Source organism: Colius striatus, chromosome 23 (assembly GCF_028858725.1).
Source record: "Colius striatus isolate bColStr4 chromosome 23, bColStr4.1.hap1, whole genome shotgun sequence".
In the NCBI taxonomy this organism is placed as follows: domain Eukaryota; kingdom Metazoa; phylum Chordata; class Aves; order Coliiformes; family Coliidae; genus Colius; species Colius striatus.
This window is the reverse complement of record NC_084781.1, coordinates 5,818,653-5,962,831: the sequence shown is the minus strand read 5'-3', so window position 1 is coordinate 5,962,831 and position 144,179 is coordinate 5,818,653. Positions and strand designations below refer to the sequence as shown.

Below are 144,179 nucleotides of genomic sequence, written 5' to 3'. Positions count from 1 at the left end.
CTCAGCAACCACTGCCAGCAAGCACTGTTCACACCATTCAGAAGAGATAAACCAGAACTGATCTGTCCATCTCCTGGGGCACTTGAGCAAGTCCTATAGTCTCAGGTCAGGCCTGACAGATTAATAAATGCTGCCTTCTGCATGTCTACCAAAAAAAGGAAACCAGTTGCACTTGTTAAATTAACTCACTCTCTTTAATCAAAGCTTCTTTTAATAATGAAAACTGCCCCCCTAATTCCCATCTTTCTGACGATACCAGACCATCTGCTTCATTAATAGCTTTTGACTCATAAATAACAACTTTCTTCACCAAAGAAAGAGTGACTATGGCGGACGGAATATAATTAAGGTATAATGAACAATTAACAGACCTAGAAATGCATTTAAAGAGACTTAAGAAGCAAAGCAAAATCCAGGCGCTTTAAATGAGGAAAAACATTCTGCATTCCCAAGCTGCCATGCTGGGCCCACGAAGAAAAGTGGGATAATGAAAACAAGTGAGCACATTTAACGGAGCTTAGCATTGCTTCCCTGCTGCACGCAATCAACTGTGCCCATAGCTTTGATGAGACGGTAAAGATGACATCACTTAAATCTCAGCTATGAGATTTGATGCCAGGTTTTGTGCTTGTTCTATGTTAGAAGTCATCGCTCCTTTTTGTAACTGAGCCACCAGACAGAGATTAACACACTGCTAGGGAGGTTTGTACCACGTAACATGAAGATGACATGTACATTAGCAGCAAGATTTATAAAAGTGAAGCCACAAATGCACAGCAAGCTGATTAGAATGATGATCAGGATGATTAGGGAATTCGTCTGCTATCACTTCACTGGAGTGAAGCCACCTCAAGATAAATCGGCTACTCAGGCCCACTGCCCTGTCATCAGGTCTAACTATGAGAAGCCAAAGAGGGCAGTAGTCTGCGTGTCTCCTTCTAACCCAGAAGCTACTGGTGAGAGACAGCTATGAAACCATGACTCTCCAGCAACGTGCTGATCTCCTGCCCACACCACAAGCCATCTTGTAGCACTGGACACCCATTTTGCACTCCTTTTTGCTATAAGTGACAGTACAAGTGCAGAACAACAGGGAATCAGCTTTTTCAATATACGTGAAGGCTGGAGTCTAGATGCAAAGTCACACCAAATTAACCTTAGGGAGGTAGATTTATGACTGAATTATTACGGCTTGGCAATTTACCGTGCTACAGTAATTGTGTTTGTGCGTGTTCTCAGCGGGTGGCAGATGCTCGAGGCTACATTCCTTCATTATGTTTACATTAACGTGCCTACCTTGCGTTTGCTAGGAGTTAGGATTATGCAAAGGGTGATTTACCGTGGCTCTGCTAATGCAAGGTAACCTGCTCAGCCATAGACACAGGCCTCTGTGGCTGCGCCCGCCTGTCAGAAGCAGCGCTCAGGCCTACATGGCACTCCCAGGGCGCCTTGTACAAAACATGTCTGATTGCCTTTTTTTGACAAACAAGCTCATTAAATTACTTCCAGGACGAAACCAGAATCATTCAAGAAGATTACAGAGTGAAACCCTAGGGACTGGAAGGTGACTCAGAGACACCAGTGAACGAGAAAGCGCTAGTGAAGTCTACCTCCTTAATTAAAAAAGACAAACACAAGCTGTCCAGTGAGCTGACTAATTTTGAGACGCTCTTCTTTGCCCAGCCAGTCTGACAAAGAAAGTCTGTCTGAATGAACCAAGGTGCTTGGGAACATATTGTAAACCAAAAGCTGTCACCCTGCAGTAATCATCACTGCACGTCACTGATGTGGCACCAGCAGTGAGCAGGGTGGTGTAGAGTAGGACACTCCCTTCACAGAGGATTCATCTCTGCACATCCTTGTGCTAAAAGTGAAAGCAGAGGCCTTGGAAAATAGATTTACTCTCTGCAAGAAGATGACCTGGCTGTAGGCCTGTGTATCTCCGCACCAGGGAGCTGAACGGGTTAATTCATAAGCAGAAAAGATACTTCGTACAATAACACTTGTCCTCCATCTGTTTTTTTCCCACCCTAAGTACATTTGTTTTCATCATAGCTACAGAAAAGCAGTAATGGAGTGACAGAGCCCATCAGACCCCTGGTCTGTCTGGACTCCAGGCCTCTGTCTGCAGACAGGTATCTCTATTCCCTAGCTGGCAGTAAGCAAAGAAACTCACTGAGGAAGAGAAAGGGAGCTCTGAGTCCTAAATGAAGGGGTGGGGAACTCGAAAGCACAGTCTGAATTCTTACAGGAAGGAAACCAGTGCACACAGCTTCCCCATCAGCAGCTACAGCCCGCAGCAGACTCTCGAGGGCAGCAAGGGGTCAATAAACCTTTGATTTGCAAACTGATCCTACCAGGTGAAACAGCCAAGAGCTGTGCTAAGCTGGGGAGGGAATGCCATCTTCTGTTAGCTGTACAGTCATTCACTTTGAAGGTAATAAAAGCTCCCCTGGCTCCAATGCGAAGGCTAAAAGGGGGTTTCCTCTGTTGCTATTGTATAGAAATGTTAATCCAATTTGATTTGTGAATGTCTATTAAACCCAGTCCTTCAGCAAAGTGAAGTGTCTTGACATGCTGAACATCTGGTTAACGTGGAAACGACCTTGAAAGCATCTCCTTATGCAAAACCTGGTGAGGTTCTTGAAGAGTTCCACCTTTTTCTATACTTTGACCTGTTTATTCTTTTGATAGGGGCTGTTGGTGATTTTCTTCCTGCTACTTTTAACATCCCCGTGGGTTGGTGTCCCATGACATTTTCCTGCATTCACTGGAGTCTCTAGGGATGAGCCATAAACAGAACACAACTGTGTTCAGTCAAAAGGAGCAACGTGTCAGACAGCAAACAGACCTACTAAGCTCTCCTGGGAGAAATCATATTTGGTGCTAGATGAGAAATATTTCTTCAAAATGAAGGCAGGCTGGTCTCAGCAAAACCTTTTCACAGACTGGAATGGTTTCCAACAAACACAGATTAATTCCCTCAAGTCCTTACAAGGATTTTTTTTCCTGCTTGAAGCAGATAGAAAAGCTTGTCCATGGAATAGCAATAAAATCTTTGTGCTGGTAAGGACACTCCTCTGCTTTACTAAGAAATAAGCTCGTGCTGAAGAGTAGTGAAAGTGCTATGGATTGAGCCCACATATGTCCTGAACTTAAATTCTGTCACAGGTGAATTCTACCAGTATTCATCATGCTTCCCTTTTCTCAAGTAATGTCACTGCACCACAGGATTAACAGAGCAAACAAAGGCTCATTTAAAGCTTTACTAAACTTAGAATTATTATGGGCCTTTATTGTTGACCCAGGCCTAATCTTCCTCTTGCTAATTGCTTCAGATGGAGGTAGAACCTTTGTCATATTTTCTAACTGATAAAGTTGTGGTGTTGGTTGGTTTGTTATGTTGTTGTCTTGGTTTTAATTCGGAAGCACATCTACCACAGATCTAGGATGGAGAAGTCATGTTCTGGGAGGGTTTCCTGAGCTTTCTGTCCATGGGATGATTGTGATCTTGTCTTCTTGATTTTTCATTTTTCAAGCAATGTGTTTTCTTAAACAAAAATGAAGCACTTCCTAAATAAATGGTAGTTCATTACAGCTGCACCTTGAGGGCAAAAAAGCTTGAGGATATGTACTCCAGGAGCTCACACGTGTCCCCCCCTTCATACAAGGCATTAGACAACAGGGAGTTGTAACAAAATCAGAGTTAAGCTCTTCACACTGATCCCTTGTGGTTAACTTAAGCTAAGCATAAATGGAAGTGAAGTCAGTAAACAGTGGTGCATTTGCAGGTCTGAGACCCAAAACCCTAGTCTGGTTATCCATGTCCATAAATTCCAGCTCCATTGGGTAACTCGAGAGCCTCACTTAAAGTAAAGCTAATGCATCATGTCTTTGCTAAAGCAGAACAATTTGTTAAACACAGCAGTACTTAGTGACTCATAAAAGCATCAGCAGTCTCTCCTGCTAGGCAAACGGAACACAGCTTTCCAACACAGAATGAGCAACTGCCTCTCTGCATCTTTGTGTGATTAATTTAATTCTCAGAGGATTGTATTCTATTTGTCAGTCACCTGGGCAAGAGAGTTTGGCCCATGATGCAGGATTCGGCACAGGCCATGAGAATATTTTATGTGCTTCTAGTGGGGAATGATTTATTTTTAGGTGGAATTGTTTACATTCTTACTTAATCTGCAAAAATGAAGGTACAGATTAAACCTTAGGTCACTTCTTTGCTTAAATTATAACAATAATGCAATGGAATGAATTGCCTTTGGAAGGGATCTCTGCAGGGCTGGAAACACACCCAGAAGGAAGCAGAGATTTCAACCGTTTCCAGTCCTGCAAATCCCCTGCTTTAGAAAAACAAGCAAAACAGGAGTACTGCCTATAGAGCTGAGCATTACTTAATCTGAAGCTGTCCACGTGGAGGCCCATAGGAACATCACACATAGAGCCTTTGAAAATCCATTTAAGTGATAAAAGCATGTCAAGGAATTCGGAGACAGCAGAGAATCCAAAGGTCAAGGTTCAGACAGATTTGAATCAGCTGAAAGATCTGAGGTCTTTTTTTTCCAATCAGGAATTTTACTGCTCCATGCTATATGTGACAAATCCCCACTTGTTCACTTTCTGATAAGTCAGGCTGTAAATTTCTCAAGTGAAAAATTGTTTCTAGCCAGACACAGCGCTAAGAAAGCAGACGGCATGTAAGAAATCAATAACAGATCCAGCTTTCAGCCCTCTGGTAACAATGTGAGGTGCTCCAAGGCCGCTCCTTGGTTCTGTTGGTATATTTACTCTTTACTGAATTTATTTGTGTGGTGCTTGTGGAGAACTGGATGTGTTCAAAGTCACAGCTTGGCCGTTTCCCCGTGGATCTCTTGGACAGAAGCAGTGGAAATTGAACACAGACACCTGGCTTGTCGTGCCCAAGTTACGTGACAGTGAATGAACAGAGCATGCAATAGAAGAAATAACACTGCAGAATATTAGATGTGTAACAAGGAGATTAATGTGAATTAATTATTGATTATTTTTACACAAACTTCAAGTGCGGAGAAGGTGCTGCAGAGGCACAGGTGAGCATGTATGGCTGCCTTTCCTCCCGAGTGTGGGGTACTGTAGGTGATGCTCTGAACTACCCCTGCAGCTCAAGCCTTCAGGCAGTCCTTTCAGTCAACTTGAAAGTCTCCAGAGAGCCATTGCTAATGCTAATGAGAGAAGAAACACATGCTGAAGAATTACTTACATTTGTCTTCCCAAACAAGGTCAGTGACAAAGCAAAGAACATGACTCTGCACCTCTGAATGATTTTTGTGAAGCCTAAGGGTCAGCAGTGTAGATCTTTTCTTAAAGAGTCTACACAGTGCACTCAAGAAACAGTGTGTTTAAGAAGACTGATGTCCTGTAACTGCTCTCTTCAAAAGACACTGCTGACGTGCTGCCTTGGCTGTCAGCGTTGGCAGTGCTCGGTTAAGAACACGATATAATTTATCAGCAAGGACAAAAGACTAAAATGTATTTGAACAAGGGAAAAGGGGGCGATGGAGACTTAGGATTAATTTTAGAAATAACAAGCTGCAAGTTGCACAAAGCAGAGGCTGGAAAGCAGTTTTCCAGAGTTTGTAAAGACTCATTTAATTCCTACAGAAACTGAGCATCAAACAGGTAATTTTCTCTGTAAATTGCTTCCATCACCTCTGTAATGCTCTGCAAGAACTATTTATTTCCCTTATGTCTTCTTAATCCCCTCTTATCTTCATTCTAGGTTTAATTAAGCTTTTCTAGAGAGCATTCTATGACATATGAGCAGAGTTTTGTTTTTCTGTCAGTGGTGACAGATATGAACTGCTGAATTATGTAGCAAACGGCTTTCTTTTTGCAGTGTAAATATTTCAAATCGTGTTGAGCAGTGGAGACATTCAGTTTCCCCAGCTGAACCGATATAGCTCAAGCCAAGAGAAAGAGCTGTATGGACAAATGTAAAATATGCTTTCCAGCCAGTCTTTTCCTCCTTTGGTTGATGCACACAGCTGCCATTTTGCAGAACACCTCAAGAGCGGACCATCTCTGTGCAAACTGGGTGAATGGGATCAGCTCTAGGACCAAAGCTTCAAATGCAGCAATCTGCACAGCAGAAATGAATCCTGAAGAATCCCCTACTCTGTGCTGTGAAATTAGCATTAAAGGATTCTCCCTAGCTTAGAGCACAGCTGAACACCACTTCTTTGTGAGAGCTTTTTTCTGGACTTCATTGCAAAATGTTATTATTCCAGGGAGGACTCCTCTGAGCGTCGTCTTTTACACAGGGCTGGTTACCAAGCAACACAGGCTGCATTATCGACGTTCCAACAGAACATAACTTGAATGGGACACTTCTTGGTTTGATTTTTCTCTCTGCAGGTTAAGAGAAGATTTATTCTGGGCTAATTCCCCGTTTCTAGCATTTCATACAGTTAGCTGACACTCCTGATCAAATCACAAGGTTACCAATGTCCTGCACTACACAAATTACGTCTGAAGACAGATACTATAATTACTATTTATGTTACCATGCAGAAGACCTCAAAACTGGATCTAGGCTATCTGGTGTGAAAAACAAATCCATGTTCCTCCCCCTCCACACAGTTTTCCATTTTAGCCAAGAGACAGCTAAGAACATCTGCCAGTGTTCCTGTCTGACAAGCAGCAGGCAGAGTCACTCCTACTGTAAAGCCAGAAGTGTTGGAAAAGCTCAGTACTCACAGCTGAGTCCAGTTGTCTGACAAGTCACACAACCTGCTTTCTACATTCCAGCTGAAGGATTCTCAAAGCTGGACATAACTATCGAGAATAAACCCCAAACCATCCCTACTGGATAACTAAACTAATACTTGTCATTGCTCAGCATTTATGAGGGATGCTGGTATCCTAAAAGCCTTTTGACTTCATTTCCTAAGACGACAGGGAAGCAAGAAAAAAATCACGTGACATTAGCTGACAAGAAGGTCAAACATGTAAGAATCCCATAGTGATAGTTAAATAATACTTGAAAGTCCATAATTTTCCACGTGACATTCCACACCTGTGGATAAGGCACAGGGGAGCAGACAATGCTGTTTGTCACGCCTCTACAATTTGGTGAAAGCAACAACTGTGATCAACAGACAAGACGGGAAACATGCACCGTGCATAGGAGGCAGAAGTCAGTCCTCTGTGCCTTACTTCTCTCTGCCCCTCTATCTGCTACCTGGAGATTAAAGGCAGTAAAATGAACACCAGAGGCTCTGGTCACACGTTTGAGCCCTTGAGAGCACACATTTTCAAACCAGAAAAAACCCACACACAGTGACTCAAGAAGCCTCAAAACCACAAAAGCCCTCTCTGGACTTGCTTCAGGTACTGCTGAAGTTTTGGGTTGTTATTTGGGCTGGTTTTTTTAAAGACATGACTGGTACAGGGAGACCAGTATTCCTGCTATCAGTCACATCCATCATCTGGCAGAATTTCAAGCATCACTGCTAAGAAAAACATCTTCAAAGCGATATTGGAGGAAAGATGTCACACCAAGGGAGAGCTGTCTGTCTGTGCCTCATACTTCTTCAACGATACGCCTTTGACAGCTTAACAACAGCTAAACAGCTTAGGTCTCAGCAAGAGATTTTCCAGGCTGTTTGAGTACAAGAGGTATGACATTTTAATTAGAGGCAAAGTTTCTGATTTGCTACAAACATCTCTCTGTTTGAGGCTACACATGCAGAGCACTATTTCTGCAGCACAGCATGTGGCATCAGCAGTGGCTGCATGGTCGGAGCCCTGCTCTTCCCCCCAGAGCCCGAGGTGCTGCTGTGGTCAGCGCTAACTGGTGTTAATGGGGTCTTTCCACAGACAAACCACCTGTCCTCTCCACCTCTCACAAAAGCTACCACCAGCAGTAATTTTAGGATAACATTTTTTAAGAGGCAATGCAAAAGAAGTCTAACATGGTAGCTTGTTCAGCAGCTTCTTTCTTCTTTCTCTTCCCCTTGAGCTCAGGTCTCTGGTTTCTCCTGTCTGCCATATCCTGTGGGCTTCCCAGCTGGGCCACCCACACTCCCAGTCATTCTGAACTTAAGAGAAAGGATGCTCACTGTGCAACCCTGAGAACTCCCTGGAAAGCTTTTGAGGTGGCTTCTTCACTGCAATTGGGCAGCAGTGAAAGAAAAAGAAATATACTTGCTTCGAACTATTCCTGTTAAATAATGAAGCCAGGGGACCTAGAACTGCTGAATGTGACGTGTTGCAGGAGAACTTTATGGGAGCAAAGCTTAACTACTGCCATTGCAAGTGTTACTACGAAGGACTCCTCCCCCCCAGAATGCATCTGTGGGCGTTAGCCAGACATCCATTCCCAGATCCGTGGATGACACGCACGGCAACTTGCCTTCGGCATGCCACAGAATCCAAGAAAGTAACTATAACGTCAGCAAGATGTGTGCAAAAGTACTGTCGTTTTCATTCTCCTCTGACACAAAACCATCACAAACAGAAGATGTTAACCAGTCCTATCATCTGCATGACACAAGTAATAAAACCATCTTGAAGGGCAAGCTCACATCAAGGCACTGAGAACCACAGAGAGCAGGCAGAACAAGAACTGAATCATTTCACAGACCTCAACAATTATGAGCTGTTTCACTGCATTAAATTGCAGGCTTTCCCTGATTAATAAGAAACAGATAACTCCACCCAGGTAGCTCTGTGTGCTAAAGGGTGACACACTGAGGCTGTTTTGGGACCTTGGCATGCAGTCACCTCAAGGGCAATTCTGCAGATGCACGGTCTGTGAGTAGTGCTCCCTTCTTACAAGAGTGAACATTATCCACAAGCAAGAACTAAACTAGAAGTCACTTAAAGAGTCCAGTTTATGCATGTGAAAAAAATTAGAAGGTTTCCTTCAAGATCTGAAGGCAGATAACTTCAAGGCCCTATTGCACAGATACTAACTGTATTCCCCCTGTGCAGGGAAGGGTGCAGGACTCCCCACTCAAGCCTAGAAGCCAAAGACTTCTACATCATGCAACTGGAGGGGAGAGTAAACTGGGCAGCTTCCTGCCTTTGTGGTTCAGTAAAACACCTTGCTCCTCCATCTGCTCTTTTCCAGAGTTGTGGCTGATCCAGCCTCTCCCACAGCAAAGCAGCCTGGAGCCTGCCCTTGGGGATGCAGGCTGCCCCCAGCCTCTACCCGGTTTAGAATAATGTCCTCGAGACAGGTTCAACTGGTCAAACGTCAACAGGAAAAATAAATGCATGAGAAGCAATGGAGAGGTTTTTAATAACTGTCATTGCAATCATCCCTCCTGATCTTGTATTTAGCAGAGTCCAGAGAGCTACAGAGGGACAAAGCAAATCCAAGGAAAAGCATGCTGTATTAAACAATCAAATAGTTATGACTCACACATCACAACACAGCTTAGCTCTCATAGCTCTACTCTGTCCTGATCAAACAAATGCCAGCTTTTTCTGCACAGGAATGTTTCTCTCACACACACCAAGCCTATGGGAAGCCACTGAACAGAACCCTCTCTGTACTAGAGCAATACCAGTTGTTGGCCAGAAATGAAAAGGAACCCCCTTTAGTTTGTCATTCCCCCTTGCCTGCAGGAGGTGAAGACCCAGCACGACGTGTCTGAAGCACTAAAGGCAACACTGGAATACCAGCAGAGCAAACGAGAACAGTGACTGGTGTTCAGCTAGAGGAGATGGACTCCAGCACAGTTGTATTTCTTTTCATCCCAAGCACAGCCACTGGAGCTGTAACAGCTGTCTGCTCAGACCTCGTAAGCCTGTTTGTCTGGAGCCCATAACTCTCTCACTGCAAGAAGCAAATTACCAGTTTGCAGCACTGCTGTGGTTTGTTTGCTGGGACCTGAAGTGTGCTGCATGCACAAATAGACTTGTTCTCCATCTATAAAAGACAGACAGTAACACTTGCTTGTAATGACTCCCAGCCAGTAGTGTCCATCAGGGAAGATGGATCTTCTCCCCTGCAGAGTTGTGGATTATTTGTTTACACGACTGTATCTTTCCAGTTAAGGTGCTAAAAAGAAAGTCATCATCCCAGGCACGTTTTGGAAGTGCTTAGCAAACCAAGGTAGAATTGTCACGAGCTCCACAGAAGTGCTACTTACTGTGACAAGAGAGCCAAATCCATGAAAACCATACATTCTGCAGAGAAGTAACCAAGCTCTAGAGCATCTTTCTGATGGAGATAAAGAATTACTTCCCAGCAGAGACATTATTTAAACCTTGGCCTGGAAATAGCTACTTCTCTTGTGTACCAACTCTTAAGTGATGCCTTCTCCTTTGGGGCTACAAAGTCTCTTCACTTCTCAAGACATCCTCCACAAATAGGACCAGATATAAAAATAAATGTTTTACTCACCTATAGAAGCGCAGCTTCAGCAGAAAAAACCCCCAAATCTAGGTAACACACCACCTTAAGCACCAGTACCAAGAAACCCCAGGATCCTCAAAGCCTACACAAAGGCTCTTACAGGCTAACCTTTTAAGCTATTACCCACAGCTGACTATTATAAGCCCATCAGTCAGTTTCCACAGAGCACTTGACTTTCCCAGCTGCTCATTGTTCTTAAGAAACCTCAAAAAGGCAGTGAGAATTTAGGATAACCCAAATTGGATACATCTTTTCTCAGTAGGAACTCTTTCAAATGGTCTATGAAACTCCCACAGCAGAATTTTGCAGTTAATACTGCAGGTTATTGGTAGCCTTCATGGCAGGGAACAAGGTTCAGAACTGCATCCACTTTTTGTCTTATCCTTACATCCATTTTTCTAATGACAGTCTCAGTGTTTAAAGTCTGAAGTGTGGAGGCAGTCAATAAGTAATTTGAATGCTTAAGAAAAAGATCTCTTGGCTCAGTTTTTCTGAAGCAATGGAGTGGAATTATTCTGGAATTTATTTTCTCTGTGTTGCATCCATTTACATACTTTCTACTAGTGATTTTTCTTCCTTCTTTGATCTTTTTTTTCTTGTTAGAAAAATGAGATGTCAGAAAATCTGACCCGTTGCTGCACCATATGCTTAGTGTCTACTTCCAACAGCAGGTGAGAATCTCATGATTCAATTCCCACCTGTGTCGAGGCCATTTTATAGCAATTTGCTGTGTAGGAAAGCATAGAATAAAAGCAATGAAATCTGTGGAAGACGTGTATATGTGGATCACTGTACACTGTTTCAGCATTGCCCGTATGAAAAGGGAGTACGTGTATACATTTCCATCCCTGCGTGGTGTTAAAAGAGGAAAGCATTGCCTAAAGCCAGCATCACCAAGCCAAAATGTTCTTCAAGGTTGGCCAGACTCTGGAAAAATAACTTGTCTGCTTCCTTCTGCAGCTCTGCTTTCTTCTGCTCTTTTTAATCTTCACGCTTAGAGACTTCCATTAAAAAAAACAACTCCTGTAATCGCCAGGTGACAGGATGGGATGGCTTAAGGCACAGCACCTGACATTGGAAAAGTCATAAATGCCAGGCTTGATGAATCTACAAATCTGTCCTTCCTGGAACAAATTTGGGTCTTGAAATCTTAGCATCGTTTGTTAGAGTCCTATTCCCTGATTTATTCATCAAGGAGTCCTTGCCTTGAAGCAGCCTAATGATGTTTTCTCTCTGATGTCTAATTGCCAACTGCAGGGCTGTACAGCCAGTGATATCTTCCACGTCAAGCAGAGCACCAGCCTTAATCAGGGTCTTTATAATGGCCATATTGCCCTTGAGCACAGCAAGGTGCAAGGGTGTCCAGCCCACTTTGTTCTTGGCGTTGACGTCCGCCTTACACTCCAGAAGGTTGATGACGGTCAAAAAGGAGCCTCGCTGGACTGCAAAATGGAGAGGGGTCCACTGGGACTTCTCAGCGCTGTTGGGATCTGCCCCACATCTCAGCAGCTCGCAGACGACCGGCTCATCGCTGTAGCGAGTAGCCAAGTGAAGCGGTGTCCAGTCCATGCTTCCTTTGGCGTTCAGTTTGGCACGGCTGTCTTTTAGCAGGTGGATGATTTCAATGTGTCCTTTGAAAGAAGCCAGATGCAGGGGAGTCCAGCCTTTGTCTGTCCTCAGCTCCACATTGGCTCCATACTTGATGAGCTTCTCACAGATGAGATACTTCCCCCTCACCACAGCCAGGTGCAGGGCACTGTAATGATTTTGATCCAGGCTGTTGACAGAGGTCCCATTCTTCAGCAAATAATGGACTACCCTGAACTTCCCCCTCTCCACAGCAACGTGAAGTGGGGTTCTATGGTTCTTCTGCTTTTTCTCCAGGTCAGCTCCTTGACTGGCAAGCAGTTTCACCAAGCTGACGTGTCCAAAGCAAGCTGCCACGTGGAGGGCAGTTTTCCCATCAGCCTCCTGTGTGTTGGAGTCAGCCTGGCGAGACAACAGTACTCGGGCCACATTCTCAAAGTTGTTCTGTGATGCCAAGTGCAGAGGGGTCCACCCGTCGTGCTCTTGAGCATTCACCCGTGCCTGGTGGTCTAGCAAGAGGCGTACAATCCTGTCGTCCCCGTTCTGAGCGGCAAAGTGAAGAGGTGTCCAACCATCATCATCGGGCATATTGACGTCTGCATCATGCTCTATCAGAACTGAGCAGATCTCTGGTGACCTCTTCTGAACAGCCATAATGAGCGGGGTGTAGCCACAGATCACCTGGCTGTTCACATTGGCTTTACAGTTCAGGAGAAACTTGACCTTTTCCAGGTTTCCCTGGATCACCATGAGGTGAAGTAACGTGAGGCCATTTTCATGGACTCTACAGATTTCCTCAGACAGGACGTCCTCTGGGCTTTCAACCCCGCCGTAGGAAGGTGGGACACGAACCTCTCGATTATCAGTTTCTACAGGCAGGGGAAACAAAATAGGAGAAAGAGACTAAGACCAGCTGAAATAGCTTGGTGTGCACAAGATGGAAGCGAGAGCATGTGAATCTTCACAGTGTGGAATGAGATAAAAGTCATTGTAGAAATAGGGAATAAGAAATGAGGCAAGAGTGATACATGCAGTCTCTTAGAATGCAGTGAGACATTCGGGCTCTCCCTCACAGGAACTATATCTGCTATTTCCTGTATAGTCTGTTTTCCTTAACTTAAAACAAGTCACTCACATGGAAAACTGACTCGAACCACACCCTTTACCACCAGAGAAAAAGGAAATAGGTGAATTTTTGGTAGGTTTCTCCTTCTTTGGTTTTGAATTATAAAGAAAGGCTCCTACTCACCAGCACTTCTGGTGTCTCGGGGATAGGCGAACTCCTCTTTGTCACTCTCATTTTCAGGAAGGAGAAAAGAAAAAGACATAAGAGAAAGTTGCTCATTTGCATTCTGTAAGGTTTGCACAGAGTTGTTATTTGCTACTGCTCTAGAATTTTGTATTATCATTCAAGTGGTTTTTATCCAATCCTGTTATTGCATCCAAAATTCAACGGAGCAAATCATGACACTAACAGGAATGCGAGAGCCTGAAAAGGATCTCTGGCTGTCACTGAGATTTTCCTCCTCTTGCTCACTTGCTCCCAAAAATGCATATATTCTACTTCTCTATTGCAGCACATGCCCATGGCTGTATCCTGGCTAGCCATTTTCTTTTTTGCACAGGGAACCCAAACACCGCCGCCTCCTCTGTGCTCAGGCATCTTGTTTCTTGCTGCCTGCAAAACTAGGCAAATTCTCAAAACAGCAATAGTTCTCAGCTGCTACTTCTCCCTGCATGAAGCTGACTTCTAGGCACAATTACACTCCAGGAACTGGGCTAAAACTGTGACTGTCCTGTGTTTTTTCTTAGAGAAACGTGGGGATTTAAAACTTATTTTTTCTTCTACAAAGAGTTGTTTAAACTGGAATGTCCTCAGTTCCATGAAGCTGGAAAATAGTCACCTGAGCACATATGCCAGCTCCATGGGCAGAACCCCCACGTCTGCTTGTGCCTCTCTTAATGACAGAGGCCTGCATGATAAACCCACCTGTCTCCCTAAACAAACAACTGATGTACAACCTATGCAAAGGTTGCTGAGGTGCCCTTGTTGTCTGATGATACACAGTGATGAGGAAACGTGTTCTCAGAAACTAGTAAGAAGAGGGAAAGAACTCAGGGGAATTTCCCAAGTGAACTGGGAAGCCTTCCTCACCTGCCGGCTCCCAGAGATGGCAGGCTTGTGGGACATCTTCCTGACAAGGCGTTCGTTCTCTGGATCTACTACAAGGCTTTGTATCAGTGACAGCAGCATGTCTGTTTCCACAGGGATATCTACCAGAGCAAAAAGACTGTTAGCTTTGCAGACTACCCAGAGGTTCAGAACCCAGTCAGTACCCAAGGTTGTCAAAGCCTTCTACACATTCTCCACATGGCAAGAAAGGAGAGACAGAGAATGCATTGACAAGAAATGAGTTCCAAGCATTTCCAAGGCAACAGGCAACCCAACTGGCTAATAGTTACACACAATCCTATCCCCCACTTGATAATCCATTAACCTTGACTAATCCCTATCGTAATCAGCTACTACACCTGTAAAGCTTGGCCTTTGCTTGGGGTCTTGGTCCCAACATCTCTTCATCAAGTCAACCATTTGCTGGCACTCTCCTGGCCAGTCATCGCTGATGGGTTCTAGGCAGGGCCTCTTTCCTGCTGCAACCTTGACTATAATGGCCATCATGTTGGCTCCTGAAAAAGAGCAACATGTGCTGGGCATTTTCCTCTGTGAAGATGGCTGTAATAAACATTTAATTATTGCAGGGCATGTAAGAGGTGTTCATATTTACCTGCATAAGGTTTCTTCTGCATAAGTACCTCCCAAATGACAATTCCAAAGCTGCAGGCAATGAGAGACCATGAGCAATCACTTCCATAGTAAAATTCACATATTGATTTCACCTTTTTGAGAAATGGGAAAACTAGGAAAGAAGCAGCCTTTACCTGTACACATCATATTTGATTCCTGGGGGCTTGCAGTTCTGGAGAAACATTTCAGGGGGGATGTAGCTCAAAGTGCCTCTCAAAGCAGAGCTTTCAATATATTGCATTCGGCTAGATTGCTCCATCCATTTTGACAGCCCAAAGTCTGAGATCTGCAAGCAGATAAAAAAACCCAAAAGAGAGCTTCATCTGTAACGATCCCAGTCTCACTCCTCCTTATATTAGCTGGGAGATACCTCCATCCTTCACGATGCGAGGTATGAGGAGGTACCTACCAGCTGAAACTTCATTAAAGTTTTAAGGTCATACCTTGACGTGCATATTCCCATCTAGGAGCACATTCCCTGGTTTTAGATCTAGGTGCAGCAAAGGTGGTGTCATGCTATGCAGGAAATTCATAGCCAAGCCCATCTCATGGATAACCCGGAACTTGAGCTGCCATGACATCTTGTGAGTGGGAAGAATTTTCTCCAAGGATCCTCTTGCCATATACTCCATCACTATCCCCAAAGGGTTGTTGCAAACCCCATAGATAGTGACAATGTGCTGGAACTTTATTTTCTCCATCTTGGTTGCTTCTTCCATTAGACAGTTCATACTGACTCTGGAAAAACAAAAAAGAGCAAGTGGAAACAAGAAATGGCATCTCGTGATTGACAGGTTAGATTACTGTAAGGTAGCTTAGTGACAGTCAGCCTTTACAAGCAGCCCTTCCTACCCCAAAAAGATTCATTCCAATTTGCCCCTTGAATGGGTGATAATGCAACCACATCATGATCTTTGCACGCTGTAATCCACAGGGTGCTACAACTTTTCAGAATGAGATGAGGATGATCTGGACAAATTCAGCCACTAGGCTCCTAGAGAAAGAGACTAAAACTTCCCTCTTAGTCCAGCTCTTAGACTTTCAGTGATCACAGGAAGCCTTGTCCATGTGCCTGTTTCCACACTGTGGTGAAATTACCAAGTGATGCTCCTCTGGAAGCATGGTGGTAGGAGTAGGCACTGTACAGTGAGCTGTGCCTTTTTCATACACCATGTACCCACGGCGTAGCCTCACACAGCTTGCAAGCAGCCAGGGTCCAGTGACACACTAACCTGATGAGCCTGAGTATATGGAAGCTTGCACAGCCAGAGGGCATGTCCTGCCTGTATCTATTCCTGCGCCTTTGCCTGCAGCTTTCTCTCTTTGAGCACAGTGAATCTGGCCCCGAAGGCAGTCTAGACGTGTCTGCTCATTGTTGCCAGTTTTAGCAGACCTGTTTCATTAAATCTTTGCATTTCCCAACCTGATGAGCAAGTTGGGGTGCCCAGAGCATGTTGACAGCAGACAAGCAGTAAAGTTCCAAAAGTTAATTTAAAAAGCACACCCTGGGAATGAATCTGAGCTTGCAACAACATCATGCCAGGCCACAAACAGCTCTAAACACAGTTCATCTAAGCAATCCTCCTCCCAGGCTTCCTCTAACAGGTTCCCTACAATAAAATGTCATACAAGTGAGAAGGCTCCTGACAGATTCGTATGCTGTACACTTAATGGTGTTTTCTGTGGGTATGCACAGTAAACTGCACACTGAAGGTCTGCCACTTGTAAAAGTCGAAGCCAAAGCCAAAGCCTAAGGCAAGAAGAAATAGGCATTGAACAACACCCACCAGATGCACAGGACTATGAGACCAATGCTGGCCCTTCATACAGCCCCCATGGAAAGGAAGGATTTTTGGCACAGCCAAATAGCAGGACAGCAGAGTCTTGCCTTGTAAGCCAGAACTCACCAGGAGTGCTAAAAAGTGTAAGTCAGAGCAGCCTCAAAGCTGTTTGGACATGTAAGTGTTCCCTTATCACTTTCACATACAGACAAGAAAGAGAGAGAAGCAGAACTCAACTCACTAGTGCTTTTTCCACTGCCTTTTGGTACCAAAAACCTGACTTCCAAGGGAGGAGAAGCCATGAGAATGTTTCCTTCAGAGTTTTAACACCAAATCACCACAGACTGCTCTAAATGATGGTCTGAACTACCGAGCTAGAAGAGACCACATAGTTACCTCTCCACGCCGGAGTCCTGCAGCAGGTATGGAGAGCATTTTACTGCATAAACCGTTCTCCACCTCTTGTGCTTCACTTGGTACACGTGCCCAAAGCCCCCGCTGGCCACTTTTAGCCAATCTTCTTCAAAATCCTCCTTATTAAAGACAGTTAAGCTGCCAAGTCTCCGGTTTCTCTCCAAAGTCATGACAGAAAAAGCAGCCTGGCTCCCTGTTGCCTGCTCAGACAGGATCAAAAAAGAATAAAGGGAGCTCTTCCCACTTGCAGCTTACATAGGGAGGTAGGGGAGTTACCTGAAGTGAGCCCTGTTACTTACTGCCAAGAGGTGGATCCTCAGTGTTTCCTCTCATTGCGTATGTGGAAGAGCTGCATTAGTTAATTCCAGGCACTAATGGCAGGCTACTGTGCAGAGCTTGGCCTGGCTGGATGGAACTCTGCGTTTCCATAAGGCTGCACTTCTCTCTCTGTCATCACTAGGTGAGCAAATACTGGAAGAATACAAGACGAAAAGTGATGCAATGCAAGAAGCTTTTAGCAATGGCACAGTGCTGAAAGTGGGATTCCTCACCTGAGGCATCAGTACTCACTGGTGAAAGTGAGGCAGACAGACACTTATGCAGACAGATCCACGAGGCTCCTGTGCAGTCTTGCATATGTGAGCTGAATGAAGAAGAAAAGTGGAAAACACTCCAGAAAGGTGAAGAAAGGAGAAGACTTTAGAACTACCATGTGGCAAACATGAGTGCATGAACCTGAGAAAATAAACAGAAATACAACTAACATCATGAACCAGAGTAGTTGCCCCAGGGACAAAGTAATGCTGTGGAAAGACTGCAAGGGGCATTTGAAAAAACAAGAGAATACTGAAGAGCTGGTCTGAGCAGTTTAACCATCACCATGTGAGCATTAGTAATAACATGCATGCTTTTGGTTGCTTTACACCTTGACTCCCAAGCTGTAAAATGGTTTCATGACACTCGTCTGAGTCCTGGGCATGTATGTATGAACATCACACAAAGAATATCACTGTAGGTAAGTCAATGTCAAAGATAAGGTGCTGCTGGTTTCCTCGGTGCTACTGCAATACAAACAACTAGTATTTCTGAAGGGTAGTTGACATGGAATGTTGAACTACATATGAGATCTGAAGAAATTATTGGAGGAAAACTGATCAAGGTGGAAATGGAAGCTACTTCTCCGTTGCATTTGACACAAGGTGCTCTGTCAAAGGCCTGTCGCTCGTAGCTGGAAGGCTTTAGGAAAAGAAAAAAAGCAAAAAAAGCCAGCCAGATTGCAGCTTTTTAGGAAGAGAAGCAGCGTTAGAGTCAGATCCAGGACTCTTGCAAACTTCCCGACGCTCCTTAAGAGCCGCCCACCAGCTGCCACGCTTCTGGCCCAGGTGCTGCTCTCGGCCACTCCACTGCTGCTTATTGGTGCTCATGTGCCAACACAGCTTCAGAGCCAAGGACAAGCACGCTGGCGCTCCATTCCCGTGTGTTCAGGCACAGGCAGGGCAAACCGCTACGGAACTGTTCAAGTTTTACTCTAGAAAGTTCAGAAAGTGAGAGAGTAGCGGAAAACATTCCCTGGTTGCAGACTAACAACTGCTGCTGCTGCTTCAGTTGCCCCAGGAATTACAGGTGTGTTGCATTTCTTAGCTCAGGCACACTCCAGAGTGTGTTTAAACCTCAATGGCATTAAAATGCAGTCATGCCAATCATTTGGACCATTGCTAATAACAACTCGTGTTTCTTGAAGTGACCTTTTCCATGCCCTTGCCCTGCACTACAGCCCTGCCAGCTTCAGCTCAAACACCCACACTCCCACTGCAACAGCACCCTGCCGCCGAGGTCATAGCTGGAAACTGCCACCTCTCTGGTCAGAGCAGAGTTGGACAGGAAAGCAGCTACACAGGGAATGTGCAGTTGGAGAAAGCATTTTATCTGGTACCCCCAGCCCTTAGGAGCTGGGAAAAGGACAGCAGGAGCTGTGTGGGGACACAGAGGGGGAATACATTCTTCCAGAGGCTGAAGTCCCCTCTGCTGAAAGAGGAGCACTCAGAGCAGGGGAGAGCACACTTGAACATGGGTGACGTAGGTTTCTGATCACTTAAAGAAACACTATGACAGATCATAGCAAAAGTGATTTTAATATTCATTTGTAACAGGAAATCTCAGCAGAGGTCAAAGGTACGGCTCAGGCTCCAGCTTACTACGGGGGAGATACACACAAAGGGAAACCAAGGTAGGGTTGGTTTAATAGAACTTGTTACAGACTGGAGACAAAAAGGGTAAGGGAGACCCTCCTGTTGAGTCATGAGGTTCTGAATGGACCCCCTTGCTTTCTAAACTCCTTCTCAGAGAGGAGCCTAGGAGTGGCTGCATCCAAACCTAGTCCCAGACTTGGTCAACAGTTTAAGTCTAATAGAGTAAGGGAGACAAGGTAAGGGAGACCCTTCTGCTGAGTCACAAATTCCTTCAGTCAGGAATTCTTCCTTTCGGCCACAATGCTTCTGAGGTTCCATCGCCAAGAACAGGCTACAAGCCAGGCAGCTGGAGCCAGTGGCACGTTCCCCAGGCAGCAGGAGTTTCAGGTACAATTAGGGAACACCTCACTGTCCTAACTCACTGCACCTGCAACTAGGACTGTCGAGGACCGCTTGTTTCGACTCACCACATGGGTAGCCAAGACAACAACACGATGCTGGCTGGCTCCAGTGCAGCAAAGCAGTCTCCAAATCCCTGCTCTGGCATCCAGGAGCAGGTTTTCTTGCTGTGCAAGTACTTTTTTGCAGGACAGTCTAACAGAACTGGCTGTAGCACTTCTTAGTGTCTGGGGCAGCTGTGTGTTACCTAGTGCAGCCCTGGAGTCACTATAGTGTCTGCAAGGACCTCAGGTCACAAAAGCATTTGACACCTCTTAAAGACCTGTTTGTACCAGCCACACCATCGGTACCTTTCTCCTGTGTAATCTCACAGATTCCAGAAACCCAGCCTGTTACTGGAGTTCCCTCTATAGCAGTGGGACAACTGTCTTTTAGGATCAGTCAGTATCCTCTAGAGTCTCGGGTGCAATCACCATTTGTGATTACTGTCTGCATTTGCTACTCAGAACACAGCCTGCTGGTGCATGTGGCTGGGTCCTTGCTGGGTGCAGCTCTGGACCCAGCTTCCCTTCTGAAATGGGCCCAGCACACATTGTCCTCCCAGAGGGACCGAGCACCTGCACAGAGCCTTTTCCATACTCAAACTGCACACAAGCCTTTGGAAAGAATAAGTTCCTCCCTCTTTCAGGGTACTCGACACAGCCACCACAAGGTGCTGGGCAAACACAAGCAAGAACAGGGAAAGGGAATTGGCATCAGTAAGGAGATCACATCCAGTCCCACAGGACCCAAGCAAAGGAAAGCATTGTTTTTAATATGAGGTTTGGTTACACACAAGCAGAACGGGAAGGGGCTTGGTCATCATCAACAGGAATCTCCACATTTAAAATGTGTGCAGGTACTCGAAGCCCACACCACCTTCCTAGAGGCACTGCAGTAACACTGCAGTGGGACATATTTTCCAGGTTGGTAACAAGCAGAGATGCTGCTTGGGCACCTGAGAACAACTGACAAAGCTCTACCCAAGAGTTACATGCAAGAGTTGGTTTATTGCCTTCCAGAAGGGGAGCTGCATCTCTGTCACCTCCTGGCAACTCTGACCCTTGTCACAGGACTGAAAGGTCAGCCTGTAGCAGAGGTTCTTCCATCCATCTCTGCCAGCTGGAAACTGTAGATTAACTGGATGGATACAACCATCTCACCTGATACCTGCCTGGCAATGGTGTGAAAAGCAACTTCATTAAATTGTTCCCCATCAGGAACCCAAAAGCTCACATCACATGCATAGGAAAGTGAGACACTTGAAAAGCCCTGTGACAGTTACCTGTAGCCTGTACATTGACACCCCTGGTCAGCCTCTGCATTGAAAGAATGAACAGCCAAATAGTGAGGATTCTGCCAGGACACTCAAGACCTTTGTAGTGCCAACAAAACATCTGCAAAGTGGTTGAAAGCATAATCACAGCATAGCACTCTATCTGCTTTATTCACCAAAAAGAGGTCAAAATGCTTCTGCTGACCAAACCTGCCCAATGATTCTGAACCCACTCACCCCAAGGTGCTTGTGTCTGCCCTCACTGCAAGACCAATGCTGACCAACCCTTTACTGAGATGCTTGATTACCATCAAGCTGGGCTCCTTGGTGGCACAGCTTTAGTCTACAGTGCTTTCTTTTACGTGGCTCTTCTGCACCCTTTCCCATCTGCTTTCCTGTTTGTGTGAACAGACAGTGTGCTGGTGTTTGCACAGACAGAGTTTTAAGCTCTGCTCTCCCTTCATAACTGGATCACTACTACAGCTCTTTCTGTACTCTGCAGTTTGTGGACTCGCTCATGCAGAAGGAAAGAAATGAAGGAGAGACACACTTAAAGCAGAGATTGGATGTGTTGCTCGCTGCCTCAGCAGCAGCTCTACAAAAGCAATAGAGTGTGCAAAGCAAAATCAATTGCTTTTCTGATCATTCTAGCAGTGGGGTGGGATCTGCAAGACCAGTCAGCTGCTTGTAGTTCACAGGCCATGGATTTCTCCAAGTTGTGGATAGCACATGTTTTTGGTTTTCTGTCTATGATGCAGCCAAAGGCTTATGAAAGTGCTGCCCAAGACAGCAAAGCCAGTAAGAGATCCCAGCAGAATTGGTACCAGCATGGCAGAATCAGGACCTGGAAATAAAGAAATAATCAAGGAATGAACAGTGTTAAGAGAGGAAGGGAGAAGAAAGAGAGGGTTCAACTCCCACTCATCTTTATAGCATGCCAAGCAGGTATGGCGAGGTTGCTTTCCACGGAGCAGTCTGAATGGGTAGTGGCTTTTCAGATGCACTACCTTCCTTGCCTTAAGTTCCCAGCAGTAAATATTCTTTGCATAAACCAAGACACAAGAAGTTAGGTGGCTCTCAGGTATGGTGCCAGGTATGGATTTAAGTAGACTCTTGCCCATATGTACCAGGTTCAGCATCACTCCTTTCTAACAGCTGGACAACATCTGATTAACGTTAACCAGCTGCGGTACTTCACCTACGAACAGAAAGAAAAAAGAAAGCGCTCCTGACTCAGGACCAACCTCTTTCTGCATCTAATGCTCCTAAGTCAGATTTCTGTTCAGTTACCTGTGGGTGCAGTTTCCTTGCTGTGCCAGGTAGCCACCTCTGAATATGGGGATTCTTCCCTAAACTCAGTACAAAAAATGACCACGTTGCTCTTTCATTCTCAAAGCTGCAAAGCTAAAAGAAAAAAATTCCAAGGAGCTCCCTATCCCCTTGACCCTTCCTATCTCATCCTACCTAAAACCCAGCCACTTGAAGGAAAGAATCAATGTCTCACAATCATTTTAATGACATTTCTCCTCTTCAGTTTTGTTTCTCCAAAATACTACCATGGGCAGGAAAATTCTTTTCAACTGGAGGACATTCGGCCGTATTTTTCTCCCCGCTTTTCCTTCTAAAGTTTCAGTTCCTGCAGAGGATGCATTGGCTGTGTCTCCTTGCTCAGAGTCTACCAGGTCTAATACCAATTAACCATCATGTTTGGGATTTAGGAAGGCCAGAATAAAGGGGTGGAGTTGTTAGGATATAATCTGGTCATACTAGATGCCAGTCAAGAAAGTTGTTCAAAGTGTGCTGTTTTTCTTATAGCAGGACATCGAGCAGAAACTTTGTTGAGAGAGACAGAGAGAAATGAAAAGCAAGAGACTCACCTTCCACAGGTTTATATAGAAACCTGTTGTTTGCTCTCAAAACTGGACCAAATGAAATCAGGTTGTGCAGGTTTCCATAGCTGTTCCTGTCACTTGGCTGCAGAAGTGGCTCTGTGCTTTCAAGGCAGTCCTAGGAAAGACACATGAAATATAATGCTTATTTGTTAATATGCTTCTTATGCTGACTGCACGTAAAGTGAAAACACAGCACTGTGAGCTCAGCTTAATCAAGGGCAGAAATTCAGCTGGGGCTTTAGGAGACACAAAGTATGCAGAAGATTAAGAAAGAACTGTATGAGGAGCTGGAAGATGGTGGGGATCCGTACATCTGTCATCAAGATGCTTTACTGAATCGACTGCACTTGCTGGGAGCACCAAATCTTTCAAAAAGCTCCTTAGACCACTGAGAATGGACCTGTGGCACATACCTGTTCACATCCCGTTTTGCCATGTAGACAGACATTAAGCTCACAGTGCAAGTAGGCCACTGAGTGATTCAGCATCTGGAACAGCTGGATGGTGAAGCTAGCAGCCCTGGACTTGCTGCTGTGCAGTAACTGGATGTGTCTGCACTCAAACGGCAACCTGGCAATGACAAATGGCAAATAATTTCAAATTCTAGCTCCTCCTGACTGAGTGTGGGGCTGAGAGGGCTCTGCTGACACAGGTCTGCACAAGTTGTCGCAAAATGTCAGCGTTTTGGGCTGTATGTAGCTCTGCTGTAGAGGCCACAGTCCTACAGCCCCAATGTTTCTCAGAGGATGACTTTGTCTATTAAAATGGCTACTGCAGTCCACTCATCATTCCCTCACCTAGACTAATTCAGCAGCACTGCAGAGGTGGCCTCTGGCTAGAGCCAGTATGGGACAACCAGAAAGCTCATTTACTAACAATAATGTGCAGCACTTCTAAGGCACATGTTGTGCCCCAGCGGTTTTACAAACATGAATTAAGGAATCCTTCGATTTCCCTCTGCTCAGCCCCGTCAGGTTAGACAAGAATAGCCAAGGAATGCCAAGGTGGAGATGGAGGTCTGTCTCCTGCCCTTGTACTGCTCTTCTCCTGGGCTGTGCCATCCCCTAGCAGGACACGCAGGAGGATGCTGCACACCTGACATCTGTGACAGCACAGCCTGGAGCATGATGGCTGGCTTAGTTGCATAATCAAAGGGTGAAGGGAGATTTTTTTTCCCCTAAAGGTTCTTTGTCTTATCAAGACCTTGGTATTAATTACAAGGCAAGTAAGGGAGCAGAGCACTCTTGGACTCCTCATTGCTTTGAGCTTACTCTGAACTCCAAAGAGATCGGACTACAGCCACAGTGTACAAAAGAGAAAGTCTTCTAAGGATGAGCCCCTTCCCAAAGAGCAGTAGGAAGTGGCACTCATCCCTGCAGCTCCATGCCTGACCTGTGCAACAGGCAGCACATCGCGCCGGGTCCCCCTGGGCTGGCGGAAGGCGTCACACAGCACGAGCGGATCTGGAGCATGAGTTGGCTGCTGTTGCTCTGCACAGCGATTACAGCCAGGAAAGTCTCTTGGGAAGGTGCCGACCCTTCGACTTCAGGGCCTGCTTCTGCAACAGGGCGCAGGCTCATCTGCACGGTGTAGTTGCTGGAGCCACAGACATCGTCACTCACAACTGCGAGGCTGTAGAGAAAGAGGGAAAAAAAGCTGAGGCTCAGTTGGGCTCTGCAGCCTCTTAGGAATAAAACAGCAGTAGGGTGAGTTCACTCAGTGAAACCAAACAATAAGTTGAAACAAATGACCAGCACATAGACCATGTCATGACAGAGCTTCCCACGATCAGAACCACCTCGTGTTCTCTCTACAAAGTCAACTCATTTGTATTGAGGGGAACTTTCAACTGTTTTGCTGCCTGGGCCTAGCTACCTTGTTTGCTAGCACATTTAACCTTTGAGCATTATCAAACCTTCTCACCTGCAAAATTGCACTTAGATTGTTTTTGAGAGGAGAGGCAAAGGCTATTGTGAAAAAGAAAAGTAGGTCTGAAGCATTATCATCTGAAATGTGAAGAGGCCCCCCCTTTTATACAATGCAATTGCCAAACTAAGTGTTTTTAAAACCACAACACAGCACACCCACATTCCCAAGCCCGTGGAGCAGTTATTAACCCCCCATCTTCAAATCATGCAGCACAAATATGCAACAGCTCTGAGACAGTTACCCATTCAGAACGGCGGCATCTGGCTGCAAACCCCTCCTCTGATGTGACCCACTCAGCAGCGCACTGGGCTCCGAATCCCGCGGCGTTACAACGGTTCCTAAGCCTTCAGCCGCTTCTCCTGTTACTTCGTTTGTTCTGAGCATCTCCTCTGCCTCTGTGTTCAACAACAACCTCTCAGATTGTTCAGTGCTTGCACCACCCGGTAAGGAATCCCGCTGGGATGTAAGTGCTACCCCAGTCCGAGAAGAGTATGAGGGGCTCTCTGGGGTTGGAAGGAACTGGATTAGATCTCTGTCTAGAAGCACCTCAGCGTCTTTGGCAGCTACTTTATGGAAAACAGCTGACTGATTTGCAACCTTATTTACAAGCCTGTTAGCAGAGACAGAAAATGCTTTTGCTGTCGATGGCTCAGTGGCATGCATCACAGTGCCAGGGCTGGAAGGCCCAATCTCATGTTCAACGTTACCTTCCAGCAGTACCTTCTCCAAAGGGCCTTTTGCCAACACCAGATGTGACACAGGTGCCTCGGAGGGCAGCTGGCTAGTGACACCTGCATCTCCTTTCACTATCACTTTATCACTCTTCCCCATTGATGTTGGGACTGCGGCTGTCTTGTTCACTCTGGCAACTGTAGACAGCATCATGTTTGGGTCAGACTGGCGTGTTGATGTCGACAGGTGAAACGCTTCATTGTTTGTAAGTGAAGTAGTGATGTAACCATGAGAAGCCATTGCTGCTGGAGACTGTGACGTGGTCTGTGTCAACTCAGGCTGTTTCTCAAAAGCAATAATGGATCCTGCAGACTGAGGTGACTGTCCTGGGGTGAAAGTGATCTTATTCTCAAGAGCTGCTGTGGGAGGGTGCCGTGTCCTCGTGTTAAATGTGGCTGACAGAGATACGCTTGTTCCCAAGAATTTACCACTTTCTGTTTTTTTTGCACTTGGGCTGATTTCAGTTGGCTTTGTATTTTCTCCCTTGTTGCCCTGTGAGAAGATTTCAGTATGGGCTTGAAGGATTTGGTCACCTTTCAGGGCTGATAGCATGGGAACATGTGTAGACACAGGTGAAGGTGAGCTTGCAGGAGACTTGCTAGACATCCTCAGATGGGTAAGTGTAGCCAGAAGTTTCCTAGAAACTGTCGTTTTCTTTTGGACCTTTGTTGAAAATGGAGTATATGCTGATGCTATTGTTGGTCTCTCTGTCATTATAAACAGCTTAGGAACAATGGGAGTAAATCCCAAATGCTTAGTAAGAGCAGGTTTGATAGAAGTGGTGGCGGTTTGTGCTGTTTTAGCACGAATAGCGACTCCTGAACAGCCCGTGCTGCCTGCTGCTGAATCCTTGTGATCATCTCCAGCTGCAAGCGCCGGGAAAGCTGGTGGTGTGCTGGGGACAAGCTGAACTTGTGATGGCTGCCTCTGAAGTGACTCCGTACCGAGGAGACTTTGCGATGTGGCCCGCAAAGGCACGGCACTTGTGATCATCTTCACCGGGTAAGTTACGGCTCCAGCTGCACGCGAGGTCAAACAGGCTGCGCATCGCGCATGGGCAGAGGAAGGGGTGGTCACCAAGCCTTGGTGAGGGCCTGTAGTGTACAGCATTGCTTCCTTAGGGTGCTGAACCTTATCTAGAGCCCCTGGGACAGTAAACGGAGCTTGGGCTGGTGCTGGAAAATGAGAGAGTCCCTTTGCTGACAGTAGAGGGATTCCAGGAGAAGAATGTGTTTTTTCTGTGGTAACAAATACCTTGGGGGAAATACGGGGGCTGTGCTGAGCAGATACCACTAACGGTGGTGCAGTGGAGGTGAACGGCTCTGCTACTGTACTGCTAAGTAAAAGCAGACCAGTTCCCTTGGCTTCTTGGGAACTGGGAGCAGGTACCTGCCTGTCTCCAGGCAGCCTGTGCAGATGCATGGCCTGCACTGTTGTGCTAATCCTCATCTGAGGGTCCAGCAAATGATTTGGTGCTGAAGTAACAGCTTGAAGCAAAGTAGTGATGGCTGTATAATTAGGATTAGTGATGGCTGTATAATTAGGATTAGTTAGCACTAGCTCAGACGTTACCTTTGGTTTCTCTGCTTGTTGGTCAGACGCAGTGGAGAGAGTAGTTTCAGACCTCGGAGACTGACTAGTGGGGTAAGATGAAGTAGTTTTCACTAGGGTATCATGACTACTTTCAGGAATATGCAAATTCAGATCTTGCTTGTTTGTGAACACAAGGACAGTTCTGTGCCCATCTTCACCCTCAGAAGAAGGCACTCTCTGTAAATCTGGCCTGTCCGTGGGCAAAAGGATAAATACAGGCTTAACCAAAATTAAGCTAGAAGAATTCAGACTCTGTAAGTCTGTAAAGTCCAGCATTGAAGAATTTGATGCTGACAGGATTTGCTGAATGGAAACCAGACTCCCAACACTGGTTTTTGGGAATTTTGTAGGTAGAGGGGAATCTTGCATAGGCTGCAGGCACACCATGCCATCAGTACTTTTAAGCAGAAAGGACAAGTATGGGGATGATGACAGCATTGTAAGTTGATCACCTCTAAAGGCACTGAGGTTTTTGGTAGCTGTGTCACGTAGCTGCGTTAGTGCTTGTGCCAGGTGTGTTGGGATCGCATCAGGAACGCCAGGCACCGCTGGCTGGGGACGTGTGGTTGTTGAGCCAGAGTGACTTCCCTGTGCATGGAGTGAGGGCAGTTTTGAAGCAAAAGCTTCCAGGCTGACAGCCCGCTGAATCTGGGAGGCTGTAGGGGTAAAGCTGTGAAGAGGAACTTTCTGGTTCCCATTGTCATGCAGTCCAGGGGGGGTTTGTGGAGTCAGTGGGGGAGAACCAGTTTTACCTATCTGTTGTGGGAGACTCTTCTTACTCTTGGATCCTTCCACTGTGCTCATCTGCACCATCATAGGGAAGGCTTCCTGAGATATAGGATGTGCAGAAATGCCTTGAACCCGAGACCCAGAACCAGTAGATGTGGATGAAGTTGATATAAGTGCTTTCTCAGCAGAGGTAGGGATGCCCATTAGCTGCAATCCAGCATAAGTAGGAAAAGCTGTCCCTGGTGGCTGAAGCCCTGCATGAACAGAATCAGAAGTGCTCACAGGTTGAAGGGCTGCGTTCTCAAAGGTAGACGTCCCTGGGAAAAGTGCAGATGTCACTCCTTTTAGCTCTTTAGTAGTTTGGGAAGGCTTTAATGTGGAAATCCACGACGGGCTGAACGAGGATGAATTAGCAGAAGTCTGTGGGCTCTCAGGGGATCTGGATTTTTCAGGTTTACTCGTCATCCAACGATCAGTATCGCTTTGGAAAACTAGAGCTGCGATTTCTTGAGAGCTCCCGTTGGTTTCTGGGGAAATGTGTTTAGTACAGTTGAGAGTCTGGGACAAAGAGAGGGGCTGTTGTCTATCAGTCGTGCTAGTAGGCCCTTGAAATGGAGATGAAAGCAAGTCATTGTGAACTAAAGCTTCCAGATGCATCAATAATGAAGAAGAATGTATGTTGCCTTGCGGGAGTGCCTGAAGAGCAGATATCTGGGTTGGGTGTCCAGAACCCTTTATTCCAGCTGTTGCTGAGTTTCTGGCTTTACTGCCTGTTGTTTCTTGCTTCGGAGATAAAATAGAGGAAAACTGGACTGTGCTTGTCTGTGTCATTCTGGAATTGCCTGCATTAAGGTCCCCTGAAGCTGGCTTTTGTAGGAATGCAGAAGTTGCAACTTTAGCGTCCTTACTCCGAGTCACTTTCAGGTATGCAAATGTCACAGCAGCTTTGCTGTCAGGCTGGACTTGTGGATTTGTGTCTCCTGGCCTTTTGCTAGAGGGAGTCGTTCCTGTTGGTAACTGATCCACCCTTGCACTTCCAAGGGCAATCTTAACTCTGGTGGTAAATGGAGATGCAGCTGTTTCTTTTCTTGGAGCATGAAAATCTACCACTGAAGTCAGAGGAGATGTTGCAGGACTACTTGGCACCTCTGTCTGCTTGATAACAGGAACAGAAGTGATAGCTATCAACTTAGGAGAGTCTGGATGTCCCCCTTTGCTGAGCAAGGGCTGTGGCAGCCGAGCACTAGAGCTGGCAGGACTGAATCCAGCCTCAGTAACATTATCTGGTTTTCCTTGCGAGGACCTGCCTGGCTGTTCCAGATGTGTGGTAGCCTGTGATCCTTGTGAGGAGACAGAGATGCTTACACTACTCAAGGGCTTGTTAGGAACTGTGTGTCCATCCTGGAGTTTTAAAGCTGCTGATTCTGTGTGCGGTTGCTCAGGCACATCCAAGTTTCTAACCAACCCCTTAGGTAGCACAGCTGTTCTTTTAGCAGCCATCTGTGTATGGACAGGAATGAAGTCAGCAGTTTTTCCATTGGCAGGATCAACTGTTGGACTCTGAAAATTAAAGGTCACCTCATCCCAGTTATCTTCTGTAATGGAAAACACTTCACTAGGCACTGGGCTACTCTCAGCTCTTGGCTGGGCTTCTCCAGGAAAGCTTGTGCCCAATACTTCACTGACACGATGTTCGTTCCAGGAGGCACCTAATGAAAAGAAAACAAGCCATTTGTCCATTCAATTGCACACGAACTTGTAAGAGCTTTCGGCAGCACTTTACATCAGGCTGAGCAGGAGGCAGAAAGTTAAGCTGCCACTGGCTCCGTTCAGAACTGTACAGGGTGGGTGGGCAGCTGTGGCACTGCCATTCTTGCAGCCAGCTGCTACAAACCTGACCCTCTGCTGTTTATTTGCAGTGTCATACGAAGGATGACACTTCAAACTCCTGTCATACTGATGTAAAGCATTAACCAGCCAGAGAGGAAGCCCTTATTTTAATTGTACAAGGATATAAATGACAGCTGAGGATGCAGGGAGAATGAAACCCTCAGGTTGCCTAAAGACAGGCTGGTCTTCTATAGCTAAGCAAGATTAATATGTACATGAATGAGCTCACTCACTTGGCTCTCCTTAACTGCTCTCCCTCTCCTGGTATTCCAGTCCTATGATGAGTTTCCTGATTCATATTGGGTGGCCAGGCAGGAGGAACCTGGTTTGTTTTGTGGAAGTGACACAGCACAGACAGAACATAGTAACTTTCAACTTGCCAAATCAAAAGCAGACACTTTGTCATTTAAAGAAGCAGACATAGGGTTTCAAATGTTATTGTTTTATCCAAACATTTGATTTTTTCTGTATTCACAAGCAGAAGGTTGACATTCCCAAGTATACTATCCAAACCATGGACTACAATACTAACATACGCTCCAAAAACTTTAAGCATTTCCTCTTAGGCACCTGCCAGCAAATACATGCATCTAAAAGCTAAGCAATGATTCTTTAGATTGCAGGTTTTGACAAAGGGAAAGCAGAGATTTAGCAGTTTTGCTTCAGATGAAATCCCTGGGGTTAATATTTAAGCACAGTGCCCTGAGAGGAGATTACAACTCCTCTGTGGTCATCTGGAGAACCAGTACTACTGTCACTCAACGGTGAGCAAGATAAGCTGACATAAGGGAACCCAAAACGCTGATATATTATTAAAACAGAAATGGAAATTAACAGATGATGGAGGCTCACATGTTAAACCTATAAAATACTTTGGAGTTTTGTGTGAACAAGTCAGAGTCCCAACTCAGCAAAGCAACACAGGCGATCTGTCCATAAAGACAAGAACTTACTGAATCGAGGATCTATAAAGTGGTGTGCCTACCCACAAATGCACCTTGCAGGGGGACAAGGTGATGTGAAACAAATGGAACCAAAATCACAGAATGACTAATTAGGTGCAAAATCCTTTGATGCCACCGCCCCACCTTTATCTTTACTGAACAGCCTGCCTGAAGTCACAAGGCTGCTTTCATTAGCCAAGTCGATTTCATGTAGCTTGCAGGTTATGCTCACAGGCACATGATGAGGCAGGGAGCAAAGACTGGCTGGGTGACAGCAGCCCTAGGAACTCATGAGGCATGACAGTGTTCCAGGCTCATCATGGATTTCCCGTTGTCAGGAATATTTGGCAGGACAGCTGTTCCTAAAGCAAACGCAGAACAATGTGTTGCTGCATGGTGAGGAGGAGACTCCATGAGTAACATAAACACTGGAGCTCTGCACAAGGCTTCAGCAGACTTGAGTTTGATCCTCAGTTCTGCTATGGGCTTTATGAAAAGCGAGTCTGTTTCTCCTTTGCTTTCCTCCACCTGAAGGAGACAATAGATCCTCTGGGGAATGGACTGTCTCTTAGCTTTAGGAAGCAGCACAGCAATGTCCTGATTTGGGGCCACTAATACTCCCAACAGTAACCACTTAAACCAAACCTAGAGCCTTCCAACACGGCTGCACAGGGAGAAGTTGCTCCAGCATCTCCTTGCTGCCACACATCTGAGGCTGGTGGCACAATATTTATCAGTGAGCAGAAAAGCTACGCTCAAAGAGGAAAATAGGGCAGAAAGATAGCAATTGAGATTAGAACAGAACACATCGCTCACCAGATAAATCCAACAGTCCAGCTGCAATCAAAGTAAAGATGGGGAGTTTTTCCTGCATCTTGTGAGGCAGCTCCTGAGTCATCCCAATAACAACCTACTCAGATAGGAAGCTGCTTGCTAAGGAGTCACTGCAAGGGACACTTGCTGTGTTTGTTCTGGAAGAGTATTGGGTTACTTTATAAGAGCTCAGGCTAGACAGCAACCAATAATCTGTTCCAAGGAAAAAAAACCAAAAGCCTGCACCAATTGGAACCATTTGGTTTTTAACTAAAGAAGAGAGTGTGTTCACGTGCCCAGCAGAGGTGGAAAACGTGAGTTTGCCAGTCTGTGCTGAGACAAACACAGGCAGAGATCAGTCTGGATCCCAGATGGAGACACTTCCCTAGAACAATCCATTTATGTAGATGTTTGACTCTGTGAGCCCAAAGAAGCTGGACATTCTCTCCCAGTGACCCTCTGGGTAGGGTCAGGCCACAGAGAAATGCTGCTGACGGTTCTGCTTTTATCACGCTACCAAGCCTGCTGGACCCTTTCTTCCCTAGGCCTACAAGCTTTGGCAAAGTGTGGTCTTAATTCAAGAGACACAGAGAAACACCAACACACACTGAAAAGAAGCAGATTACAGGAGAGCAACTAATCTCATCTAGCTCAGAGCACCCTGACCAAACATTCTGGTGGGACAAGAATCATAGAATGGCAGGTGCTGCACTCACGCTCCCTCTGCCTTTCACAGTGAAGAGCCCTAGTGTCCTTGCAAACCTTCAGCTGAAGATAGTAAGCAGTATACCTCAGGCACCTTTCCAGTGCCAGGCACCTATGCACAAACCCAAGGGCAAAACTCTCAGAAATGGGAAACTGAGAACAATGCAGGTTAAGGTAAGAGAGAACGTTATTACACAGCCACGACTGTTGTGACTGCAGTGGAAATCATACATACAAAAATAAGCAAAAGTCAGAGAAGGAGCATAATGACAGCTTAGAAAAACATTGCAAAAGACACCAGGGACGAGGTGATCACTCCTGAGGGAAATAACAATAAACCATTATCCGTCTTTCAGCAAACTGATAAAGTTCAGTCTGGTAGATAACACAACAGACGAGGTGCTGACTGGTATCATTTCTAGTCCTTGCCATATCACTCACCTGAATGTGGTAACCAAGGTCAGGTCACTTCATCTTTTCCTAAGTTATCTGAAGAAGAAAATGACACTGACTGGCATTTCCAGACACAAAATGAAAACAAAATAACTTCACATTCAGAACTAAACAAACAATCCCACTACAAACAGCAGCTGGCACACTCAGCCCTGCAGACCACTTACCCCTGAGAGGCCATGAGTCTCTTCCCACAGGCTGTCATCAGTTATACCACCTGAATACTGCTCAAGATGTATTTCTGAACCATAAAACCTCGTGCAATTGGCTTACAAGTATCAAGATGCTACAAAAGTGATCTATAAACCCAGAGTCAACTCCCAGCTAGGAGCTGCTGGCACCTTTTTTTGTTCTTCAAATGGGACTACAGATGGTACAAGCTCAACGCCCCTTCTGTAACTGCTTGACTGCTCAGGTCCACTTCCCATCCCCAAACAGCAACAGCTCCTCCTGGTAACCTGCCATGCTCATAAAAATTTTGCAACAGCAATTCTTTTTGAGGACAACAAATCAGTTCTCAAACAACTTCTGCAGGAGGAAGTCAGCAGCAATTCTCTTAGCTGATCACCATTTTATTCTGGGGATGACAGCAACTAGCATGTGAAAAGTTCCATTAAGCAAAACCCAGCCTGTCAGTCAAAACCAAGGATTCAGCTTTTAGGCTTTTAAGATGATTTTGACTCTCCTGTAATTTTCTGGTGACACATTACACCCGCTGCTCCCCTCTGACATCCTGCCTCTATAAACACAAGATTCACTAACATTTTCTTCCTTAAGGCAATGCTTGGTGTGTGTCAGGTTTAGATCATGGTGCTTATTTGTACCTGAACTCTATCCACAGTATTTGTTATGTATTTATCTAGGAAGGGTGTGACAATAGCAGGAACTTGGAAAACAGTGAGATTATCAGTTGGATGCTTTTCACTGTGAGGGGAGACAAACCAGGTGCAGGAGAGCTCCCTTCTTCTGAAGTGGGAAGATGATTCAGTTGCTATTTTGAAAAAGAGATGACATATAATTTGTCAGCCAGCATTCCAAAGGGACAAGATTACATACAGAATATACACCTCCAGGTGTCAAAGAGGCATGTTGAAGAGCCATTTTTAAGTCCAACATGACTGGCCTCTGCTTCTTCATAGAAATGGAATATATTCTTTTGTTTCCTGTGTTCAAAACCAAGGCAAAAGTAAGAGAAGTGTTGTATTTATGGCCAAAGTCCTTGTGTACCCCCAGTTTTACAAGCTTTAGGTATAGATTTCTGTCTGTGTGCATCTGTTTATTTGTGAAGTTCAATCTGACAGGCTTCTGCCAGAGGTATTACAGCTGCTCCTCTGTTAGCACCACCGGAGTGCTCAGATCTGCTTTCCAGAAGCCTTTTTAGAAGAACACACGAGAGGTAAGAGCAAAGCTTTACTGCCTTTCTTTTCAAATGACACTTGCCATTAGTGCTAATTCATTTTGGACTTCTCCAGACAACATGGGTATGCTGGAAGGACATGCCACCTGTGTTCTTGTTGGAAAAAATGACCAACTGCAGAGGAGATCAGAGATGAACAGAAGGGGCCTTGAGAAAGCACGTGAGGTCAGGAGGGTCAACTGCTGTTCCTACTCCACACACAAGTAAAAGGACTGTGAGATACCACTGAATTTACAAAGGCAGTGAAATCCTACTAAAATAAACAGCCAAACAATTTCTACACAAACCACATTGTCGTGAGTTATCACTGAGTGCTTAGTGAAATTAAGACCAAACTATTTGAGCAGGTAAAGATGAGGTTTGAGCACAGGGTGAGGTGATACCACACATGTGATATCAAATGATAATGTAGCCATCAAAGAAAAAGTATGGGGGGGAAGGGGGAGAAAATGGATTCTACAAAGTTAAAACTCACAATTTATTTCTATTTTCTTCCAATACACTGGGTACCAGACCCAAACTGCAAAGCAAACTAGAAAAGCCATCGTTCAACAGTTAACCAGCAAGAAACTCATCAATAAGGAAGGTCAACATCACTTATTAAAGCAAAGACAAGCTCGTTGCAAATCGTTATTTTAGTTGTTAGCCTGGATAATAAATTGACTTCTTCCTCCTGACAGTTCTGTTTTGTGCCACTGGCTTCTGTGGAGGACCAGCAAGCACTTGGAAAAGGGACTGAAAAGTTGGTGTGCTTCAAGTTAGTTTTAGCGAGGGAGATACTCAGCAGCAAGTGCCACTAACAGCGTGTTGTGAAGCTCCTGGGGGCTCAGACGGTCTGTAAGTATTTCACAGAGGAGTTCAGGATGGCTAATCCGTTCAGCTTCCGCAGCTGAAACATATGCCTGAAAAGACAACAGAAAGGTTGCTGGGGGAACAGAAGATGACTAACGATACAAGTTTCAAGCTTCCACTGCTCTGCTATATTCCATGGCCAAACTGTCAAGGATGTGCAAAGCTACATTCGAGGAATTCCTCCTAAAGTAGCATGAGAAACAGTTTCTCAGTTACTGTTCCCCACAGAAAGGAAACTTAATACTTGACAATTGTTCAAATAGGTGACATTTCAAATTAACAAAACTAAGAAAATAAGGTGTACCTCATGTATCTGGAGTGTTTCACAGATCTCAGAGCAAACACTACCTCTGTTGCTCCTTTGGAATCTCCAGGAGAAGCAAGGTACTTATACTTCTGTAACTTAAGCATCATTGCACTCTGCAATGATTCAGGATGTGTATTAACCAGTTGGTCTCCGCTCCTCTGGTATGCAGTTCAAGATGCAGTTAGCAGCTTGCAGCTAGCTGGAGCTTGGCATATGCTTGGCAGGCAGTAACAGGCATTCTTAGCTGCCATTTGGACTTTCTGTTTCACTCATCATTGCTCTGACCTCTACAAACTTTTAGCATCACTCCTCCTCCTTCCACTCTTCTAGCACAGGTAACATCAGAAAGCAATGCAAAATGAGCTCCTTGAAACACATTAAGACAGACAACTAACAACACAGGAACCTTGAAGCAGAGCTGTGGAGACAGTGCCTCGAGTGGGAATTCTAGCTGGAGGAAAGGTAATGAATTTCATGGAGTCTTTCTATAAACTAATCATCTGCCAGGGACCTGCTTGCTCTGTGAACAAAATAAACTGACACTAGTCTGCTTTTCAAGAATTATCACAGAATACCAACCAACTGGTGCAGGAGAACAATAGTTTGCTTTACAATACCTTGGTTCTGCAACACAAAGCTTCCCCAGAGCAATTGCTGCATTCTCCTGCACAGAAGTTCTTGTAGCATCACCACCAGCATGTTTCAACAACAGCATCACAACATTGGAGTTCAGTAAGGACGCTGCTGCTCCAGGAACTACAAGGCACTGGCCAAGGCAGAAAGCAGCATTTCCCACAATCATTTCGTTCTCCGAGTCCAAGAGCTTCAGCAGCACACTGAACCCTGGGAGAAAGCAAGATTAAACATGCAGACTGCAAACAGATTTGTTCAGGTAGCCCTGATCTGTTGTCTACAATACCTGGAGGAGCAAGGCAATTTCAGAGCAAGGTTCAGGATCCAGGATGCTGTTTCAGTTCCACCTGCCCAGCTAAGCTTCACACAAAACTGCACCCTAAGAGGTTCTCCAGCAGGGAGCTAGATGTGTTTCTGTATTTGCTTAGTATTTCTCTGATGCTGGGAAGGCAGTGCTGCTCCAGACTGCAACGCAACTGGTGCAGAAGCTGAACTAAGCGGCCCGTATCACGGGACTATGGCTTAAGCTGAGCAGGCTCCTAGAAATGGGGCAATGTCTGCGTCGGCAAACAGAGATGACAGAAGTCTTAAGTGACTTCTCACAAGATTAACACCCAGAGTTTTGGTAGAAAGAATGAGAGTGAAGCGTTACTGCTAATTTGAGGAAGCAAAAGCTTCATCTACAGATGACAGTGAGACTAATACAAAAGGAAGACGGTGCTCTGAGAGGCTTTTAATGAGAAGAAATCCTTAGGGTTCAAGTTGAACTGCACGAGCTGACAGTTTCTTGACAGGTTCAACCAGTTAGATAAAGCTGAAGTATTCTCTGTTGTAGTTACATTAGCATTAATTGAACCTGGATTTCAAAGCAATCTAAGTAGCGTCATATTGCACGAGTAGAACAAATATACTCAACAATACCCTAAGAGATCTGGTCTGATGTCAGCACTCTGTCATCCTATCCATTTCCTATCCAAATATGCACTTGTAAATTGAAGGAAACCATGAACAGCCTCAACCTCTGGGAATCAGACATCTAAATGAATTTTCTTACTTTGGCCACCAACTTCAGGAGATACAACCCCATTCAGTTAGTTTCCAATCACTTCTTTCAACACATGCATACTTCTGGCCCTGAAAAGGCATATTGAGACGTTTCACGAGTAATGTGCCTGTTTCCATCCACACACAGAGCCAAGGCTCACGGGAAGAAAGTTACTGGATGATACTGAGATCATATCTCTACATTCAGTCCCTAATAAGCCAGGTCGTCACTTACCTGGATCTGACTTCACTAGATCTTCTTGGGCTTGTCTACTGCTCCTGGTGCAGATGGACAGAGTCTTTATGCTGTAACTAGATGTGATTGGTCCTCCAGCCTAGATTTGGTTAGAGTAAAGCATACATTAACAAACACACAGATCATTCCCCAGCTTACTCAAGGTCACAGAACAGCTTAGGTACCATTGGCCGTCACATCAACTTTAAGCTTAAACCCTCCAGCCAGGCCTGCAGCAGTGTCCTCCTGATTCTGCAGGTCTCTGCAAGCAGAGCCATGCACAGGCCTCTGGCTCGTATGGAAACAACTGAAGAACATGGGCTATGGAGCAGACTACAGAAGGCAACCTTAGTCTGTGGACTGGCTACCTAGTCTAAAACTTGAGAGCACTGTTACAAGGGACAACAGAGACACAGACACGAGCAGCCAGAGTGAGCGCACAGGTCTTAGGGAAAGGAGGCTGAGCACAGAGACAGCCACTGTTTTCTTACAGGACAACACAAGGAGAAATAAAGTGAATTTTGCTCAATTCATTTACTTTTAAGAACTTGATCATTTTCTTCACCACCCCTCCTTTCGTCGCCTCTTCCACCGCCGCGGAGGATGCTGACAGGATGCGACTCAGCACTCCAGTGGCTCTCTGAAGTAGAAAATGGTGTGAGAGGAGGCAAAAAATACCAAAGCAGTTGATTGTTTGCAGCAACTTTAAGGAGTTTTCAAATTATTTTCTTTTTGCAGTATAAATTCAAAGCAATTAAAGGGATAAAAGGAGAAATTTACAGGAATATAACAAAACATCTTTAGGACATGGGGTTTTTTTTACTGCTTACTGGAAATGGAACTCAGTACAGCTTCTAAAGGCTTGGTGTAGAGAGAGGGGAGACCAGGACAGTTCCCTGTACGTTTTATTTATTGAAACAAATTCCCAGGAGAATCCAGCCAAGCACTGCTGGTGTAGAATCAAGTAAAACAGATCAGAGCAATCCATGTGAGTTGAGAGGTGAACAGACTGAATCCACATCTGCTTCTCCCCGTTTGCCTTTGAATAACTGCTGTCCCTGGGAGTTACACACCATGAATAGGAGTACAATCTCCTAGGTATGATTCACATGCAAGAACTGTAAAAACAAACAGCAGCTGAACACTTCATTGTTCTTGCTCCTTTGCTTCTAGATTGATTTTTTTTAAGAGTTTTAGATTGAAAAGCATCCTAAGGATGAAATGACTTTTAAGAGCTTCTATTAAGTAGTTTGCAAGAGAACATTGAGAACATCTTGCATCAAATCACATATAAAAAAAGAACAAGTGGTCTATTATTTCTTTACTAACTAATTCTCAATGGTTTTGGCTTCAAGGCCTAATGTACAGGCTTGCAGAGGACAGCAGTTTGCACTGAAGTGCTCAAGTCAGGTCAGCTAATCTTTTGTTAGCCCACACATATTCCACTTACTGTCACAATACTTCCATCCTTGTTCCTGAGGAGGAACATGCACCTGCCACTTATGTCCACAGCAAAGTCCTGAAACAGCAACGTGAAAAACTCAGGTCCAGCCGACTGCTGGGAAGTGTTGGAGCAGAAACAGGTTAATAGACAAAAGGACAATGAAGAATCCAATGGCATCAGGCCCATTTACAGTGACAAGGGAGGAGGATGCACCGTGAATTTGGAATCTCTGAAGAAGGGATTCCAAGAACACTACTAATGAACACCCATAAACTTTGTATACCTGGATGATCCCATTTGATTCAAGCAGCAAGTTCATCATCAGGCCCAGGACTGCAAACACACACGCCTGGTATTTGGGTGTGCTGTCATCAAGGCATTCATCCTGTGTGCAAGGAAGGCTGCAGTCAGTTCAGAGGTTCAGAACATGCATTCCCTGTCTTTTGTGTGCTTGCTTACATGGTGCATCACAAACTCAGAAGGGAGGAAAAGTTCCTTGAGCACCTTTTAGACACGGATTCTTTCTTGTGTTTGCTTCATTGTGGCATCTAAAGCTGCACACTTCAAGCAAGATCCCTTCACACCCTCTGAATTTTTTCCTTTCTTAGGACAGAGTTCACACCACATCCTAACCCTGACAGGGGCCACTTACAGCAAGGGACCACTCACACACCCTCCCCAACACCTATCAATCCACAGCTTATCTGAGTGACAGACTGCTTTGAGACCTTTACCCAACTACCAGGTGTTAACGACCTCCATCAAGGGTTCAGAGCTATTAGAGGAGGCAGACAAATGTGATCACACAAGTGCCACTTCCACAGGAGACGGGGCTGAAAACTCTTGTGGGAGCTGTTCTTTACCACAAGCTTCAGGCATGCTCTCCAGCACTCTTTGCACTCAGCCATCTGCGTTCGAATGACTCCATCTGCACACAGGTTCCCCATGATGCCAATGCAACGGGCAAGGGCTGCCTGGTTCACCAGCTTGGCAGAGGTCTAAAACCAGAAGAGAAGCAAATTAGCAACAAACAACAAGGGAACAAAGATGTGTTCCTACCCCTCTGGCAATGGAAACTCAGATTCCAGAATCTCTCTCATCTATGTTACAATCCAGCAGTCCAAAGTTTACAAATCACCCCAAATTTCACAGTGAATCTCAACAACGTTTTAAGAGTCTCAGGAAAAAAAGTGTCTGGATCCTGTGAGTATTTCCTACTCTCAGTTAGGTCATAGAACAGAACAGCCTCTGCTGCAGCTGTAATTCCAGGAAGGTATGCTCAGGAGAGAGAAACAAGCAATGCAAAACCACTGTAATTATTGTGGTGTTTTGGTGCTTGTTTGGACAAGTGGAAGTGTTTTGCTTTCCAGCTGTATCTGCTGTTCTGCATTGGAACCAACCTTCTCTATCATCTGCATATACAGTATTATTTGTAGTTCAAATAATCAATAACCAGGAAAGGCACCTGAACCACTAACCATCTTTACCTTGTGACCTAATGTCATCTCTTCATCCTGGTTTCTCAGATTAGAAAGAAATCACTACCCAAGATTAATCTGTTGTCACCAACTGGCTGAAAGACGCACTAAGGAGACTGTAACACAAAGGTGAGGGTGAAATCCTGGCCTCACAGATTACCTGCAGCCAAATTCCAGAGTCAAATCACTGGCTATAAAGCTAGTCATGTGTAGAAAGCAAGTGCTAAGTACTGGAGACCGAAAACATCTGCCTGGGGAAAGTATCTGATGAAAGTGGATTTCCCAGGCCTCCAGAACTAGGGACAGAGTAACTACTGCAGTCCTGCTGCAGAGGGGTCCTGTCTAGGAGCAACTGGCTGTAAAACTGAAGAGAGCAGTCCTAAGACATGTTACACAAGTGAAGCAGAAATAGAAGTATAGAAACAGATCTTTCATACCAACAACTGGATGAACACAGGTAAAACACTCGTGGAAAGCACGACACGACACTGGGCTTTGAACCTGTTGGGGGATAAAGAAAGCTGTAGGAGGACACTTGAAGCTTTAGACAATCACAGACAAAGGCAACACAACAGGAACAAACAGACCAGTTAAACATCAGTTGGAAATGTACCCTCACAGCAGAGGGGGCAAACGGCCCTGTCATTAAATCTTTTAGTGCATTCCAAAGTACAACTTCATAAAAATGAAGGAGAAACCACAAGTTACCTTTCCTCTTCAGCTAAGTCAGACAGTATGCTCATGGCACTGCTAGCCCTCCCATCACTGTTGTTGACAAATGTCATCAAAATCTGCAGCCACCTGTTATTAAAAAAACCCCAAAATGTTTACATCAGTTTTGGTTTGATTATTAAAGATCAAAGATGTGTTTTAAACTCCTTTGTGTTCAGTAGGGTTTTGACCAAACTGGCTTTATTAGGCCCTCCAAACACACTCAGTCACCCAACTGCCATTAGAACAATATTTTAGCCCTAGCCTCTCTCACAGTATCATCTCACTTTGCACAAGTATGTACCAGTTTCTCTCGGCATTAGATTTCATCAGCAGGTAAACTTCACAGACACATGAAGCTAAGCTTCCTTGCTGTTGGCCAGCAACAATCTGGACCAGGAACAGCATCAGCATAGCCCAGTATCAAACAGTTTCAACAAATCTCTCCTCTGCTTCACTCTAAAGCTGTTACAGTCGGGGATAACTGAGCGCTAGACAAACACACACTGGTGTAAAACAGGTCTGCCTGAAAACTGCATGAGCATTTCTGCTTGGTTTCACAGATGCCTTTGGATAGAAAGTTTGCTGAAGCTTTCCCCACACACCTAACTTTTACTTTTGCTTAGCTAGGCCTGTCCCTTAAGGACAGAAGCTGCGATGGCACTGAGTCCCTTTCAGAAAACCCATCTCCTCGGTGCTAGTGGAATGAGCTCTGAACTGCTGTGAACCCAGGCATTAAGGACTTTTTCCTGAGGTACAGCAGTGTTTAGTACTTGGTTAGGTCCTGGTGCCCGACCAGCAGTCTCCTTCCATTCTCATTCTCTGAGTAGAGAGAGATTAGCGCCAGTGTCTCCTGTTGGATCTCCAGGACAGCAGATGAAAGCAGCTTTGGCAGCTGTGTCCTCACGTCGGGGTGACACAAGAGAAGACGCTGATTTTCTTCTGAGAAAAGAGAAGATCTAAGAGCAATGTCACACACAACAGCATCCCCACTACTCTTACAAATTTTCCTCCTAGCCCACAATTTAATGGGTTTATGTCTTTATTTCCTCCACTAATGTGCTCATTCACTCCAACACGTTCATCTGGCCTACAGCCCTGCAGAGCAACGGTCAGGCAGAACACCCACCAGTCTTCTCCCAGCTTCATTACCTCATCACATGCCCTGCTGTTTGAATTTTTACTCTCACTTGCAACACACGACCTTCCCAGGCACCAAGTACTTCTTCAAAGACACAAGAATCGTGAGCACAGAGTGCTCCCATCTTCATCAGCTGGGGTCTGGACTGTTCAGGCAAAACAGACCCCTGCCCTGCCAGGCACAAACATGTAAGCTACACAAGCCTGCACATTGCACTGTATTTACTGCTCACTAACTATAGGCAGAAAACGAAATGGGCTTTTCCTCTTACCTTGCAACATGAATATTCTCTCAGGCTTCAGCTGCACCCCATGATATAAAAGTCAACACAGATGCTGACACCAAACTGTATGTGTTTTCCTTGTGTGGCACCCTGTACCACTCTACCACCCACCACCCCAGCCCATTCCTCAACTACGTGTATGTTCCCTAGAAACAGAGGCACGAGCTGCCAGCCCAGGGACTGCTGACTGTGAACACTAACGGAATTCATCCTTCTCTCACAGCACTTCTGTAAACCTCTGCTATTTTGCTGCTATTTCAACTGCTTGAAAAAGACAAAGTGATACAAACAATAGAATGATCTCAAGAGCAGCAATAATCACAGGGGATTCACTTTCCACTTCTTCAGTAGACTTAAAATGCCCACAGACCTCAACTGGAAGTTAAATCTCATCGCAGACACAGTGGCCAGAACTGTGGTTGCTGCTAGGAGGACTCCTCCAACTCTTGCAACTGACCTGTAAAACTTTGTTTACAATAAAGTCTAGACCCAAGTGCTCTGGGAAAGTGATGTTCATGTCAAACATCAGTTTTAGACACAGTAAGTGCCACATTAACAAGTCCATTAACAATGATTAATGTCGATTCCGTAGTTTTACCATTCCCGGCGCAGACAGCTTGCCAAAGGAAGAGAAGACAAACAGACAGATCCACTTCAGCAGTGTTTTTTCTCTCTGCACAGAAGCCCCTGAATTAGAAAAGTCAGCTCATAAAAAGGGCAAAGGACAGATCAAATAATCAGCTCTTTTGCCACGGAAATTGCCGAAGCCCACGCGAACACTTCAGTCCATAAGCCCAAAACCCAGCTCATGGGCTAAACATTTTTAGGACTAATCAGACTCGTTTTCCATGAGACCAGATTGATGATCTACTCGCTCTGCTCTACCCACAACACACGCAAGACCCTGTATGAGTGTTACACAGCACAATAAAGACGGCAAATTCAGTTCTGCAGCGAGATACCTGTGAACAGCCAGGGCATAAAAACTTTGTGCACAGTTGGAAGCACTTCAGGTCTTAAGTCTGTTTACAGCCAACACACACAATAGTCTCTCCCTCTCAGGAAGTCTGTGCTGCAGTCCTGGTGACAACCTTAAAGAACAGCTCTGTTCAACCAGATCGTGCTGTTCTGAGCCAACTCAGCTGTGCCATAACTCCACGTTGCATCTTTTGCACATCGTTCCTTTCTGTTATCTATCTGAACTTGGCTCAAATGCAAATTCAGACAGGAGACCCCTCCAAAGACAAAGTTTAAAATGATACAGATAAATATGAGCCAGGTTTGTATCTTGATTACCAAAAGGCTGGTCCCCAGAGCAATGTGGCCATGGCATACAGCCATGCATATTTACTGATGGCAACTAATAGCAATTAACAGGGAGTCCAGACAGGCAGAATTAAAGCAACTACATGCTTCAGATGTTCTTTTATATGAAGGGTTTTTTACTAACCTGCTCTCACCATGATAAGCTAACTGTACAGAAAGAGGAGATGGAGAAAGAAACTCATTAACTCTGTCCACTGCACCTGGTAGAGCAGCGTCTGTGCCAGAGTCAGAGGGCAGTCCGTTCAGGCATTAAAACCTGTTACTGCATTATCTTTCCATCATTTCATCTGCATTTCCAGACCTGATTGTGTTTCTTGAAAGCAGTATTTTCATTTCCTCATGCTATAACACCCCACTGTTCTCCTCTGAAGAGCTCTTACCGTCTCACAGTCTCGTTGTCTTTGAGGATACTGAATCCATTGTTTGTTCTAAATAAAGTTTGCCCAGTGCCTGAAAAAATCAGAGACAAACACATCAGCTCTATGATCTGTCTGGATGATGTATCGTTGTGAAGGCAGACTCCTGCTCTTCTATAACACAGTGTTAAAAGAAAACGTCACTGGATCGACAGTTTTGGGGAGAGAACATTATTACAGCAGGGGAAAAAAATCTCTTAAGAACGCTACTTGAAGCAGAAGCACCCTCGAAGCTGAGGACGGCTCTAACTCCTGCCTGGTGCTGTAAAGAGGAATTGACTTAAAGTTGAAGGCTTTTTAGGGAGACTGAAACATGAGACTGGCTTTGCAAATCAACTTGTCTTAACAGAAAATTACAAATACTTCCTAACAAATGAAATGGCTCTGAAGAGACCCAAATGTGTCAGAAACCAGCTCAGCTACAGTACTCATCCAGTTCTGAAAAACACACATAAATGGCTACTGACCAGACTTTTTGAATCTTTGTTCACTTTGTGTTTTAAATACAGGAATATTTTTTTTCTGTTCCTTTAAAAGCTACTCCACTTGTCTTCACCTAACTTGGGTTACAGCTCCCATGAGCGACAGCCTTGGCATCACATACGTACGGTCTTTCACAGCTCCTGTCAAAAGTCTGATCCCTCCTGTATAGTAGAGGATATTCTGGTCAGGCCTCTCAAGTTTCTGTAGCAGTTCTTTTATGGACAGAGCAGCAAGCTTTCCAGACTGAACTTCCTTCATTGCTCTCTCTTCATCTTTCATCCTTTTCTCCTCCAAGTTTACCTCATTCATACAATCTTGGGAAGGAAAAACGAAACCAAAGCATGGCAGTTCAATGTTTTGATATGGTCAAGTGACAAGTGAAAACTGAAGCTGACTGTGACAGAGAGAGCACTACCTTACACACACAGACAGAATGATCCACAGCTCTGGCAAGTGAAACAAAACTTAAAGAAGAAACTACCAGGAACAAGAGCTGTGTGAAGAGATGCTGTGAAACCATCTGAAGAGCAGAAACTTTCAGACAGTGGTTTTGATCAGAAAACAAGGGACAGCAGTGTAAAAATGGCTATTTCCTACCTTTAAATAGCCTTTCCTTTAGGGGATCAATTTGTAAGATCTTCTCATAACACTGCCTGGACTTAACAGAAAACAGAAACAGGCTGTTTAAGATAAAAATGGGAAGATGATAAAAATGCCAATCCTAATCAGAGTCACCCTGTGTAAGTTCAGGTTTCTTGGCCATTGTATTTGAGTGTGAAAAATCAAATTTATGGACATGCACAAGTCAAAACCTCTTCTGTTTCAAAAAAGTGAAACATGGCACTCACAGCACAACCACTTCCCTCAGCACACATCACTAATATCAGTCTTGAAGTACCAAAAGTGGGGTTCTCTGAGCACAGACACAAGCCTTGCAGACTCCCCAAACACTCCCCCAGGCTAGCCTCAGGACTCTCAGCACTGGCACAGCGCTTGCTGTCTCAGTGTCCAGTAGCCAAGTGGTGACAAACTCTCACCAAAGAAATATTCTACTATGGGAGAGCAGAATAGAAAAGTCCCCCATTCTTTTGAGGTCGATTAGAGTACAAAGTGACACAACTGAACAGTCCTTCTACATCTGTGTGTGCCAAATTAGAGGACACAGGCTGTTTTACAAGATGTGGAAAGATGACTTTAGAATTATCAGTCTTTGCAAAGCACAGGAAATTTCTCTCAGGTCTAAAGGCTCACCACAGTCCATTCTTAAGGTCACAAATTTCTGCCTCTCACCCACAATGTTACACCAAAAGCAGAACACGGTCCCGTGGCCACAAGACTTGGTCAGCTCACCTCAGTGTAGTGCTTGAGTCCCAGCTGAGCTTTTCCCATTAGAAAATAGGCTTTGATACATTTTTCATTGCACTGTGTGTAAAAAGAAAGAATTATTAGTTATGTGTTTAGAACTTGTAACCTTTTAATGCTCATCCCAGTCTTCTGCTTAATGGTTACAGCTGACCAAAACAACCAGAAGTACAGAAGAGGCTGCTCATACCAGGTACCAGAGGCACTGGAAGCTCAGATGCTGAATTATTACCTTCAGGTACCAATTTTCCTTCCCTGTGCAAGCTATGCAGGCTTTGCTCTGGTTAAAAGTGGGAATCAGCTGAGGTCACATCCTTCCCAGAAAGCTGCAAGACCAGGCAGTAGAAGCAGACTTTTGTGCAATTAGGTCACGTTAAGGTCTGCATCAACACATGCAGAGTCCCACAACTTCTGTAACAACAGCATTTCTCTATTTCTTTTGATTAGTCTTGCCAGGAATGAAATAAGCACCCCTTTATCATTAGCTGTGCACAAAAAAAACCACTTTTGAGGGAATACTCACAGATTCAGGGATCTTTGCCAGTTCAATTATGTATCAAAAATACTGATTTCTTGCAACAATGCTGACATTATTGTTAATAAAGTGTTAATTATGTTGTAGTCATGGGTGTCTCTGATGTACTGCAACTGAATCTGGATTCAGTTAATAGCTTACTATCTTACTGTAGCTTACTATCACTTATAACAAGCTTTTTAAACCTTTCTGTGCACAGGTAGCACTGAAATATTAGCTGCTTTATATTGCTCAGGTCACTCAGGACACAGGGATCTCTGCAGCACCACATTCTTTCATTTCTATTAGCAAGTTGTCTCCATGTCCTCAGTTACAAAGGAACTCGCCTTCCAGAAGCACTGACCATAAAAGACAGAATCCTGAAGTTACCTTTAATGCCCATTCACAGTCACCAATGGCTTTTTCATACTCATGCATCTTCAGGTAGGCCTGAAACAAAACCAAGAGAGCCCAGGCAGAGGAATTAGAACACTCCACACAACTTTCACTGATGTACAAACATCAGCTAATCAGAAAGGAATACAACCAGAGTGTGGATTTGTCTAGTCACTGATTTTTCAGGATAATTACCAGCTGTTTCTTATCTTGTTTTCCACCTCCTCAGAGTCTGTAACTTACAATACATGTAATGAAACAAACTCCAAGAGAGGCATCTGGATTATACAAAGCAAGCAGAGAATGCAGAGCAGTTACTAACATTCTACAGTCATAACAGTGATCCTTTGAAAAGAAAGAAAAAAAGGAGTGGATTTAAATTATGAACTAGAATCACTTTTTCCCCACACTTATTCTGGAGGAACAGGGCCTCATCTGTGCCATACCCAAGAGGGCAGAGACACGAACACTCCCTCAGGAAGGACTAGCCCTAGCCTAGAACTAAAGCCTCCAAGGGATTCAGATGCATCAGTCAGGAGGGAAGAATTTACACCTCTAATGATCTCTGTGCAACTCTTTCTTGAAGTTTCTAACAAGATTAAGGCAGTGTAGTGGTAGTTCACTTCCACACCTGTGCTCTGTTTGTGTAAAGCTCCTGCTTGTCTTTCAGCCTTTCCAGACCTTCAGTGTATCTCTGAATGGCTGTGACATAGTCTCCTTTCCTGAAAGCATCGTTTCCTTTCTCTTTCAGAGCTGCAAAACAACAGACAGGCATTCAAATTACTCAGGTTTTATTTCCCCAAAGAGTGACTAAGGAAACAGAGGCCACACTTTCCTGTTGGAATAAGCACCAAAACCCAGCTCCACTGCAGCTGTCTTCACCAGGCATTACCTGCAAGGAATTTCTGACCTATTCAGTGCACCTGATCCCCACTCCTCTTTCAGCAGGAAAAGTGAGCATCTGTCTTTGCCTAGGACAGCCCTGAAATACTCAGCTGGCTCCCTCCATCCCAAGCCTTTATAATAAAGGGAGAAGAACAGGTTGCAACAACTCTCGAAGCGTTTAACCCTGCTGCATCCAGGTAACCAATGCTGCGGACGAGATCATTGCTTTCAGAGAACCAAAGCACTGTCTCAGTATGCCTAGAGAACAGCAACAAACAAAGCATTTTGGCCTCTAAAATCAGCCCAGCTCCCCCTAAGCAATTTTGGAGGCACTAGCTACAACAGCCTTTAGCGATTACCGTTTGCTGAGCGTTCGTTTCTCTTCCTTCGCTGAGCTCGTTCCTTCGCATCCTTTTCCAGAAGCGCCAGAAAGCCATCTTTGAGCCAGCAGAGTGGTTGACATTTTAGTTTGAAAGAGGGGGAAAGAACAAGGCATTCTGCATTAAAATAAATCTACCACGAGAAAAAAAAAAGCCAACCTAATTTCTGAGGTATTTCTCTAAAATTAAAATACTGAGGGTGCACAACAACTGAACTGGGACACGAATGACAAGCTGCTGCACACAGGGGCCACGCTGCCGTTCGGGACTTCCACGCTTGCCTCCAAGTATCTCATCTCTAGAAAGAAACCCGTTTCCTTTTAAATTCAGAATACTTTTTAGATGAGAGGCCAGCATACGACAAGGCACACCAAGCTCCCTGCCCAGGAGTGAGCGCAGCCATACCGGCAAAATCCACCAACGTGTTCCCAGCTCTGACTGGTTTTGTATTAAAGTCACTAGAAATGTTAGCCTTGACCTCAGAAGAAGGGGAATTGAGTCTTGCATGAAGTGCCAGCAATTATTTTCTCCATCTCTGCTAAAAAGGATTGAAGAAATGCTAAACGCTGGAGGGAGCACTATCCTACCTGCACTGCCTGCCTCTGCATTCACCGTGTCCTACAAAGAGAAGCACAGCACACGTCTGTACACATGTATTTGAGTAAAACCCACAGCAGCAAAGGAACACTTGCTTAAGCTATTCAAAGCTCCAGGCCATCTGAAATATCCAGATTGATGCCTCCTGGGAATGTCAAATTGACACTTAAACAAAGGATGGCAGAACTTCATCATTTTTGACGTTATCAGAAAGCTCCCACTTGTATCTTTAATGAGGTGAGCCACTGAAATCCACACCCTAGAGCAGGAATCAAAGCCAAATCAAATTAATGAAGGGACACAACACTAGTTCTGCCCAAGTTGCTCCTGAAAAGGAGATGAAATCTACAAGCTATTGCACCTCAGTGCTTGCATGCAGCTTGGACAAATCCAACAGGAGTATCGTGTTGTTGGCAGTCTTCAGACATCAAGTGCCACCCAATAAGATGATTGGTGAAAAAAATACAGTCCCATTCAGAACATACTTGTATTGTTTAGCATTTTTTTTCTCCTGGGCAAGGAATGTGAAGTGGTGTTTAAAAGACCCCAATTGCATACAGCTCTAACGTCTAAGGGAAACCCCTTACAGGACCTCCCGTGCTGATGACTGTTCTGTTCGCTGTGGTCTCGCTGGCTTTCTCCTGTTCGGTTTCCTGCTCGTGGAGCCTTTTCTCTGTTTCAGCAAAAGCTTTCTCCCTGACAGCGGGGTCCGTGGAGTTCAAGCCTTGCACTAAATTAGCTAAAGAGGGATTAAAACCATAAAGTAAGCAGAAACACACACACACGCACACGACTGACCCAGAAGGACCAGTTCGGCTGTGCCTCTGCATTGGAGAGGCTCCGGTAACCGGGAAAGCTTGTGGACATGGAAACATTTACAAACACAACTTCATCTCGCGTGCAAGAGCCACAGCTTCTGCGTGACAAACCCTCCTCGGGCCCGGCAGCTCCTCCTGGCATCCGCAACGCCTCCGACGGCTCTCACGGACACCTCAGGTACCCCGACCTCGGGACGGGGGCCGGAATCCCGCACTTCCCCGCACCCCACCCGAGCAGCCCAGCCCGGCCCCGCGGCGCTCACTGATGTCGTCCACGCGGCGGAGGAAGCGCCGCAGCTCCCGCTCCGGCAGCCGGGCGGCCATGGCGCTCGCACCCGCCCGGAGGAGGCGCCGCGGCCTCGGCGCTGCCGTGGGCACCGGCCCGGCCGGCTCCGGGGCGGGCGCGGCGGCTTCGCGGCGGGCGGGCGGCGGCTCCCCGCTCGCTCCTCGTCCGTTGCCTCCGCCCGTGCTCGCCCCGCCGTGCCGCGAGGGCTCCCTCTGCTGGCCCGGCGCCGCCGCTGCGGGTCCCGCCGGCTCCGTGCGCTCGGCTGCGCCGCCCATGCGCCAGCGCAGGAATGTGGGAGTTCACTTTCTGCTTTACGGAGTGGGGACAGGCGCATCCTCAGCACCAGGTACTGGCCTGCTTTTGCAGCAGTCTTTCGAATGCTGTGGGAGAAAAGTAGGGGTTTGTAGTTCCCGTGCATTCTAGAGCATTAGGCGTCTTCTCTCACCGTTACTCCTCGACAGCATTCCCTTGCTGGCCAGTAGTGCTCGTACTCCAGGTGAGCCACGTAGAGGTAGCTGTAGCACAGCAGAGAGATGCTGTCTTCATCCTGGCTTTCCTTGCTTTAACTTCTGGCTTGAAAGCTCAGAGAAATGCTTCACCGATTCCCAAGCTGAAAACACTCCCTTTCCCTCTGCCAAGCAGCTCAGCCATTGCCTCGCAGCCCAAATGTATTCAAACCAGAAGGGCGAGCTGCGGCTGCTCCTCCCTCCCGCTTGTGTTACTGAAACTCACACCTGGGTTTGATTTGGCAGAGCCAGGAGGCGAGCTGCCCGGCTGGATGCTAACGGCGAGCGCCTTTCCCGCTGGTGCGCAGCCCAGAACCTCGGACAGATGTTTCCCTCCCGCTGGGCTGTTCACTGCACACACACACACGCAGTCCGGGGGCTGCCGGGGCAGCTGAAGGACAGACCGCAGCCACGAGCTTTTTTTATTTGTAGTTTTTATTTGAACACATTATTCTGACAGAATGCAAAGTCAAAATCCTCAGTTAGTATTTACACCGGTGAGAATGGGAATAAAGGTGGAAGTGATGCTTCACTTGGTAAAAAGATTTTTTGTTTTTTTGTTTTTTTAACAAGATAGAAGGCCCCCAAAAGTAGGGAATGCTGGGAAAGGATGGCAACAGAGGGGCTGAGAACAACTATCAAAACAGCCTAGTGTGAAAACCTGGGGTTTGAAGGCTCCATAGAAAAGTGTGAAAATAAAACTCCACTCTAAAAGCCGAACAACTGGATGCACTAACATCATCTTTACGTATGGTGCAGCATGAAATGTCGTCACTCCACAACTAGAAGCTGATCAGTCTGCATTGCCATATAGATATATATGTATGGCATGGATACATATATAAACATATACAGCATAAACGGCATCAGGTTGGTCCCTCTTCAAAGGTTTAAAGAAAAGCAATGAAGCCTAAGCTACCTTGGAAATGGAGTACTGAATTAAAACAAATCACTCTCCCTTAAGGGCGAGTATAAAACCATTCTCCAGGATTAATCTGCAAGTGTCGGGAGGTGTCACGAGGACATTAAAAGGAGGTGAATGGCTGTGCCCAGCGCTCAGGCAAGCGCAGGCTTCACTTCTGCCTTGGCATGCTGCTCCCTCCGTCAGCCTTGACACAGACCCGCTGCGGCCCGCAGGGTACTTCCTAATGATGCTGCTGGGTGTTGGATTGGGCTTCCAGCTTGACACTTTTTATGACAGAAATGCCAACCCCAATTTTCACTGAAAAGGTGCTGCCCCACGTCCCTGTACATGTCCCTGGTCCTTGGTGCTGTGCAACATTTGTTCCCTGGCAGCTGCTCAGCTCTCGGTGCGTTGTAACTTACACACCACAACGTACAGATGACAAAAGCAGTCAAAAACTTTGCAGAAATGAGCAAATCTTGTGGTCATCGACACGGACAGAGGTACACACTGCCTACCTACTCATCCTCTGCTGCCCCAAGGACTCTCCCCAACCAGAGACCGACCGTAGTAACTTTTTGTGCTGCATTTTATGGAGCGATGTCTTAGAATAAAAATAATCCCAGGGACCTAGGCCAGACCTCCCCATCATTCTACCAACACTGCTGTCAGGGGTCATGCAAGGGCTAGATTTGACACAAGGCTTTGAAGTGAGGCCCCATCCTGCCCTGCTATCCTGCTCAGGATGGGTACTGCATGAATGTCTACGCCTGTATTCCCAGTCAGCCTCCATTTGCATCCCAGGAGCTAAGGAAAAGAAAAGCAAAAAACCCCACACTTAGTGACAAGAGCATTATTTTTCACAGTTTATGTGATGCTACTGTAAAAGACTGCATACTTAGAAGAATACACTAGTAGAAGTGGCTCAATTTACCCAAGTCAAACTGCAGCCTACCCACCCCCCAACATCCTTCTGTTCATCACCTTAGCGCAACGGAATAGATGCCAAAGTCAGCTCGGTTTCATTTTTCATTTAAAGGCTTCTGTTCCTTCTAAGAGTTGTTCTCTTTTGCTTTGTGGGTTTTTTTTCCTGAATATATATATTTTTTCAACTCTGAACTATCGCTACACCTTCCACATTCAAACTATGTTGAAGCTTTTATTATTTCAATACTATGACAAAAAACACGTTTCACACTAGAACAGTCACGCACCCACAGTGCACAAGCTGGCAGGGCTGAAGTAGAAGAAAAAAGAAAACAAAAGCAAAAAAAAAGACAGAAAGAAAAACCAAACCCAAACCCCCAACAGAAGGAACATCTCTATACAATGGGCTGGTCTTCACCTATATACCTTTGCCTTCCTTCTGTTGAAACCTTCTTTCTTTCCACCCCAAAATCTCAGCGTTACTCCTCGTCTCCCGATGCTAAATGCCACTGATACGCCGCCCCCTCCACCATGACCATACACATACTGCATCAGGCCCCTTTTCCCACTATCAGACGTGATGCCAAGACAAGGGAAATCACTGGGAGACTTGGCCTTCGTTTCCAAGTCCTAGCTCTTGATTTCATAGTTCTGATTCCGCAGAGCAGAGACGGGTCGCTCCATACACACGATGTGAGGGAACAGTCCAGTTGGAAGGGACCTACAATCATCAACTGCTGACGGAGCGGGATTTGCAGGAGAGGTCTCGCACGCTGCCAAGCGCCTGTGTGCAAAAAGTCTTTCAAGTCAGCTTTCTAGGGTCTGACATACTGAGGAGGAATTGATGCAGTCAAACGTCTGAGATGAGACCAGACCAGCCCTAACTGTACAATCTCCCTTCTGCTTCTCAAAGCACCAGGAGGGTTCCATGAAGGAAAGGGGAGAATGTCCTAAAAAAGCAGAGATGATATTTCTCTTATGCAGTCAGGCCCAGGTCCAGCAAGGGACTTAAACTCTTACTAAATTTCAGCATGGAAGGACTCTCACCAGCAGCTCTCACTCCCGGTTAAGCACGTGTTTATGGGGATTGCTGGATAAAGACCTTGATTGGTGATGAGTGGTTTGAATACCCCCCACCCACCCAAAAAAAAACCCAAACCAAAACCCAGCATCACTTTTCTTCTTACTCCAGTAAGAAATAATAATAATAATAACAATAATAATAATAATAACAATAATTAGAAAAGATAAAGGGGAAACAACTACTGTAAACATCCATGTTTTAAAATGTCTCCCTCTGCAAAGCAAGCATGCTGAGCTAGCACCTACCGACTAGTTACTTAAAAAAAAGGCAGCTATTTTACACATACATTTAAACACAACAAAAGTTAAAAAAAAAACCCCAAACTGTCAATTGTAAACACTGGAAAGAACCAAAGTTGGCAAAAAAATTAACATCAAATTTGAAGAAATGTAGAGTCCGAATACTGCAAATCGAAATACATCCCCGAAGCTGCAATTCTGGCATTCTTCCTTAACTAAAGAGAGTAAAACCCAAACAAATGCCTAACGTGGAGAACAGAATTCAGTCACAAAGAGCTCGAGACACTTTGCATACTGAACAAATACAAGGTGAACAGAACTTATAACTTATTTATGAGGCTTTTACATATTTGAAACTCGACTGAAAAGTATAAAAATAAATTGTGGACTTTGTTCATTAAGTTCCAGCTGCACCAAGCAGTACAGTGGTTATATCTGCTATGCTAACCAAGGGAGGAAAGAACAGGGTCTTTTTTTTTTTGTCTTTTTTCTCGCTTTTTTTGGTCTAGGACTAGTTGATTTTGAGCTTCCCAACCACACTGCAAACCGAGTGGCAATTCTGCTAGCTGAATACGCACAGGGGCGTCTAAGCCCTGATTTGGTTACGGGTTTAACCCTGTTTTTAAGTGTATTACTTTTTAAAAGCAAGTGCACGACAAATAGAACCCTTCTAGAAATCTTTTTTAAAAAAAAAGGAAAGGAGAAGAAAAGAACAAGAGAGATTCCCCCCTCCCCCCATTTATGCATTTTCTGTTTTGTTTGTTTTTTTAAAAAAAGGCAACAGACACCAGAGGAATGAGATGTGTGTTGTGTTCTGTGTTGTAAATGCTCGGGTGAAGCTGTTCTGTCGATCGCTTTCATCTGTCGCTGATCATGCTTTGCTTTCCTTTTCATTTGTTTGTGTGGCTTCGTTGGGGACCGTCTTGACTTCTGCAGGAGGTGTCTTGGTTTCCGTTGCTTGCACTTCAGATTTGTCTTCTACTGGGATTTTCCTGAGGAAGAATCACCAAAATGGCACAGTTTAGAGACAGAGAACTACAGATCGACTATTGCTCAATTACTGATAAGAGCAGGCTTCTAGAAACAAGCAAACACCTCGCTACAGCAAAATCAACATTTCTAGGTGCAGAAATAAGTAAAACCAAACCCAAGCTTCCCCCAGCTTCACTCTTGAAAAGCCTTTTGTGATTTTCCTTCTGGCTCTGAGTTATCCCACTGGTAGGACAAGGTCTCAGGCTGCAGCAGAGGTGCCCAGCGTGTTGGGGCGTGCAAACAAAGAAGCAAAAAGGGGAAACACAGGTGCAAATGCATTTGATTTTACCATCGCTAAGCTGGGTCACCCAAACATCCCATTAAAACACACTGCCATTTCAACTGAAAAGCTTTTTCCTTGTGGCAAGGCAGCTCCAGAACTTCCCAGTACGGTGCAGGAAGGGAAACACAGAATTGAAGTTTATCAAACACATGTTCCCAAGTGCAAAGGGGGTCAACATCTTCACAGGCTAAAGCTCAGGCTCATCAGGTGTTTTGGCACTTTGCTTGAAGCATCAGAGAAGCCCACTTGTCCAACATTCTCTTCATAGTCATGAAAAGCCACACAAGGCATATCTGGTGGCCTCCCTGCAGAACTGCCCTTTCCAGCCCATGAGCCACAGCGCTAGTCTAAGGTGACTGCAATCTTAATTCACCCTGATGAGCAGATGAGACAAATCTAAGCCTATGGTTGCAGTCCTGATTTGCACCAAGGGAAGCAGGTAGAAGCAGCACAGGTAGAAGGTAGTGGCTAGATTGGCAGGAAGAACATAGCTCTGCATTCTACTGTTCCAAGAATTCATTGACATGACACACACCAAGTTGCATTACTCCAGCTGAAACGTTTCTGTGCTATAGGCAAACCGTTTCCTACCCCCTTTCAGCTCAGCACCCGACCACAATTCTCTGTTCTGTCCTGCTTGTCCCTCTGCAGCACACTGGATGACAGGCTTTAGGTGCAGCAAACTGAAGTGAACACAGATTTCTCTGCTTGGGAGCAGCTTAGCTGCACCCATCAAGGCTACCTGGTTCCCTCCAACCCTCGTGCATCTGCTGTGCCAGCCAGGCTTTCCAGGAAGGGCCATGTGCTTCACAGCTGCCTGGGGCACGAGGCAATGCTGTGGAACAGGCACATGGCAGGAATGCCTCTTGACTTCAGAGAGAACAGGAGCACAGCAGGGAGGTAGGGGGAGACCAGAGCCGTAAGATGAAAAGGCACCTGAACAACACAGTAAAACAGCACAGCTTTTCACCTAGACCTAGAAAAGAGCCTGCTTCTAGGTCATACAGTGCCTGACTGCTCCTCTCTGAGTGCTAACACACACCGCAATCACAGCAGCACAGTGGACTATCAATGCTAATCTTTATTTTAGATGAAGTACAAAGCTTCCAGAATGGGGCAAGTTTCCTGGAGATGTGAGGATGGGAAAAGTTCTAACCACAGCTGTGAGTTAGGGTGTGTTTCCAGTGTGGTTGCTATAGCATAGCCTGTCTCTCTCAGTGAGCTGTAATCCTCCCTCTGAGGACAGCACTTCCTGGGCTCGCACTGAATTCCTGGGGTTGCCTTGTCTCTGCTTCCCTGGCCACAGCCTATTCCTGCTTTCCTCCTAGACCTTTAAAGCCATGTCCCGTTTAGTTGGTTCACAGGTCAGTTAGTTTCTTAGGGAAACAATGACACTAGTTAAGAGAACATCCAACAAGAACACAGCACAAGCACCAGTGCACGAGAGACACAGCACACAACCAACAGAAGATTAAAGGCAGCCATACTCGGTCTTTGCAGGTGCAGCAGGTACAGAGCTGTCTGCAGTGGAAGAAGCAGGCTCACGAGCTTGCCCACTAGTCACACTGGCAGGAGCAGTAGTAGTGCCAAGAGCTGCAAAAACATCCTTTGCAAGATCAATGTCTGGTGTCTTGAAGGTCCCTTCGTCCATTTTAAAGTCCTCGTTCTGGGAGGGGTTTGTGGTGCTGCTTGAAGCAGCCTCACTCTTCAGATTGCTCGGGTTCTTGGTTGTCTCTGTTGGGCTCTTCACTGTGCTGGGCTGCACGGTTTCCTTTTCAGGGCTCTTGGTGCTTGAGACCTCCTGCTTGGGCTCCGACGGAGCGGGAGGGCCCGGGAGGTTTGCGGGGCTCGGGGCAGCCGGCTTGTTAGCGGCTGCTGCTTTGGAGGCCTCGGCCACGTTAGCAACAGCACTGGGGCTGAGCACTGCACCTTGGTTGGACAGGACACTTGAAGACAAATTACTAGCAGCTGGAGCAGAGCTTGGGGTATCACTGAGATCAACAAGGGGGGCCACTTTAGGGGTGGAGGAGGGTGGTGGTGAAGAGACTGAGGTGCCTGCCCCTTTGGCTGGAGTAGCCTGGCCAGGCGACACGGAGTTTGAGTCAGGAATGGCCGTGGCTGGAGGGGCAATGCTGGAGGTCAGCGTAGTGGTCTCGCTGGTGGGGCTGTTCTGAGCAGTGGCAAAGGTTTCAGTGATAGTGTCAGAGTTAGTGGTGCCTGTAGTTACGGAAGGCAGCATGTCCTCAACAGTAGCTGCGGTATCGGCGGGGTGCCTGTGAAGAGGACAGGAGTAGAAGAGAAATAGAGACAATGAAGCCTGTAAGTGACAGCAGGAGAAAGGGGAGCAGAGTGTTAAGAGTGAGAAGGCGAGTGGGTGGCGCAGCAGAAGCATGGCACGTGGTTACAACACACACAAAACACAGAGAGGTACTCGGAGGAGCAGAAACCTTTCAGAGATCAATTGTGCAAAAGGCTGCAAAGGCTGGCTGGGATGACAGAAGAATAACTAGGAAAAGAAAAGAGCAAAGAGGACATGACCTTCAGGAATGACTTGTTTGCACAGACTTTGGTTCAGTTCTTGGACCAACCTAACCTCATCAACTTGCAGAGACTGCTCTTCCACCTGACCTTGCAAGAGTGCTTTCTACCAACTCCCTGAGATTGCAGCCCTGTGCCATCTGTCACCACACAGCAAAGTTCCAGTGAATCCCCTGAATCCAGTCGTTCCTCTTGGCCCTGTCCCTTTGCCTGCAAGTCTAAGGCCACACAAAGTAGCAGTCTCTCTCTCTCTCACACACGTAATGCATATTGATATGTGTGTACATACACACGCAGCTTGGATGGGATGCTTTCTGTCCTTTTGACCAGATTCCAGCCTGTTTTGCTAGCTGGAATAAGGTTTGCTTGAGGACAATGTCTGACAGAGTAACTATGCTTTAGCAGTTATGATGTAGCACTAGTTGCCTTAAATACAGAGATGTGAGGCTGGAAAACCAAATAATTTATTCTGTCAGAATCCAGTGTGCCTGAGAACAGCACCTCAGGCTTATTCATAGAGAGAAAACCTTCACTGAGGATAATTGAGTAAAAAGCTCTGGGAAGACTAGTTAAGGAAATCAGGACAATATAAATCCCAGCTGTTCTTCACTGCTGCACACCTGCATTTCAGTGCTGCCTGTGGACATAGCCTCCTTTCTTCTCTCCCCTTCTAGAGACCTCAGCAGACCCATTTTACCAGTGGGCCTCACTTCAAACCTAACCAAAGGCGGTAAGCAGTACATGGGTGCAAAAGCCTGACCACCTTACCACTGTGATGACTCTGCTGAAGGAAAGGAACACAGCTTGTGCCATCAACCCCAAACCTGATCCAAACATTAACAAGCATTTTAGCAACTTCCTAAAGTGACTTCCTCCCTTTTGTACTCCAGAAGCTATGGAGAGGTACTCAGAGGACACTAGAACGGCAACAGTCTAGGGAAGGGCTTAATGTAGACAGGGTGCAATACTTCAATCTTGCCAATCGCAGCCAACACAGACTTAGGCCCCAAACAAGTTCTCCAACATAAATGAAGCCTGTAGGTAGCTGTCAGCCCTTTCACAAAACCACTGGACTTGCCGTGCCTCCCCCAACACTCAGGGCACACCTGCTCTGCTGCCATGAGTAGAGAGGACTGCTTTCACCATGGGGTGTTGGAGCACTCATCCAGCATTGCCATGGCACAGCTCGAGCAGCAGTCAGTGCTAGCTGGGGGCTGCTTTTGCTCTGTATCCTCTGCAGCGAAGCCTGATCTATGCACTGGACAGGATTGGCAGAGACTGGCCCTTCAAGAAACATTGCTTTACTCCCCTTCCTTCCAGTGCTAGAAGCAGGAGTCACTGAATCTTGAGGAAGAGAGGAGGCATTTCCTCACTGGCACATCAGAAATGGAATGCAGAGATTGTACCTTTCTCCCTCTCTTCCTGCCCCAAGTTATGGGCTGAGAGTGCAGGGATTAAGGCAACTGGAGGCAATGCATTGACTCTGTGCTAGGATTGACTAATGCAAACGTACTCTGGCTCTGTCAGCGGGGTGGTCTCATTGGGCTCTGTGTGCTTTCCCCCATCGTGGTTGGGGGTCCGCTCCTCTTCAGTTCGCACCTCCACAATAGGCTCTTTGGACTCATCTTTCCTGTAACAAAGGAATTGCATGGAGATTGACTGCCATTCACATTAGACATCCTCCTGCAAAGTCATGCTGTGAATATTGATACCAAATGACAGAAACAGACCGGCCTAAACAGCAGATTACTTCTTTTTGGCACTTCCCCTTCCAGTTACTCCCTGCACCACACAGGAGCCGCTGGGATGCCCAGCCCTTGGACCAGCCCTTTGGTGGCTACTAACAAGAGTGGGGCAAAACCAGAAGAAAGGCTGAAGAAAGCCCTTCCTGGAGATACAAAGCAGAGCCAGCACGGCACTGATCTTTTCAGCACCCTTCCATCAGAGATGAGGAACCCAGAACTCCCTTAAACAGTTTCTTGTCCAGAATTGCTGAGAGGACAGGCTGAGCAATGGAAGCAGTGACATAAAGGGTGACAGTACTCACGAGAAGGCAGCTTTGCCCTCCTCCATGTCTTTGCCCTTGGCTCCTGGGCCGGATTTGCCACATAAGTTGACAGCAATGCACATCAGCAGGCCACACTTGTTCAGGAAGTAGCAGGTGACATCCACAGCCACCAAGAGCAGCACAAAGATAACAATGAGAATGCCCACGATGGCAGCGGTCCCAAGGCCTGAGGTAGGGCTAGTGCTGGCTTTAGAGAGCAAAAAGAGAAGAAAAAGACATTGTAGTTAGAAGGCGAATTGGGGCTCGTTATGGCTCAAATCTGGCTATACCTAGGTTGCAAGCATGAGCTATTTACAGCAAGTATACCTTTTCTCTAAGCAGCATGTGTGCTTTATCCTAAAGATGTGCAGGACAACCTACCTGGAAAGACAGGTTCACTTGGACCTAATGGGGCTTTTCCCATCGCTACTGGGCTATGGCCAGGAAAGCAGACTGCAGAAACCTCTTCTACTACAGCTGGAACTCTGAAGGTCTCGTTTCAGCCCGCCACTTCCTCAAGATGAAGGCTGTGTCTAGGGTACAGAGTGACTTTGGCCATGTGAGCCTGGCCCAAAGGTAAGTGTTAAGTGAGGCCTAGGCTCTTATAGCACAACTTTGCTCTGGTGGGACACAATGGGGTGACATCTGTGGAGCCTTAGCATCGATTAACCCCTTATGAGGTTAAAACAAAAAGAGGAATTAAACCCCTTCCTGATGCTCAGGTAAGACCCAGCTATCCAAAACTGGAAAGCAATAAGCTTTTTCATGTCTTATCCAGGAACAGCTGAGCTCATCAGTGGATGCTCTAGGAGTGTTTTGGCTTAGCTACAGCCATTGTCCAAGTGGTCTTCTGAGGAGGCAGAGGGTAAAGATAAGCAGGTTGTCACTCTGTTGACATTGTCCTTGTCACCACAGACGCCCACTCCACTGCACCCAATCAGCACCATGTTTCCCCAGCTATAAAATAGAGTAGAATAGAAAAAAATACCTTGCCTTTTCCAACAGACAAGAGGACAGCAGGTGAGAGGTGGCGACGGAGGCCTACCAAACGCATGGGGTTGCCCATTTGGTACTAACTTCACAGGAGACGCCTTCAACTTTCTACCTGCTTGTAAAATGCTCAGTACCTCCTTAGAAAAGGGGAGTGGATTAACACATCAGTTAATCCTGTCAAAGCCTTTTCGTGACAAACCACAGGCTGTAGCCTCCCAGCCTCTTACTGTCACACCCTGAACACAAAATACTTTCAGTTCCCCTTGTTTTACTCACACTAATTCGTCCCAAGCTGATGATGACCTGCAGGCAGAGCATTTGGCTGTTGGCTGATACACAAATGCACCCAAGTGACATGGAGTGACTGTGCTGTCAATGAAACGTGAAGGACGGCAGGACAGCAGCCCCGAGCCGCTGCGGTAACCTGGCAGTAGTGCTGACTGAGCCTGAAATGGTGGAACCGACTGCACCAGGCTATAGAAACCACCAGGCACTACTGTTTCCAAAGAGCCAAACAACTGCAAAATAACTCTCCTCTCTGAACTCCCAGAGGAGAGCTACGGAATAGGTTCTAGTCTCCCCTCCCCTTTTTCCCTCCCTTCCAAACCATTATCCTTCCCGCTGTGCCCCTCTGCCCCAGGGAGCACTAGAAGCTATGATAAGAAAAGCTGCCAGGAGGAACATAGAGATAGGGAGAACAAGGGCAAATCTGCAGAGGAATGCCCTTGTTTTTGTGCTATTCCCAGTTTTTTATATTTCAGACAAGGAAACTAGGCCAAGGTAATTGTCTGCAAGGTTTTTTCTAGGTGAGTAAGAAAGCCCTGCTGTTCTCAGTAACTTTCAAATCTCCTCCACTAGTGCTGGTTTTACAGATTAATTAAAGGTGCCTTCCAACCCCTACCATCCTATGATTCTATGAATTGATATTCCAAATCATTCAGAGACTAGCAAATAAGGAGGAATAATATAAGAATCCTTAAAGACCCCCTGAACTTGGAGGCTGTTGGTGCTGCATTTCTTTGTTCTGTATATATTCTGTAAAGGAATTTTGCTGTTGCTATAAAATGCTGGGAACGTAGCACATGGTTCAGCTCCACAGACTGGCACGTTTGATTAAGTGAAATTGATCTACAAATACTTTAAGAATCTTTCACCCCATCTTATAGCTAAATTTATGTTGTATTTAATCAAACAGTTATTTAGACACTAAATTGCTGGGGCCCAAAACAATTCAGAACACAAACGACGTGTATAAACAGTCGAGTTGTTGAGCAGCGGCTGCCAACGCTGTGTACAAATGGTACCAGCTGCATCACCACTGCCTGCTGCCATGTCAGTCCATGGTGGGCATTTCTGACCTGACCTAGGGCACTCACAATCTGATGAGAAGCTTCCTATTGATTCTCTTTTGCTATTCTCAGGACCATGAGGAATAATAATAGTTATTCATCCACAGGTTAAATAAGGAAACACAAAATGCTGAAAGTCTTGACTCCTTCATTCTAAAGAAGTGAAGAATTTATTACTTACAAAATATTTTTTCAACAGAAAGTGAGCTCCCTGCAAGACTGGCCTCTCTAATCACCCTTATTTTATGGTGCACAATAAAACCACCCATCAATCTGACTTTTGGCAACTCTGTTCAGGCTTTTGCCCTGACAGACAGAGCAGAACCACTCGGATATGTCATCCCAGTGAGGTCGCAGACAGTGTGCAGAGAATGTTCAGGCACAGGCAGACAAAGAAACAAAAAAGGGATGGAGAGAAGCAAATATGACTCCAGGCATTTCAAAGCTCCTCCAATATTTGGCAGAAGAACGAAGAACAAACAAAACAAGTAAAAATTCATTTCATGCATCAGAATGGAAAGAAAAGAAACAATCCAGGAGAAAAGCTGTTTGTTCTCAGTGGATGCTAACAGCTTTAATTTGCAAACACTCAGAAGTACCCTTCAAACAAGGAGTGCCACATTTTACAGACCTCATTCCCTCAGACACTGCACAATTTTTAGTGGAGAAAAGCAACATGTGAGTAACCTTCTCTTCCAAGTGACAACAGCTTCCGTTCCTGTAAGAGCTTTAAGCTTGACAATCTTTGCTTGCTTTCAACTTAGCTACTAGGTAGCAGAAATACATAGCAGTCCATGGAGCCTTCCTTCCAAGGCAAGAGGGCAATGGCTATTTCCCAAAACTGTACTGAATTCATTTTAGATTGTCACCAACACTGTGGCTTCAGCGCTGTGCTCCTGGCTTCAAGCTCTGTTATTTCCTGTGGCTGACTCCCTTTCCAAGGACGAAAAGAGGAATGGGGGGGAAAACTGTAGCAAAGAGTGGTCCTCTTTTCAGGAGTAGAACTGACTGTAAATCTGAACAGCTGACCTGCAGTCTGACCTCTGCCACAGCTGCTCTTCTACACTCTTCAATGCACACACCTCAGTGCCACTGGCTGCTTGTTCCACTTCACCAGCTTCAAGAATCAGGAGAGCTTCAAAAACTTCTTTTTATTTAGTAGAAACTAGAAGGTGTGAACAGTTGCAACTGATCCTGGTGGAGGAGAACGTTATCAAACAAGGCCCTCCTGTAAAATGAAGGCAGCCAAAGTAATGCTTTGACAAACATCTTTGAAAATATGTAGAGACTTAACAGCCAAGTGGGGGCACAGCTGCTGGGATCCCACAAGACTGCTGCTCACCACACACACGGAAACATCTTTTCTAAGGCTTAAGGTTCCAGCCTTCTTTATGTATGACTTGTTCACATAGAACATGTGCTTGCAAGGCTGCATGTGTCCGCTGAACTTGTGGTTCTACATCTGAATCTATGTCTCATCTCTGAGCACAGAAAAGAGAGCTGGCTTTTTGAAAACTCTCAGTTTACATTAAGAGTAAGGCTTGGGACCTTGTCCAGCATCGACTGCCAGACCTCAAGGATCTGACGTGTATCTAGTATCTGACATGTTACAAATCTGCTTAAACTGGTGCTAAAAATATCAGTTCTGCCCTTTATTTTTACAAATGCAAGGACAGAATCTCTTTCTGATACATTCCATGTTGACTGGATTCCTATTTGCTGTTGAAGATGCGATTCATTTCAAGTGACTTCAGCCATGTACTCATCTGGGCTTTGCCTAGTCACCAGAGAGAGGAGGCCCCTTTGAGCACACAACTGCCTTAAGGCACCTCTCCTTGAATAGGAAGAGCAGCCTCCAGAGGTGCTGCTCTCTGTCCACGGAACACTGTGTAAAGGTAACTGTAATAACCTGTGAGTTGGGTGAGTAATCTCTGTCTGTGGAAACCCACAGTATGGGCTGATATCAGATCTACAGATGAACTTAGTAAATCCAGCTACAGGGGAGGGTCACTCAGCTTGTTAATACGATGGTTATTCTCACTGTTCCTCAGTAGCACTAAGGTGTACACTCGAAAGATCCAACACATTGGCTGTAACACTGGAGGCCAGGGGTTTTTAAAAAGAAATCCATCTCTTTTGTGTGCAACAGCTGCACAACATGTTCATTTGTAATTTAGACAGAAAAACAGTTCTCAGATCATGATGAACAAGGTCTGAATCAACACAGCAAAGACTTATGTGCAGAGCATAAAATGCGTCGTTAGACAAGACTGATGGCAGTGGTTTTGGTTCGTCTCTATTATCATTTCGTTAGATTAATCCCATTCCAGACAACTGACAGTATCTGTAAAGGCAATTCAACAACTGTGTCAGCAATTTCATCCCTGGCAACCTCAGGCCCACTCAGAGAAAAAGAGACCTGAGAGACACACCTGTTTTTAGAAGAGCATCAGAGCCAAATGGTTTTCTCATCACGGAGGCATTTCAGTTCACGAGGGACACAGGGCTTTTCGTTGTTATTGGTTTGGGGTTTTTTGGGGTTTTGTTTTGGGTTTTTTTTGAAGAAAAAACAAGAGAAAAGTCAACTGAAATTTGTTCAACAAAATGCACTATACAGAAATGGGGAACAAAGATGCATTATATTGCACCAATTTACAAGATGGATTCATCCTGGCTGGTAGAATTAGATGCACAGTTAACCACATATGTTATTAAAGATCAGCAGTAACAGTCGTTTAACTGGTCAGGTAACTTGATCCAAGCTATTTTCTATTAAAATGGCAAGAAAAGGGATCTCTCTGTGAAGCTGCTAATACAGTAGTGGAAAACCAGAAAATGTTAGACAAGTATCTGCTGCAAATTTGTATGCTCATGGGCTGTATTATGCCCCAGATTCACTATGGCTCACAGGCTCATCGGCCCTTTGCATGCAGCCAAGTAAGTCAACCCCATGGAAAAGAAAGAAGGAAATCTCTTCAGTGGAATTCCCACAAGATGCTTATGCTTAGAGCTGCACATCAGGAAAACTTTCTAAATGGCCATAAATTTGAAACCACACACAAAAGCCCACAGAGACATTTGGGCTATCAGTAGAATCATCTCTGACAGATCTTTCTCTTTTTATAGTCTGTGGGTTTAGATTAGCAAATGGGGCTTTTGCACAATGCAGTTGGTGATCAGCACCAGATGTGCAGAGAAATCAGTTAAAAGCAGTATCCTAAAAGGCTTTCAGTGTTGTACACTTTGATGAAGAACAGCAAGCAAACAACAACAACAACAACAACAAAAGTCTTTCTTTACATCCATTAAAAGGGCAATTCATTACAAGTAACAAAAAAATGTTAAAGGGAAGAAACTTTGCTTAAACCTTTTTTCCTTGTTACAAAATACTGACTCTTTCAAATCAAACTTTTTCTTTTTTTAATGTTCTCTGGTTTGTTTCTGAACTGACAGGATCCTCTGAAGTAAAGATATCTGCTGTCACGCCTTGGGACCCAGGCTTTTTCAAGCAAATATTGCTTTATTTTATTTCTAGTTTCTAGCAGAACAAAAGCAGAGTCACTGCAGAAAGAAGCAATGAAACAAAGGAGGACGACGTTGATGGACTTCCCAAGGTCGCTGCAGGTGCCAGACAATGGTTCCCAGGAGGGGAAAATATGGTTGTTTTAAAACAAATTTGGTGCATGTGGCAAGCGTGGATGTTTCCCCGTGAGATCCAAGGTGACATGTATGACGACAGACATAGGAAAGAAGTGAGGGGAAGGAGGGAGAGGGGAGGGAAGAAAGGACGAGGAAGAAAAAGAAAGAAAAGAGAGAGAGAAAGAGAGAAAAATAGATAAAAAAATTAGGTCATAAATATAGAAAACATAAGAATCAAAGGTTTTTAAAATTTTAAATTAAAATGGCTAAAGGTTAAAGAAGGGCATTAGCACACTGACACTGACAGAAGGGCTGGGTCAGAAGCTCAGCAATGTCCAAAGCTGCAGAGCAGGGTCCAAGTCAGGGTTTATGGGGTTCGCAAGCAAATGAGATTAAAAATGATGGAACAGAAAAGCTCAGTGAGAAACACAGGAGAATGGTTTTCTAGTATTTGAAAGGACAACACTTCCTTTTACATATGAAAAAAGGAGAAAAGCTCTGTGTAGCAGACAATCCACCTGCCTGTCCCAAAGCATGATGTACCAAGGACTTGGGTAACAGATCCAGGTGACTAAAACCCTGGAGAAGCAAGACGGTCTCAAGAATGCAGGACCAACTTTCCATTTAGCCTTCCAGCTACTTGTAAACTAATAAAGTTATTATCATTACTGAAAACAATGCCCTGACACTTCCAACCAATTTAAGGTTACTCTACAAATGATGGTAACAAAGGATTCTTGGTAACAAATACATGTTTTGTCTGCAGGAGGCTCCTGGCTATCACCGTCAAGCAGAGCAATGCCATGTGAGAAGCACTGGCTCTGACTTCTGCTGTGTAGTTCATTTTGAAGTAAAAATGTAAAAACTAAATGCCATGAAAACAACAAGAGATGCTAAAGGAAAGTAATACAGAGAGCCTTCCCTGTTGCAATTTGGCATACTTGCCATCACTTCAAGAGAAGCCTGCAGACTGCGTGTCAGAAAGACCCAGCCTGCCCTCTGGAAGTATCTCCCCAACATCACTAGTTTGGGGCTCAGCTCAGGGAACCAAAGGGTCTGGAAACATCTCAGAAGGCTTAACAGAAACCAAAGTCCTCTACAAAATGAAAAAACCCTACAGAACTGTGTCAAAACTCCAGCATAGCCAGCAGTAATCATTTCGCTGCACAGTGCTCTTCTTGCCCCTGAACCAGAGCAGATTCGTCCCAAGAACCAATTGCATCCATCAATCCTGCAGCAAATTTGCACTCCCAGATGACTGCCTTTCAAAGTGCTTCCAGCATTTCAGAGTACAGCATTTCAGTGTCAGCCTCAAACCCTGATTCCTCTTATGCTTCAAACTAGACTAAGTGAGGAGTAATTTCAGACAGACCAGGGAAGTTACACCTCTGACAACAAACTGGGCTTTCGCTACCTCCCTGTGTTTAGAAAGTCCCTGCCCATGTTACTGTTGGATTTAAAGGGTTTGGTGGCATCTGGGCTCGTTTTCCTCCTATTGCCACAGACTTCAGAATGAACACTGTGAATTCCACAGGCAACAGCATTCTCAGAATTTGCCAATACACCTGTGCAAGACATCCCAGCTGTCCCAGGTAGCTTTGTTGTCCCATTGAGCATGTGACAAAGGCCAAACAAGAATATCAGCATAGGAAGGCACAAACAGTTGCACACAACGGACTGTAGAGGAACAAAAGGACCGATCAATACTTTCAACTTCCCCTGGGGAGATACATCACAGTGCAAAGGAACCACTTTCTGCTGTTTCCAGTCTATCACACTTGACTGTTCAGCTCTAAACTGACCTCAAGACCCTCATTCTCTCCTGCCACATCAGTCACAGTTGTCCTTCAAATATGTGAGGGTAGTAAGTATTAGAGCTGTTGAAAATGAGAGTCAGAGAGTAAGTTGCTTAATGAGTTATTGAGGGTCCTTCCACCCAAAACTACAGCCTTGTTCAAACACACATACCAATCTCTTTCGCCTCCTTCCCTTCCTCCTCCCTACTGTACACATTTTTCAAGCCCCAAGCACTATGTCACTCATTTGTATGCTTAACAATGTTATTTGGCTTCATCAAGTGGAGTTTTACCATGCCAAGTGCACAAGGTCTCTGCTGTTTCTGTCAGACAGGAAGGGAGTGGGTGCAGTGGGGACAGACCAAGGGTTGAACTCTCATTGCAAAGGAAAACTCCCTAGTTGTTCTGAAGGAAAACATGAGACTCAGTTAATAACCTAGAAGATGGAATGAAATCAAATCACTCCCTTCAACGTGGTCTGTCAGCACTAATCGTGGCACGAATATGCTTTATGAGGCTGTGCAGTGACGACTTCACTGACTCATCAGCTTTAAAGTTTATCCATCTGCCTTTAACCAAATCAGAACTTGAATTTACAGGTAGACACTAATTTCACCCTTGAGATTTTGTTTAGTTCGATGAGTTTTTCCCCTGTGTGCACTACTACTACCACTTCTGTTGAAAAGAAATACTAATTGTCTTCTCAACACCTTCCAGCAGACTGGTAAATTCCTAGCACCTCATTTAATAGGGTCTACTTGTTTTTTTGTAGCATTTGTGCTTCTGCCTGACCTTTTAAGCACCCTAATAAGTACAGTCCATCTGAAACAAGTGCTTCCAGAAGCATTCTAATGCCGTTTAGTTACTTTTTTCTAATGTCCTACCGAATACTAAAACAGTGCTGTCTTAAAATGACTGCAATTTGATCCCCATTTAATTAAAATACAAGAACTTCCAGAGAAAGACTTAAACACTCTCCCATTTAATCACTATTAGGCTCCTTCTACTTTTATTTCTCCAAAGGCTCAGCTGAATGGACAAACAAGCAGTAAGCAAGCCCAAGCAGATTTGAAAGGGAACTCTGCATCACCCCAGAGATCTGAATGGTTTCTTTTGCTTCAGTTTAAAATGGGACTCCTACTTTCTGGTTCCAGAAAACATCTCCTCTCTACTGCTCGTCTTATCTGGCAGTCCTGCTACCCTGACACAAAGAGCTAACGTTCCCTGCAAACAGTCAGACAAGGCTTTGTCATGTAGGATACCTAACTGTGTACTGCTAATGCTGTACATACTGTAACAGGGACTACAGTACAGGTATGTACATGGCAAAAACTAAGCTTTGGATGGGTAACCAATTGTGACAATGGCTTTAAGCAAGCAAGTTGTCAGGGTTACTCAGGCACATTAAAGGATGCAGCACCGTTGCATTAATTGGAAGCAGAAAACAATGGTAAAGCTTATGACTGCTGTACCTGGGATGACGGTAGGCTGGGCAGAAGTTCGGAAAGCATAGTGAGCTGGTTTGGACTTCCCTTGCTGGTTTTCAGCTATCACATAAACCTCATACTCTGCATTCCAGTCCAGGGCCTTGAGCATGACGTAATCGCTGCCAGATGGAAGTCTGATCTCTGGTTTCCATTCTGAGGAATGCTTCTGCAGAACAAGGAGACGACAGACAGGGATGCAAAATACACAGCGTAACATTAGTAGCCAGTTCTGAGAACACCCAAATAGCTAACTGACAAATGGAAAAGCAGGGAGCTTTCCACACAAGCACACAGTCCTCTGGTCCCCAGCTATTCAAGCTGTTGCTGGCAATCCCATCCCAGAAGTACGTGAAACAAAGTCATACTGAGTGCATGCAGTTATCACATGCTCACTGTTCTACAGAACACAGCATGGAGAAATGACCTTTTACAGTCAGAGTGAAAGAAAAGAAAACCAGACAAAAGCTATGTATGTTGCTTCTGTGCACATCATCTGTCTCATACCTTATGCACATCCACCATGTTTAGCATGTATTCCCACACACAAAACCTTAGCTTCAGGATCGTCTGCCTATATGGCAAAGCCTGAGTGCTGAACAGGCTGAATACAAATCAGGTTGGAGTGTCATACTTACAGCTTTGTATTTGATCAGATAATGTCTAATCGGGGAGCCACCATCATCCTGCTTGATAACATTCACTTTAATGGAGTTTCCATCTTCTCCCATCTGACCTTCCAGTTTGGGTGCACTGGGTTCCCCTGAAACAATGCCAGATTTATGCTTATTTGTCAAAAAAAAAATCATTAGGGAAAAAGTACTCCTCAAAAATCAGAAAAACCCTTCATTCTCAGCTGCTGGAGTCCCAGCCTCACTCTGAGCCAGACACCCAGGACACCGTGTGTCTAGGGTACAAACAGTTGCAAGACCCAAGTATTTTGTGCATTTGATAGTTTGTTTTCACCTATAAAGTTACTGTTTTTGTGAGTGCTGGAATGGAGTCAGAGGCTAAGTGAAAAAGAGCACACCCTTCCCCACAGATATCCTACAGCAATGAATGACCAGTTCCCTGCTATTTTTGTTATAAAACACTGATGGGAAACACCTGGAAAACATCAAGATAAGGTACATGGTAAACAGCCAGGCTGCTCCTGTGAAATGCAGACATAAAGAGCATCGTCACTGAAAAGGGACGTTATGCTTGTCATACAGACCTGTGTTTGCACTTTGAACCTTGTTTAGGCTTTACAGCTGCTGGACCAAAGATTCACTGGTATGCTCACTCAAATGAGTGCAGAACAAACAGCACTGAATAACAACAGCACATCTTTTCACTCAGCTTGCCCTAGTGTAACTGTTTGCAGTGAATACAGGCTAGAGAGAACTAAACCCACCTGCTCTTCTGTAATAACCTAAATGAAAAAGCTATCATTTCCCAACTTGCACCCCTGCCATGAGCAGAAAACCTGCATGTCATCTGCCTCTGCAGGACACACCGATTTACAGACCCACCCATTCACAGCCATGTCTCCACAACTGCTTTTTCTAGACAATTCCTCCCTAACCAGTGCACACACAATCTGCAGAGGATGCTTCCCTAGTCCCAGTTCAAGTACCTTCTCCATGCACCTTTCCTAGAATATCTCTCCTAACAAAAGTCAGATCCACAGGTTGTCTGGTTACATATTTATATCCCCCTTCCTGTCCTGCCTTCAGAAATACTGCAGCAAATTGCTCCAGACATGCTTTCTCCTTTTGCTTTCATAACACCCCAGGGATCAATTGTTTCTGAAGTGCCCTGACTGCCTGTGAATTTACCATGCAAGAGGCATTATTACCTTTTTATCTGGTTTTGTGGAGAACACAGTCATCAACTGAACAATTTCCTGTCCCCAACAAGGTTCAGTATCAAAGTAAGTATCAAACTGAAATGGTAAAAGAGCACTGATCTCTCACAAGTGACACAGATCTCAAGAGAGTTCAGATCCTGCAAGCTTTCTGTCACTGCCTGGACGCTTGCTCTGCTCCCTTTGACGCAAAGGCAAGAAAGGCTCAGTTTCCCCTATGCCAATGCATCTGACTGGCCAGAGAAAGGCTGATCTTCCAGTACCGTTCAAAGCTGATCTTTAGAAATAATTTGAAGTCCTTCCCCTCCACCGCTCCCTCTCTCTCCAAAGAAAGGACTGGAGCACTTTTTTTGGAGGGAAACATCAATGAGAAAACTGCAAGCCCTAGACTGAAATGGTAATTTAAGAATAATTCCATTTTCTTGCAGGCTAACACATGCTCTAACACACCAACTGTTCTGAGAAGGTAATTAGAACCCAAGGATACACAGAGCTCTGATGCAAGATAGAGACATTTTTGTTTCACAACATAGTAACTTCTCTTAAAGATGTAAAGAGGGAACGGTCCTTCTTCCCATGTTATGTTTTTCTTTTCCAAAGCCTTGCCTGTGCCTGTATCTCCATTACAAGACTCTCACAATACGAGCTGGACACTCAAGAGCTGTATTCCACCCTGTGACAGGTTTCTCAGTGACTGTACATTGAAAACATAAAGGCAATGCTCTCAAACTGCCTTTGAATGGGCTTCCAGTGTGGTTTGAAGCAGATGGCAAACAGGAATAGGTTTTCCTGTTTATGTTGTGAGAGGTGCTATGCACTCCTCTGAAGTCCTCCCAGTTCACACACCACATGGCTATTCACGTCTCGTGAAAGCACAAGAGAATCCCGTGTTCAACTGATGACCATCTATTGTCATCTACTGTAGACAAAAGGGTGGATTTTCATCTTTACTGCTAGCTAACTGAGGCTGGATATTTGAAAAGCCCTTCCCAGTCCATGTTTCTGCTGGCATTATGAATGCTGAAAGCATTCACAATGCATACACTGCACTGCAGACTGAAAATCAAAAGGGACCAGGTGAGTTCTAGATGAGCAGAAGCACCTCACCTACATACTGAAAATATCAAATTAACCAAAGTAAATCTCTTATGTCATGACTATAAGCCAATAATAAAAGGAAGCCAGAAGCAAATCTCTTGTTCTATCATTTTTCATGCAAGATTTTTCATGCTCCCTGTAACAACTGGGGGTGAGGCATTCATGGATACTTATTTTGCTGGACACAGACACTTGACACTGCTGAAATGTTTATGAGCAACAATGCTTAAGTGTTGCTCTGCTCGTGCCATCGATGAATGGCTTCACTGACAACTAGACAGGACAGCTCCATAGTCCTCTTTCCAATCCTTACCTCAGAGAGATAATCAGTAATAAGTAGAGAGATCTTGAATTGATAACAGGACACTGTACTTACAGAATTTGACCTCTTATCTAACTTAGGCTAGAATTTCTTTCCAGTGATTGAGCACCGAGACTAAAATGTGAAGGAATGTCCTTTGGAATGGTGCTCATTCTTGACAGACTTTGAATGCCAGAGATGTTTCTGTGTCTCATACATAGCCACTCCAACGATTAATTATCTCCTCTGCTGAATTTTTTCTTCACTTTGAATTGTCTAGATTCTAGCTCCTGATTCCTTCCTTCTCCAATACATTAAACACACTTCTGCTCTGAGAAACACACTCTTCAAATAGAATATGGACCACTCCTAATGCCTGAAATCCAACAGGTATAGCAGCAAAAGCCCTGGTGAGAAGTAGTTCAGTTTTCTCTCCATAAATACACAGCATTTCATTTCCCTCAAGCAGGCAGATGTAAATCCAGAACTGGGCTGTAAAATTAAAAATGGGTTAGTGTGTAGTTTCAAACAAAGGAAGATGTTTAGTGTGAAAAGTTTAGTCCAGCAGAATCAGCATCCTTATGAATCAAGTTGTCAGTAGCTGAAGAGAAAAGTTTGTCATCAGAAGGTTAGAGAAGAAAGTCATGCCCACAGAACATGCACTCTCCCTACAGGATGGGGGCTGAAAAGCAAAAGTGCATTACAAAGGTGTGCTACATGCCTGGAGATCTCCCATTTACACTGAGCTGACTGGACATATTGCAGAAATCTGCCTGTTCCACCCATAAAATGTAGGATCCTTAAAGAATTCCCCCTTGTGAGGCTGCTACTTAGTTTATGGAGAGTAAATAGCTCTCCTAGTGTCTTTTCACCACTGTTTACATTATATTCAGAGCGCTTCCTTTAATAACAGTCTGATGTAGTTGGACTTTAGAAGCAGCTAACTGTTTTTAATTATCTGCTTCTCAGAGAGCACCACAAGCACCAGCACTGGATATGGCCGTGGTTGAGATGAGGAGGGAAGAGAATATGAAAAAGCAGCACAAATGTGTCCCTACTCACAGGGCACCAAACGCGTGCTGGACCCCCGAAAACAGACCTTTTATCACATCTCTGCTTCCATCAAATGTGTTCCTTCTGCCCATCTTTGAAAAGCATCTCAAATTGGTTACTAGACAACTGCAGCAGTTTTGAGACTATGAGCTTCAATCCTTGCCCGGCTGGCAGCAAAGGACGATCCTGCATCCCTGCTATGCTTAAAGAACACGGCTGCAATCTATGATAATTTCTGCAATGCACAAACAAGGAAGTGGCTGATTTCTGCAATCTTTGAGCATTGTGTAAATAGGACTCGACTGTGACTGACGTGTCACAATTCGGAACAAACATCAGCCATACCCACGGAAGACCTCCAGAAGTGGCAAATATACACGGGTGAGAAAGAACAGGTAGGTAGTCTTCAGAATGCACACAGGAGGAGCAAACATCAACAATCAAAAATAAGGAACAAAACCAGAAGAACATGCAAAAAAAACGAGACAACCAAGTCTTCAGTCCTCCTGGATGTTGACCAGTGAGGGAAGAGACTAGGGAAGAGAGGCTGCTTCCATGCATGCAGTCATGTGGGGAGGTTACTGGTGTTAGTTTTGTTTTCCTGGCAAACCTTGGTCTAAATCCTTTCCTGGTGGTGGTCCAAGGCAATAAGGGGACTTCAGAATTCAAAGATTGAAAAAAGCCAATTGTTTCCTGGTTTTCAAAACTATTTCTTTAGTTAGGGGAGCAGCAAAGCTTCCCTCCACCCCCCGCCTTTACATTATGCACAGGAGTATTAAGTGAAGTTGTAAAAAAATATCACAAAGTTGCAGAAATTGTTCTCACTGCCACACACTTTCCTTGGAGACTGATTTCATCTCCATAAGCCACAAGGGTCAATCATTTGCTTCTTGATTTCATGGAGCTCATACTGTAACGGTTGCAGGTAAATAAGTTCAGATTAAATCCCTTGCCAGGCTCTGAGATACTGTGTGGAAGGAATGAGGTGCTCTGGCAAGAAAGGTGCAATAGAGCTTCTGATTGTGCAAAGTCTAGCTCCCATCACGTCCTCTGTGTGTGCCTGTATATACTACCTTCTACAAACATAGTTCCCACTCCAGCTACGTTTAGGTTTTACTCAGGATAAAAGAGTTTTTTCCTTAAATCATAACGTGACATGCTTACCAATAACTAAATTTCAGAGAATTTTGGATAGTTTTTTTTGGATAGCCTACTAAATATGTATAGTATTCATTTGTGTGTGTGTGTGTCTCTATAAACCTTTACCATCGAGGGTCAATGTGCTGCGAAAGCAACAGGAGGTATGGCGTTCGCATTATCTGGGCATCTTACCTGCAATCTGCCATCAACTAACAGTCTGTAGTTGGCACACTGGTACCCTGAAAGGCAAAAGGATTTTTGCCATTGGTGTTAACGCCAGAGAGAGTTTTAGAACCTTACTAGGACGCTGACTGTTAGATTCTGATAGAGAAAGAAGCAAATGACTGAGCCACATGATTTTTGTCTCCAAGATTTTCAGAGTGGAAGGCTGCAGTTGAGTTCCTCACGTGCAGACAGTGGTAAGCGACTCCTCCAAAAGGCTCGTGGAAGGATTTTGGAGTGAAGGAATTTGGAGATCCCTGGTCACTGACCAGAGGGGAATCCTCACCCCAAATCTAGGTAACCAATCAGAACAAAGTATTTTACCTTCTGTTCACCAGCGTGGACGACATCATCAGCACCATGCAAGCCACATGACAAAGCCACATGATACGCACGCACATGATTGGTTGAAAGGAAAGTGGAGGTCACATGGAAAATACAAAAAAATTAAAAAACTGATGTAAACAATGGGCAAGGGAAAAATCAACAACAGAATTACAGACTAAATAAAACAGAAACAAAATTAAATTAGCCAGTGTATTTCAGAAACACTGGGGAGACACTCAAATTGCCTAGAAACATAAGAACATTAAACCGCAGAAAGCGCTGAGTTATGACCTCGCGAGGGTGAGGCACAGCTGCGGCGCTGCTTGCTAATACCCAAAGGAGAAACAGAAATTATCGTAGTGTGTGTGCCAGAACTTGGACAGCTGAAGGAATCCACAAGACTGTTGGATACAAGACTGTTGTTAAGAAAAAGGGAATACACTGTTATTCAGAAACGGTCCAAGCAGCAGAGGCAAAACGGTCAAATCACAGTCCACAGAGCTCAGCGAAGACAAACCTCGACACTTCTTAATGATGAGTTCTCCACTCTGCAGAAACAGATGTCTTCCTAAATATCAACAACAATAACAAATGAAAGAGAGGAAAACCTACTGTGTGCACACATTTCCAGGGACAGAGCTTTCGACCGAAGAGCTGTAACCAGAATTTGGTCAGACAGTTGACAGAGCGCACAAGCTCCGTCCTACACGCTCAGCCCGAAGCTTCAAGGAATGGCACGAGTCACGTACAATGAGTTACACCGATGAGTTCGTGTGTGCAAGGGGATTTTCTGGCAACGAGGAGAGGAATGAAGGGCTCTGTGTTGGAAATTAATGACAAAGATGGCACGAGGAAGAGAGCTACTGCTGAAAGAGATGAAGAAGTGCACACACTGTGTGGCAGGGGAATGAATTACTGTCTGCTTTACAGCTTGCATTTTTCATGATCATTCCTCTCTCTCATCTTAATGAGGCTACTTCACAGTGGTCTGGTACTTCCCTGTGAATTTGATGTAAAGTGAATTACACCCTTAATCTTTTGGGTGCTTGTAGCTGACAAGATTAAGGGCATACTATTACTAGGGAAAGAACTGATGGTACAAAATGTAAAATCAACTTGTTACATCTAAGCTTTCAATCCATTGTGTCTACTTATAAACACAGACTCATGGATCTCTAGGAAGTTTAAAAGCTACTGTGGGATTGCCTGGGAAAACATTCTATGTCTTCTGCTCATGTTCCAAACCGGTATATAGCAGGAGATTTAAAAACATGCAAGAGAGGGTGCCTTTCAGATCCCTTCGTCCTGAGAGAAAGCTTTAGTTAAAGATCAAGGGCAAAATTAGCAGTATAAATACTACTGAAAGCTACTTTAGGTGAGGCTTCTAAGACACAGAAGACATTAAGAAATACTGTCTTTAGCTTAAAACCTTGACATTCATCCTGTTGTCACGGGTAGACGTCAGTAGTCACTGATTGTCTTGGAGCTTGCAAGAGGAACAAGGCCCTGGTACACAAAGGCCTCTGTTCACAGACAGTATTTACACAAATCTGAAAACATGGGGCTTTCACTAATTAGCTCTGTCTCTCAAGACTACTGGACCAAGAAATCTGACAAAAATGTCTTTTATAGCTACTGTTATTATCAGAGCTTGTTAAGAGATATGGACCATTGACCAGCTTACTTGTAGATGAGATTTCTAAAAAACATGAAAAGGAGAGATGCATTTTTGTCTCTTCAGTGAAAATGCTCCTCCCTAACTCATTTTCCTGACTTCATGATGCTACACAGCACCTTTTAGTTTGTAATCGCTCTTGGTTTTTCACTCATTTAACCACTGAGGTTAGGGTAGGACATAAAATCATTCAGCAGCAGCATCAGTGATTAAGTTGTTATAAGAGCAACTTCCTTGTGCCAATGCCCTTTAAGCTGTTGAATATAGCATATTTGTCCACTGCAGAACTTCACACAAGTGTCTACTGTTTGCACAAATTGACTACGTATACAAATGACTGTGAGGCAGTGGGGGTCAGATTATCTTCAGTTCAGTATAAGAGCCTGAACTTGAAGGTAGATGAAAATGGAAACTTTTACCCTTAAAAAACCCAACATTCCCTACCTCCTACAACACACAACACCCATCCAACAAAGTCATCTCGCTTTCCCTCACCCAAACAAACAAGTGGAAAATGCTTATCGTGAACTAGCTCTTACTATCTTTTCTGGATTAAAAGGTTCATTCTTTTACAACACAAATAATGTTCTGCAAAACATTAACACAACATTTTCCCTCACAAGTGATGTGATCTCCTAGCACCACACGTGAACAGCCATCATGGAATCTCTCTGCCTCCTAAGGAATGGAAGATTACTGACAGACCATCTGGTTGCTACCTTTCCCTTGTCCTTTGCTCTCTCCAGCCCATCCCCCAAGTCCGATTCAAGTTGAAACTTCCCGTCAGCAATACAGCACCACTACCACTTCAGATGCGGCAGGAATTACTGCTTGACGTGTTGCATTCATGAAAACTGCTACAAGAAGGAAGGTGCTCGTTGTGGTCACTGGCAGATAAAAGGGTATTTCATGCAATGTGTAAGACCATGGAATGTCAGATATGCAGTCATTTATTTTCTTTTCATTCCTTTGATGGTTTAAGATTAACTGTGCCATCCTCTCTCCCCATCCCAAACCCCACAATAATCACATACTTCATGCTTTTAGTATTTTCCAGATGTAGTGAACTATTTCTAACCCAATACAGGTAAACACATGGATCTTTATCTTAAAGATCATAGAAACACATTTTATTATTGCAAATCAAGACAGAAGCAATTGGTTTTGTAGAAATGGTTAGTTGTTCAAAGCACACAGATGCACCATGTAAATCTATGCCTTCCTTAAGTGTTTTTCTTTGTCTTCCAGGACTACGTTGCAATTATTTGTTTGGCCTTCTTATTGGCAAATGACTGGCTATCAATCGCCTGCAACCAGGGGTTAAAATCATACATCTGATTTTAACACCCACTCAGTACCATGTTAAGAGTGAAACTCTTAACAGTCTAAACCAGATATTTCAAAATGTTTCTTTTATGTACATTTAAACTAATGCAAGCTTTACCTGGTTTTCCTTTGACTACTCAGATCTAGCATAGAAGCATCTGCTTACCTGCCTCAGTCTCACTAGGAATGGCTATCTAACCCACAAGGCACTAAACAAGAACTGAGGGGAGCTGAATCCAATTCCCATTTCAGATATGGGAGTCTGAAGAACTTCTTTGATGCAGTCAGGGCATGAGTGGTAAGATGGAGCACTGCTCCCTCTTCCCTACAGTGCTCTCTCCTGCAAGATATTCTACCTCCTCATTTGCATCTTCTTGTGACATCCAATACCCATAGCTATAATATCCACTCAATCTCCCTAAACTTACAGAAAATAGAGCAAGGCAGGGCAGCGACAACATGATTCAGTCCACGTCGCTTTTGTGAAGACAGCTTTAACACTAAAATCCCGATGGGAAAACGTGACAACTTTCCTTTTGGAAATGCCATTTAAATTTCTTTCTCTTCCCCCCTTTCTCCTCCTCCATAGTTCTTCTAAATCTTGTATTTCCCTTTTTTTACAGCAGGCTTGCTAGGATGACTGGAAGAAGAAGAGTGGTACCATGCTGGGTTCTTAACAGCTACACGCTCACACAACAGATCAACGTCAGATTGTCGGTTACCAAACATCAAAATAACACAGGATAGTATCTGAATTCCCTGGATAGAAGGGCTGCAGCACAACAAACAGCACTTTGGTTCAAAGGGGAGCAGCTCCAATCTACTCACTTGGTGGCTCTGAGCTTTCAGATTTAGCAAGAGGCTGAGTTGCTATGGAAACATGAAGGGTACACAGGACACTTAAAGGTGAAGCAGATGATGCAAATAAGTTCAAAGAGACAGGGGCAGGGGTGACAGAAAGAGAGGAGGTCTAACGAGGATAAAATGAGAATGATGCTGAATCCTTATGGAGGACGTGTATTACCTGAAAGAGGCTCCAAAAATTGTGCTTTGCTGCTGTTGTTTTCCAGCATTTTTCCACAGAGAGAGCTGTGCTGCCAGACACAGGCCCCTTCAGGTGGCAGGGAAGGCAGCCTGCACCGCATTGTTCTTGCAGCAAGCTACGGCCCCAAAGGTCCCTACTGATGCTTTTTCATCCTGAAGAGTTTTAAAACTCTGAATCCAGTTCCAGACAGACACAGCATTTTTGCTAGTCCATGAAATACTGGCATTTCTAGAAGGCCCTCTAGAGCAGCACCCCATTGCTGGCTTTTGCCTAGCTACAGAAGATAAAGGAGCGAGGACTAAGGACAACTTATCCTCCTCATCTACTGTTCTTTCTCACCTGGGGCTAGGGTACAGGCAGACAGGAGGAAGAAAGATCACACAACAAGGTGTGAGCACTCTTGAGAAAAAAGGCAGCTGTAAGAGAAGCTGACAGACTGAAAGCCTCTTGGGAATCCTACTAAGCACTCCACTCCCATGAGTAAAGACAGACTGTACAAGCACTGAACACAAGCATCACCAGGACAGAATTACACAGGTTTTTTAAAATGATGAAGCAGGATATAAAGACATGAGATTTCTCTCACAGCTCCAGAAGGTGTCCTAGTAACAGGCTTAGGGAAGCACAAGCCACTCCCTGGTGATTGCTTGAGGATCTTTCGCTGTATTTAGCTGAGAAACTGAACTCAGCTTTTATTTGCTGTGCTAAGTTGATTTCAGGAAATTTCACTTCACACCACAAACACATGATATCCCATTAGACAGCTGATTAGAAATCTTATGGTAAAGGCCAGTGACAACAGCCAGCTTTCATATGGGCAGGGTTTCACACTGTTTTTTTCCCTGGAGCTCTCTCCTTCCACGAGTCCAGACTATCTGGAAGCTGTTTGTAGCTTTTCTCCGTCCTGGAAGTCAAACTTAAGCTTATCTGTAGTTCCTCTACCTGAAGATTCAGTTTTTAGTCGAGGAAAAAAATTCTAAATACACATATGCAGGAAAGAAGGAAGACAGCCAAGGCAGAGTGCACCACACACTGTGAGGAGATGCATGCACAGCAAGGTGCAACACAGACAACAGCCTCTTCTACCATACTCACTCTGGGCTATACGGGAGGTGGGAGCAGCAGTACTTGCTAAAGAAAGAGAAAAGCAAGTGAGGAGCGGAGTTGATTCCTATTAAACACTACCAAAGGACACTAAATTAAAAGCCAAACTGGTAAGTTTCTGTCAGATCAAGCCTCTCTGGACACAGAGCTCAAGCAAAGTAAATGCACTTTGCCAGACATGCATTTTGGGTCTTCTCATAACACAGGATCACTGAGCACACACTACTGCTCACCAACCAATGCAATTTAAAGTCAGCAGAGATTGTATTAAGATATTTTGATATCAAAACCAAACTACTATCAAAACCAGGGACTGCAGACTGATTGATGTCTGATTGCCACATTAAAAAGAACAAGAAACCCTCTACGAGCATGATTTAGTGTTCTGCAAAGCCATGTACCTGTCCCCAAGGTACAAATTTGGGGCTTGGCAGACATATCTGTCAATGTGGCTGAAACAAAGCTTTTAATGTTCTTTTTCCTCTCTTCTTAATTGGATCTCTTCCCTTATTATACCTAAGCCCTCATGCCCTTTGTGTATTGACTATGTCCAGTTCAGAAGGGCCTATCACATCACTTGCCTGACAAAATAGTTACAATTCTAACCATGACTCACTCCATATAAGGGATATATTACTTCTGAAATTAACAGGCTCCAAACAATTTCAAACAAATTGCACATATGTTGTGGAAACATGTCTCCCAGTTGACTCTTTGTAACTACTGCAGTTTGCAGTTCTGTCTAGCCATCTGTCCATTCATTCATTTAACTACGAGTTCATTCATCCTGCTAATGGTTCCGGACCACTAAGTCTAAGCTTTTGTATAATAAAATCTTTAAGGAAAAACAGGACAAGCATGATTCAAATCCTGTAATTGGGGTTAAAAAACCAAATCAACTTTCCTTTTTCCACTTCAGCTTCAGAAATCTCAGAGAATGTGACAGCAGCTTCATAAAGCTTCCCCGTGCAATCTTGGGAATAGCAACAGTTCACCACAAGGACAAACATTTTAATAAACAGAATAATGCTCACTTAGAGAGGTTTCTTTTAGCTGCCATTAACTGTGATTTGAAAGGCACAAAGCTATGGAGCAAACAACGTTTCACTGAGCCCAATGGACACATATATCCATCAAACTAACACATTTGGCATTGGGAAGGGGAAACATGCATTTTTTAATCTTGTATGAGGTTTGTTTATTTGAGTCTAAAATCTACACAAGTGCTGGAAGACTGTCCAAAGAGTAACAGTAGCAGTATGAGTGAGGAGAGGCCAAAGCTGTCAGTTTTTGCTTTCAAAATTGTGAAGATGTTAAAAATTCTGAACTTTTTGGTTGTCTCTTAATTGAGATTTTTCCTCAAATTCTCTACATTTCATTCAAATGTGAAATCTTTCAACTGATTCATAAACATGAAGCCTTCCATTACTCCACTCTAGTCAAGCCAACTGTTATTATTAGCCAATCGCTAAGTTAAACACTTGTATTGCATGCTTTAAAATAAAGACAAAGATGTTAACCCCTAATTCTGTTCTACAAAGACCATTATTACCCACAGGAGGATGCCTATTCTAGTGTCAGTCTTGTTAGGAAACGGACAGTACCAGTTACTTCATTTCTAAAGACCCCGAGAGGAAAAAGGTTAGATTAAAAGCTAGTGTTATGTATGTTAGAGAAACACTCTAGGGACATAAAAAGAGAGTGAAAGAAATGCAGAGGCACTTACGTGAGTGAGGGATGCCTGTAGTTTTTCCATGGATGAAACACAGACAAAAAGAAAAGAGAGATAGACACAAAAAAAAAAATGTAGAAGAGGTGAGAAGAGGAGATAGAGAATGTGGAGCTGGAAAATCAAAATACCACCAGCTGTCTTACATCCAGCCCTAGGGAGTGGGGTAAGTTAGAGGAGTTATCACAACAGACTTGACCTGACTCGTGAGGGCTGCCTTACTGCGTGGCCTGGGATTTCCAAGCAACCTGGCATGGGTGCTGTCCCATGCTGCTCAGCAATTCTGTCAAGGCTGAAGTTGTCAGAATAAATTCAAGACCATGCATAGCTCACAGGGCCTCAAAGCATGCACATACTTAGGCTAGGAATATTGCTAGCTCTGAATTCAAGAGAGGATCCTGCATAGTGGTTTCAGAAGAGGCTGTGAAATAGGTGCACAAGTACGGGTCTGATGGTGGGAAGAATAAGCTGTAGAACTAAATGCAAGGAGAACAGGAAAGAATCATCCCAGGGACTGTAGGTGGTTGAATACAGATCCTGATACTTGGACACAGCTGTGTACAAGGATAAGAGACCACATCTCCCCTACCCACTCTATACGTTTTCTGCTTTTCGCTCTTTCTCTCCTTCTTGTCTTGACTAACTCTCTGGTTTGTAATTCTTGCCTCTTTTGTTCCCAGTTGAAACAGGAGGGAAAGTGTTAGGCCACAGCAGAGCACCCTGTCACTGTAGTGAAAGATTACCCAAGTAAAGCAGACAAGAGGCTGCAGAAATCACCTTACATGCTATGTGGGCATCTTAAAACAGTAGTTTTCAGAAAACAGCAATCCCTCTCCCTCCCTCCTCCTTCCCCAGCTCACAATCAGTCCTCTGCTTAACCTCTTAATTTCTGATTTGCAGAAAACCCTGTGCTGATGACGTTACATTCTCCATGACCCATGTCCTTCTCAGCTCACTGCTTTTCCTTATTAAAACTCTCCACTGCATAGCCCCTTCTCGTTAATAATACAAAGTTTATACTAGCAACCAAAGCCATAAACTAGAGTAAATAAAATAGTCTCTTTGGCTCCTACCATCAAAAAAGATTTTAAATTATTAATGAAGTTCATTACAAAAAGCACAGCAAAAACAAAGGGTGCAGCAAGGTCTGCAAGAGAAGGTGTTACACATGCATAGCAGAGATTCCCTGGGAAGATTCAGGGAAAGAGAACCAGAGAAGCAGAGGGAAGTCTCCGTCCTACTTACGAACTGGTTGTGTCTTGAAGTCGGATGGCAGGCTAATCTCACCCACGCCCTTGCCATTGACTGCAGACAGTCTCACAGAATAGGTTGTTTCAGGCTTCAGGCCAGTGATAGTGATCATGCCCTCCACATTTGCTGTTGCAGAAACAAGGGAGGAAAAACAAAGAAAAGCTCAGGCCTTAAGTCAACAACAAATGGCATGTTTCTATGATACACTTTTGCTGCACTCACCCCTTGTAAATGGCTTTCTCTTCTGGGCTCAGCTTCACCAAAACAGTGCAGACAGAGAAAGGTGAGAGCTACAACTTTTGTGCTTACCAGCTGTTTGAGACGTATGTTGCCATAGCCTCTCTAAAGGGATGTAGCAGAGTTGGTGATAGACACCAGAAGGCATCAGCCTTTTGGCCTGTGCCAAGGAGTTCCCTGAACAATGCTCTCCAAGACCACTGTCATTGTGAGGCTCTGGCTGTAGCAGGCATACCACTTAGAACTGCTCTGTCTTTTAGGCTGCATGATGCAGATGAGATAACAGCCCTTAGCAGGAGAGAAACCCATCTCTCCTGCTTTAAGAATCTATATGAAGGTCAGACACAATATAAGAGCTGGAAGGAACGTGCTGTGTGGTCATTGTGATGTGAAGAAAGAAAGATTTTTCCTGTACATACACAAAGGAAGAAGTGAGAAAAACAAGACTCGACTCTAGCTATGACCATATCACTCCAGTGGGGACCTAAAAGAATCATTTTGATTCCAGACAGGATTACTAGTGGAAGATTTCAGCTCTGAAATAAAACTCTCCCCTTCATAGTTCTCCCAAACCAAAATTGTTTTATTTTATTGGACTTAAGGACACACTCTAAGCAGCATGTATTCCTATAGGCTGCTATAGCAGGAGTTAGACTTGGCTCTGGAATAGGAGGGTTTATGTTCCAGAGGCAACTGGAGGGTAACAAAAAGTGCTGACAGACAAGGCTTGAAATGCTGTCTGTAGGCAGCACACAGTCATTCTCCAGTCAGCAAGTGAAACTTCAATCGATGCCAGGCACAGGGTTCTTCATCTTATTTACACAGGACAGTGCACACGAAGAAGGGATATAGAGGTGAACAACACTCCTGCAACATACACTCTGGAGGTGGAGAAGCCTAGTGCCTTGTCACACATACAGAACTATCAGCACAGCAGGATCCTCATTTCCAACAGAAAATTCAAGGTGTCATTGCAAAGCAAATGTTTAAGAACTTGTCTGGGACTTTAACATAGGAGCTGAAATTGCAAAGCTATGGAATCCCCACTCTGGCTTTCCCCTAAATGAAAGTCTTTTGAGATGCAAGCAGGAGAGGTAATGTCTTTTTTATCATCTTACCTTCTTTTGCATCATACAACTTTGAATGCCATTCTCCCTCTCCCAGTGCCCTCCACTCTGCTTTGTACTTGAGGATGGGCACCCCGCCAGTAGCTTCAGGCTCATCAAACTCCACCTGGGCAGTACTGGAATAGGGCTCCACTCTGTCAATGGAAGGAGAGGACGGAGTATCTGGGGGAGGAAGGGAAAAGAACCAGTGATCTAGAACACAGTGGGAAACAAGCTCCAGTGGCACAGAAAACAGAAAATTGGGAATATCAAACACATCCACCGCAACACAAAAGTCTATCAACAGTCACTTTGAAAGTAGAAGCTGGCTCTACTGCTACCCCACCAACATGAACTATAAGTGTCACTCTGTCACCTCAGCTCAAGGGCTGCAGATGCATTTCTTTATCTCCCTGCCTGGGACGCTTACCTGCCTGCACAAGAATGAACTCGGAGGACTCCTGGCCAATGCGGTTCACAGCAGTGCAGTTATAGTTCCCAAAGTCATTTTCAGAGTCTGGTGTCACCTGTGGAAGGAACCAAGGCTCACGCTCAGCACTCTGCTGCAGCAGAGGCCACAATAAAGTACACATGCTAAAACTCTGAGGGATGTCCACAGAGCAGGGAAATGCAGTGGGCAGAAAGCCAAAGGCAAGGAGAGGGTGATATCTTCTTGGCATTTATTTATGTGCCAGAAACACCACACAACTTCTCATCTACCAACCAGGTGTCCTGACAAAAGACTTAACTCCTTCAGCATCAGGAACTTAAAGTATTTGAGATCACTGAGCCTTCCTGGCTGCATGTGCCTTCTCCCCTCATTGCTTTGCCTCACCTCCAGGTAGCTTGCTGATGGAGTATTGTAGATCTTGATGTTGCTGTAGTTTGAGCTGGGAAGCTGCTGTCCATCCCGGAACCAGGAGATAACAGCACTGGGATAAGCAAATACCTCACAGGTGATATTCACTTGATTTCCTTCCCAGGTATAGACAGCCACAGGGCCCTGAAGCTTGGGGGCATCTAAAAGACAGACACATTTGAGAAGGCAATTTGAGCCATAAAATCTGCAGTAGCCCAGTTAGTCTCACATCAAGAATCTCTTGGCTGAGGTCCTTTCTTCTCATCTAAGGGAACAGACGGTGTCTTTTTCTGAAGGACATAAGGAGGAAACCTACTGAGTCCCAAAGGCTGCTTCTAATGTAGCATGGGAAGAGGAGCCAACAGCATGCTATACATCCAGGGAAATGCACATCAAGAAGTTCTCCTAGGGAAGAACTCTGATGCAGCCAACAAACGGGACTGCAGCAGACTCACAGCCCCTAATATTCCCAAGGTGCAAACGGTATTTGCCTGTATGCACACAGCAACGTGCCTCCAACAAAATTAGTTCAGACTGAGTTGCTTCCCACATCCTTTACCTAAACAACACATTTCCCTAGCTGTAGGTGCCTCAGTCTCACCACAGGGGAAGGAAATCAAAAGAGTTCCCCTTCTAAACACATGAACGCCCGTCCCCATCCCATCCTCCACTTCTTACACTGCACTTCAAGGTACATGGCTTGGGAGTCCTGCCCGATGGTGTTGCTAGCTGTGCATACATATTCTCCGGCATCTGTGTATTGAATCTCTTTGAGAGTCAGGGATGACACCCGGGCATGGCTACGTACTATGATGCGCCCATCCAGAGTCTGGCAGGAAAGGAAAAGAGAGTTAGAGGCTGAGCTCTGAGCCTGTGATACAGACTAAAGGGATGGGAACAAATGCAAGTCTACCTCACACCAACCCTCCGATCCTCAGTACCTCAGAAGTGATCACCTGAGGCCAGGTGAAACCATGGGCGCAGAGAGGCACTTCCAAAAGCAACAAGATCCCTTGTTGCACAGGGCTAACTGCAGTGATTCAAAAGCACTCAGGCAAAGGCAAAAAATGAAATGAAGGACCAAAGTATCAGATGCTACTACATGTCTGAGGACAGCTGGACGTGAAGCTTCTTCCAGAATTAGAACTGTAGAGATCCAGTTCCAGTTAAAAATTTTTGCCAGCATGCTCTTGTAGCAAATCTCCCCAATGGCTACCATGTTTCTGCTTAGGGAATTCAGGCCTGCCTTTTCTCTCACTGATACTTGCTTTATTTCAATGTCATGGAAATGGCATTAATAAGAACAAAACCTAGAGTTGAATCAGGCAAAATGAAAGCTCAGAACTTTCACCTCAACATGGCACTGAAAGCAAGGTACAGTGAACAGGGCAAGAAAACTGTGACCCTTCTAGTGACAACCCAGCTTCAGGCTTTGTGATGCTTCAGGAAAATTCCAGAGCAATCTGCACTGGTTATATGCCAGTTTAGAAATTGCTCCCCCGTGCAAGAAAGCATGCAGTTACCAATGACAGAGAGACAAGGAATATAAAGTCCAGACTACCATCTGCTCAAAAAGATTGCAGCCACCCAGCAATCCCATCCCACATTACCTTTTCTTCTCTCCAATTTTTGAGGAAAGCCCACGTGCTCTCTTAATACATGAAGTGTATAAGGCTACGGACTCTTCCCTCTGCCCTGGTGCTCATCCATGCTCCTGCTGCTTGTGCTTCAGCTTGGAAGCTTTAAAGCACTCACTCTCTCATCTAATTTCCAAAGTGGCACAAGCACAACTGGGTAAATTAGTTACTGTCACGGCTGTGCCTGCTACTGCAGCTTGCCACACAATGTGTTTAATGCTTCATGGGCATTAATTTTCTTGGAAGATATTGGAAAAGTAGTGAAATTATGAGTAAAAGTCCTGAGAATATAAACAGTCAACTGCACTGAGCTGTAGCACAAGGTACTTCTCTGCTAACTAAACGGTCAAATGCTCTGGGCCTGAAGCCTCTCTCTGAGACCGTGGTCTCCATCCCCAAGACTGATGAAGTTTCTACAAGTAAATGTGATTACTTCTGTTAGTTCTGAGTTATCAGTTCATTTGAGCTAGTCAAATTTCTTATGCACGAAAATACAACACCATTTACACATACTATTCTTTTTTCTTCTACCCTGCTCACAGCTGTACTGCAATCCTGACCAACGTCACAAGCTGCAGACTCCACTTCCTCTGAGTCCCTTGTGTTGCTGACAGGAGCTCTCTGTTTCTTGCACGTGTGGTATTGTGTACATCATCTCCTAGAACCAGGGAAGGATCCCATAGCATGACATTAGTCCACTGTGGTATCTTATACAACTAAATTCTGCTTTTATCTTTCTTCACTGGCTGACTATATTGTTATCCTTTTGTCTGACTTGTGATTTGACTAAAAACACTGCTCACTTCTGAAACTATTGCAACAGGATCCATAAATGTCAAGACTCCAGAGCCTCCCAGCTTCTTTTAGCTCACACGTTGGGTGAATATTCTAAATACTTGTCTCTGTGAACTCATCAGCAGGCAAGACTATAAATATAGCAAAATATCAGCACGTGATAATTACAGCAAAGGTCACCTGCCTTTCCCCCATTTCATCAGGATCTAATATAATCAAAAAAGTGCTAGGCAGTCATGGTAAAACTCTTACTTTACAAGCAATACAACTCCTTCTGAAGGTGAAGCTGCTTCTTAATGCAAACGGCACAAAGAAAGAAAAAGAAAGATCGGGAAAAATACTCTAAAGAAAAATGTCCACCCTAGAAAGCATGCTACTCATTTTCTTTATTTGTATTTCAGACCATCAGATGCTAACCATTCCTGGCTATTAGAGATAGGACAGGGAGAAACTTGTGAGCCCTTTACCTAGCCCCTTTGATTTTGAGGTTTTTTGCATAAAAAATTGCTTTACAGTAATGGGGAGACAACAGAAGAGACACAAGTGATAACTCACGTCACTCTACAGAAAAGGGTATGATGCCTCTCCACAATGCTGATTACTCTAACAGCTTATCCTGAGATACATGCAGGTGTTTTTCTCCAGATTCTGACAATGCAATGTGACACAGAGTCAATATGTACAAAGCTGGCCTGGATTTCAACATGGCAGTACCAAAGGGGAAGAGGAGACACAAGTAGGAAATGCATTTACTCCCATTCCCTCCACTTTCTGGATTCTTCAGTCCTTTCACAAACAAGTATCTGTGACTTAATCTCACACAGTTCTATCTTCCCCTCACCCCATTTCCACAGTTGATATCATTACAAGGCAGCGTCCATAAACCCAGACCACAGCTACAAATTCTAGTGAAGGAAGACGAGTGGTCTCTCCTGGCCCTGTGCTTGCATTGCACTAACCAGAATTCGTCTGCAGCTCTTAATATTTGTGAGGTTGTTCTAATTCCCAGGTACCAGAAAGGCATCACCAGTTTGTGGTGTAACTGAGGTGTGTAGTTTTGTTTTTAATTGAGTTTTTTGGCACCTGTTGGTGATAATGGGGAGGCAGAGCTCGTTAGCATATGCTGCTAATATGACTTTCAACAATTCTCTAGTATATGCAGGACCAGAGCAGTGAACTGAGACTTCACGGAGTGTGTACTGCAAGTAGAGCTGACTGTGGTTTTGAGGAAGAAGCAACCAACTGCAGTTGTGCCTCCAAAGCAAGGAAAGCAAGATTTAACACCCATATTTGCTGCTGACCTTTCACTGACCTTTGCAAATCAAAGAAAGATAATCATTTAGCAATTTGGAGCATTTTCTGGAGAAATATAACTTGTGAAAGATTTCTCTGCATTGAGTTTGAAGTGGAACATGATGCAGTTGTCCTTTAAGAAAAGGTCAAGCTTAAAGAGTACCATGAGCAAACAGATGAGTTGGCTGGAGCAGAACAGGTTATCTTTGCAAAAAAAACCCAACCCCAACTTTCTCAGAATACATTCTTCAGACTCTAGAAGACAGACAGAATTCACACTGGTAGCACAGAAGAAAACAGTGAGAGCAGCGTTTGTCAGATTTTACACTGGTGCTTTTTTTTCCCCTTAAAGTGACAACCAGAATTACTCATTCCCAACACAGCTGGTTTGCTCATTCAAAAATGCCTACTACATGCCAAGCCATTTCTAACTCTATAAGCTGTTTCTTTTACATATTGATACTCGATTTGTTCGTGTTATTAATGCTGGTTTAGTTGGCGTGGTTACTGGACTAGACATTTGTTAATCCGTAATGAAAGAAACAAAACCAAAAACTAAGAGGTTTGCTAAAGGTCTGGTAATCTTATACCTCTTGTTTCTCGGGCCGGGTCCATGAAGCCTGGAGAGAACAGATATAGAACACAACAACAGAAAAAAAGCAATGAAAGTTTATCAAAGGTTGCTTTTAGGTATCACAGTGTATGCACCACATTGCCTTCTGCGCACATGCAGGCTCCAAGTTGCATGTCCCGTGTGTGGGGTGTTCACAATTGCCATTTCCCAAGAAAACTTCGATTTAGATTAGCATTCCAAATTTAATTTCCTCTAAATTGGTCTTGAAATGATTAACCAAAGGCTAATGACACCTAAACACTGCTCCTGAGTTTTATGCATCAAGTGACTATTATCTCCCGTGTCACATCTCATGGCTTCTAGAAACCCGTTCCCAGAGTAGTGGGGAAGTGATTCCAATGAATTAGGCCAACAGACTGCAAAGACAGTCTTGGAACTGTTTTTCTAACATTGGTTTGTCAGGCACCCGCACACACTGATTAACATTAACTCTCACATCGTTAATGTGATCATGCATTTGTCCGTGTTTTTACATGCACAATGTGCCACAAGTAGAAGACCCTGAATTGCAGAGCCCTGCAACAGTATGACCACCCTGGACAGGAGACAACAGGGCAGAACCTTGTACCTATAGCTGATAACATCCAGCTCATTATGCTTAGGAACATATGCACCCAGTCCGTACTGGGCTTGGGACAACCAAACAACAGGCATCAGTGAAACATGCCCAAACCTTACCAAGAAACGTACATTTTCCATTTGAAGAAAACCACTAACGATGTGGACTATATGCACTGTGGTTCAGAAAAACCAAAGTTGCTGGATTCTGTTTTTACCCTAAAATTTATCTTTAAAATTTTTGTTTTCTGGTCTCTATTTCAAATGCAACTTGATCCACTTCAGGAGTCAAAAATCACCTGCTAATATCACAGCCACAATGGCATTACTCAATGTGAGGCACAAGCATTGCTGATGTATAGATAACAGCATACACAATAGTGACATTACAGAAATGGAGATGAAAGCTTAGGAAATGAGGATAAAAAACACAACATTGTTTCCACAGTGCTTCTAGTGAATGTTGCTAAAGTTAACATATGGTACAGACAGCCTCAGTTTAGAAGGTCCTTGATAAAATCAAGTTATTTGCTTTTAACTAGAGGTCTGAGGTGAAGCCACCTGCAGAGAAGCTGCTCACCAACACCTGCATGGGCTGGGATGCTCCCATCATCTGACCATTGATTCCTTCATTCCAGTGAGAAAATGTTCACTTTATGTTTGATTTACCATAGAGAAAATGGCAATGTGATGTAGATCTTGACAGCTCGTGTGGGAGGTCAAGTAGCACTACTGAGGGAGATCCCATGCCACAGCACATGCCACTTCTCCTGCTAGCCCTGGCAAGAATGACAAAAGGCCTGCATAAAAGCATCACCTGTTACCCCTCGTATTTATCACACACTGGGCTGTACTGCTGGTTAAGAAATCTAGGACTGTCTCTGCAATCCTTTCATGAAACTGCGTGTAAGAGTAGTTAGCGATTGCCTTATCCCAAAATCTGACAGGAAACACACTCATGTCTGCCCTGACATTGCAAAACTTGTATACACCAACACACAGCAGATCAAAACTGTATCTGCTGAATCACAGTTAGTATTCTGCTACAATAGAAGAAACATGTCTCTTAAAAGGATGTGACATGGACTGAAGCTTATGAGGAAAATGGCACACTGGCTTGATCAGCTTTACACCTGACATCATTAAAAGAGTAAGTTCCTCTCTACAATGGCACAGCAACAAACACTTGAAAAAAGACAAGGCCAAACCATTTTCAGTCACGATGTTGATGACTTTCCAGGCCTGTTAGTTCTTGCTTTGTTCTGCAGTAGTGATAAGACAGGAATCTCAGACTGACAGGGCAAAAGCTTTTCCTAGGTAGCACGTTTGTACATTCAGAAACAAAGTAAACTGTATCTAAGCAAAGTTTTTATTACTTTATTTTGCAGAGTAGAAGAAAGCAAGCTGCCAGCTTATTAGTAAGAAGCAGCTTCTACCACACCAATACCTGGAATTTGGTCAACTCACCCATGTCAATATACAGTTACTAATCATATGATTTTGCTGAGTCCCAACCGTTTACCTTGCCGACCATCCTCAAAGCAAAAGATTGCTTGTCCAAGGGATGCCACGTTAAGTGGGTACAGCCAAGAGAGAAGAATCTTTTGCTATGCATGCTAGGATGTCTACAGGTCTCAGGGAAGTGTGGGAATTAAAATCAAAATAGTGTGACATTGTCAATCTAGGTGTTTGGGCTACAGTACCTCCTGCTCCTTGTCCACACATCGAACCATGTCTGTTCTTAGACAAAGACCGAGGGGAGAGAAAACCCTCTAAACCTGAGAGGGGTTACTTTTTTGTTTGGGGATTTGGGTAGGTTTTTCTAAAGTATCAAATGTTTGTGGGAGTTAAGGGACTTCTAGACCTTTGAAAATCTGGACTGAAGAATGACTACAAAAGTAAACAAGATGTAGCACGACAGATCCACCCAAGTACTGAAACTCATTGAAAAGCAGGACTTGATCATTTTAAAAGTTGCACTGTTTGTCTGACATCAAAGACCATCCATTTCCCCATGCTATCCCACAGGCACTAAGTGGACAGCAAACTGAAGATATGCATTTGGTTTTAAGTGTAGAAGAACGTTCATCAGAGCTATTTTGGCCTGAGGATTTTCTGGACATCTGTACCATTCAGCTAAATTTACAGCATAGAGAGTGAGAAAAAGTAAAAAACAAAACAAAGCACACACAGAGACACAAAAAATCCTGTCTAGAAGGTACATGGTATATGATGAAAAAAAGAAAAGAACTTTTGTCCCAAAGGTTTGAACCAGTACCTGAGATACATGGTAGTACCTCAAACCTTTGATTTTCCACCCATCTATTTAAGAAAATACCAGAGTATCCTTAATATTGATAACCAACTTAACAGCATCCAGCAGGATATATGAGAGTCTCAAAAATGGTTAGCAGTTTTGCCACTGATATCTTGTTAGTTTAACTGGGCTGGACAGATGTGACTCTCTGCAAAGTCTCTCTTACAACTTCTACATGATTTAGTGTTATTTCAGTTTTTATATTCTTCTCCCTGTCAAAGCTGTTTCTGTGGCTGTGATCCAAACTCTAGTGCTGGAAGTGCTAAAGCACTTAGCTCCTCCCACCACTCTCCTAGATAGAGAAAAGACCATAAATAACCTCATCCTGCCAAAGGAGTTTCCTTAGTCATGCTGTTGCAGGAGCTCAAGCCAACAGCTTTTGAAGGCGATGGAAATGTCCCTCTAAACATTGCAAGGATTTACCCTTGCCCTCAAATCCAAAAGATGATAAGAAAAAAAGAAGACTGGAGAACTTTGGCACCCTGATTAGTAAGTTACACCTTAACAAGGTGAAATGCTGATATCATGGAGGCAATTACAAAAGCTCATTCCAGACACTACAGTGCACAATGGCAGCTGTACAGATGCCTTGTACCCCTGTCACTTTTAGACTTTCATGTCTATCAACTGCTGCCTTCATATTGCATCAGAACCCCTGGTATGTCCAAGTTAGCTGAGCCTTGAAGCACTCTGTTAGAAGATAAGCAAAAACTCTCTACTCCAACTTTGGTCTAGGTTTTTCTTTGGCTTTAAACTATGCCTTCTAATCACTTTATGCAACTATTATGAGATATCTACAGTAACACAGCACGTCCTAATCTTGTCTAGTTAAGGGCAATTGTGGCCAAAAACCCCTCTGAATTCTTTTTTTTAAAAGAAAAACTGCTAATTATTTTTGCCTTTTAAGAACAAAATGGTATTGACATGATCAACAAAACAGGTGACCACAAAGGCAGCCAGGCTTTTGTGCTTCAGATATAATACAGAAGAGCGAGAAGGAATTAACAGGTTCATTTTGGTCCATTGCATCTTTGAGAGATAACACCCCATCCCTCTCCACCTGCCTCCCTTCCAGATCATATCCCCTTTGTGATGACAGCATGGACAACACTGGAACCAGGGTACTCATTTCCACCTCTCAGCTTGGAAACAGAAGGGAAAAACCCCTTTCACAAGCTTCCTCCAACTGTAGGTCCCTTTGGAAACCCCTCTGAAAAGGATCCAGGGTCTACTAATGTTCAAGTTAATTCAACTCAGAGTGATACCACAAGGAATTAAATAGTATATCCTCAGTTGTTATAAATTGAGATGGCTCTTGGTACAAAAGGACACCTATGGCATTACTTCAGCCATTGAGTAAACCCTTTAGCAGATAGTCTGTGCAGGACCATACGTGTTGTCTCTGCAGAGAGGGGAATCACCGTGATGTCCATGTGCATCTGCGTGCAGCTATCATGCATTCTGGACTAGCAGAGGCAAGCAGATATATGCTGCACTCATCCCAGCAAGTGAGAGCACAGTTTTGGGAAGGGTTATACCTTTTCTTCATTGCTGATGTTCCGAGTGGACGTTCTCCAGGTGATAGAGGGGATTGGGTCCCCAGATGCCTCACAGGTCAGTGTAATCTGATCCTCCAGCTCCATGGCTGTTTTATTCTCCACATAAGTGATCTTAGGTTTTGCTAAAAAGAAAAAGCAACCTTCTTTTAGTTGGTGCTCAGAATGAAGTTTGTCTGGCAACAGCAATGTTTGAAGCAAGAAATACTGGGGAAAAAAGGGCTTTTGAATTGGCACGGGTTTACCGACACACAGGGAATGGAGCTGAGGCTCGTAAGGGAGGACTAGAAGAGGGAATATCTGAAGCAGAAGCCATTTAACACCGTACAAATGATCGGTCCCTGGGATTAGGAGCTAAATCTTCCACCTTGCTGTCTACTTTCCCTGCCTCAAATTAGCCTTTAGATAAGCAGCTTTGTCATGTGGCTGCAGAGGGATGGGACTGGGATAATCACATTCCTTAACACTCATAGATTCATGGAAGGTAGGAAAGCTGCTGATTGATTCCTGCAAGCCTGAGGTCATTCACACAATGGTGGGGTAGAGTTCGCCTCCTTTTCCAGGTTATAGCTAGTCCCAGTGAAGTGCTAAAGCCCTTTTAAATAGAAGCTTTGGTTGGATTTGGACTCAGCACTCTGGGCCCAGAAGACGTTTCAAGTAGCATGTGAACTTCACGCCACCTGCCTAGGACTGCATTTCCTTTATTGGAGAGGAAGCAGAATGGAGTTGGCATCTGTTTCAGACACATGCAGAATCTGGTTTGCTTAGCATGATGGCAGAGCTGCACAGCAATACTTGGGAAAGAAGTAGCTCTAGATAAGCCACATCAGGCACTGATTGGGATAAGTTCCTTCCAGATTGTATTAGTGAGCTACCAATACCCAGCTGTATCAGAAAGAGGGGACAGTAAGAGCACATTTACCAAAGACTTTCAGATGAATGGTGGCATCCTGCTCGCCAGCCTTGTTCTCAGCGATGCAGATGTATTCTGCTTCATCACTCTTATCCACCTTCTTGATGACGAGCTCAGATCCATCATAGTTAAAACTGTATTTCTCTTCATCATCGCCCTCTTCTATTGCCTCTCCATCCCTGCAGGGCACAAAGCACACTGGCTTTGTTGGGGAGGAGAAACAATCAAAGGCTATTTGGTTTAGACTTCTTGTTAGTGCTAGGACTGTGTTACTACGCTGAAGCTACTCAGGTTGAGGAACCATCATCTTTTCCTTTCCCTGTATCCTTCAATGCTTACATTTTGATCTGTTCCTAATCCCTCCTGGCTCTTGGTAGCTGAACCTTTCACCTCCTGGCACACATTACAGCCTATGTGCAAGAGCTACAAACAAGGCAGTTTAACTTGTCATCAGCTTTTTCAGTGTTACAACTTGTCCTCATAACCTTCTCCAAAGGCTACACAATTTCAAGAACAGTATACCTGAAGTCTGATAGTGAAATTCAGACCAGAGGAAATGCAGAGAAAGACCTCAGATGCAGATCTCCTGGCATGACAAATACAACTTAGAGCATCCATTTTTTGCCTAAATTTCCCCACCACTGCAACAGATGATAACAGACTGACTCACAGGACAGGGCTGGCCAGCATGAAGCTTCATCTCTATTTGCAGCTTGACAAAGGATATGATGGAAGATTGAAAAATTGCTTTTGTTTTCCTAGGAAGCTGGTTTTGGCTGGGAGAGAGTTAATTTTCTTGATAGTAGCTCACACCCTGCTACCTTTTGGGTTTGTGACCAAAACGGTTTTAGGTTTAGCTATTGCTTAAATGTATACAGTGGCAAAGAGGTTTCTGCCTCCCTCACTGCCCTGACAGGGAGTAGGCTGGAAGTGCACACGAAGTTGGGAAGGGATAGCACTGGGAGAGCTGCTGCAGCTAAACACCTGCCTGACAATGGGAAGTAGTGAATACATTCCTTCATTTGCTTAGCTTGCACACAGAGCTTTTGCTCTATTAAATTGTTTTTATCTCAACCAATGGCTTTTGGATTTTACCCCTCTGATTCTCCTTCCCATCCCATTTGGGGGAGTACAGTAAGTGACTGTGGTACTTAGGTGCCTATCAGGCTCAACCTACAACAGAAGCTAACGGTAATTCCAATAAGAGCCCATTCTTTCTCTTGTGAGAAAAACAAATCCATCTTCTTTCACATTGCTGTCCTTCCTGCCTGGTTTTCCAGCCCTTAGTGAAAACATCCATGCTCACACAGAACCAGGAGATTGCACACGGCATCTTACTTTGTCCACGTCACAGTTGGCTCAGGAAATCCATCAGCATCGCATGCCAAGGTGACAGACTGGCTGAGGTTGGCAGTGGCGTTCATAGTGCTCTGCCTGGCACGCACAGACGGAGGAACTAGAAGAGAAGGAATTCACATTCAAGTCAGAAAGGACAGAAGATCTGAGCACGAGGGGGCCCTGGGAGGCTCACTGTAAATCTCTGCAATACACACATATGGTCACTAGTAATTCAAACCCTTATGCCATCACTTGCAGGTTTCACTTGCATGAGCTCTCCAAAGCAATTAGCACAAGGAAGCAATGGCAGAGGGTGGTGAGACACCCAGAAAAGCAGTACTGTGGACAAAACCACCTGAGTCCCACAAAGATCAGTACCTCACTCAAAATTCTGAGAAGCTTGTCATGTCTCTTGACGTGAGTTTTCCTGTAAACACCTGGTAAACAGTCAACGTCAGGGACATTTTTATTTGACACAGCAGAGAAGATCAGGACGTTGACGGTACATTGCCTGAGTCTCAAGTAATATTTCCATCAGCAGCCTGGAGCGCAGGTGCTACATACCCTGCCCCATACCAGACTTACTCTAAGCTGCTCACCATTTACAATGACCTGAATGTCTTTAAAGTTGATCTCCCCACGAGCCAAGATCCGGCCCTCACAGCGGTACGTCCCTTCATCCGTTTTCTTGATTCCCCGGATCTGCAGGTAGTTGTTGGACAGGACTATAAATCGAACTGGAAAAGACAAAAGGAAGGTTCATCCAAGGATCCTGAGAAAAGTTCACCGCAGGCAACAGGTTATTCTCCTCTCCTTGTCCTTTCTGGGTTGAGATAGGGCTTAGTGTGATAAAGTTTTCCCTCCCAGCACTTAATAGAGATACTGCTGTAACTACATCTGATATTGCCAAGACAGAAACCAGATGTGGGTAGCAGGCAAACTGCTCTGGTGCTTTATACTGCAAGTACACAGAGACAGATAAGCAGATAAGTACAGACACACAAATATATTTACATTTAATCCGTATCAGACAACAAGCAATTTGAAACTAACTCCTCTTGCCCAAGGGTGGCAAAGTTTGAATCTTAATATAGTTCCCTTGTGCCTGCAACAAGCAGACGTGGGAAACACAGCTGAGGCACAAATGCTCAACTGGAGTCAGGGCTCTGGAGTCCCCTCTGCCAGTAAAATGCTCCTCTGGGTATGATGATCTGTCACATTTTGAAAGAAAGGTTCTGTCAAAGAGCTTTTAGCTCCACTTTCCTTGGGAAGACTGGAGAGTGTCACAACATGCAGCTTCTATGTCTGGTGGTACTTCTTTTATCTCTTTTTTTTTTTTCTCAAGCATTCCTACACCTATTCCAGTGTCTCCTTCTCTCTTCCCTTGTGATCATCACCACCATCATTTTGTCCTCCCGAAGCCCTTGCATGAGACAAGTTTGAGCCCTGACAGGAGACAGACATTTGATCCCTGAACAGACAAGCATCAAGACACCTCTTGTGCCTTACCATCTTTTTTTAGGATAACATCCCTGCCTTTGTGCTTCCAGATGATGGTAGGAGGCAGTGAGCTGACCACATCACACACAATCACAGCATCATCCCCTTCCTTGAATTCCTGAGGAGTAGGAGCATTCCTGAACATCAGCTTTTCTGAAAACAATGGAAAGAGAAAGTCACTGCAGCTTTCTCAGTACACCTCCAACTATGCTCCTGATTCAAGCCTGAGGAAAACAAAGAAACCTCAGAGGACACGTCTGCTAAAAATGTTCTTGATCCAGAGGGGAGTATCAAGGTCTGTCTGACTCAATGGTACTGCACTGCAGCACAAGAACCCTGTTTTTCAGCCCTGCCTCCCAGACACATCAGTGAACCAAATCAATACTCTACCTGGCTCTCTGATTTGTCCACACTGCAAAGAGAAAATGTGATCTTGGAACTACCCAGCTTTCTGTTCGGAAGGGGAGGAGCTGCTATCATGGCTCCGCTGGACAATATGCTGATGGCTTATTACAACCCTTCTGAGTGCATGATCCTCTTTACTGAATGCTAGTTTCATGTTCTAGCATTTCTGTCATCCACAAAACTTGCTCTTTACTCCTCCCAGACAGTTATGATGCACTAGAATCTTCTCCTTCTACCCCTTGTTTTCAGGTCCTTCAGAAGAATTTAAGCAGTAGACATGCTGATAATGCCCTGACAGGCCAAGGTCCTAGTTCCCACTTACCCCTCAAAACCAAGAAAGGGGAGGGTCTGCATCTTCTTAACATACCCTTTCTTTTCACCCTCCTTCTTCCCCTTTAAAAATAGCCTTTTCTAGGAAGGTAAAACGGTTGCCTCCCTAATCTTGCCTCATACATGTGCAATGCAGACCACAAAACAGCCTCGGAGCCGCTCTCTTACGGAAAATTTTCACATTGACGGTGGCCTCGGAGTCTCCCTCCTCTGCGCTACTGACAACACACTTATAGATGCCAGCATCATCAATGTTGGCGTTGTAGATGGTGAGGGTGGAGGAGAAGTCATCGTTTCGCACCACTGAGATGCGCTGTTGGTTCGGCGTCAGCTTCTCGCCATTAGGGGAAAACCAGGAGATGTCTTTGTATTTGGCCTCCCCTGCCACTAGGGAAAATCAAAGAAAACAGAGCAAATTGAAATGAGTTCCCAACAAATCTGCACAGAAGGAATTAAATATAACCAGTAGCACTATGTGGAAGACTGACTCAGAGGAAGGGCTACAGGTACCTGGGAATCAAGCAAAGAAAACTCTCTCACAGCACTGCGAACGGTCAGCTGCTGTCCTGCAAAACCATTAGGTTGGTTTTACAACCTAAAGGGGTGCACTCACTTTATCCCAGAATGGCCTTCTATGCACCCTGGGATCTCATGCCCTAGTCCCTCCACTATGCAGACTGGCCTGAGAAATAAAATCCTCTTTCCCAACAAACCCAGATAGACACACCTGATGCCATACACCACCACTCACCTTGACATAAGAAGAACTTAGATTCTCCAACGCTGATCTCCCCCTGGCTTGGAACAATGTCCACTTGTAGAGAGGCTGAAAAAGAAATGAGCATCCAGAAAGAATATTTGAGGATACTGCTGCTGAAATAAATCAGAATGATTTCAGACATTTTCGACCTCCCTTTGAACATCTACTTAACTCCCATGCCTTGTCAGAGGGTACTCTCTCACTTTCATTGCACTTTTCAATGAAGAACACATTGCCCTTCTAGCTCCTGTATTCAGCCTGTTTTCTTTCTGGGTAACCTAATTTCTCTCAACTACACTACTTTAATATAATTCAGTCCCAAACAAAACTGAAAGTACAGAGAGAAGAATATAATAAAAGGCTAAAGGTTCATTAGATTCAGTGTAGCAAGGATTAAATAGTCCGCTTCTATAGGCTCATTTTTCTTGCTCTTGTCTTCTACAAATCTTTCCAATATCTGAATTTTACATTTGAAATCACATTTCAGAAGTTTCACCAGAAAATAAAAACAAAAAGGTGCTCAATTTCCTAGAACAATCCTGAATTGGTAAAGGGAGAATCAACAATCAAAGCAAAGCAAGTTAGACTGCCAAGATGAAAGCTAACCAGATTTCTGCCCTGAGTTATGTATAGGCTGAGGTATTTTTTGATCAGAATTACTTTGCTAATAAACAAGCCAGAAAGGAAAGCATACCTTCCCATTTTATGTTCAGTTACAATTGGCTTCCACAATGCATAGGCCCAATGCCCTTTCCCCCCAGCAACATCACTGCCTTCTTCATAGCATAAATTATGACCCATTAGGTAGAAAATGTAATTGGATTCTGGCTTTCCTCCAGCTATAGCTTAATGCTGCAGCAGCTCTGTGGCCTAACAAGTCCAGGTCAAGTATGAATTTCAAGAGGCCAAAATGAATAGGCTTTCTTCGGAAATTGCAGTCATTAGCTGCTGAAAACAGTCACCTTAATTGAGCTATTCCTCTACCCCGTGTAGCCAGCGTGCTTCTCAGCAACTTTACTGCAAATGCTTCGTCTGTCACCCGATGTGTTTTCACTCTGTAGTAGTGTTCTCTCAGAGCAGATAATTTTACCTCCAGACCACAGAGGCATTACTTGTTACTGCCAAATACTCCTGGGTTTACAAAACATGCACAGCTTCAGAAATGAAAATGGCAATGGCAACATTCCTTACATACTTGGGAAACAGACTGTGGGGGTTAGCCATTAAGCAGACAGCTATCCACAGAGTGACAGTGGCTGCCTGTCATCACTAAAAAAGGAAGTAGTACAATTTTCTGATAAGGTGCCTGAGCAAATTTCCTTAGACAATAGCCATTCTGACACAGCATTTCTCTTCATAACTGGAAGGAATTAATCAGAGCCAGCAGAGCTCCACAAAGGATAATAATAGTGCAAGGTCCATGCCACTTTTCTAGTTTCACTCTCAGCAGGTTTCAGCAGGTTATGCTGATAAATGCCAGTATTCCATCTCAAAAGACTGGGGCACCAGCACAAAACAGAAATGACCCAGCTGAGATTCAATTGCAACTAGAGCTTACAAGTACTGAGCATTCCAGTTCTGGCTAACATTTGTATGTATGACCACATATCTTGCCTAGCAAAGAGGCTTTCAGAAGGAGAAGACATTACAGTATACCTTGATCACTTGAATAATGGGCGTTTATTACAGCCCCTCTTAGCCTGTCCAAGACACTCTTCTGACCTCTGCAATGTTATATACTGGAAATACAAAGGAGTTGTGAATGAATGCCCCCAACAGCACTGCCTTGAAAAAACAGACCAGCTCTAGGAAGGGCATTTAGACTAGTCACCAACTTTTTTTCTACTCAGCCAAGCAGCACTAGCAAACAGCAGTATGCTGGCAAAATGGCTTTGAGCTAATTGAGATCTAAATCCATACCTCTTTCTTTCTTTTTTTCCATCTTTTTTGATGCATGCCTGTGCAACAGCAGATGCAAAGAACAGAAGGAAATCACGCAATCAGGAAACATCTTACCAGAAGTAGAACCAAAATGGCAAAGCTAGAGATCTGAGCCCAGGCAACAATGTCCATCTCTCAAGGTTTTCACTTATGTTTTTCTAGGGGTTCAACAGCAATCACTCCCTGCAGAAAGACTTTTGATTTTTAATCACTAGGTGGAACGAGCAATCATCTCATAGTGACTAATGGCACAAAACATACTGTAATAAATCTCAGTATTTCCATTCTGCCAAAGATATTGAGAAGCAAAATCATACCAGGCTTTTATCAGTTTCTTGTGGGTTTTTTTTTTTGGTAGTTGTTCTCTGTAGGAGCCAAGCTAAGGGACTGGATAGGCTGTGGGTCAGCTCCAGCCTGCAAACTGCCCTGTTTTTTGTTCTCTGTGTATTTACAATCAATGTTAAAGTCACCTTCTACCGAATCACAAAGGCTGGGAGGCACATCTAGAGACCAAATTAGGCACAAAAGTGCCCAGCTGTGTTTAGCCAGCAGCCTTCAGGCAGACACATTGAAGATAACTTCTGGAAATCTGCTATCATCTGAGAAGAAATCTTCCTCTGAATTATTCACATCCAGCTCATCTGTACTTATTTTACACCAGGGTGATCCAAACCTAATTGGTTCAAACAGCCTTCATCAGCAGAAAATCTTGCTGACATCATAACCTATATAAACAGGTTCACGGTGACAATGAACTTAAACTACACCAACAATTGCTCCCTACTTGCTGAGCTCTATTGCTTAGTATATGATCAGACTAACAAACCCAGCACTGCCGTGGATTTTAATCACTACTTAACTGTTATTTTTGTTTCGCAGCTCAGGGAAAGGGAGACTATTTTTTCCACTCTTCATTTAATAGACACTGTGAGCCCATTTGTATTCTGCTTCCAACTTCAAGCAATAAAGGCCTTTTTAGCATCACATAATAACTGCATTAAAAGGCCTCTTCATAATCACACAATAACACTTTTTATAGCTCTGCCCTCCTCCGTATCTTTTATCTGGTTACAAAGTTCTCCAGCCCCCAAATAATGCTGAATAACTCCCCACTAATTTGGAAGAAAAAACTCTGCTAATGCAACTTCCTGTTCATCTGTAGTTAAATATAATTTGTTTTGCATTTCAACAAAAGAAATGAGCTCAAATTAAGCCATGATTTTGGTAATAGGCAGGGAGGATGTCTCCCTGCTGGGGTAAGACTGACAATAACACAGCAAGCATTACCTGATAAGTAAATAACATGCCACTTCAAGCAGAGGAAAGTGTGTAAATTGCTGGTTACTGGTTCTATATCTGTCTAAATTCAAAAGGACTCAGGTGAAGCAAAGTGTGAATGAACTGCAGCAAGGTGCAGTCCACATTAGAAGCAGGAAGGCTAATGCACACACTGCTCTTGAAGATCTGTCTGGGGCCATGCAAATGACAAGTCTCAGAACGCTAAATACACTGAACTACAGATTTGCGTTAATGCAAATTTACTATGAGGTAACATCCATCATGGCTCCCTAGGATGAATGTGAGTTCATTCCCCCTCCCTCCCCTTACCTTGCTTTCCCATAAAACTATTGCTGCTTTAGCCTTCCGCTACTTTGCCGCTGACTCTCTAAATTCTCTTCACAGGAGAATCATGATCATATTCAGCATGTACCACAAGATAAACCTACCATTTCTGTATAGTTGAAAGAACTGGGCAGGAATCTACAGCAGGAGGCACTTACACATGCAAGGTAGTCTGCCCCTGGCTACATTCCTGAAGAGGCTCTTGTCAGAACCATTTCAAATATTTATATTAGCCTTTGGAAAAGATGCAAACCCTCCAGCTTCAGGACAGCCCATCTCAAGCAAAGACAGGAGATGCCAACTGCAACCTGGCTAAGCTAGGATCAGCACAATTTTCCACTCTTCTCTGACAGAATTTGTTTGCCTGTCTTCTCAACAAGACTGAGAGCTGAAAACCATGCTCTCTATTATACAAGAATTTATCAATGCATTTGAGAAATCCACATTGTAAATTACTCTTTGGTGGCTATCTGTAGAAAACTAACCTCAGCACAAAACGCTGGTAGATTTTACGTTGATTTTATGTATTTTCTCTATTAACCTTAATTCGACACCTGCTGACCACGTAACTCAGCTCTAGGGTGAATAAAAACGAGCAGAGGAATAATCTCAGATTCTCTCCCCATGTTCACTCTTAACATTCTCTCAGCATAATAATACTGCAAACTGAACCACATACTGACCCACATTTCATTTCCAATCTCATCTGAAATGTCTCTGCTTATTAACATTTCAAGCCTCAGGTTAATCCAGAGACATGCCTCCCCTTGTCCACAAGCTCACTCTAAACATGGTCACTGTGAAAAACACTCCAGACATGAAAGAAAAGCAAAGTAAAACTTGAACTTGGCAATGAAACTCCAGCCATGCCTACAGACAAATCAGGAAGAGCCACAAACTGAGACAGTAGTCTCAATACAAAGGCAAAGTGCTTTAATGTCAGTGGGGCTGGACATTAGGAAGGCAGGATACAGCACATCACCACTAGATGCCCTCAGGAGAAACAGCTCACACTGTTCATCAATTCAGTTGTGTGTCTCAGCAGAGAAGCTTGACACCTTCTGTAGTCACAAATGCTTATTTTCCTTATCAGTTTGGATATCTCCTGAGAGAGCACTGACATTCTCTGTACCACTAGCTGAGAGCGCAGCTTCAAATTACTACAAACAGCACTGACAGCTGTCCAAAGGCACTCCACTAATACTCCATTAATTCTTACTTCTCTTACATCTCTCTGGACGTGCCCCCTTTCAAGGCATGAATTTAAAGAAAATACTATCTGTATAGCTGATTAGGGGAAAAGAAGACCCAGTTCTAAAAATAGCTGGGTTAGATGTGTAATGATGCTGTATTTCCCTGCCAAGGCATACTCAGGATCCCTTAGCAGTCTGTATCTGCCTCTTCATGGTGGTCTAGGGCTGGATGAATTACACAGACAGGGATGTGACTACCATAGAATAATGGTGCTTTCAGGTAATTAGATAAATAGGAAATCATGATGTGTAATACTGAAGTGCAGCAAGGAGGAACATACTAAAGCAAGAAAAGGAGAACATACTAAAGCAAGAAAAGGAGAACATACTAAAGCAAGAAAAGGAGAACATACTAAAGCAAGAAAAGGAATGATCTAGACAAAACAGAAAGGAAAGAAAAGAAAATATAGTAGGATTGTATCTCCTACAAGAAGTAAAATTTGCAACAGAGAAGGTTGGTCATCCTCACTCTAGCACTAACAACCATTTAAGATTGTTCCCTTAAGTATACGGTTAATATATATATACACATAAAGAGACCAAGTGTAACAGAGTATTCATCTATGGTCAGATTCAGATGATCCAAACTCCTGGGTTGTCCACAACTCACATCTTGTGCTAGGCATGTGACAGTTCCTTCACAGGAGCCACAGTGTGCTAGCATCTACTACTCTACCTCCTTTTGCTCGCATCCAGTGCAAACACCTAAAGGAACAGTTTCCCTTTCTAGCACTGATATCCTTGGGACAGCTGTCACGGCAAAGCAAACAGTACAACATTCACTGTCACCACAGCACAAGAGGAACCAGAGCAAACAAAGGCCTGCTTTCAATAAAATGGAGAGAGACTTGAGATGGATTAGGAGAATAGAGCTGGAGAGCCACACTTCAAACAATACGATTTCCTTTGGACAGATATATTAGGAGGCAGCCTAGAGTTCCAACAGTTGTTAGAGGTCAATTAAGCTCTTGAGTTTTCCTTCTCATACTTTAGTCTAAAAGAAGGAAACTCAAATTCAGAGCTATTCAAATATGAAAACATTTGTTGATGACATTTCATGAATGGCTTCAGGAATAGAAACTGCAAAAAAGTTCTTGGGCTTTTCACACCCCACAGCTATGCCTCTGTGACCAGCTAGTTTTTGAATCAGAGGAAATTGTGCCTGAACCTTTCTTAAAAGGGACCCAGGCTGTAAATCTGAGTCATATTGATTGCTTTCATGACAGCAAGCACAGAGCAAAGTATTGCCTTTGTGACACATTTGACAAGAATCCAGCTTTTCTTTCCCCAGAGAAAGAATTATTGGGATCAACTGGATCTAAACAGCTTCAGCACCTTCAGGCTCCATTAAACAATTCCCCCAAAGCTGAGGATGCTACTCTGCCTGGGTGTAATGACTCTCACACCAACCAAATAAAGCAGACTGATGGCCACTTTGTATTTGAGAGAGTTACTGCAGTCACTGGGGCTGCAGTAAGCTGAGGCAGGCAGAGAAAAGGAGATACTGAAAACTAGACTTGTCCCTTAATATAAACACAGCAGGCAGGACTGCAAAGAACAAATCTGAAGCCTTGCAACCACGATACAAACAGAACTGACATTTGCAAGAATCCATCGCTGATGCTCTTTCACTGGAGTCTGGCCATTTGTCAGTGTCCCTAGGAAGCATCACTAAGCAGATGACTTAAAAGAGTACCAAAACCACGTTCCATCTCAGAGCTTTCTCAAAAAGCCTTTAAAAGTAAACTTAAAATACATATGAGTTACTGTTTTGAGGAGGAGATAGAAGGACAGTAAGTACAGAGAAATAAATAACAGCCAACACAAGTCTATCACCAGCTGTCTGAATTCTCTGATCCAAATCTGCATCCACCCTGTAACAGAATAATCAATGAAAGCTTGACTAAAACAGTATCAGCAGGACATCTTGGTTTATGGCCTCAGTGCAGAGGAACAAGATGAACTTCTGAGGGCTAGAGGCCAGACTGAGCTATCTTCTACCATCAAGGTTGTGAAAACTGAATTATTAAAGGCTGTACCTTTAGTTTTATTCATTTCTAGCAGCAGTTTCCTAATTAAACTCTGCAGTGCATGCTAAATTCCAGAAACAAAAGTGATCAGGAAAAATATATCTGCTGGGTCTAATGGCCACAGAATAGGAGTAGGATTTGTAAAGCTTTTGAGTTCAGCAGATTATGGTGAAAGCCCTCAGGATTTAATATATAACAAAGGCTTAACAAGACAAAGACATGCCTCCTGTACACAGTCACTTTAATAAAAATACACTGACTGCTCAAGAGTAGGAGGCAGGCAGCTGGGATTGATCTCAGCTGGTCTGCAGATCCAATTCCTCCCCAGTCGCCATGGTAACCGCTCAGTAATTCTGCCATGGAGGACTGGATTGTTGATACCTTTGGGGAATATCAGAACATAGAGACTCAGAGGGAGCAAACAGCAGCAGCTTACTACAATGCCATGACAAAATGCAAAGAGAAAAATGTGACCAAAGCAACATTTAGAGGAGAATCATCAAACATACCAGTACTTTTACAGGGAACATAGTTTTATGTCTCTTCTGATGACATTGTTGATAAAAGCCTTTATTGCTATGGATTCAAAAATTACTAGCCCCTATTCATCACAGCAAATATTTTCATCTACCTGAGGCAGAGTAAGCCAAGATGCTTTATGGAGTCATTAAATCAGAGTATGGACTATTTTAATTAAAAACTAAGGAACTTACAATCTTCTGCTGAAAACAAAATGTAGGTGAGTGACATTGCATTGTGGGTAATATTAAGAATCCAGAGAAGATGATAAAAACAGCACTTGTAAAAGCTCACGATTAAAGTCTAATCTTGCTGCAGCTAGTTTATCTTGGCAGTCTGCTGAGCAGCACGCACACATTTTGCATTCTTTTGTGGAACAGAACTATCGCTTCACTTGCAATGCAGCAGTAGCCAACAACCCTGAAAGAGCTGAAGCTCTGGGGATGTCTATGTCATTCCTAAACTGAAGCAAGCCCTATAATGTGCAAGCTCCATTTCCCCTACAGTCTACCATTTAGTCCTGGTGCATGCAATAGCCTTATTAGCAAGAGGTTTGACTTGAAAGTCTTGAATTCTTTCCTATCGTTTTTCATATGGCGATTTAATTTTGGGACATTTTTTAGCAATAGTTAAAGCTGGACTAGTTTGGAAAAGCTTGAAATTAAATACTTCCTTTACAGAAGTGATTAACTTCAGTTTGGTTTCTATTATAGTTGATATTTAAGTAACCTCATTTCATCAAAACTCCTAGCCAACGGACTGAGACATTACACAGCGACGTGGCCCTTCATATTAAAATACCGCAGGACTGAATAGGACCGACCCCCTCACTGGCCAACAACTGTATTCAGGAGTTGTATTTGATAGCTGATTTTGCACAACGTGACATTAAAAAATGCCATCAGTTGCCTGTACCAGTGTGTGCCAAAACAGGCAATTTTAATCCTGAAAAAAAAAACCAGACAATACATGAGTGTCTGTTCAAACGTCTTTGCTTACTCTAATGAGGAAGAGCCTTATCAGGCCTGACTTGGGTCCTGGTTACACAAAACATAATCAAATCCAGACCTAAGAAAATAGAAGGGTATGAAAGATTGCATAGTATTTAAAGAGAAATACATCCAATCAAGTCAGAGCCAGAGGGACAAATAGAGTGCAAGTATAACATGAGCAAAGCCAGCAATATTACACCAACACTGGACTTGGCTTACAACCAATAAAGTCTATAGATGCACACTTGTAATCTAAAACATTTTCTACATACATAGAAGAGTTCTTGCTGTATGGATATGCTGTGTCAGCATCTATTTTACAAACTTGTCTCCAGGACTTAAAACTTGGCTAGAAAAATTGATCCTGGCACAATCTTGGCACACAAGTAGTTACTTGAGATTCATACAAGTAGTCTGAGCCTATGCCATGAAAGAAGGCAACTAAACGAGCACAACACTAACATTGGAAACTTCACCTGTAGAGTGAGAGGGCCCAGGGAGCTTTTTCTTTGCTGAATGCCAAAGCTGAGGGAAATGCACAAGAGCAACAAAAAGGAGTGTGTAAAACATGCTAAACTTTGGTGTATCTCTCGCCAGAAGGATCGGCCCATTACATTCCCAATGGAGATTTTGTTCAGTTAAATCATAATCTGAAGTAGCCATGATGGACTGTAGCTGCTAATTAGCAGACTTTGGCCAGATAACATTCAAAGAACACAGTATCAAAATGTGATTCCTAACTATTTATAGATGACTCAACACGCAGAAATATACTGATAACCAGCAGAGTCCCAAAGCCTCACAGAGATAAAAAGCAAGAAGTGCCACTCAGCTATGGCTGATTCCTCTGCAGTAAACAGGAATTATCAATCTTGCCATACAACCAAATATTGAAAGGTTAAACAGTCCCATTTTTCCTTGCTGTATTAGGAGAAAAAGAAGGTTAATGGCCCACATCCCAAGGACAAAGCACCATCACAGAGCAGACTATTAGATGTTTCCGAGAATTTGGTAACTTGATAAACATGCTAGTGCCTCTCGAAATACCACTGTAATTTGTAGGTAGGCTTCGATAACATTTAAAGCAGTGTGTTAACTGGAAGACCTTTTGCAGCTACCACCTTGATAGAATCTCCACAATTCCAGAAAATCATTAAGTCTATTAGCATCATCAAGAGATCTTTCCTTTGAATATAATCTAAAGCATTAATATAATGAAACAAAAGCCGAAACATTAGGAAGAAAAATATACTAATACACTAGTCTATTTGCTCAACAAGCACAGGAAGGAAAAATGCCTTAGGCAAGAGTGAAATGAGCTTGTTTACTGCTTCCTCTCTGCTGCTGATGTCAGACTAATGTCAAGTTACAGGCAATAAAATTAGTGGCCTTCCTCATTCAGACATCACAACATATAGAAGAGAAAGTTTATACAAACTCAGATTTAGACATCATTTGCAGCTAAGGAGCTCAAAAAGAAGTGAAGAAACAAAAACAATATAAAGCCAGCCAAACTTGCCCCTCTTCCAGTTTATCTCAATGTCTTATGGTATCAGCTGTGACTGACAGGATAAACAGTAACCAAATTGCCAGAAGGCAAGAAAATGCTTCATCTAGTGTCCTCCTGGAAGTCTCCTAGAAACCTAGTAAGAATTCACTACAGCAAATATAATAAACTTAATTCATGACAGGGCAGAGCTCTGGGTAGCTGGAGTCTCTTCCACAGTTGTCTCAGCTTTAAAAAACATACAGCATCTAGTTGGATTTTTACTGGGACAATTCCAAGCCATTGGGGCGTTACAGTTACCTTCCTAGGCCAGTTAATTTGAGTGAATGCTGACACTGTTCTCCTTGGGTATTAACAATCCTTGCTTCCAATCTTGTCCTATTTCTCTTCTGAATCTCTGCAACTCATAAGTTATACAAGTCAGACAAAGAACATTTTAGCTGAGAATCCGTGCTGTAAAAATTAAGAGAACAGGCAGGACGTTATGCAGAACCACAGCTATGCAAATAATCACCAGCAACGAGTCAAAAATCATCAGCAATTCTTGCACAGTCCTACACCTCAATTTCCTCATCCATCTTTCACCGTAGCAACAAGAGCTAAGTACAGGTTCCTGTAGGCTAACTTAATCAGGGTGCCAGTGATTTTTCCCAGTCATTGCTTTGGAATCCAAAAGGGAGAAAGACAGACCTCAGAAATTCCACTTGCACAGGACACATGGAGATGCCATTCATTCCATTTCATTTTCCACAAAAGAATGCATATGTAACTGTCTAAACCAATCCCATGACTGGGGAAAAACAAACAAACACCCCCCCCACCCCCAAACCAAACCGACAAAAAACAGTGTCTCCACTGCTCACACACAATACATCAGTATGGGCTCAACAGCAACCTCTTCAGAAAAGTTTTCAGAAACATCAAGCATATAAAATACATTACATTGTGTATGCCAGAAATTGTTTTAGTAAAACCAAGATAAATCATTTAAACATTTTCCTTCCAAGGAAAAAAATTAACAAATTAAGGTGAAGAAAAAAGAAATCTTCTGAGTTTATTTGTTTGAATGAACAGTAAAGCAGAAATGTAATTACTTATTTGTTTTGTATTTGGAAGCAAACAAATCAAATCTCTATCAGTACTATATAATTACACCTAGTGAGGTCACCCACTGCTGAAACGGAGTGTGCTCTCAGGGGGCTGCCACTGTATGACAAACTCTTTGTTGCCTGCTGTGCAGCGGGGCCGAGGGGGCAGAAGCGTCACCGGCCTGCCTTGGGCAGCATCGCCCAGCAGAAGCCACGAGAGGGAGCGTGTCAGCCACGCACGGCAGGGCGCGGGAGACGGGAGCAAGGGAAGGCCAGAAAGGAGCTAGAAAGCGGGAAGAGATCCGAGCTGTAGATGGAGATCTTGACGGGATGAGGGATATCCAGAAGTTCTTTTAGGGGCAGCAAATGCAGACAATAGAACATTCCTCACGGCAAGCCCCTAGTCATCCTGTTCATGAGACAGAACCAAAAAAACCCAAGTCAACCGCAATCCACAGCAACACCACATGTTGGAGGGGACTAGATCCTTCCACAAACCTCTTAAGCAATTAATTAATGCCTGTCACCCCTCAGATCTACTGATGCACCTGTGTGATGCACTCCTTAGAACTTATGAGTAACACTAATTAAACGCATCTGGACCTTTCCATTTTAAAAGGTGTCCCTAGCATCATATGTGTGTTAGAGTTGAGAGGATGTTTCAAGCTCCACAAACCTTACTGAAACAAAAGGAGCCATAGTAACATTTGGCTCAATAGATCAGAGTACAACTCATCTAGCTTGGCACCACAATTTGCCATTTTTTCTTTCCACTGAAGTATTTTTATTTCATGCTAGTCATAAAGAATAGGTTTCCAGAGACTTGGTAGAAAGCTATTACAAAAACATCAGTGCCAGTAATGCATATCAAAAAAAACCCAAAACAAACCCATGAAAAAGGAAAGGTGTATTCAGATGTCCCCCCCCCCGCCCCATTCCTTGCCCAGAGAGCACATGAAATGATCCTTTGCCACTTCCTGTGAAAACTAAGATTTGTGTCAATTTCCTGGCTTACACCTAGAAAGATTATATACAGATGTGGATTTTTTCCTCCTAAACCCACAGATTTTAAGATCAGAAAGGATCACTATGCTTATCTCCTCCTTTGAAAGACCTAAGAAGGAGGAAAAGCAGAATCTGTCAGGAACGGCTTAGTTCAGTCAGAGCATTATTAATTGTGGCTAGTCTGGACCTAATGTACAAAGCTAAAGTATTTTGGTTCCTAAGCTGCAACTAACAATTACCTGGTTAGTTCTGAGCCAAAGGGGTGGGGAGAAAAAGCCCCAAACAACAAATCCAAAGCTGCACATACCCTTGATTATTAAAACAAGCAAACACTTCATCTGAGAGGGGAACACAGTGTCGGTTTCACAAATGGCTGCTGCCGCTTTCCAGCACTGCTCTTTTTCATGTGGATGGTGCCTCAGCCAGCTGTTTCTCAAGCACATCCCTAATTCTTTCAGACACTGAGACACCTGAGTAACATGCCATAAATCACTCTGACAACACAGCAGCCTTGCTTCCATTTCATTTTGCACAGAGAAGCCACCTGCTCACAGATTATGCCACTTGGATACTGCATGACAGAAAAAGAAACCGCCCTTCTTTCCATGAATTTAAACCATTATAATTTCCCTGTGCCTACAAGCCAGTCATTCATGACATACAGAGGCTGCAGTTGAACTGACTTGCTCCCTGTATTACAAAGAGATCTCATTCACCATTATACCAAGACACTTCCAAGTCCTTGCAGACTAGGAGCAAAGTTGATATGGCAGACTATAAGTAAAGACAGTAAAGCATTTCCTTTAATATCTAAATGATGTAAAGCTGTACAGTACTGAAAGCACACGTGGTTATCATTTGTGTGGACTCCTGGCTTTCACTCAATGTCACTGCCATGCAAGCAGCAGCTGCTGCTTTCACCTCTGTACATTGAGGTTTCATCCAATTACATCTGTCTGGCAAAAGGTCTGGACTGCTCTTTTTACTGATAGGACACTGGAGCACTTCTGAAGTACTCTGCTCCAAAAGTGACCCATTTCTGTAGTTAAGGCTCTGCCTGTCATGCTTCATTTATATGATGAAACCTTGGATTCAAGATCACAAGTTCACTAGTGATGAAATGAGCAGGAGCCTACTTATTTTCCTAAACGACAATATGACAATGTCACTAATATTTCATTTGGCCTGCCTGCCGTTTAGAGAAAGGTACATGGTTAGAAAGCCTTTCTGCACTCTAGCGTGAGGAAACATGGAGACTCTCTTCAACTTCCATGGTTTCCACCCATTATATTCCTTACTCTTTTCCCTCCTCAATCCATTCCAACCCTGCCCTCTTTTGCTCCAACAGAAATTAACTCCTCCAAAAGCATCACCTGTTATTTTCATCATATGTTCAATGTAACACTTCACACACTAACATCCTCATCCTTGCATGGCATTCATTTCTAAGCAAAAAAATCAAAGCTGCAATGGTAATAGCCTTGAAAGCATCCATCTCCTGGGAGATGGATCCATTACAAACACACATCAAGGCATTGTGACTGGAGTCAAGGACAAGCATACTTTCCGCTATAATTGGGATAGGCTTTTGACTCAGTGAGACAACAGGTTAACAGCCACGGAAGGGCAAAGAAGGACTTTTAAGTACCTGTTTTCCCATTTCAGATGCTTTCATGTGAAAGGAAGAACTGATATGAAAGCTAATTCGGTATAATGGAAATGTAGTATTAATTTGCTCCCACTTAATGCAACAGGTGTGAGTTGCCCAGTTCCATCAGAATGCCTTAAAAATCTGAATGTAAGGTAGCAGGTTGCATAAACTTTCCAGCTTAACTGACTCTCCTCCCTTCTGTGACTGGTTTCACTAAAATTAATCATGGACACACTAATAGATTTTGTGTTACAAAACTAAAAAAACTGAAAAAAAACCCCAAACTGTTACACTGCTGTCTCCAGCCTGTGACTTCCATGTGAGAGCAAGGCAAGCAAGAGCTTGAAACTGTTCCTAAGATAATTTCATTATGCTTCAAACTATACCACTTCATTTTTGAACTTCTGTAGAAGTGAAAAATGATCCATTAAAACTCTCACCTGGTCTGCTTGGGTATATCTTATGACCAGGCATTTCAAGAAGTTCACTGCAGACATGTAGCCTACACGTTTCATTTGTAGAAACAGAATTGAACCTGTGCTGGAGACGACTGCCTGAGTATTGCACGGACTTACAAAGATGCATTGCTGCTTGGTTTCCCAGGACTAAAGCTATGTCATGTACTTTCCCACAGCTCATTTTTCAGATGGCATTCAGGGGCATAAACAACAATCCATATTCTTAGTAGAATAAAGAAAGGAAGAGGAAAAAGTACAGTATGTCTCATCCCTCCTTAGATGCTCACTTCTCATTACGAAGATACAGAAAAGGAGGAAGGGAACTGGCAGCTGAGACAACTGCTGGGACTCGCCTCCCAATCCGCCCCACACAACTGCTCCTGCTGCCACTTTGGTGTATTTTTTTTCCTACATGTTTTATTTGAAACAGATGGGGCCCTTGGCTAGTATATTATCAAATCTCCCTACACAGCTGCACAACTCTGAAATGCAGAAATAGCAATCTCCTGGATGAATTTCTCCTGCCACTAACAACTGCTTTCTTTGCTGTAATGAAGACCATAGTGAGTCTGGAAAGCTTTCTTCCTGTGTCAAGCGCCATGGTTGGGTTTATTTTGAGCCACAACGTATTTCTGTGTTCCACAATGAAATTCTGTGAACATGTGATGTGCCAGATGATTCTCCCCTCCCCAGAAGCAGCTAGTATAGTCTGCAAGAAGCATGAAGACAATGCAGACTAGAGGAGTAAAATAATAAACATTTCTTATCCAAAACACGTCCACTGATCCTAAACTGCCTGTGTTCTGCTTGCACCAACCCCTTAAGAAGCCTACACCCAAACCAGAAGTTCTCAAAGCAGGAAGTAAAGCTGCAGTGATTTTCATCAACAGCAACAGGCATGTAAATGACTTATTCAGCATTAGGGTTGCACACGGGCAGGAGCAGAAGCTGACTTTGAAACAATGGTCATAGTTCTTTATACACTTACTTGAGATCACTAAAGACAGCTGGTAGCTCAGATTTCCATACAGACATCTCTAGCACACTCAAGTAAAAACTAGAAGGAGGAGCCAGATAATACCTGATCTACATTTGCATGTCAGCAGGCTTTGTCTAGCAGCTCAGCCAGCTGGTGTCTAGGTAGGTAGACGTGCTTAGCTAGAGGCACTGTGGCTCTCTAGCTGCAGGATGTCTAATGTCAGCAGGGTCCCTGTTTCCTCGAGAAGAGAACGGATTTTGAACCTAAGAACAAACCATACTGGCCTATCTTAGTGTGCAGTATATTTTCCGTATATGTAAATTACTGCCCTAAGTCCTTGGAGCCTACTCATGCTGTCTCCCCCTGCCCCAGTACTATTTGGACTAGATGATCTTAAAGGTGTTTTCCAATAGTAATGATTCTATTTCAGATATAAAACAAAGCCTTGATGGAGCCCCTCGAAATTACCTGCACCACACTGCAGAAATCAGTAATGTGCAACAGACAATCCAATTATGCTCTGAAAGTTAGCAGATTGTCCAAACTACTCCTGCACTACAAAAGCTAGGCTGCCTCATTTTCACTGTAGATCTCTCCTCTGTGATCTACAAGTGTTGTGAGGCCCCAGGTTCCACCTGGTCACTGAAGTCCAGTGTTTCTTTTTTTTTACATATCCTCCTCTTATGTGTGATCTACGCTCTTTCACCTCCAAGAAGGAAAGGTAGTGTGAAGACATCTGTTAATTAACCAATGCTAAAAACGATTCTGCAGTAACAACCAAACAACTTAAAGCAGCAAGCCAGTATGTGTGACCAAGAAGTGAACAGAGTGGAGTGAATTCTCCCAAAGAAAGAAACACCATGTGGGAGCTTACAACAGGAAAGATGTCTAAAAATAATAATAATAAAAACCTTCAGAGATACTTCTTAAGTATAATGCTAATGAGCAGACTTAATATTCTAACAGCAAATTATTTATTCACCTGAGTGTGTGACTGAAGTGCTAATGCAAACTGCAAACTGAAATGACTAACATTTGCTTTCAGGGCCCTTCCCTTCACAGGGCACAATAAAAGCAGGAAAACAAGCCATGCTTCATGCAAGCATGCATGTATTAATCCAGAGACTCAGGTAACTGAATTATTTGCCCTATGCAGTAAGGCTTGAAAAAGAAAAGAGGTCTCATTGGGATGTTAATGAATGCAGCATCATTAACACTAAATTACTGGCTGCAAAGTTAAATGCAGAATATAAGAACTGAACCAAGTCAAGCAAGCTAATGGTTGTATCAAACAACGAGGTCAACTATTCTACTGCCCAAATTATTAAACTGGGAATTCTTCTTGTTATAGAAGGGCATTAAAAGGAATTTACTGTCGCTGTTCTGTTTTACATGCACACTTGGTGTGCTACAGTTATTCAAACTATTTGGCACACAGAGTTTACAGCCACAAAGGATGTTTTGTTTCTGGTAAAGTGAAGGACAAAACAGACAAGGACAGATAAAAATAAGGGAAAGAAAGAGAGACACAAGATGACAAAGCAACTGTAATGCCACATTGAAGGCAGCATCGCTGAAGATTTGAGCAGAAAAATGTCTTAAAGCAATGGCAAACGCTGTAGACCACTAAGGAAAAGAATTACACCACCAAGGGTAATTCCATTACTTTTCAGTATGTTTATACTGTATGCTAAGCATAATAAATAGGAACAATACCCTCTGTATTGTCTGAGTGCTGCATTATGATACCTTGTATCACAACAATCTTCTGCAAAAAAAACCTGCATTTTCACCTTTGAGGCTAATCAGTGTAAAGGGTGGCTACATTTGAAAATAATAATGTAATGTCAAGGTTGGGGGCTAGAGCAAATATAATTGTGATCATGACTAAAGGAAAGAAAATCAATTGCTGCTTCTTCACTTCAGTTTTGGGTGCTTTTTTTCAGGCAGTACTTCATTTATTGTGGAAGTTCCTTTACTAAGATGGATTTGTACAGTTTCTGCAATAAAACAGCTTCCATGAAAGGCATCTATACAATTTCTTACAAACAGGCTAATCAGTAAAGACAGTCACCAATTAAACAAGGTCAAACTGGAACCCTCTGTTGCATTCTTACTGAAGACTGGTAGCCAGCTCAGCCTTCCTCTACCACACGTAAATCACTATCTGATAGAGAAAAGGCAGATACCACAGAAAGAAAGTGGGGGAAAAGGTAACTCCAAACCAAAAAATAGAGATCAGAGACAACAGCAAGGAATAGTCTGTGAGTTGTGTGCTCCTTGTATCACCACCAATGCCTAGTGTTTGCTGTTGGCTACCTCTGTGATATGTTTTCAGCAGTGCTCACCATGAACAGGGATGTCGTTCCTGACAGCACAGTAGTTTCTGACGACCGTTACATGCCTCCCACGAGAGTTCATGAGTGAGATGCTAGCTCAGCTCAACTTAGGCTTTGATCTTGGTATTTCAAGAGAGGCAAACCTCTCAGGGACAGGGAAGGCTGTGCAGCCCTCGCTGTCCTTACAATCAAACGTAATACCATGATTCACGCAAAAAAAAAAGATTCCTGAGCTTTCCACATAAACCACCTGTTGGAAGAAACATTCTGAGAGGAGGAGGTGGAGGCAGCGGAGGGGTTGATGAAAGTGGAAGCCCCATGTTGCATAAATTGCTACAACCTTCCTGCCAAATCCCCCTTTAAAAAGATTTTCCTGCAAGAAATCCAACAGAATCCAATGTGTGTTTTAGTCAGCAGTCTTACAGAATAAGCTGGATCTTATGCTATACTCAGTGCTTTTGGGCATCACTTTGATTACAGGGTTTCTTCTGTGGTTAACCCAACAGTGTCCTCATGAAAAAAAATAAAGGCTCATGGGTTTTGTGTGTACAGCATGCAAATAGCAGAGGCCCTTTGATTTAAACAGCATTCTCTTTGAAATGGCACCCTAAACAATATCTGTTAAAGAAAATTTAAAACCTCTAGCTACAAAGTAAAACTCTGAACATTTTCTACCGAACTCCATCATTAAATGCCGCAGGGGTATGAACAAAATTACAGCAAAGAGACATGGACAGCAGGTGTGCATCAAAAATGCTGCAGGGGAAGGGTGGAAACAAGCAATGGGGGCCTGTCCACCCCATGTTCTCTCCCATCACTTGATACAAGAACATTTAAAATAAATCTACATAATAGCCATTTTTTTTTAAATGTCCCTCTTCTTCACTCGATGAAAAGCAAAGGACTTCACCATTTAGGGGAAAGAAAATCAAACAGGCAAATTAAAACTACCCACTGCTTTAATTCCACCCAATAACTCCACTGATCGTCACTCCACTGTGGGCTATGTGACACCAGCCCATCCCTCACATGTACAGCAGCACGTTAGCATAACTAAAGCACGCAGAGGAGGCACAAAAAACCACACACACCAAAAGAAAGCTAGCTGGAAATGAGAGCACTCAGGCACTCAGGTCACTGCAGTAAATCAGAGCCCTTAATTTCATGTGAAAGAAGGGAATGTTAGACTACCATAGGACCCTCAAAGAGTCCTTTGTTAGGATGGAGGCCTGTGCATAAATACGGTTCAGAAGCCTAGAGAAAGGTTTAAAAAGGAAAATGCCTCTAGATTTTTTTTTTTGCCTTATTTTACCACCTTTCGAAAAGTAAAGAAGCTGAAAATCAAGCAGAGATAGAATCGGCAATTAACCTCTTGGCACACACAAGTAACTGTTTGCACAATTTCAGTTGCAAAGAGCTCCTCCAAAGAACTCTCTTTCATCTTTGAAGTCACAAGAACATAGGAGCAGCAGAATAAAAGCACAAACCAGAAGTAATTCTGTCTTTACTAATACTGCAGACCATGTGATCACCAGAGAGAGATACGAAGAAAGCTGAAAACCCCTACCACACCATTCCACCACACAAATCTCATAATTAATCAAAGACATGGCTGCATACCGTACTTCTGCGGCATCTTCGGTTGCTGATTATTGCCTCCTCTCACCCCCATCTCAGAACTCCTATTTTACAGTGGTTTTTATAGCACTATGGATCTTGTCTTGCACACTCTTACACTTAGTAAGACTACATTAAAAAATTTTTACGTGAATGTCTCTCGTAAATTGGGAAATGCTACCAAAGATCTTCAGACAGCACCGTTTTGGAAAGTGACTTAACTTCCCAGCTCTTAAAGGGTTGCATGTGCCCAAAACCTAAGCCAAGTACCAGAGCTAGAACTTCCCCAAGATTAGTGCTACATTCTCCATGTAACCACAACCGTTGAAACAGTCTTGAAAAAAGGCTTTCAGATGAAAACAGTCAAAATGCTGAGGGCATTTGAATGGAGTTGCAATAAATTATATAAAACCCCACAGCAAAATGCCACATCAGAAATGAGTGGTTAGACCATAAAAATTAATGGTGTTAGTTTACAGCCAATTAATGCAAGCATTTGAGAGGGGAAAACAATCTCCTGCACGATGATTAGGCTGCATGCAGAATTGGTATGTACTTTACTTCTGGCAACAATTCTGACACAGACAGCAATGTGCACTGTCTCCACTGCACTACTCCAAAATGTATTTCCCATCTTCTTCCATTAAAAAAAGGACAATCCTGCATTGTTATAAATGGAATAGTTATCAGTAGGTGATGTGACTGGTCATTAAATCACACAGCAGTGAAGTAGCTAAACTTGTATTCCATAGGTACATCTTCTGTGCTCCTTCCCAAAGGAAAGGTGAACGTGCTCAGATAGTCAGCAGTCAAATGTCACAAGCCTAAATTGTTTGTTAGCAGACATGTCAGACTGCAAGTCAGACAACAAGGATACTCTCAGCTACCCTTCAGCCTTCGTCAGATGCACTGCTAAATGTTGGTGTTAGCTGTTTGATGCAGCAGTGCTCTCCCAGCTGTGAACTATTTGCCTCTAGGAAACCTTTAGCCCTTAAGCTACCATAACTGCCTGCTGCTTCAGGAATGAATTCCACTGTCAAGCCCTAAGATGCATACCATAAAGTTAAACAAATGTTTGCTCCATTAATAGGGCAGCATCTGCAGATGACAAGTAGCATCCTTTTGAATTTCCACCATTTCTCTGCTTGCCTGAAGATCAGAAACAATATCGTGATACAGGGGTAAAAAAGCATGCTTGGCTCTAAGACTGTAGACAAACCATTAAACACGTGTGTCTCAAAATTAATAAACACCTGCCCTCAATCACATAAAAGCAAAGAAGAAATCTGCATATTAATGGCAGTCAGCTCTTGTAAACGAGAACTAGAATTGGCATAATTCTGGATCCAGAACTGTGCTTTCAGGAAGAATCAAGATCGGAATTTAACTGTTGAGTACACCGAAGAGAGATCTGGAACAAGTTTGTTATATTGGAATTAAAACAAATGCTGATTTATTTCACAGAAAACCCAAAAAAACCCCTGTTCCTTGTAAATATTCAGAGGGATGAATGGGTTGCTGGACAGAGAGTCAGAAAAAAAGATAAAAATAGACAAACAGGAGGGAATAGGTTTTCAGAAGTCCACGGGGAATGGATTATACATGGCTTAAATGGTTTAATCCACTTTACTTTCAACAGGTCCCATATAAACAAAGCTAGAATGCATGTTAAATAAAAGCCCCATGAAATTTTAATGAAAAGCGATATGGAGTTACAGAAATTAATCTTCTAAATGCAATCACTTCGCAAGCAGCAAATTTCACAAGGCAAGAGGTAGTTTGAATTAGAAGTCATGAAATAACCTTATCTAATGAACACGAGTAGAAATAGCAGTTTCTAAACAAACAAGCAGACACACAGTGATATTGCACTGAATTTTTCAGACTTGCATTATTTATTATCTGTAAATGTGAAGACATTTGGGAAGACCTGCACTTCCCAGTGCAACGGGAAACGATGTGGAGAGGTTCCGCAGTTTCAAAAGAGCTGGCTTACCAGAACTATGAAGCTGTTCTGAACTTTGCCACTGACATTCTGCTTTACCTTGGGCAAAATGCTAAACATCTTTGTGCTTCTCCTATTACTCTTTAGCTTGACTTGTTATTTTTATATAACCTTTAAGTTAGTGACAAGGTTCGATAGGATACCGGCCTTGCCAGGATATTAGAGACTACTATCATACAAATAATTGTAATTATTAACAAAAACAGAAGACATGCCACAGCAACATAAAGAATCCCATGTCCCTCAGCTTTCAAGTCCATCTCTATACACTGTCATTTCCTTGATTATGGAAATGAACACACCAAAACTAAGTCTTGCTGCATTTCTGACATGTTATCAATAAAACTAAAATTTACTTACATCAAAGTCACTAAGCACTTATAAAAATTTAGAACCAGCTATTTGAAGGGCTGTGTGCCAGCACTGTTAAAAACCAACAGATGCAAGAGCAGATTTGGCCACAAGGTAAAACCAGACTAAGAAATGAGCAAGATAATTGCAGTAAATCACATTTCCTTCCTTAATTGTTTTGAATAGGGAAAAAATAACAAACAATGGAATACTAATACTACTACTACGAAAGGCTGCAATAAAATGAAGTGAGAAGGAAAGAATGCTGTATGTTTGCTTTCACTTGATTCTATCTGATCCTACAAATACAGCGTAGCAGAGCACGTTTTGTTGCTGCTCTGGGGATAAAACAAAACAAACCAAAAAATCAATCAATAATATATTCAGTGCACCTTTCACAAGCTCACATACATTCCTATCAGAAGCATACTTTCTATCTGTGTTTGGAGCTATTAAAACCTAAAGCAGCTCTGGATTGCTTTTAGGGCATTTTTTGTATTCTTCACCTTTAATAACAAATAATAACGTATAGTTTTTGTTTGTTTTGCAATGAGACTCATTAAAAAAATCATTTCAGAAAGCACACATTCCATAGAGAAGCTGTACCGTTAAGCCAGCCATACACTGAGGCAGCTATCAGGCAGGACTGTTGGCATACTAATCAAATGGAGAGAAGAAAGTACATTTATTTTTTACTATCTCAATAGTAACACAATTAGCAAAAGAGGGATAATTTCCAACAGCTATGCATATGCTGCAAAAGCTTCAGGCTCCTTCCTCATAGGTCTAACTGTGCAGCTTCCTCACATTCCTTGAAGACCAGCCAACTGTACCTTCACTGGTTGCATTTGTCAGAGCCTTTAAATGCTTTGAATCATTTGATATTCAGCAGACAACACACCTCTGTTTGCCCCAGGAGTATTAAAAGTTTTATCAGCTTGAATACAAAACACATGCATCTGAACGATCTCAACAACATAAAACAAAGACTTGTTTTGACAACAATACAAGACTCCCATTCACCAGAAAACAGAGCTCACAAGCAAAACTGTTCCTGATGGCTGCAACAGCCGTTTTGCATGAGCTCTTCCCAGGCTCTTTTAAACATAAGAAAGCCAACCTGATGTTATGTTGCTTTCAGGTAGGCAAATGCCAAAGGGTACTACTGTACAGAGCATTCAAAGGGCACTGTGCTCTTACAATTTCCAGGAGCTAGACTCCTTTCAAAGATACAGAGACACCAGTGCCAGAGATGTGCAGCAATAAAAACTTTGACAAGTCCTAGGAAAGAAACAAACAAAAAGAAAAACTCCACACACAAACACGATCTACCACCTAGATTTCCTAACCCCTCTTCTCCCTTAACCAGTGGTCAACGAAGAGGAGCTAATCCAACAGTCACAAACTCCAATACTACAGTTCCAAACTTTCTTCTTTTTGTTTGCAACACTGAAGCATTTAACATACATTCTAGTCTATAAATATATGTTCTGCCTATCTTGGGAGCAATTAAAAAATGGAGAGTCTATATAATTTATAATTCAGGAAAAAGAAAATCAAAGAAAAGTCAAACATTCCAATTACGTTTTGGGACAAGATGTGGTACTAATTTTTTTTCCATATTGTTTCTGTAAGAAATGTTTATATTGTTTCTGTAACAAAATTACAAATAGCTCTCTTGTTCATTCTGGGGCATCAGGAAGTACAAGCTTCCTAAAGACTGAGACAATAAGATAATGACAGGTCTCAGTGACAATACCATCAATATCTATCCCTATAACACGCTGAACTACTGATGCCATACTCATTATAAAAGAAAATACCTTTTGCATGATGCTAAGTAAGAGCAAATATATCAACTGGAAACTCAAGTGGTGTGATAAGCAAGATGTTTTATAATACAATCCAAACTGTGACTCTTTTCACACAGACACACAGGGTGCTATCTCTAGCAATTAAAGAGAAATCAGAAAACCAAACACTTGAGTTATACTACTGAGAAAAGACGTGTTCTGTTCGTTAAAGAGAATGCTTTCTTCTTTCAAAGGTCAATGGTTACTTTGTTTCTATAGTCATAACTTGAAAACAAGGATTTACACATTTCTCTCTGGTAGACTTCAGACGCTCTGCAGACAGCCCTGCACCTCGCAGCCAAGGAACGTCTTCCGGGATTGCACTGTCCTCAGCTCACTCCCTAGAGACTGCACACTAAAGCCAGCCACAAAAAAAAGAGAAAATAGTGCTTCCATTAACAGCAGCTTGCCTGCCTGCCTAATTGCTCAGGAATATGCCTTTCAGCAGAGAAAAAATTATAAAATCAGATGTTCCTCCAATTATAAGAATCTAAGTCTCTGTGTTTTCACAAGAGACCTCTGCAATCTTCTTGGAATTCAGCTGCAGAACCAAAATGCTGCAGTGGTCCTTCCCAGAATCACGGGGAGGCTGGAAGGGGGGTCCTCACTCCACTGGACTCACTCATCTCCCCATTATATTAATTAGAGCAAAGCATAATGAGCTTCTGGCAGTGATTTTAGTAGAACTGTAGTTTCCCGCTCCCACCAACTAAACCATTTGGACTGAGTTCCAATAAAGATATGTTGAGGACTAGCTCTCCCACTCATGGAAAAACCTAGTGTCATCACAATGTTAGGCAAATGGCAGCATTGACAGTCTTACCTACAATTGAGAATTCGCTTGTTTTTAGGCTGCTCATGTCAAATGGAAAATAACTTTTGTGCTTAGTTTTGACAAGTCTTAAAACAAGGAGGTTTAGTCCAGAGTTTTCTACAGGAGATGATCATTTCAATGCATTTTTAAAAAATAAAAATCAGGCAGCTGCTGCCAAGTTAAGCCTTGGCTCCAACTTTTTCTGGAAGTGCTCTGTGTGTAGACAGCTGAATGGATCACTATATAACTTGTGCTGCTGGCATCCAATTATTTCCGTTTTTCTGTTCTTTGGCTGCATATGATAGTTTTGCTTGCACAAGAAATGTCAGTTCTGTAAAAGGGCATCTGTACTGAACAGTGTTTTAACGTTCATTTTACATCATCTGTGCACATTGAAGAAAACAATGTCTTTTAGTAAACCTTCCGCAATTGCAAGTTAGACAAGACAAAAATCTGGTCATAGGCTTTAATAGTGGGAAGATTATTCACTAGATTGGAAATAAATCCCCTTTTAAAGTATATTTAATATCTACTTGGTGAAAAGTTATGCAATATGAGTAGTTCCCAGTAAAATACTGGCTTTATTAGAAACATGGTCCTCTGTGAAAATGGAGGTGACTAATAAAGCTACATGTATTTACAGCTCTTCTTAGCCCGAACTGTGTCTGGAAGTGGAATCTAATACTCAAGGACTCCAGGGAGCTCTTGATTTGAATTAGGAAGGTTAAGGTTTTAGAATATTTTTTTTTTCAGCATAACCACTAAAGAACTTTGTAATCCAAGAGACACAAGTCATCATGTGCTCTTTACATTAAAAAAACTCATCATCTGTCTCTCCTGAAGATGACAGTAAGTTCTTTTCTGGAAGAGATCCCAGGTCCACAGGACCTTCCCTTGGTGTTCCATTATTTAACTAAAAAAAATAGTAGAAATAGTTAAAAATCCAAAAGCCTGTGTTGCTTTGAGAGCAACAGAGGAGTCTGACAAGCATCAAACATGGTAGTCCATTTTAGAGTATGCCATCGATTAGAAGGCCAATATTTTAATATGGTCATCTCGTTCTTCGTGCACGTTAGGGGCATGCTTGCTTTAACTGTAAGTGCACAGAACCTTCCATTGTTTGATAAAGCTTTTGTTTCTGTAGGTAGCTGAACGTTTCTGGTTTGTTTCTCTCACGAAATGAATATGTATTAAGCTACTTAATAGTTCTTGGTTACATTTTCTGTCAAATATACAGATAAGAAATAACAGGGTTTGGAAACAAAAATAACTAGAGCCTTAGAAAGACTCTGTCTGGCAAAAGTTTAAAAGGACTCAGATTACTTGTTTTTGAGCCTCTTCAACAGTCCTCAGTTCATGTGCTAGATAACAGTAGTGCAATATTGGTATGGAGTTCATGACAAGGACTTGGGTACGACTTCATGTCCAAGGCCAAAATCGCTTAAGTTCTGACATAAACAGTGAGTCTTAAAGCTCTGGCAAGTCTTAAACAGAAACACCTCCCAGCGGGAAATACAGTGTTAATCAGAGGCTGGTTGCACTCACAGCTTAACAGCCACTACAGTAAAGCAACAAAGTGTGAATATCACGGCATCACAACCGCGAGTATGGACGTAGGCCATACTCACAGGCCCTTGACAAAGCTCTGGACTCTCCTATTTTCAGATAAACTGATGAAACAATTAAAGTTTTTGTCAAAACATCACTGTTTTATACAACAGTACATCAGAAATGAAAATGAGAAACTAAAAGCCACGTGAGCAGTACTAGTCATCTGAAATCAATCTACTTCCACTTAAGGCTTATGTACAATTCCAATTTGAACTATCTAGGAACAAGGGCTGATGCCAACACAAGAACAAACAAAAATATTCACTTGAATGGGGGAGGTTTTTTTCCCCTCCTTCCATAAAGACAATTTCCCCCTTCATTCCGATTTATTTGTTAGTGTTAAGATTCTGCTGCTTTGATAATGCATCTCTGCTGAACTTCTGACACAATACTGGAGTTTAAGTTGTAGAATTTCTAAGCAATTTCCTGATGAAGACTTATATCAAGTGTTCTCCCTTGCATCTTATGCAAAACTATAAACTTAACACTAAACAAAGAAAACAGCAAGGAAAAGCAGTTTGAAGTCAGAACAGTGATCCCGCTGTCTCTCCATGGCATGAAAGCACATGATGCAGCTGTTCATAATGGGCAAGCGCTCAAGGGAACATGTGAGCTTATGCCTGAATTTGATTAATTGGAAATGACATCACGATTTATAACACAATTTTCTAATTCTGAAGCAGTCATCTATAATGAATCAGAGAAGACTCATATAGGACCCGCTTAGCTTTTAATCTTAAAGAACTGCATTGTCATCTTTCCCCTTTTCTGTTTTTTCCATCTCGAGTACGGAGTTCCTTGCTGCTGCCCTGTATCACATTAAAGACATGCAAATTGTACTATGAGAATTATGCATTACTCGTTGTACTTCTATTTATTTCATATATTCAGATTGGATTATATGGGGACATGCATCCATCACAACAGCAGGACTCAGCTCAACACCCTCAAGTTTGCTTCCAGCAACAAGGAAGAACTGAACTATTCTGTTTTCTAAGCATTCAAACAGGGGGGCAAGACATATGCAAAGCCTGCTTCCGAAGCTCTTTGCTTTGCAAATTTATAAGCGTAGTATTTTCCATCTGTTTTCAAAGCATGACAGATAATAAATTACTATTGCACCTTCTGTTCTGGAAAACAGACCTTGTACTCATCGTCCAGCACCCCCACCCCCCCGTCATGTCTCTCCCCACCTCCGTCATCAGTCCTGATTGATTATCCCAACAGAACAAATCAAACAGACCTAGATACGCTTCAATAAATTTCCTCCTTTTAGGCCGATTTACAATTAGATTTGTGATATGTCCAAAGAACAGCAGGCATCTGGTCTCCATCAGAATCAGAGAACAGACAGAAACTATATCCAAGCACTTGTAGCCACACTTGATGTAATAAACTTAGTAACAATGCATTTGCACAGTCATAGCTAGAATGGTAACATCAAAACTTCAAACAGCCAAAGAATAAGCAGCAAATGGCAGTAGAAAAATGTCGTTAGGAAATATACTGATTGTAACTCAGAAAGGTAATATGTTTTCATAGATTCTGTGAAATCTTTATTTGTCAATGTATGCCTGATTAAGATTTAATTAATTAACATTTTACCAGCTCGGACTTCTTATACGCTGACTGAAAACACTACAAGTTGTAAGACTCTTACAGCATTTACTTATATGTCATTTGAATTCATCACTAAAACAAAGCAATACTAAAAATGAAAACTGAACCACTTAGATAAGCATAAGATTCAAAGCCGTGACGTATCACCAACTCCTCCCTGAGGGTTCCATTTTTAAAGCACACAAATTCACGTAAAAATTAATGTCATTAAGAGGGGAAAAAAGAGGGATTTTAAAACCCTTTCAACTTCCCTGGAAGGAAGTCTATGCAGATCACAGTATGGTGAATGATAACTATAATTATGTATTAGAACTCAGACCAACAACTAAATGTAGAATTTAAGAGAAAAAATTTAAAACACCAAAAAACACAAATGGCAAATCCTAAACCAGACAAAGAATACCAGAATATCATAAACTGTTTCATGGTACTTAAAGCATCAATGCCTGAAGGCAGATTGCCAACAAAACAAAAAATGTATTCAAATCCCAGATGTGCAGTGTCTTGTCTGATTAAGCTACTGCCTGTGCAAACATCTTGATACAGGTTTTGAAGAGTTACAGCCTTGTCAATCGCACTTTAAACCTGCCCTTGCCCTGTGTTCTTGAGAAACTTCAAGCAAAGAGCTGGCTGGCACTGGAGTAAGATTTGAGATCCTGAAAACTGGTTTCAGATGAGAAACTCATCTTTCAGTACTATGGAAAACACCAATGCCAGACAGAAGGAGACAAAGCCACCAGCTGTTGGAAAAGTGCATTGACCTATCCCAACGCCACAGCAAACCCCCGGGGAAATACACAGTTCATTGGGTAGCTGCCGTAAAGTTCTACACGTGACTCCAAATAGGACAACTGAAGGATTAGAAGCCTGATCCTATAAACCATTCAACATCTACAATACTGATAAATGGCTAGACATTTACTATCAGATTTTACACTTCTCTGAGACTCCAGGTTGTCCTGAAAGACTTCGTCTCTAGAAAATGGGTATTGCCAACAGCAAAACAGGGAGCCTGCTTTCTTTGGAAGACCAACAGCCAGGAAGACAAAGGAAAAACAAAGTCTTTATTTTGTAGATGAAAATAGGAGATGGACCTGTACATATGCTATAAGCACAAGAGCAAGAGCTCTTCAGTTCAGACAAAAACCCAAGAGAAGCTTCATTGCCCTCGTGTAGCACCAGATTAAAGCAGCCATCAGCTCTGGACTCAAAGTCAAGAGGCAAAACTGCAACACCTCCATCTCAGCTTGATGGCAAACAAGATTAGGTGAAGAAAATCATATACTGTTTGGTAGAGCAAAGCCTCATTCAAATTTTACTCTCATCTAGCTTCCTAAAAATCTACTCTACTGGCTTGAAACCAAGGTCCATGCACTCATGCATTTATAAAGCCAAAGGCAGAATTTGATGGCACAGACAATGCTCAAAAAGGACAAGAGAGATTAAGTTACTTGCATGTCCTCTTCAAGCACTAGCTCTACTGGGCTAACTTATCTAAATTTCTACCCTGCCACAAGGTAATCAGCAGAACACCTACAGCTTTTGCAAAGTTCTCTGTCCCAGCTACACTCTACTGACTTGCTGGGAAATTTCTTCCCAACAAGTCAAAAATGGTCAACTCTTCACTGAGTCAGACTACTCCGAATGTTCTTCTCAGAATAACATTTTCATGGACAGCAAGGGAATGTACCATTTTAGCTCCTCTGATTAAGCTGTCATCTTTGTATAGTGCACATAGAGCTTGGCTCAACATGATACAGAGGACTTTTGTTGATAACTTTCTGTACCAACTTCACAAAATTAACTGTCTTGGTCACTTCTACCTTTAGTACTGGAATAAAATATGCTCATGTCATACTCAACGCCCTAGCATTTTGAAATCACTTTGCTGGTAACCAAAGCTAGTACTTCTAGGATCATAATCCAGCAGAAACATTCTTTCCTTTTCCTTATTAGACCAAGTTTCTGAATGCTGAGATGTTTCAAGCACAATTATGGAAAACCCAGCTGTCCATCAAATGCTGCCTGCACCAATACATCAGACCAGTTTCTTGTCTTTAACGTCAGCAGAAGACGCTTAAATAAAGAAAAGAACAAGCAAACAAACAAAACCAAATGCAAAAACCAGGCAAGTATTTACTCTGATATATCTTCCCAGTTATAAATATTTTTAAAATATACCTTGGATTTGCCTGTCACATCCAAAGTATCAGTTCATTACTTCACTTCAAAAGCACAGGGTCATGAAAGACGCCATGTACATATACACAGGATAAACAGATAAGCATTGCTGATCTTGATTATCTTATTGACACTCTCACTCCCAAACTGCAGTTAGTGTTTCCTCCCGTGAAAGCAGCTGTCTCAACAGAACAATAAATTAGTGCCACCTAGTGGAGTCCAAAACCTTAACGTGGACCGGGGCTTTCCAATCTTACCTGTCTCACTGCACTGGCTTTGAAAGGTGACCTCCATGCACACCGACATGAAATGAAAGCATAAAGAACTCGAGAGATCTTCCCGACATCACACAAAGCTGATCAAGTACATTGGTATAACACACACTTAAGCCTTACTCAACTTCCAGAGAACCGCAGAAGCAACAAAGGCAAATACACATCCTCAACATTGGCACTCGCTTTTAGAGCTATTGAGCACGAAGTCAATAGTGGTTATCTTTGTTAACACTCATGTTCAGAAATAGTTTGAAACACATACACAGAAGTATCGTTATCCCACATTCATAATGCATGAGGAATGCAAGGTGACCATCTCTAACCAGTATTCTTCATGAAGGACATGAACAAGACACAATGCAAAAGGAAACCCCAGACCATTCTACATCTTTTTGCCTTACTTAACAATTGACTCTTAAAAACCAAATTAATCTCAAAACATTAGGTAAGTTCTAAGGCTAGGTGCACAAAAGCATCTGATAGTAAAGCAAGTGCCACGTCCCAAACGAGGATGACATGATGTAGTATTCCAAAATCTAACATGATGTATAGCAGCAGCATAACCAAAGCTACCCTAACTTTTTGGGACTTGCTTCCAACTCCTGTAACTGTAAACAAGACAGGAATCTGGTATTAGCTATATTGTCCACAGTATCCTGCAAAATAACAAGACCAGACCTCACTACTAAAACAGAAAACCATTACAATGGCATTTGTCTAGCAATCGAAGAATTAAGTGTTTTTCTGTGTCAGAACAAACAAGTTGTCCAAACAAAACTGGAGAGCACAGCACAACTGAAATAAAAATTTCATCATTAGTGGTAAAAAAAAAATCCAGGCTTTTAGATAAACATCAAATATCATTATTTCACTTTCCATTGCTAAAATTTCATTTGTGGTTTTGATGCGCCTCTAGGCAGTAGTGCACCTCGAGCCATAATGTAGTCACCACACCACTGCTTAACAAAAACGGGAGCTACAGGCAACTTCATTGACATTAGAATTTCCTTGTTGTTGGTGTAAGTGATGCATTCTTTTCTCATGCCCCTACATTTTACTAAGTACAGAAGACTACAAACACAGAGCAGAAGTGAGTACTTCAAAACAGTAAGTGCAAGTACGTGAAGTAGCCAGATGTGGTAAAGATGCTGAAAGATGCTCCACCATGCTGAAGTCAGAAAAAGGAGGTTTATTCTTGTCAAGGCTTACACATATCTGAGGAGGGAATTAAACATCCTGAATATAACAAAGATTATATTTTCTTTCTGAAATGCTTGTTCTATGGGCTACTATTTTAACAAAATACACCTTGATTTTAGTTATGTCCAACATTCGGATGTTCCGGTAAGAATATAGATTCCCAAAGAGCTTAACAGTTACGATGCTGTTGTTTAGCTCAAACGTGGAAGTCTTAAAATTTACCTCAAATATGTAAATACGGATATGTAAAAGGCTTCCAGACCTGACACAATGTCAGAAAGAGATATTTTTAGTTCTAATCCATTTAAAGTGCAAAATTCCAAGGGAATCAGCAGCATTGCTCTCACTCATCACTTCAACTAAATCCTTGTGGTCCCACCACTCGCTGCAATCTCCAAGAAAAAGGAGATAAAACCATTCACCTGATAAGAAAATATCTTTAGTCTTTCTTTTTTAATACTTACAGGTACTTCTGTATGTCTCAATAAATAGTAAATCCTAAGTGCACTTGCACACAAAAGACTCTGACTGCAGAAATATGTAAATAATGCAATGTCTTAACACATGAAATAAGTTACTGTGGGATTTGCTATTTTTATCTCAGGTCTTATTCACATGTATCAGTTTAGGTTCATGAGAAACACCTAGTAGGAATGCACAAAAGCTTCTGAATATGGCACTATTCATTCTAGAGACCTGACACAGTGACTGCAGCTAGCTACAAAGCCACAAAAACCCAGAATCTGAAGTTCCTGTGCAACTGAAACAAAAAAAAAGGCCAATGATTTGGTACACATTTGACTTGTAATCTTATTTAAATCAAGAGCCAGTCTCATAAAACACATTCTCTATATATGGACAGGTTATTTTAAACAAAATAAGATTTGACATCAGAATACCCTGGCACATTTCATCTACAGATAATTGGCATGTTCACCCATTTCTTTGGGAATTAAGATCTTCAAAAGGTAGACAGTAACTAAAACAGAGAGACTGGTTATAAGAAACTAAAGCGTACATGTTAAAAAGGAAGTGATTGCTTTCATTTATTGCTATTATGAGTACAGCACTTAGACTTTTCTCATTCACCACAAATTATTTTAGCAATAAAAGGATTAAGCACTAAAAAGCAACATTGTTGCAAATTGCTTATTCAACAATAGTGGAAACACAAACCACTATTGATAAACACACACACAGAGCACAGGAAAAATACAAGATGAACATGCTTCAGAAATTGTTCTAACAGCTTTTGCCAAAAAAAACCTGGATGTCCTGTGCCTATTTAGCAAAATAATAGAACCATAGCCACTTCATAAAATGTGTGTTTAAAAAGAGTCCAATTAAAACACTTCAATCTGCTGCAAGTTATCCTCCAGCAGACACTGAGTACAAATAAATCAGACGGGTATGACTTTGCTTAATGCGTTACTTGGTGATGTTCAGGTTTGGTGTTGATAAGTGAAAAGGAAGATTTTGATTCTTACAACAGAACAGAAAGTAAGTGTGAAATACTACCAAATGTTAACAGATTAATAGTACTGTGGTTTAAGAGAGCTGAGAGTGTCTAGCAAGGAAAAAGATCATTGCATACGTAATTCTTCTATACTTTTCTTAACCACCCACAGCGAATCATTATTGGAAACAGTAGGTCAAATTAATTTCAGTGTGAGCAGTAAGGCAGGTCCTGTGTTGAAAAAAATGCTTCCTCACAAGGCTACATTTTCCTCTTTCCATCAAATATCCGGTTTTTTCAGCAGGTGTAAGAAAGATTACTACAACTCATTTCAACTCACAGGGAGAAAAGCTAACTACAACTCATACCTCTTCATAGTAGTCAAGATTTTCACTTATGACAGCTTTCTTAGTACGTTTGTTCTTGCAGACTAAGTGCACATAAGAAATACTTATGTGCATTTTCTTAACAGTATTCCAATATGCTTGTTTTTTCCTAACAAATACCAGCCACTAGGGAGTATAGAATAAAAGCTAAATGCCTTTGAGTTGCATCCCACAGATCATGAAGAGATTAAACTCCAAAAGGATTTAGGGGACTACGGAGTAATTCTGTCTGTCTGTTCACAACCCCCAGAAGCATGTTATACTTCTAAGGGATTAGGAGAAGGAATTATCTTTTGAAAATACAACTGAAATACAGTTACAGTAGTCTGTTCTCTTGAATTTTGCAGGTTTATACTAATTTAATAACTTACTTGACAAGCAGCTGTTGATTATACTTTTCTGAAATGCTAAACGCGAGTGTCTGATGACTGCTTCAATACTAACATATTCAAAAATTGAGCTCCTGAATAATTATAATTAGCCAATATTGTGCACGTTAGATCCTGAACTGCACAAAAGGAATGTTTTAAGCACATTGTGTTATTTGTACCCACAGACAGAAATTTTCAAAGAGGGTTACTTATAAGGCTTTCAAGTTACACACAGGAGTGCACCGTATGAGTGCTTTGTTTAATCCTAACAATACCACAGCTTGCACAACAATCCCACAACTAAACATTAAGGCAGCTAAACTAAATATTAATGCATCACAGACGGAAATAGAACGTCAACATTAATTGTATATATTACTTTCTACTATGCTTAACCTCTAAATGCTGGAAGTGAAAAATGCTTTCTAGAAATACATGAAGAAAAATAAATGCTCCAAGTGATGGAAAGTGTATTGCATAGATGGTTTGGGACCTTCTATTTCTCTACATCTCTACTATGCCCTAAAGTTCACGTTTCAAAAATCTCAAAAAGTTTTGTGGTTTTTTTGAAGCTGTCAGACACTTCCCTTGCTTCGATGAGGATGTCTAATGTAACAGTACAAGAAAAGCTCACCATTCCTGGGTTTGCAGCCCAGAAAAGAAAGAGTACAGACGAAGGTAGCAAAACTCATAAACTTATCACTCCATGCTGCCCAAAAGTAATAGCTGAAGTAACATAAGAAGTGATATAGGCCTAAAAACCATTGTTATTCCAAAATTTATGCAACCTGAAGATTTTCCTAATCTTTACAGCTTCCATATATTTTCTAAAGTTACTAAGGCCTAGAGTTTTGGCCATTCTGTTCATAAAAGGACAACACTGAACATTTCACCAATATTTTAATTTTAAACCCTAATTGTCTGCTAGTCCACAGAGCATTTGTGCATTTCATTGACAGTATCTTGCATCCTGTAGATTACATCATACCATGATGAGTCACTCCCCTCTTAACCCGACTCCCCCAGTGTTCAGAGTCCTTAAAAGCCAGGACCGCTCTCCATGAAATGCAATGATCAAATGGCACTGTTCTTCCACAAAACACCGCACTAATTCTCCTGCATTCAGTCTTTCCACTTGAATGGAAAAAAAGTCCTTCTGAGAACAACAACTTGAACACATACCCACAGCCCCCCTATTTTTTCTCAACCACACTATGGGACTTCCTTTGAAAGAGTGATTAATATTCAGTGACAAACTGCTTTTTAGAGGGATGTGAAGAACCACCAATAAGCATTTCCAAATTGTGAGGTTTCTTCAATTATTTCAAGTGTTTATTTTAAGCCTAAGATTATGCACTAATACCACACATTAAGACCAATTTGCCATTATTGTGTAAACACCACCAAATGGGCCGTTCATCTTTTGTGTCATATTTAAATGCAGCCTTGAACATCCTAGATATGAAGGCACTGAAAAAAAGTAGAATTTAAGTATTTTAATCCTTATTGTATATCATTCTTCACGTTAAAGAGACTGCATTTAAAACCCAATGTAAATAACTACTGAAACAAAAAGACATAAGGTATAGAGCTTCATCCCTGCCGTTACAAATCGCTAGCAGAAATAGTTCTAGGATCAGTTTCTGCCATTCCCTGGTCCCTCTGTGATCTGGCTTTAAGTCAACTTATAAACTTGTACTGTCTCCTATGGACAGTCAGAGCCTTACACATCTCTAGTACCTTAGCTATCTGGACAGAGAAGAAATAAAGAACTTGCACTCTAGAAAATGTGAGCAATGGTAGACTTGAGCTGAAAAAGCTTTCTCCCCATTTGTAAATCCGAGGTCTGATTTCAGATGTATAGTAGAAAATGGACACATATTAATCTTCAGGCACAAACATTTTATTTTCTTCAGACCTAACACGGCTCCCTTGTTTCTGATGGAGGTCTAAATGATTACTAGATATCCATACTAATTATTCATTGAGATCTTAAAAATTTGTCTAACTCATCCAGCCATTAAGTTCAGCACTAGGTGAATGTACCACACAGCTGCTGCTTCTCTGGAGTAGGACTCTGGTATCTTAAAGCAATTTGCATCTGCTTGGCAGGAGAAGCCTTCCATTGATAGCTTTCCATCAGCAGCTGCATAAAGATCTAAGGCTACTGAGGTTCCACATTTGGCCAAACAATAGTTTTGCTAAAGTACCTGTGATACAAGTATTGCTTGTGATAAAACAAAAGTGATCTCAGATGCCAAAGCCCGTAAGAAGGTAAAAAAAACCTCCACAAAGGAAGATGTCAGGTTGCCTGGTCATTTTCAAATACATCATCATCTACCCTGTACACCTCAACATGTTTTAGCATAAGCTCTATTTTACTGTGAGGGTGACAGAGCAATGGAACAGGCTGCCCAGATGGGTTGTGGAGTCTCCTTCCTTGGAGGTCTTCAGGACCCGCCTGGACATGTTCCTATGCGACCTGATGTAGGTTGATCTGCTTCTGCAGGTGGATTGGACTAGATGATCTCTAAAGTTCGCTCCCAACCCCTACCATTCTGTGATTCTATGATCTTTGGAAGGTCTAGAAGCTGGAGGTGTGACTGGCTGTATGGACAGCAATTATCTGCCTTCCCATCACATTAGATATAGTGGAAGCTAACAGACTTGAACTATAAATGGAAACAAAAATCTTAAGTTTATCCTCGATTTCTATCTATTCCACTTTCTTTAAGCACTTGTAAACTAAACACCACACAAAAATCTCGGTGGGGTACTGAGCGCTTACTGCCTGAGACACTTACAAATGCAATGCATCAGAAGGCCCTGAAAGCCTGCCATTTGGCTCTCACGGCAACTTCAAAAGGCAACGTTCCTAATGAGCAGCTGCAGTGGGGAAGCTGCATTTGAACACCATGAACTGAAAGGGCATAATGGCACTACCGCCAAACCCACCTAATTTACATCCCTTTGCATCAGCAAGGGCTTTAAACGATGGTAATGTGTTTTCCTAAACAAAAGAAGACAGAGTCAGCATAGATCTGACCTTCAAATTTGATTCTGTGATTTTTATGTCTCAAAGTCTATTTGCCTGGTGGCTCTTTTTTTTTCCCCCTGCATGATCTGAGAGGATTGTGCTGAAAACAGACACACGGAGTCCTAAGAAAACATGCGCACAGGACACCATTCAGCAAGGTGGAGATGCCTGGGAGCTGTAGTTCACTTACAGACACACCCTCCACTAAGTAGCTCCCGGACACACATTCTGCCTGTTAGAGAAAGCTATCGCGGAAAGACAACACAAATCTTTTTCAAACGTTTATATTTACAGTTGAGTTGCTTTACTTGTTTCATCTCACACTTCAGATCTTTGTGAGGGTGTAGAATTGGGAAAACAACAAAGGCACTGTCTTTGAAAAATACTGTTAGTAGCCTTGTACTTAATTTTTTTTCAGGTAGTTCGCTGCATAAAAGCTATGATACACACTTCCAGAGAAGACAGCTTCTCCCACTGCTCACACAGGCACTGTGGGAAGTTCATAATGTGGGCCTTATCATTTCTAGGTTGTGAATTAGAGTACAACAGAATCACTATTGACAGAACAAATCACACTGGAGTGCATTGCCCTGCAAACCAATGCCTCAAAAGCCACACAAGAAAACCAACAAAAATCTATAGAATTCTGTATCCTCTGTATGAACAATACCACCAGGTGTGTTTAATAATGAATAAAAACGCAGGACAGTCTTTCAAATTAGAAGATAATGTGTGCTTTTGTCTCTTACTAAAGCTATTTTTCTGTTCCTTGGAGACTGATGGCAGCAGATGCTGTATCCCCTCCTCCTTCCCCCACATCAATTGGTTCTGCTTTCCTGCCAACCAGTCAAGGCAAACCCATGGCAATACCCCTCCCAAAAAAAATCCCAAAACAAACAAACAGCCCCCCTCCCCCAACCCCCATACCATTCTCTGTCAACAAGGAACCAATCACTTACACCTAATGACAGAAAAGTACTGTTAAAATATGTTTCTGGACATGAGCCATGAAAAGTGAAGGCACTTTCAGTCTGGAGAGCTGCCACAAGCTTTAACACTTGAAACCTGGGTATTGATTAAATTATTATTATATTAAATGTTTTAACCCACTCATGACACCTCCCCCAAGGACAACAACAAAGCCCACATCCCCCAAAAAATCCAACACTCAAGTGGGGACTCTTCAAATTCATATGTCAAGAGGGTAAAGTTTAGACAAAATATTCTCTATTATTTAAGAAATCATAGTTCTCAGGATGTAAATTAAAAGAGATGAACCATCTGCTGTGTCTAAAAATCAGCTTCTAAATTATAAGCGAATGTCTTAATGGTAGATTAAACAAATTATCATTACCAAAGGCCTCAGGAATACATATAAAATGTTGAATTATTCCAAAAGATGTAGAGGTCTGCTTTTGTTCTGAATCTACCACATAAGTGTCGCTCAGACAACAGTCTCATCAGGAACTCTTCACTAATAAGCATCTATCTCTTGCCTCCTCTTACATTCAAGCTACTGTAAAGCTGTAGAGTTAGAGGGTTTTTATCCACATCATTATCACTGCTCCCCCTCTTTCACTGACGTTTCCTTCACCATCATGGTTTCCAAAGCCCAAAGCAATAGCCTTTCTTCCCTCATCACAGACTGTGGTGATGTCAGCTGGGGAAAAAAGAAAAAAAGGTCCAGCCCTTAATAGACCAAAGCATCCTTTAGCATGAAAAGCACAACTGATGTGCTGGGTGTTGTTTTTACTGTAAACAGTGCTGCTGCTTTGTTCTGGCTTTTTAATATTTTATTTGGGCTTTGTGTTTTTCATTTTCTGATGATTTAACAGTCCAGTTCCAGCTGTGCAGCTCCCCAGGCACTCTACACATTCATAATTACTATTATTGGATAAACATATATTTGAGTGGGGCAACAGATTCTATGTAGATAATTTTTCTTTGCATACTCCCATCTATTTCCCCTAAAAAAAAAAAAAAAGCTTTATTCTGCCCTCTCACAGCTGTTTGAATGTGGCAGGAAAGTGATAGCTACAGAATCTCAGATAGTAGTCTGGCATCTTACAATGGTTGAGATCAAGAATGTATGTAGAGATAGTGATTAGAGGGTGTGGCTGAGAGATGCAGCACTGGCTACAGAGGAAAACTGTGCTGGAAATGGAAAGACAGTCCCCTCGTATTTGTTAGATAGAGACTCTCTAATAGGCAGTAATATATATTTTTAAAAATTACAATAAAGATAAGCTATATAGCAGTGCTTATGAAATTAGAGAGCTATGTATCTCTGAGAATGGGTGTTGTGCTGATGTTAAACAGGTGGCTTGATTTGGCAACACTTGAGCACGCTGGTGGCAAGTATCCGCCATGACAGGAGCTGGAATCGAGCCACAAGAAGATAGCAATTGTTACTGTGTTAGAGCTACAGCAGAAGTAATGGCTTGAGGAGATAAAGCATCATCAGCATGGGAATGAGGAGTTCTGGTCGTTAAAAGACAGCACTGGAGTGAGGAGTAAAAAGCAGCTATGCAGGGATGTCTGTAATAGCAGTAATGGGAAACAGAAGTGCACTGGGATACACTGCAAGGACACAGGAACGGGTACAGGAGCTACCCCAAGGTAGCAGGAATTCAGATATGGAGCAAGTTTTACTGAGGTGACTGCAAAAGCCATTGGGAAGTAGCTATGAAATGCTAAGCTGAGAAGCGACTGCAAGAAGGGAAGGCAAAGACAGTTTTGAGATAAAGCCAGCAGTGACAGTGTCGGTGCCTTAGGCCACGATGCTTGCAAAGGGGAGTGGTGGTTTCTGAGCTGTGGGACAGGACAGGGAGGAAACACGTAGCCAAAGACTGGGCACAGAAGGTTCCGGGGAACACTTCCTAGCAAGGGTGGATAAGCAATACGTTTGGGGCAACGACGCTTGCCGAAAGACAGCATGAGAACGGCGGCACATCGGGGCGGACCGTGCTCCGGCTGGCGGTGTCATCACAGGTGCGCGGGCAACCGCACCCAAAAGCCCGTCGCCTCCGGGGGCGAGCGGCCCGGGGCAGGTGCGGCCGTCGGCGACCGATGGGCGAAGGGCCGCTGCGGCGCGGGGCCGCCCGCTCGCGATTGGCCGCGGCCGCCGTCCGCCCCTCTCGCCCGTTCCCCGCTCGCCGCCGCAGGACTGGGCGCTCGCGCCCGGCTGCCGCTCCCTCGGCAGCGCTCGCGCCCGGCCCTTCAACGGCTGCGGCGCGCGGCCCGCGCTCGCTCGCGCGCGCCCCCGCGCCCCCTCCCCCGCCGCGCCCCGTCTCCTTCCCCCTCCGCCTTTGCCTTTAATTATTTATTTCTTTACAGCTGCTCTAATCCCCGCCTTGAACTGCAATCGCATCTCTCCCCGCTCGCTCTAATTTCTGCCCTGCACAAGCACCCCATGCAAGAAGGGAGGGGGAGGAGGGGGGCAGCCACCGCCGCGTAGCGCCGTAGCATCCTCAACATTCACAATGAAGTCGATACGACAACGCAAATCCACCGCCTCCTCACACGGCGACACCATTAACACAGCGCACGTAGCATCCTCTCTTGCTTTGCTCCCCTCCTCTTTTTCTCCATCTCCATTGTCTGTGATTCTCAACACACCGAAACCGCAGCCCGGAGGAGCTGGGCTCCCGCGGGGCGAGCGATACCTCCTGCCGCACCCGCGGACGGGCGGCACCGAAGCGCAGAAGGAGCCGCTCGCTCACACCCTTCTCACCTACCCCCCGCCCTCCGCTTTCTCCTGTCAAATTCACACAGACGAGCCATCTTTCCCCGCCGGCTCCCACGGCAGCGAACAATGTGCACGAACCAGCCACCTCGTCACGCACACCGGGCGCGGCCAGGAGCGAGGGGACCCACCACGGGCTGTCTCCCCTTCCAAGCCCGGCGCCAAGCGCAGGGCAAGGCAGCGGCGGCGGGGTCCGCCCCGACCCCATTGTTTGCCCCACCAGGTCCCGGCACTTCCCCGCCTCGGCCCCGGGCAGCGCCCCATCGTCCCGGCCCCGGCCATACCTGCGGCTCCAAGCAAAACCAACGTCCAGGGCAGCACAGTAACTAGCAGCATCGCAGCCGGCTGGGGGAAGAGGGAGCCGCTCGTGAAACAGCCTTTTCCTGCAGATCGGAAGAAACGCAGCTCGCTTCTTTTCCTTGTCTCCTCCCTTCTCCCCCCGCTCTCCGCCGCCGCCCGTCCCCGCTGCTGGCCGCGCTCCGCTCCGTTACCGCGCGTATTCCCCTCAGCCGGCTGCGCCCCGGCCGCGTTCCGGCACCGCCGCGCTGACTGACAGGCGGCCTCAGCACCGCGGCCCGGATCCCTGCGCCGTCGGCCTCGCGCGGCGCTGGTACCGCCGTGTTCTTCCACCCGTGCGCGCCTCAAATAGTACAGCGCAGCCGGGGACTGAGGCGCCGAGGGGCGCTCCCGGCGCCCTGTGCACCCCCAACCGCTGCCCAGCCCACGGAGGAGCCTCCTGGGACCCGGGGCTGCCGTTAGTTTATCGCCAAAACAAAAAAGGACATGAAGGAAGGGACCGGTGTGCGGCAATGGGGGATCTCCTCGCTGGGGGGGATCTCCTCGCTGGGGGGGATCTCCTCGCTGGGGGGGATCTCCTCGCTGGGGGGGATCTCCTCGCTGGGGGGATCTCCTCGCTGGTGGGGATCTCCTCGCTGGGGGGGGATCTCCTTGCTGGTGGGATCTCCTTGCTGGTCCTGCCCCCACCAGTGCCTGGAGGAAGGCAGGTGAGAAACCAACAGAGCAAGGGGAACGCCTTTTTCTCAACCCCCTACACTTCAGGTGGGCTTTTGGTGCATTTTGGCATGAGGAGCCCAGAGCTTGGTCAGACAGCACCAAGCTTGTTCGGTGAAGTCCCAGAGATGGGAGTTTTCACAGACACCCTTTGCCATGGCTAAGACTTGGGGGAAAAGGGGGGAACTGTGGGCTAGGAGATGCTCTGTGGAGAACCAGCTCTGGAGGAAGGAAGTTGCCCACCTTCTGAACCATTTCTGCCAGGCCTCCAGTTCACCCGTGTCTCCACTAACTATCCAACCACCCCCAAATCAGACAAGCATCACAGCTGTTCTAATAAGTACATACAGGAACAAACACCTAACAAAACGTCTTGTCATGCCACTTGTTGTCTACACCAACACCCCCAGTAGCAATTCGTCCTTTTCCTTCTAATAAAGGCAGTGGGTATGCTGGCACAGTACAAAGATGTTGTGGATTCAGTACTAAGTCTACATACAAAAGGACACGGTGAAAAGTCAGTTCTGAATTAGATTTACATCACAATCAGGAAAGCCTGTCTTCTTCAGGTTATCATGTTTTAACAGCTTTCTCCAAGCACATAGTGTTTACTTGCTTTGGGATCTTTGAGCAAAAGGGAAGCTCTTAGAAAAAAAAAGTTACAATTTAAGCATTTCTTTTATTCAGGTAGCCTTCAGCCTGGGTTTTCATTTCATTAGCATTAGAGAAAAGCACTTCAACTGAAGTAGACCTTTGTCATAACATGCAAAATAATTTGGCTTGGTTGGCTAATTGTAGTTGCTATTTTAAAATGAAATTCAAAATACCTAGAGTACTTGTGAACACATAAGGACTTCTAATGACACAGACTTTATTAGCAGAAAACTGCCAAGCACAAACCATTTAGGGAGATGATAAAGAAACAATACCTTTTGAATGTAATTTGACACCAGTATTTCAACAATAATTATTGTCAATCCGTTCCAGTATTTTGCCATTCGCGGTCTAAAGGCTCATTCTAGGCCAGATCATTCTGTTTGAGAAACACCCCTTCCCCCTTTCCATTTCATAAAAATCCTTCTCTAGAAGAAACAACAAAATTACTTATTGCACTGTGATTGAAAACATGCCTTCTCTGCTCCTTTGGTCTGCCTAGCTCATGGCCTCATATTGGACTGATTATCTGCAGAGAGCAACCTTGCTCAACCATGCCATGTGCTATTACTCGACTCCCGCTTGCTCTCCCAGTTCACACCAATCCCCACTATCCTGCAGACTTGCATTCTTGGACACTATACCCCTCCAGCTCCCCAGGTCACTCTCATCCAGGAAGAGGCCAATATTATTTTGAAGTTCTTCAGGTCATACAGATGCTCAGCTCAGACCACATTAGAGGAGAAAGCCAAACTCTCATCAAGAGTATTTGTTTGGGATAAAAACCCTCAGAACCCTTCTGTATCCTAAAAATAGTAAGCCAGTTTCTGGATATGTATTAGATATTTTCCCTCCATCATAAACAGTATACTGAGTTTACGTCAATTATTACACAACTTTAGCAGAGTAAATCAGCTAGTGGCTGTAGGAGAGAGGCAGAATCTATACCATCCATCAAACCAGAACATCCTGCAAGACTCCCACCTTGTTTCTCCATCCTTTCAGCTGCTGGTTGACAAATGTGGATAAACATAGTGACAAGCCATCTGCTTCTTCTTGGGTTTCCCCTTCACTCTGCCATCAACTTACTCAATGACCTTGCCCTGTAAAAAGAAAACCCCAGAACGTAACAAAACGTGGTTCCTTGAGATGTGATTTTTTTTAAACCAACTCCAACAGCTGTATTTCCTGCACTGCTCTCAGCAGTTAAACTCTTTTGCATTCAGACAGATTAGTACCCAACCATTTCCTACAGAGAGAGAGACTTGAGTTGTCACTGTTATTAGTACTGTCAGAAATAGTTTGTAGAATTAGTTCTAGTTCCCAGAGGCCTCGCACAAGTGTATTTCCATTCACTACAAAGAACATCTAGATAGACAGTTACCTTGTAAATATTACATTTATAATATTCATAAATAAGAGATCATGGCAGTTCACAGGTCATTATATATTGAATGAGGAACCTAGAACACCAACTTATATGATACATCCTTCCTTTTTTATAAGTCGTGACTGTGATTTTTCTGTTAAGTCGTCTTCTCTACAAAAGTCAGCAAAATCCTGACAAAACAGTAGTATTTGTATTTGAACCATAGTCTTGTATAGAACATTAAATAATTAAGTCAGCTCTTTTGCCCCCAAAAAGCTGACTTGGCATAAAATTAGAATAGAAATATGTGGGAAAACACTGTTACGTACAACAAAAAGCATGAATTATTACACTCTGTGAGTATATAGTTTTTTGTGTTGAGATATCTAGTATATCATTATTCCTATTAAGCAATACCTTTGTCCATTACATAGTAGTATTAATTTTTAGAGTAAGTAAATGGAAGAACTCACACAGAAGTCAGCCATGTAGGAAACATCCCTGCCCATGCCCAACTCAGAACAGAATTAAAGAAGCAGGAGGCACAGTTTTGTTTGTAGACAACTTCCAGAAATATGAGCTTTCCCACTCTCCATCAGAGCAAAGACACAAAATGTTTCATCTGAATTTAAGCTTCTAGGAAATTTAAAACCAAACCCATGGATTTTATCAGGAAAGTACAAGAGACTAGTCCTAAGCATATTGAAATTGAATGAGGTGTTGCAAGTTTATTAGCTGAAACACTTCCACTTTTTTTTGCCACGAACCAGTGCTATCTCAGCAAGTACTGAAATGCAAGTTTAAATTATTGACTTTATTGGGTGCTTTGCATAAAAGGGAAATGGAAATTTGGGTCAAGTTTTCTCCCAGGCTTAAAACCAGCAGCAAAGGTACCTATCAAATTAATGCTACTTCACTATGCAAATAAAGACAAAAATGAACCAGGGTTTTAACTATACAGACATTTCACAAAGTTGGTGCAGCTTCAACATCATAGAAAGATTGCAAAATAACCGCCTTTGTGTAGCCAGCGTTCCCCTTTTCCTGACATAATTGTTCACTGGTTGGTATTTGAAGCAGTCTTATTACAGGATGCACTGGAAATTCTCTGTGACATTAAAGCATCGTGTGGGGTCAAGAGAGGACTTCAGCTGACAAACTAAAAAGAAATAAGATAGCAGACAGTTATGCTTTGTAGTCAGTCTTTGAGAAAAGTTTACAATCTAAAACTGATACCAAGGTCAAATCCCAAGACTCAAATCTGAAGCAACAGGACACTAAAAACCGTTTCTGTAATGACAGATATCATATGTTGCTGATCATTGAAAAGCTATAGAAACCATTTTCATCACATGCCCCTTTGCTAGCATCATTAAGGAGAGGTAGTCTGCAAAGCATTACTTGGAATTTTCTGTGGGAACCATTAGGCCCAGATTTAAAAACCACAAAGTAGATTTATCACTTATTTGTAGGCTACAGAAAACAGGCACACGGAGGGAATGCATTTCAATCACCTCTTTGGTCAAAGTGTTATCCTATGATGCATAGGTATTTATTATGATGGATGACACCACCATGCAAAACACATCAAATCAATATTCTTCACATAGGACCATAACAAATCTAGCTGATTTCCCTGGCAGTATCTATGAGACAATATTTAATCACCCATTGTTTTCTTATGCATCAAGTCAAAAGTTTTTGTCAGTCACAGTATGAGAACAACTGTGTGAAACTCCATATGAGAAAGCAGGGTCCATATGACATATTTATGTGTGAAAAGCAACTCCTGAGCAGGACAAGCAGCACAAACATTAGATGTCCTGACAGTACCAGGTTCTTGTTCTTTCTAGTGTATTGAATTGATACAGATAAGTATAGTATATGACTCTCTTTCACCATTTTGGGGTTTTTTTCTTAATATTCCAGCTCCATATTTGAAGGGATGTTAAATCCTTTCCTTCTCAAAGCTAAACCATCCTATAAGGACATTTTCTGAATGAAAGTCATTGCCATTCTACAGGACACAGTCCCTTTCCATTTCCTTTTTTTATTTTAGCCTAAAACAGACCCTTGGGCATCCTAACCTTCATTGGCACACGCATTATATCAGAAGAAATGATTTGATTGCACTAGCAATCAATATCTACAATGCATTTCTTTCACACTATTACTGAGTCAGATACGTCCACATAATCAGGCCATATGAATATAGCCATTTGTAATGTGGTCAAGTTTGATGTCAGCATTTACTTTATGAAAGGTGAAAGGGTTGTGAAAGCTGTGCTAGGCAAGGAAATCACACTGCCAAGTTTGCAAGTTTCCATCTTTGTGTTTCTAACCAAGCTTTGTTTCCAGAATCATCCTACCACAAAGCAGTCTTCTGATTCTGAAAACAGACAAAAGATTGTGTCTGGGGTCAGGCTGGTATCTCCTCAGAAGTATTTAGCTTTAGATGTGCAT

At 43.4% G+C, this 144,179-nt stretch overlaps 3 protein-coding genes across 8 annotated transcripts; all 3 read right to left on the bottom strand.

The window, feature by feature from the left end:
• Positions 1-11,524: 11,524 nt before the first annotated feature.
• ANKK1 (ankyrin repeat and kinase domain containing 1) lies at positions 11,525-17,175 on the bottom strand. Its single transcript, XM_010204390.2, has 8 exons — positions 16,988-17,175; positions 15,254-15,548; positions 14,945-15,096; positions 14,791-14,840; positions 14,537-14,692; positions 14,160-14,278; positions 13,254-13,299; positions 11,525-12,873 (listed from the first exon to the last, which is right to left on the bottom strand). Exons 1-8 carry the CDS (start codon positions 17,173-17,175, stop codon positions 11,525-11,527), a joined length of 2,355 nt encoding a protein of 784 aa, XP_010202692.2.
• Positions 17,176-34,469: 17,294 nt separating this feature from the next.
• Positions 34,470-49,699, bottom strand: TTC12 (tetratricopeptide repeat domain 12). Of its 4 annotated transcripts, XM_062014228.1 has the most exons (21): positions 49,574-49,699; positions 49,080-49,231; positions 48,483-48,513; positions 47,875-47,952; positions 47,262-47,383; positions 46,625-46,684; positions 45,709-45,780; positions 44,956-45,016; positions 44,484-44,672; positions 43,840-43,909; positions 42,732-42,820; positions 41,483-41,651; positions 40,707-40,799; positions 40,436-40,499; positions 39,384-39,518; positions 38,804-38,905; positions 38,527-38,595; positions 37,615-37,716; positions 37,077-37,176; positions 35,782-36,007; positions 34,470-34,907 (listed from the first exon to the last, which is right to left on the bottom strand). In XM_062014228.1, the coding sequence occupies exons 1-21, from the start codon at positions 49,632-49,634 to the stop codon at positions 34,832-34,834; spliced, it is 2,121 nt and encodes a 706-aa protein (XP_061870212.1). In that variant the 5' UTR covers positions 49,635-49,699; the 3' UTR covers positions 34,470-34,831. The 4 variants fall into 4 exon arrangements, with proteins under 4 accessions (XP_061870212.1, XP_010196924.2, XP_061870211.1 ...); XM_010198622.2 differs by lacking the exon at positions 49,574-49,699 and having other exon boundaries at positions 49,080-49,557; XM_062014227.1 differs by lacking the exon at positions 49,574-49,699 and having other exon boundaries at positions 41,483-41,648; positions 49,080-49,557.
• An 854-nt stretch (positions 49,700-50,553) lies between these two features.
• Positions 50,554-139,162, bottom strand: NCAM1 (neural cell adhesion molecule 1). 3 transcript variants are annotated; one of them, XM_062014017.1, is made up of 20 exons: positions 138,967-139,162; positions 98,767-98,841; positions 98,184-98,402; positions 97,290-97,433; positions 96,380-96,517; positions 95,781-95,898; positions 94,452-94,621; positions 93,512-93,654; positions 89,055-89,084; positions 85,418-85,568; positions 84,716-84,900; positions 84,311-84,407; positions 83,893-84,063; positions 82,532-82,663; positions 69,056-69,180; positions 68,406-68,583; positions 59,157-59,364; positions 58,623-58,739; positions 56,059-56,844; positions 50,554-54,248 (listed from the first exon to the last, which is right to left on the bottom strand). In XM_062014017.1, exons 1-20 carry the CDS (start codon positions 139,016-139,018, stop codon positions 54,128-54,130), a joined length of 3,360 nt encoding a protein of 1,119 aa, XP_061870001.1. In that variant the 5' UTR covers positions 139,019-139,162; the 3' UTR covers positions 50,554-54,127. The 3 variants fall into 3 exon arrangements, with proteins under 3 accessions (XP_061870001.1, XP_061870002.1, XP_061870003.1); XM_062014018.1 differs by lacking the exons at positions 56,059-56,844; positions 89,055-89,084 and having other exon boundaries at positions 68,406-68,586; XM_062014019.1 differs by lacking the exons at positions 50,554-54,248; positions 56,059-56,844; positions 58,623-58,739; positions 59,157-59,364; positions 89,055-89,084 and adding an exon at positions 64,836-65,116 and having other exon boundaries at positions 68,406-68,586.
• Between the last annotated feature and the right edge of the window lie 5,017 nt (positions 139,163-144,179).

What these genes read in the sequence shown, in the direction of transcription:
- NCAM1 (XM_062014017.1), bottom strand. Translation starts at nt 139,018, where the DNA reads ATGCTGCTAGTTACTGTGCTGCCCTGGACGTTGGTTTTGCTTGGAGCC. An exon ending in CATTCATCTGAAAGTCTTTG is followed by an intron (nt 93,655 to 94,451) that starts GTAAATGTGCTC and finishes TTTTCTTTTTAG; the next exon opens with CAAAACCTAAGATCACTTAT. An exon ending in CTTCAAGACACAACCAGTTC is followed by an intron (nt 69,181 to 82,531) that starts GTAAGTAGGACG and finishes GCATTGTTTCAG; the next exon opens with GGGAACCCAGTGCACCCAAA.
- ANKK1 (XM_010204390.2), bottom strand. Translation starts at nt 17,175, where the DNA reads ATGACTTTGGAGAGAAACCGGAGACTTGGCAGCTTAACTGTCTTTAAT. An exon ending in ATCAAATATGATGTGTACAG is followed by an intron (nt 14,841 to 14,944) that starts GTAAAGGCTGCT and finishes CATTGCCTGCAG; the next exon opens with CTTTGGAATTGTCATTTGGG. An exon ending in CCATCTCTGGGAGCCGGCAG is followed by an intron (nt 13,300 to 14,159) that starts GTGAGGAAGGCT and finishes CCTGAAAATGAG; the next exon opens with AGTGACAAAGAGGAGTTCGC.
- TTC12 (XM_010198622.2), bottom strand. Translation starts at nt 49,367, where the DNA reads ATGTTTCCATGTCCACAAGCTTTCCCGGTTACCGGAGCCTCTCCAATG. An exon ending in GGGCACCAGGACCTAACCAA is followed by an intron (nt 40,800 to 41,482) that starts GTACTAAACACT and finishes TTTTAATAACAG; the next exon opens with GTGGCTGCAGATTTTGATGA. An exon ending in AAATGATCAAGTTCTTAAAA is followed by an intron (nt 37,177 to 37,614) that starts GTAAATGAATTG and finishes AACCAAATCTAG; the next exon opens with GCTGGAGGACCAATCACATC.